General features: G+C 32.6%; 6 protein-coding genes across 22 annotated transcripts; 4 read left to right on the top strand and 2 right to left on the bottom strand.

Annotated features, from left to right (window-relative positions):
• Positions 1 to 6,018: 6,018 nt before the first annotated feature.
• LOC106057052 (tubulin polyglutamylase TTLL5-like) lies at positions 6,019 to 46,560 on the top strand. Of its 10 annotated transcripts, none has more exons than XM_056023827.1 (35): positions 6,019 to 6,133; positions 8,858 to 9,025; positions 9,593 to 9,702; positions 10,608 to 10,690; positions 10,826 to 10,932; positions 11,036 to 11,099; positions 11,438 to 11,504; positions 11,849 to 11,931; positions 13,077 to 13,146; positions 13,256 to 13,442; positions 14,203 to 14,294; positions 14,433 to 14,540; positions 14,988 to 15,069; positions 15,493 to 15,554; positions 16,888 to 16,979; positions 18,868 to 18,960; positions 20,125 to 20,300; positions 23,371 to 23,433; positions 26,330 to 26,380; positions 27,745 to 27,787; positions 28,014 to 28,125; positions 29,679 to 29,801; positions 30,534 to 30,726; positions 31,489 to 31,606; positions 32,517 to 32,663; positions 33,227 to 33,348; positions 33,723 to 33,952; positions 35,298 to 35,339; positions 35,661 to 35,831; positions 37,034 to 37,135; positions 37,936 to 38,169; positions 41,099 to 41,379; positions 43,439 to 43,581; positions 43,760 to 43,847; positions 44,875 to 46,560. In XM_056023827.1, the coding sequence occupies exons 1-34, from the start codon at positions 6,054 to 6,056 to the stop codon at positions 43,839 to 43,841; spliced, it is 3,981 nt and encodes a 1,326-aa protein (XP_055879802.1). In that variant the 5' UTR covers positions 6,019 to 6,053; the 3' UTR covers positions 43,842 to 43,847; positions 44,875 to 46,560. The 10 variants fall into 10 exon arrangements, with proteins under 10 accessions (XP_055879802.1, XP_055879799.1, XP_055879796.1 ...); XM_056023824.1 differs by having other exon boundaries at positions 43,436 to 43,581; XM_056023821.1 differs by having other exon boundaries at positions 43,376 to 43,581.
• A 2,646-nt stretch (positions 46,561 to 49,206) lies between these two features.
• LOC106057053 (TPR repeat-containing protein DDB_G0287407-like) lies at positions 49,207 to 76,720 on the top strand. Of its 3 annotated transcripts, XM_013214091.2 has the most exons (27): positions 49,207 to 49,591; positions 50,683 to 50,859; positions 53,730 to 53,867; positions 54,055 to 54,093; positions 54,574 to 54,760; positions 55,313 to 55,453; positions 56,807 to 57,042; positions 58,201 to 58,362; positions 58,522 to 58,626; positions 58,792 to 58,859; positions 58,958 to 59,042; positions 59,895 to 60,034; positions 61,045 to 61,107; positions 61,773 to 61,821; positions 62,329 to 62,474; positions 64,212 to 64,371; positions 65,263 to 65,358; positions 67,103 to 67,248; positions 67,572 to 67,674; positions 71,670 to 71,819; positions 72,123 to 72,241; positions 72,698 to 72,842; positions 73,209 to 73,323; positions 73,502 to 73,760; positions 74,577 to 74,796; positions 75,560 to 75,772; positions 75,907 to 76,720. In XM_013214091.2, the coding sequence occupies exons 1-27, from the start codon at positions 49,328 to 49,330 to the stop codon at positions 75,967 to 75,969; spliced, it is 3,789 nt and encodes a 1,262-aa protein (XP_013069545.2). In that variant the 5' UTR covers positions 49,207 to 49,327; the 3' UTR covers positions 75,970 to 76,720. The 3 variants fall into 3 exon arrangements, with proteins under 3 accessions (XP_013069545.2, XP_055879788.1, XP_013069547.2); XM_056023813.1 differs by lacking the exon at positions 75,907 to 76,720 and having other exon boundaries at positions 75,592 to 75,757; XM_013214093.2 differs by lacking the exons at positions 74,577 to 74,796; positions 75,560 to 75,772; positions 75,907 to 76,720 and having other exon boundaries at positions 73,209 to 73,319; positions 73,502 to 73,657.
• Positions 76,721 to 78,242: 1,522 nt separating this feature from the next.
• On the bottom strand, positions 78,243 to 87,045 carry LOC106057054 (ubiquinone biosynthesis monooxygenase COQ6, mitochondrial-like). The gene is made up of 12 exons (XM_013214095.2): positions 86,830 to 87,045; positions 84,588 to 84,722; positions 84,397 to 84,455; positions 84,006 to 84,266; positions 83,775 to 83,882; positions 83,297 to 83,359; positions 82,984 to 83,091; positions 82,399 to 82,477; positions 82,161 to 82,287; positions 81,676 to 81,791; positions 78,537 to 78,703; positions 78,243 to 78,395 (listed from the first exon to the last, which is right to left on the bottom strand). Exons 1-12 carry the CDS (start codon positions 87,011 to 87,013, stop codon positions 78,366 to 78,368), a joined length of 1,437 nt encoding a protein of 478 aa, XP_013069549.1. The 5' UTR covers positions 87,014 to 87,045; the 3' UTR covers positions 78,243 to 78,365.
• A 235-nt stretch (positions 87,046 to 87,280) lies between these two features.
• LOC106057055 (protein FAM161A-like) lies at positions 87,281 to 95,617 on the top strand. Of its 2 annotated transcripts, none has more exons than XM_056023816.1 (5): positions 87,281 to 88,996; positions 89,788 to 89,863; positions 92,555 to 92,719; positions 92,861 to 92,956; positions 93,218 to 93,358. In XM_056023816.1, the coding sequence occupies exons 1-4, from the start codon at positions 87,307 to 87,309 to the stop codon at positions 92,907 to 92,909; spliced, it is 1,980 nt and encodes a 659-aa protein (XP_055879791.1). In that variant the 5' UTR covers positions 87,281 to 87,306; the 3' UTR covers positions 92,910 to 92,956; positions 93,218 to 93,358. The 2 variants fall into 2 exon arrangements, with proteins under 2 accessions (XP_055879791.1, XP_013069550.2); XM_013214096.2 differs by having other exon boundaries at positions 87,284 to 88,996; positions 92,857 to 92,956; positions 93,218 to 95,617.
• A 4,099-nt stretch (positions 95,618 to 99,716) lies between these two features.
• On the bottom strand, positions 99,717 to 119,388 carry LOC106057056 (exportin-1-like). Of its 2 annotated transcripts, none has more exons than XM_013214097.2 (26): positions 119,265 to 119,388; positions 114,120 to 114,268; positions 113,772 to 113,946; positions 113,402 to 113,508; positions 113,201 to 113,316; positions 112,882 to 112,996; positions 112,230 to 112,349; positions 112,008 to 112,062; positions 111,300 to 111,376; positions 111,056 to 111,214; positions 110,727 to 110,933; positions 110,052 to 110,190; positions 109,644 to 109,747; positions 109,461 to 109,538; positions 109,210 to 109,366; positions 108,927 to 109,090; positions 108,520 to 108,621; positions 107,741 to 107,917; positions 107,483 to 107,629; positions 107,022 to 107,144; positions 106,760 to 106,831; positions 105,496 to 105,571; positions 104,607 to 104,834; positions 104,215 to 104,380; positions 104,005 to 104,101; positions 99,717 to 101,051 (listed from the first exon to the last, which is right to left on the bottom strand). In XM_013214097.2, exons 2-26 carry the CDS (start codon positions 114,240 to 114,242, stop codon positions 100,905 to 100,907), a joined length of 3,231 nt encoding a protein of 1,076 aa, XP_013069551.1. In that variant the 5' UTR covers positions 114,243 to 114,268; positions 119,265 to 119,388; the 3' UTR covers positions 99,717 to 100,904. The 2 variants fall into 2 exon arrangements, with proteins under 2 accessions (XP_013069551.1, XP_055879790.1); XM_056023815.1 differs by lacking the exon at positions 119,265 to 119,388 and adding an exon at positions 118,858 to 119,013.
• A 1,094-nt stretch (positions 119,389 to 120,482) lies between these two features.
• Positions 120,483 to 138,618, top strand: LOC106057048 (zinc finger protein 714-like). Of its 4 annotated transcripts, none has more exons than XM_056023818.1 (11): positions 120,510 to 120,684; positions 122,699 to 122,805; positions 123,588 to 123,696; positions 123,904 to 124,044; positions 127,636 to 127,801; positions 131,118 to 131,286; positions 133,381 to 133,562; positions 133,769 to 133,858; positions 135,223 to 135,474; positions 136,930 to 137,037; positions 137,201 to 138,618. In XM_056023818.1, the coding sequence occupies exons 3-11, from the start codon at positions 123,589 to 123,591 to the stop codon at positions 137,869 to 137,871; spliced, it is 1,887 nt and encodes a 628-aa protein (XP_055879793.1). In that variant the 5' UTR covers positions 120,510 to 120,684; positions 122,699 to 122,805; position 123,588; the 3' UTR covers positions 137,872 to 138,618. The 4 variants fall into 4 exon arrangements, with proteins under 4 accessions (XP_055879795.1, XP_055879793.1, XP_055879792.1 ...); XM_056023817.1 differs by having other exon boundaries at positions 122,474 to 122,805; XM_056023820.1 differs by lacking the exons at positions 120,510 to 120,684; positions 122,699 to 122,805 and adding an exon at positions 120,483 to 120,503.
• The last annotated feature ends 5,561 nt before the right edge of the window (positions 138,619 to 144,179 follow it).

Here is a 144,179-nt window from a genome sequence, read left to right as displayed (position 1 = left end):
ACCAGCGACCCTTAATGCACAACGACTGAAGGAGGCTAACCAGCGACCCTCACTACACAACGACTGAAGGAGGCTAACCAGCGACCCTCAATGCACAACGACTGAAGTAGGCTAACCAGCGACCCTCAATGCACAACGAGTGAAGTAGGCTAACCAGCGACCCTCAATGCACAACGACTGAAGGAGGCTAACCAGCGACCCTCAATGCACAACGACTAAAGGAGGCTAACCAGCTACCCTCAATGCACAACGACTGAAGGAGGCTAACCAGCGACCCTCAATGCACAACGACTGAAGGAGGCTAACCAGCGACCCTCACTACATTCTACGACTGAAGGAGGCTAACCAGCGACCCTCACTACACAACGACTGAAGGAGGCTAACCAGCGAACCTCAATGCACAACGACTGAAGGAGGCTAACCAGCGACCCTCAATGCACAACGACTGAAGGAGGCTAACCAGCGACCCTTAATGCACAACGACTGAAGGAGGCTAACCAGCGACCCTCACTACACAACGACTGAAGGAGGCTAACCAGCGACCCTCAATGCACAACGACTGAAGTAGGCTAACCAGCGACCCTCAATGCACAACGAGTGAAGTAGGCTAACCAGCGACCCTCAATGCACAACGACTGAAGGAGGCTAACCAGCGACCCTCAATGCACAACGACTAAAGGAGGCTAACCAGCTACCCTCAATGCACAACGACTGAAGGAGGCTAACCAGCGACCCTCAATGCACAACGACTGAAGGAGGCTAACCAGCGACCCTCACTACATTCTACGACTGAAGGAGGCTAACCAGCGACCCTCATTACATTCAACAACTGAAGGAGGCTAACCAGCGACCCTCAATGCACAACGACTGAAGGAGGCTAACCAGCGAACCTCAATGCACAACGACTGAAGGAGGCTAACCAGCGACCCTCACTACACAACGACTGAAGGAGGCTAACCAGCGACCCTCACTACACAACGACTGAAGGAGGCTAACCAGTGACCCTCACTACATTCTACGACTGAAGGAGGCTAACCAGCGACCCTCACTACACAACGACTGAAGGAGGCTAACCAGCGACCCTCAATGCACAACGAGTGAAGTAGGCTAACCAGCGACCCTCAATGCACAACGACTGAAGGAGGCTAACCAGCGACCCTCAATGCACAACGACTAAAGGAGGCTAACCAACGACCCTCATTACATTCAACGACTGAAGGAGGTTAACCAGCGACCCTCAATGCACAACGACTGAAGGAGGCTAACCAACGACCCTCAATGCACAACGACTGAAGGAGGCTAACCAGCGACCCTCAATGCACAACGACTGAAGGAGGCTAACCAGCGACCCTCACTACACAACGACTGAAGGAGGCTAACCAGCGACCCTCAATGCACAACGACTGAAGGAGGCTAACCAGCGACCCTCAATACACAACGACTGAAGGAGGCTAACCAGCGAACCTCAATGCACAACGACTGAAGGAGGCTAACCAGCGACCCTCACTACACAACGACTGAAGGAGGCTAACCAGCGACCCTCACTACACAACGACTGAAAGAGGCTAACCAGCGACCCTCAATGCACAACGACTGAAGGAGGCTAACCAGCGACCCTCAATACACAACGACTGAAGGAGGCTAACCAGCGACCCTCAATGCACAACGACTGAAGGAGGCTAACCAGCGACCCTCACTACATAACGACTGAAGGAGGCTAACCAGCGACCCTTAATACACAACGACTGAAGGAGGCTAACCAGCGACCCTCAATGCACAACGACTGAAGGAGGCTAACCAGCGACCCTCAATGCACAACGACTGAAGTAGGCTAACCAGCGACCCTCAATGCACAACGAGTGAAGTAGGCTAACCAGCGACCCTCAATGCACAACGACTGAAGGAGGCTAACCAGCGACCCTCAATGCACAACGACTGAAGTAGGCTAACCAGTGACCCTCAATGCACAACGACTGAAGGAGGCTAACCAGCGACCCTCAATGCACAACGACTGAAGGAGGCTAACCAGCGACCCTTAATGCACAACGACTGAAGGAGGCTAACCAGCGACCCTCACTACACAACGACTGAAGGAGGCTAACCAGCGACCCTCAATGCACAACGACTGAAGTAGGCTAACCAGCGACCCTCAATGCACAACGAGTGAAGTAGGCTAACCAGCGACCCTCAATGCACAACGACTGAAGGAGGCTAACCAGCGACCCTCAATGCACAACGACTAAAGGAGGCTAACCAGCTACCCTCAATGCACAACGACTGAAGGAGGCTAACCAGCGACCCTCAATGCACAACGACTAAAGGAGGCTAACCAGCGACCCTCACTACATTCTACGACTGAAGGAGGCTAACCAGCGACCCTCACTACACAACGACTGAAGGAGGCTAACCAGCGAACCTCAATGCACAACGACTGAAGGAGGCTAACCAGCGACCCTCAATGCACAACGACTGAAGGAGGCTAACCAGCGACCCTTAATGCACAACGACTGAAGGAGGCTAACCAGCGACCCTCACTACACAACGACTGAAGGAGGCTAACCAGCGACCCTCAATGCACAACGACTGAAGTAGGCTAACCAGCGACCCTCAATGCACAACGAGTGAAGTAGGCTAACCAGCGACCCTCAATGCACAACGACTGAAGGAGGCTAACCAGCGACCCTCAATGCACAACGACTAAAGGAGGCTAACCAGCTACCCTCAATGCACAACGACTGAAGGAGGCTAACCAGCGACCCTCAATGCACAACGACTGAAGGAGGCTAACCAGCGACCCTCACTACATTCTACGACTGAAGGAGGCTAACCAGCGACCCTCACTACACAACGACTGAAGGAGGCTAACCAGCGACCCTCACTACACAACGACTGAAAGAGGCTAACCAGCGACCCTCAATGCACAACGACTGAAGGAGGCTAACCAGCGACCCTCAATACACAACGACTGAAGGAGGCTAACCAGCGACCCTCAATGCACAACGACTGAAGGAGGCTAACCAGCGACCCTCACTACATAACGACTGAAGGAGGCTAACCAGCGACCCTTAATACACAACGACTGAAGGAGGCTAACCAGCGACCCTCAATGCACAACGACTGAAGGAGGCTAACCAGTGACCCTCAATGCACAACGACTGAAGGAGGCTAACCAGCGACCCTTAATGCACAACGACTGAAGGAGGCTAACCTGCGACCCTCAATGCACAACGACTGAAGGAGGCTAACCAGCGACCCTCAATGCACAACGACTGAAGGAGGCTAACCAGCGACCCTCACTACACAACGACTGAAGGAGGCTAACCAGCGACCCTCAATGCACAACGACTGAAGGGGGCTAACCAGCGACCCTCATTACATTCAACGACTGAATGAGGCTAACCAGCGACCCTCATTACATTCAACGACTGAAAGAGGCTAATCAGCGACCCTCAATGCACAACGACTGAAGTAGGCTAACCAGCGACCCTCACTACACAACGACTGAAGGAGGCTAACCAGCGACCCTCACTACACAACGACTGAAGGAGGCTAACCAGTGACCCTCAATGCACAACGACTGAAGGAGGCTAACCAGCGACCCTCACTACATAACGACTGAAGGAGGCTAACCAGCGATCCTCAATGCACAACGACTGAAGGAGGCTAACCAGTGACCCTCAATGCACAACGACTGAAGGAGGCTAACCAGCGACCCTCAATGCACAACGACTGAAGGAGGCTAACCAGCGACCCTCATTACATTCAACGACTGAAGGAGGCTAACCAGCGACCCTCAATGCACAACGACTGAAGTAGGCTAACCAGCGACCCTCAATGCACAACGACTGAAGGAGGCTAACCAGCAACCCTCACTACACAACGACTGAAGGAGGCTAACCAGCGACCCTCACTACACAACGACTGAAGGAGGCTAACCAGCGATCCTCAATGCACAACGACTGAAGGAGGCTAACCAGCGACCCTCAATGCACAACGACTGAAGGAGGCTAACCAGCGACCCTCAATGCATAGCTTCAATAAACGTTGAGTGCTAGTAGTTGTCATGTTTGTGTTTAATGCTTTCAGGATGTCGGTTTAATAATTAGAATATGCTTTCAGGATGTCGGTTTAATAATTAGAATATGCTTTCAGGATGTCTGTTTAATAATTAGAATATGCCTTCAGGATGTGGGCTAAATTAGTGCTAGCAGTAAAATAAAGAGAAAATGTAAACAAACAGATAAAATGAGAATTTCTACAAATCTGTGCGAACAAGGCTATGAAGGCGAAAACTTTGCATTTGTGACACGCTCAATCTACATACCAAAGAAGCTTTGAATATTTTGAAAAGTGGATAACAACATCAAAGGAATTCCATTGCTCTTGCTTGATGTTTCTAAATACACACTTCATTCGATGATTTATTATCATGCATAATCGCATATACCATATATATATAGTACCTAAAGGAAACAGGTATTGATGTCAATAATGTTCCGTTGTTTGACCAGCACTGCAATGTGAAATCTATGGCAAGAAAGAAATAAAACATGTTATTTTAAGTAGTTTTCATGAACAGAGGGTTGTGTATGTGCAAAGCGGTTCTAATGAAACTTCTTACTCAAAGCTCCTTAATATTTGGGAAATTTTTCTTTTGTATTCCCGAGCTAACGTTGAGAGTGTTTTCGCAGATAAGTGCACAGTGGACTAAGAGATGAATCAATCATGCCCTGACACAGTGAGAGCGCTTCTTCTCATAATGTAGCCTACAGTGAAGAGAATGGAGATGACTACTGCACAAATTACTTTCTTCTGAGAAATATGAGATGTAATAAAGTAACATTCCAGTCTTTGATTCACTAAATGTTTAATCCAATACTAAGTCCAGTTTTTTAAGTTTACTTTGCCTTTTTTTTTTGTCCTCCTTTGTAAACCTTTGTCCTCCTTTTTGGTCCTCCTTTGTGTATGTAGGTGTCTGGTAACCCTAATCAGGACGGCTGTCCCGATGTAGATAGAAAATATAACAAGCTAGATATATGTAGGCCTAAATCTTAACCGCGGTTTGTAAAAGTTTGTTTTGGTTTCTTAAACCTTATTGTAAATGGTTGGTTACGAATCAAAATTGCTATTGGCACGTAGTATCTTATAAATTACAGACGTTCTTCAAAAAAGATTATTTTACCAGATCGCCTTTTTTTTTTTCGATAGGCCAACACATTTCATGGGAAAGTCCTGGATTTTAAATGATATTGATTCATGTATCAATAATATGTCTATCTTTCTCTCTTGTTTCCATAAATATAGAAAGTCAAGTCCTTTTAAAAATCACATAGAAGATAATGCGCCAGTACAGATTTTTTAACTGGTGCTGCTTTTTCAACATTTATGTAACTTTGTAATTTTTTTCCAATCAAGGGATGTGTATGTATATCTCTATATGTAGGCCTATATTTATATTATTAATGATTAGCTATAAGACGTTAGACTTACATTTAAAAATATCGGAGTAGGCAGCTGTAGGGCCCTATTTAAAGACTAATATAATAATAATAACCAATCTGTTATTGGACAAAAGAATATATACATATGCCATTAAAGCATGTGAATTAGTGCTCTAACATCAATTTACGTGAATTAACGATTTTGTCAAGTTAAAAAAATTGTTTAATGTTGACCATAACATCGTAGGCCTTATTCGTAACACACGAAAAGAAACAAAGGTGCTGGAGGGGGGGGGTGCGTAAGATCCCATCTTATAGGGCCTATAGCCCTCCCCCAGCTTGTCAAAAGTTTTGCGCTCGTACATGTCTAGAGTCTTGAGTGTAAACAAAGAAGACGGATAAAGCTGCCCATAACTAAAATCCCATGTTTAAAAAAAACTAAAACATTATAATCAATCATCTAGCTGAAAAAGTCCTTTTTTTTTTTTTTTGTTTAAGCAGAACAGATCTAGAGAAAAAAAAAAAAGAAATAGAAAATGGTCGAATTATATATATTTTTGGTCAGAGTAACGTTTTCTTTTATGCCGTACTACGCATGGATATGATTGGCCAATGAGCTTGCCCAAACACGATGGCGGACGAATTCCCTCGTCTTTGCATAACAACAATGTAAACATTATTCTGCACGCATGGTAAATATTATAAATAAATAATATTGAAACAGTTTTTGTTCATATTTCATGCATAAATTACATTTTTTGTAAAGCATAGTTTCATAATAGCAACACCCAGAGTAGAATAATCGGAAAAATATGTTAAAATAATCTAAATTAACTAAATAGATGATCTAATAATATTAATAATGATTAATAAATTTAATATTATTATAATTATTAACAATGACATTATGATTATTATTATAAAATAAATATTTAAATATTATAATTATTAATCTAGATCTAGATTTTAATCTAGATTAGATCTACTATCTAGACATCTACTACTCTAGATATCTATAATAGTCTATACTATAGATCTAATCTAGATCTTATAGAGACTTTATAGACATGATAGAGTATGGTATTATAAAAAAAAATACAAATTATAAATTGTACTAATACTATAAGTATAATACTATATATATAAATATACTAATATAGTGTCTAACACTAGACTTTACTAGTCTTATTCAAGTTATTCATCTAGATCTAGATTCTAGATATCAACTATCTAGACTAGATTTTCTAATTCTAGTCTACACTGATCTTTAAAATAACGTGGCAAGATAAGATAACCAATGAGGAAGTACTATGAAGAGCAGGGTGCCAGGACATCCGCTCTCTTATCAGCAGCAGATACCTTGGCTGGCTTAGCCACGTTCGTAGAAAGCCAGTAGGTGGACTTCCACAGGACATCCTGTATGGTGATCTAATAGAAGGCAGGAGAGCAGCTGGTCACCCACTTTTACGTTATACGGATGTATGCAAACGCGACATGAAGCTCTTCGAAATCCACACTAGCAGCTGGGAAGAGGTGGCACTGGATAGATCCACATGGAGAGAGAGCATAAAGGAAGGGTCACGGATTGCAGATGTCATACACAACAGAAGCAGAAAGAAGGGTGAAAATGCAACGGCGCTTGGTGATTATATATGCCCAACCTGCGATCGCAGATGTGTATCAAGGATTGGTCTCTTTAGTCACACAAGAAGTTGCAAAGGGAAAAGATCATCTCTCGAGACGTAAAATGCCACAGAGTCTACACTGACCAGATCTAGTCTAAGTCTTTAGTAGTCTAACTCACAGCCAAAATAAATACCTATCACTCTTAAATGTCTTAATATTAATAGCAGGAGATGTAGATCAAATCCAGGGCCTAGATCTAAAGATAGATGCAACATCTGCAAAAAGTTTGCAACATGAAACATAAAGCCATTTAATGTGTCATTTGTGATGAATGGTACCACGCATCATGTCTCAAAATAAATACACCTGTGTATTATGCCTTAGGCAACAAAGACACATTGTGGCACTGTGTACCGCTTGGGTTACCTCAGATTACATCAGGACTGTTCGACTCCTTTGATGCAGACACTTCTAACCCATACAACATCCTAAACACCATCCCAAATCAAACTAACCAGCCACTAACCAGATCCACTCCTGTTAAATCTGCTAAAACTAATACAACACCCTCATTAAACAAATCTACTAAAGAAGAAATACCAAAATACCTTAAAACCTTGGTAATAAATTTTCAAAGCATTAGGAAAAAAACAGCAGATAGATAAACACCAAAACCTTAAGGACATAAATGAGCTTTTCATAGAAACTTTACACAACCTAAGTTTAGATCAAATCATAAAAAAAACAAAAAACAGATTAAACAACACATTAGACATTAGATCTCTTCTTAACCAACAGACCTGGATAAGTAGTAGATTATAACATTATCCCTGGTCTATCAGACGATGTGATCATTAAAATACTCAGTCAGATAAAAGCAGTAGCCAATATAAAACCCAAAAGAAAAATCTTACTCTGGAACACATGCAACCTAACACAACTAAACCAAGCTGCATTAAACTTTCAACATTCTTATCAGAAAAAGACATTAACCAACCAGTCGATGACCTCTGGAATTTCATAAAAAAAAAACTATCTTAAAAACATTATAGAAAATCATATATCAACTAAATACACATCAAACAAAATAAATAAATGATGGTATAATAATAGATTAAAGAAGCTTTGTAAACAGAAGGTAAACCTATATAGATATAGAAAATTTAAAGAAACTAAGGCAGAAAGAGTTTATGAAAAGTACATAAAAATTAAAACACCTAACCCAAAAAGTAAGCAGACAGCTGAAGAGTGAATCCATAAACAATGTAATATCTAAAGATAACAACTAAAACCTATGGTCATACATTAAGTCTAAGAAAATGGAAACAATAGGCATAGCGCCATTAAAAGGAGAAGATAACTTAACACATAATGATAATGAAACTAAAGTAACATCCTAAATAAATACTTTGCATCAGCATTCTCAGCCATAGGAGACAAAGACATATTACTTAATTTGAACCAAGTAGACAACATAGGAGATATAGAAGTAAAATATTCAACAGACAGACCAATAGCAATGACAAAACATTTAAAAAACACACTCAAAATATTCCTTAAAGAATGTGAAAGCAACATCTGGTTTAGCTGCCTAACTAGCTTCAAGCTTCTTGGTAAGATTTAGTCGTGTTGGACTTACATATTTATGAGCGGATTACTTGAAGACATTTTTTTTTAAAAGAAATCTTTTACTTTACTCTGGGCACGACATAGCCTAAATTGTACCGATGTGCCATAAAATATACATTTAAATCTTACTTTACTTACAGATTTTGCTTTTTTTTTTTCAGGCCACGTTTTAAAACTCCTCATCATCAAATGGCTTCAGTAGATACACGTGGCGTGGATTCAGATGGCAATGGTTCCTTGACTCCATCAGAGCAGAGTGAGAATGAAGAACGCAGTGAGCATGACTCTGATTATGAAAGTGATGAAGTGCATGACCATCTGGAGCCAAAGTTAGTACATTAATGTTTCTCTTATTAGTATGGAGCCAAAAGTTAGTACATTTATGTTTCTCTTATTAGTATGGAGCCAAAGTAAGTACATTTATGTTTCTCTTATTAGTATGGAGCCAAAGTTAGTACATTTATGTTTCTCTTATTAGTATGGAGCCAAAAGTTAGTACATTTATGTTTCTCTTATTAGTATATTCATACAAAATTTTAAAAACCTCAAAGATGATGAGTGAAAAAATTCCCCCTCGACAGATAAACATTAATACTTATTAAAGAGTGGCATGTAAACCATTAGATTGTAAGGTGTAAAAGATTGATGCTAGGCATACCCTTTTCTTTTTCTTAAATTCAATATATGAAAATAATTTTTGTTTTAAAACAAGTAAATGAACATTGTTGGATTAAATTTTTTTCTTTCAAACCTGTTTCAGAAAAAAAAAATTTCTAATACGGAAACACAAATTGCATTTTCAACTAAACTGTTTACACGTTAAAGTTAATAGGTAAAAAAAATCATGATCACATTATGCGTAGTATTGTTCTTATCAGTATTTGTGCCCACCACAGGAGAAAAACTCTCAATGTCCAGTGGACTGGCTATGGTAAAAGAGTTCCTATCATCTTGTTCAATGCTGAGACAATATTAAACAAAAGGACAGATTTTAAAACTGTTGGAGGTATAAGATTTGTTTTTAGAATATCTCTCTGACATGTTGTAGTTTTTCAGTATGATTCATTTTAAAAATAACTTATTTAATATACTTTTTCAGTAAGTTAAAGTCTTAGTGAATAATTTTGTTATACCAGGTTTATGAAATAGTAACTAATTACAATCAACATTTTAACTCTTTCTCTCCTAATCGACGATACCATTCTGCGTCCTAACGGTTGATATTATTATCATGAATGCTGAAAAAGTCAGTTGTTTTGTTTTCTTTCCTCTTATAATGTTTTAATTGTTTATATTTGGAAAACATACAGATTTGTTTCATTTTTAATGCATTGTTAACCAAAGACAATGTTTTTAAAGAGTGGGGACTAAAAAAAAGGCTCAATTTTTATGTATTATTTTTATATTATCTATGTATATTCTATTTGTAGATAGTAACATGGGATAATGATCTCAAGATAATAAATTTATATGTTTTATATATGTTATATATTAAGTTTTGTGAAAATATGAATGACAATTATAAAAAAAAATACTTTAGTTCAATTTGGATCATAAAATATTGTCTAGATCTAGTGCTAAAGAGACTTGTGACGACTTGTCCACAGTCAGTAAGTTTTTATTTTTAAACTCCATTATATAAAAAAAAACTTTTATTTTGGTTTTATAAACATCAATTAGTTTTATCTAAAACGGACGTGCATTCCCCTTTTATTCTGTACCAATTATAACATTTTCTAATAACAAACAAAAAAAGTTATTACGGAAGTTTAATCATAACAGGGTAGTGAATTACATATGAGCAAAATGAATAATTCCGTTTGAACATGGAAAATAATTACTGAGAGAAAGAGTTAAAGAATTATTTTTTTCTTTATTCTTATTTTAAATTGTTTTCTGATTTCTAATCAGAACGGTATCACTTGGCCTTCAAATTTGCCTCAACTGACTGCAAGATTGTACGAAACATTTTACTATCGCATGGTTTTCACGAGGTAATCATTGAGTTCAAGCTATATGTCTCCATTTTTTGAAAACTGTTGCAACAAGTATTCAAATAATTTTTTATATTTGTAATCTTAAAAAAAAATATATTTTTTTTATAATTAACTGCCAAATATGTCGATCAGGTCCACCCCAACAGCGTTGATTATAACTTAGTCTGGAGTAATTCGCATCTCAAGCCTTTTACACTGCGAACAATGTCAGAGTTTCAGAAAATCAACCATTTCCCCAGGTAATAACAAATTTAATTGAAATATTTTATATTCTATTAATAAATTTATTTATATTGCTTTTATTAAGGCTTAGGGTTTTTTTTTTTCAACATTTCTTTTTAGATCCTATGAGCTTACAAGAAAGGATAGATTATTTAAAAACATCCAGAGAATGCAGCAAATTAAGGTAACTGGAGACAGCTTGAAGAGTTTTTGTTACTCTTAAACTAATTCTAGAGGGTTTTTTTACAAAGCTTATATTATATCAACTCACTCTGGTAAAAAGTTTGTACACATTATTTGTTGATCTTGGATCAAGCTGAAATTTAGCAAAATTATTTCTTTTCCCTAATAACACAAGAATCAATTAAAAAAATTATATATTATAAAATTGTTATTTATTCAGAAATGAAGTCTATTGTTGTTGCCTATACATGCTCTAGGGTAATATGCCAGGTTGTCATAAGTTTTTAAAATTTGTAATTTATTTTATTGAAACTCTTTTTTTCTTGTCTCACCAAACAGGGTTTTAAACATTTTGATTTCATTCCACCAAGCTATGTTCTTCCTGGTGATTACCAAGACTTCTGCTGTAAGTTGTTGTTGTTTTTTTTGCCTACTAGTATAAAAGGTTTTGTTTGTTTGTTTTTTTAGTAAAATTTTGTAATAAACTTGTTAATATCAATTTTCATTTAGGAATTGTTAGCTACGTTATTAGGTTAATATATCCTTGATGTTAAGAAGATAGGATCAAAAGACTGCCAGTTTGTATACTCAATATGAGGTGGACATTTTTAACATTATTAAGTTTGAAAACAAATAGCTATACGTAGTCCTGGCAAATCAAATATATTTGGACTGATCTATCTGAAATTATAAATATTGTCTGTGTTTTGTCAATCACTTCAGCCAATATCTTTACTTTTTTTTTTCTAGCAAGCTTTCTCAAAGATAAAGGACCATATATAGTGAAGCCTGTTGCATCATCAAGAGGAAGAGGTGTCTTTCTAATCAATCATGTAAGTTTATAAGACATTTACTAGTGTTTTTCTTGTGCTCTGGACTGACATTCAGTGATCAGTGTTTGAACTCTCCCCGCTGCCATCCCCATGATCCTGCAGAAACATCATCAGAATCTGAAGGAACATCCAAAGCATGTAGAATAAGCAAAACAAACCTATACAACCCAAGAAGGGCTTTGGACTGCTATATTATAGTGTAATAGTTTTCTAAGTTTCTACTTTACCTTTACCTATCCCTTAGTCTGCTGGACCATAGGGGCACCACGTAAGATTCGTTAACGTCCTTCTCATTCCTCTCTGTCCTTTGCCTTAGAACCTCATTCAATGGTATGCCCATCCTTTTTTCAATGTTGTCCTCCCATCACTTTCTCTGTCTGCCTCTTCTTTTTCCTGGTACTGTTCCCTGAAGAAGGGTCTTAGTGAGCCCCGAAGATCTTGTAATATAGCCATATTCATCATTTTGAGACCTCACATTTTAAAATTAAATAGCTAGACATTATCCTGTTGTTTTTTTTCTCTTTCAGGCCTGCTTGTAAATTTATTTTTTTTTTTAATTCTATAAAAGTTTTTGCAATGTTTTATCATCTTTTTTATAAAAGGGCTATATCATTTTGGTATGAATGGTCAGCTGTAAATAGCGCTCATTGGTAGTGTTATTATAGAACTTAAAGATCTATTATTTATAATGAAACTTTCTAGTCTAGTGTTTCTAAGGCTTAGTGAGTTGTTTTTTTTACATAGAACGACAATATATGTAACAATGAGTACTCAATGCTTATAATGCTGATTTTATTAAGTCTTCCTAAAATATAAATAAAAAATAACTAATTCAGCTATATAAGAAACCTTGATCATTTAAACCTTGACCATTTAGCTACATAAGAAGGCTTGACCATTTAGCTATTGATGGCTTGTTTGCTGAAATTCAAATTCACACAATTGATAAATCATCTCAAAAGAAATTGAAAACATCTAAAAGTATAGGGCAGTGCACACAAAGTAGACTGATTTGCAGTGGTATTTGAATGGCATTGTTCATGTCTAGTGATTTAAGAGGGTACACCAGTGGTACTGTCCCTTCCATATTAGCTAATAATATGTGCTGAATTGCAGTTTACTCACTTTAAAACATTTTTTTTTAGCCGGATCAGGTGCCGCTAGATGAAAATGTTATAGTCAGTAAATACATCTCTTCTCCACTAGTTATAGATGGTGAGTTTCTTATTTTATTAAACATTGTTTTAATTACAAAATATTTTGTTAAAAAAACTCATGTATAGCATGGACAATTTTTATAAACCTAAAAAAAATGTCTTATCAGGATTCAAATTTGACGTTAGACTTTATGTTACCGTGACATCATACGACCCATTAGTCATTTACTTGTATGAAGAAGGCCTGACCAGATTCGCCACTGTGAAGTATGAGAAGAATGTGAAACATCTACGCAATCAATGCATGCACTTAACCAACTACAGCGTCAATAAGAGGAGCCAGGACTATGTGAAGTAAAGATTTTGTGTTTCATTTTGTTGATAATCATTTTATTTGTCTGAATTTTTTTCATTTGATTCTCTTACAAATGGTGGTATGTTGTTGACCAGAAGAAAGTTAGTCTAACTAGTATAATTTTAAATGAAAAAAATTTAAGCTTTAAAATTAATAAGTCAGTCTTTCGTCAATATCTGTTTATTCTTTTACATTTATTTATATCATATTTATATTTTTATGTGGAAACAAAAGAGTCATATACTTTTAAATGTGTAGGAAAAGAATAAACTATTACACAAATTTATCATATTATAAGATAAAATAAGATAATGTTCCAATCAAAGGAATTTCATTTTGACTACAATTGACGATGATGATAAAATGGAACAATGTTTGCAAAATAAATCTGGGACTAGGTAGTTAAGTGGCAAGGAGTCTGTTTTAGAGTTCCTCATTCATTTTGAGCTTTGAGGCATCAATACATTATTTTAAAAAAAAAGAGCAGTTAATTTGGCTTAGTTTTATTTGTAATAACATTAGCAACAGAAAAGACAGCCTCTATAAAAATTACATCCTAAATGTGTGATTTTATTTTTTGGCTTGTTGTGTAAAACACACAATTGTAAAATTAATTTATTTTGGAATAATACAGATAATTATTGTAGTGCACTATTGTAAGATAATTATTGTAGTGCACTATTGGAAGACAAAATTTCCTCAGGGATAATAAAGAGAAAGATTATTGATTCTAGTTTGTTTCTTCTTGCGTTGTTACAGAAACGATGACCCAGAAGTTGAAGACTATGGCAATAAGTGGTCTATGGGTGCAATGCTACGATATTTGCGGTCAGAGGGCAAAGACACAGCAGGTACTTTTGTTAAAATAAATATATTTTAGAATCTGAGTAGTAACAAAAATAAGATGTTATTACTTTACTGTTTTCATCAAATTGAATTTCCATTTGTTTAGCTTAATGTCAATACAACCCTTCATTTTCTTTTGCCAGCTCTCATGATGCGAATTGAGGATGTGGTTATAAAAACCATACTCTCCGTGGAATCATCTGTTGCCACTGCCTGCAAGATGTTCCAGTCCTTTAGAGGAAATTGTTTTGGTAAAGATTTCATTCTTTGCATGGGTTGTGATGTTTTATTTACAAGCATTTAAAATCAATGAAATTATTTGTGACATCCATTATTTCATTTTTTTTTAAATTCTGTAAATAGTAAATAAGAAATTTAAGGCTCTTAGAACTCTCCGATAGAAAAAAAAAGGAAGGAATCACTAATTATGTGTTTCAACAGTTAATAAAGAATTCCTTTTTTTTCTCCCATTGTGCTATTGAAGTATTTTATCTGAAGTAGCTGAGACAACCAATGAGTTAGCACTTTTTTAATCTTGATTAGCACAAATAATAATATCACCTTAAACATACAGTTTTTTTTTTTGAAGGAAAAAAAATAATTTTAAATACATTTCTTTATTTTCATAAACTAGATCACAATTTGTAGGAAATGATGCATGTACTTTACTTTTTTTGACATTTTGTTATTGTTTTTAGAATTGTATGGTTTTGACATCCTTCTTGATGAGAATTTGAAGCCTTGGGTCTTGGAAGTAAATCTTTCACCATCTCTGGCATGGTAAGTATTGGCTGATCTATCTCATCAAATCCAACTCATATTTTTGTTAAGGTAAAAAAAAAAACGTTTTAATTTCTCATTCCTTTGTTTCCTAAACATGAGGTAAAAAGACTTCTCTTTGAATTGAGATCTTTCTTTTCAACTCCTTCTTCTTCCTTGTCTTCTTGTGCTGTGAAGCTTTAGGCTCTTTTGCAGTCTGTGACATTTGTTCCATAATATCAAACATGTCTTAGTTTGATAGGACAAAACCAATGTTAAATGTTCATATAGTACTAAATTATCCTATTGTGGACTAGCCTGAAGCTGTTTTTAATGCTTTCAAAGTAGAATATGTCATCAATCTAAAATAATGTTAACAATTCAAGATATAAAATGTTCCCTCTTTTTATTGACTGATGTAAAAAGTTTTGATGCTCTTTTCAGTGACAGCCCTCTGGATCTGAAGATAAAAACAAACATGTTGTGTGATCTTTTTAGCCTGGCAGGTAAGTTGATTTACACATGAATTACTTAGTTCAGAGAGCAAAAAAAAAACCACACACTACTAGTCTAGACAGTGCTGCAATTTTCTTTTCTTTTTGTGTTCATCTTATTTAAATAGCCTTTTGTTAGGAGCTGGATGTTCTTGAGCTATTTATGCATCAGGAAATAAGCAAAAGTTTTGGGGGTTTTTATTAACTCACTCTGTCTGTCTGGTAAAAAGTTTGTACACTCCATTTCTCTCACATCCAATCTGATTGAGCTGAAATTTTGCACAAAAACAAGAATCAATAAAAAAAAAAAAAAACATTAACCAATTAGCTAATCAGTTATTTGTAATTAATTATTTGTTTGTCGTCTTGAACAAGGGGAAAGAAATCACTCTTGATAGATATGTTGGTATAAGATAAATTAGTCCCCTTGAGAACTCTTGAGCCCTGAGGGAACATTTTTTTATGCATTTAAAAAACGATCATATAAACATTCACCAAGATGTCCATTTCTTCCCTCCTCCCTTTAAAAACTGGTCCAAACAAGGGATAGTATCATAGCTTAATGAGAAAGCTAAAAGCTAAACAAAAACAATTGGTAGAACTATTTCTAATCATACAGATTTATTATGTCTAGATTTAATATGTCTAGCCTCTAGGTCAATCACACATATAATTACAGTACTGATCCATACTAATTGATACAATTACACTTAATATAAACTTAGTTTTTTTTTTTAAGTATTTTTTTTTTGTTTTTCTTGTTTTTAAATCTATTTCAAAAAAAGCTTTAGTAATACTCTCCTTGATGTTTGACATCAATTTACTTTTGTTGATTGATCAGTTGAAAAAGTGGAGTTAGCCATTGGTCCATTCTATGACATTCTCAATGCACTTTTACAAAGTAGTGAAACCATTGACCCAAATAAAGCCCTGGACATTCTCTGTAAAATAATGACTCCTTTCACACCAAACCAGGTATCCTTCAACTAGTTAAAATTGCACAGATCTTTCACCGAGATTTTGTAACCTAGACCTCCACCAAAAAGCACCTATGGTGAAAGATCAACCATGGCATCCTTTAGGACATACAAATGGGATGAAGCTGTGGATCACACAGTGGTTTACTTTGAATTTTATGACACTTACACATGATTATTTTTATAGATTTTCTTTTAATCATACTGTTTTGTAGTCTATTAATTAACTTTTCTTTCAAAAGTACATGCCGAATATATTTATAATATTTCTTGTATAGCGCATCTTAAAGTCTATACTATGCTCGTTGCACTCTGGTCGTATCTCTCATTAAAAAAATTATCAAAATGTAATTGATCTCTTTGCCCAGGTATCATCTGTCATGATCCAATGATGCGTACGCGACAACAACAAAACAAGCAAACTGCAGAGTTATCAGCCAAGTTAAAAAGTAGACTCAAGGTAAGATCATTCTTGTTCTTTTTCTGTACTAAGTTATTTACAGCCCCTCACATTTACTAGGAATATGAACCATCGTTAAAGGCTTTGTTCCATTTCTTTCCAACTAGTTCCTGTTGTAAGCAAAATTTAAGATTTCCACTTTAAGTCATGTCATGCTTTTTTTTATCATACAGTCAGATTAGGTTGTGATCCTTTTTGTTGGTTTGGTTAAAAGTTCATACTTAATGTGACAAGATGAGAGATGCTATAATTCATTTAACATTTCAAGTTACCTTTATTGTGCAATACACAGTTAGAGCAAGCATACAAACTACTCATTACACATTTTGTTCTTGAAAAGTACATTTGCAAAGAAGCTTTTTTTAAACGATTTACTACACAATTTATAGGAACTCGGCATACCGAGCATACAAGTTCATTCTAAATTCAGTTCAGTGCTTGATCTAATCCAGTGTGATCTGAAGCGTTTCTTGGGGCCGACTTTGTTTACCTCCTGTATGAAATAGCAGCGCAAGGTTTCAATGTCATTTGCATCATCTCATTAGAGGCATCATCATCATTTTACATGTCCAATGATGCAGTCATGTGTTTCTCTGCAATTCAAGCAATAATTTCGGCATCTTAATTTTCATTTTTCTAGTAGCATTGAAGCTTGTTGTCAGTGGATAAAAGCAAAATTCACAATTTTCGACCTTAAATTTTCACTCATTGGTCCTATTAAGTGGAATTTCTATCCAAATAAGCATATAACATTATACTTATATAATAGGATTTGATTCTGTACTTTAGGATTTGGTCAGGGTAAGCAGCTTGTCTAATTAACCAGGTTTGACTGTATATATTCTATATATATTATATATACATAATTTTAATCGAGCAATTCATTTAAAGTTACATTTTATTTTGAAATATACTTTACTAGTTATGGTTTGAATACATGCTAGTTGATGTTGAAGGGCAGCCTGCAAAAACTAAATCAATTTAAATTCACTGTATTATTCTTGTGGTTGCACACTAAATATATATGTGTGAGTGTTACAATATAATGTACAATAAAACCTAAATTTTCAGTCAGCGCCTCCCAGAACAAAAGTGACCTCTGTGGTGAGATCTGGTTTTATTTCCCATCACTGATAACTGAGTGATTCATTTATAATGGTGTTCTGTGATACGTGATACTGTAATGCATGTCTTTCAATCCTGTTGCACTAACAATGTGTTATCTAACTAAAACATTCAAGAAAGCACAGACTTTTTTTTTTTTTAACTATATCAACTTGTTCACTTAACCACACCCATCTCTTCTCTATATAGATTTCTATTTTTAGATGGTCATTATGTCGATATAAAAGGGATTTTTGTTTTTATCAGTATTAGCTTATGAAAAAAAATGTACTCAGTGCAGTATGTTATTCAATCATCTGTATGATTAAAAATTTAATCTTTTTGTTATTCGTGGTAATTTGAAAAAAAAAAGAAACTGAGTTTCAAAATATTTTTCCTATATTGATTTTTTAAAAATTGCCAAATAATTTTAAAGAGAAAAGTATCTAATGGTTATGGTAGTTTTTTATTTTTGTTCACATTAACATTTAATGATTTATTAATCATTTAGATCATTAAAAAGTCCACGAAAACCTAATACATCTATTTTACAATAACTTATTATCTTGGAACCAAAGCACAGCTTTAGTGTCTTTGTATCATACTGTGCAATGAATCTTATCTGGCTATTCAGTTGTAGTTAAAACTTGCTTTGATCCAAACTTTGTTTATCATAGAGAGAAGAGATGGACCATTAAGATTTGAATAAAGTTTGAAAGGCCATTCAAAAAAATATTTTTTATTCTTTGCCCTCTTAATTTTTGCAATGCTGATATGTGTTCAGGGAGACATTGATGAGGCTTTAGCAGAAATGTTAAACCAAATAGAGGCTGCAAGACAGAACATGAAAGAAGCTGATGCTTGGCTTTTAAAAAGGGTAGACTACTGTTATTTTGAATGCCAATGAGCATTGTTAATGAGTTAGAACTTCTGAATATTTTTTGTTTTGCTTTTCTTAATGTCATTTATTTTTTAGCCATTGCTATTGGTGCTTTCGTTTTTTTATGTTTTGTTTTTTGTTGTTGTTGTTTGTTTGTTTTTATAATTTCACAACAATAAGTATGATAACAATTCTCAAAATATCTCTCATTTACATATGCAAAATTTGACTAGTAATAACAAATGATATTGCTAATCAGTATTCCATTAGTTCTACCCTTACAGCACACGTAGTGACGAATTTTAAATTTTTAAATCACTAAACTATATTATTTCATATTCTCGAGAACAATTTCTTTGGAAATCTCAGTGATAATGATTCACCCCAATAAGTTGCTTCACCAATATTATACAACCTAATATACTAGAAGCTTCTTCAAGTTGATTTATTGTTGAAAATTGTTTAAATGTATACTTCCAATTCTGATTATTTTCTTATATATGTTTATTTGCACACTGGATCACATTAATTGTGTGTTGTTGTTTTATTATTCTACCTATATCAAAGGTTCTATAATTGTGATGACTAGTTTCAGTTATTTGTTTCTCTTTCTGTTTTTAAATATGATTTAATTAAAAAGAAAATAAATACAAAATTATAAGTATCTAAACTATTTATGAGGTTAAGGTATTATTTTGAAAAGTTTTTTTTTAAAAGCTACAATTTTTCTACATTAATTTTACATTTGTATGTAAAACAAAAAATTGATTTATGAAAACAAAACAGCTATTGAAAGTATTTTTATTATGTACATAGGAAAGTCAAGCTTGTTTAAGTCTGTTCAGAACTGTCTTCTTTTGGTTATTAGTTAAGAGAATTAAACATAATGCAACTGCACCTTAATAACTATATTTTAAAAAGGAAAAAAATTCTTTAATTCACCAGATAAACAATAGTAGATACTGAATAATAGATCTATTGAATTGTCATCTGAACTTGTCAAACTGGCAATTTAATGAAATCATGATTTCACACTTTAGATAGTAAACAATCTTTGTGGTCAAATTAGAATAAGTGCAAAGTGGTCTAATGCTCTAATATATTTTTCATTGCACTAACCTATGTAAACAAATTTTTGAACTAAAAATCATTGTTTGTTAGTCATTTCGGCCATCATCAGCGGCCAGTTCAGCCTCCAAAGATCGTATGAGTCACTCCATGATGACTGGACTCAGTAGCGATGAGATCAAAATTGTCAGGAGAGTGAAAGAAGAGGAGGAAAGGAAAGGTGGATGGATCAGGATCTTTCCAACAGCTGACAGTTGGGAAACATATGGGTTAGTGACATGGCCATTTGAAAAGGTGGTCTGTTGATAAGGTCAAAACTTAAATGATCTTAGCTTGTTGTTGTGTTTTGTAATTGTCTTTATGTTTTTTTCAACATCCTTATTTACTTTCTCACAAAATCTTATCACTTTCTTACAACTTTGTTATCTCTTGACTGTCATTTTCATTGACTTCTAAATCCTCTTGAGCATATTTTGGCAGTTCATTGAACTAATTCTCTTTGTCTATACCACAAGCTTGGCCCATCTATACATTGTTTTTGAATCTAAAATCATTTCACTAATCTCTTTAAAGGGTGTGACTTAGCCAACCAGATAATAATTAACCATACAGGACAGATTCAACAGAAACATTTCATTTGCTTTTCTTCTCTTTGTCATGGATGTTAATCAGTGACTTTAAACTCTGCGCAGTTATTAGTTTTCCTGGCTAATTTAGGCAACCCATTCAAAAAGAAGCACTTGTACGAATTTGTCCTAGCATATGGAATAAAAAAAATATGGCTTTATCTTTGTGTTGTTCTGAGTAATTGAAAATACTAAATATGTGTTCACTCCTTACATTCCATGTTTACACTCCTTACAGTCCATGTGTACAGTCCATGTTCACACTCCTTACAGTCCATGTTTACACTCCTTACATTCCATGTTTACACTCCTTACAGTCCATGTTTACACTCCTTACAGTCCATGTGTACAGTCCATGTTCACACTCCTTATAGTCCATGTTTACACTCCTTACAGTCCATGTTCACACTCCTTACAGTCCATGTTCACACTCCTTACAGTCCATGTTTACACTCCTTACATTCCATGTTTACACTCCTTACAGTCCATGTTCACACTCCTTACAGTCCATGTGAACCTTACAGTCCATGTTCACACTCCTTACAGTCCATGTTCACACTCCTTACAGTCCATGTTTACACTCCTTACAGTCCATGTTCACACTCCTTACAGTCCATGTTTACACTCCTTACAGTCCATGTTCACACTCCTTACAGTCCATGTTCACACTCCTTACATTCCATGTTCACACTCCTTACAGTCCATGTTTACACTCCTTACAGTCCATGTTTACACTCCTTACAGTCCATGTTCACACTCCTTACAGTCCATGTTCACACTCCTTACAGTCCATGTTCACACTCCTTACAGTCCATGTTCACACTCCTTACAGTCCATGTTCACACTCCTTACAGTCCATGTTTACACTCCTTACATTCTATGTTCACACTCCTTACAGTCCATGTTCACACTCCTTACAGTCCATGTTTACACTCCTTACAGTCCATGTTTACACTCCTTACATTCTATGTTCACACTCCTTACAGTCCATGTTCACACTCCTTACAGTCCATGTTCACACTCCTTACAGTCCATGTTCACACTCCTTACAGTCCATGTTCACACTCCTTACAGTCCATGTTCACACTCCTTACAGTCCATGTTCACACTCCTTACAGTCCATGTTTACACTCCTTACAGTCCATGTTTACACTCCTTACATTCCATGTTCACACTCCTTACAGTCCATGTGTACAGTCCATGTTCACACTCCTTACAGTCCATGTTTACACTCCTTACAGACCATGTTCACACTCCTTACAGTCCATGTTTATACTCCTTACATTCCATGTTTACACTCCTTACAGTCCATGTTTACACTCCTTACAGTCCATGTTTACACTCCTTACAGTCCATGTTTACACTCCTTACAGTCCATGTTTACACTCCTTACAGTCCATGTTTACACTCCTTACATTCCATGTTCACACTCCTTACAGTCCATGTTTACACTCCTTACAGTCCATGTTTACACTCCTTACAGTCCATGTGTACACTCCTTACATTCCATGTTCACACTCCTTACAGTCCATGTTTACACTCCTTACAGTCCATGTTTACACTCCTTACAGTCCATGTGTACAGTCCATGTTCACACTCCTTACAGTCCATGTTTACACTCCTTACAGACCATGTTCACACTCCTTACAGTCCATGTTTACACTCCTTACATTCCATGTTTACACTCCTTACAGTCCATGTTCACACTCCTTACAGTCCATGTTCACACTCCTTACAGTCCATGTTCACACTCCTTACAGTCCATGTTCACACTCCTTACAGTCCATGTTCACACTCCTTACATTCCATGTTTACACTCCTTACAGTCCATGTTTACACTCCTTACAGTCCATGTTTACACTGATACTCCTTACAGTCCATGTTCACACTCCTTACATTCCATGTTTACACTGATACTCCTTACAGTCCATGTTTACACTCCTTACAGTCCATGTTCACACTCCTTACATTCCATGTTTACACTGATACTCCTTACAGTCCATGTTCACACTCCTTACAGTCCATGTTCACACTCCTTACAGTCCATGTTCACACTCCTTACATTCCATGTTTACACTCCTTACAGTCCATGTTTACACTCCTTACAGTCCATGTTCACACTCCTTACAGTCCATGTTCACACTCCTTACAGTCCATGTTCACACTCCTTACAGTCCATGTTTACACTCCTTACAGTCCATGTTTACACTCCTTACAGTCCATGTTCACACTCCTTACAGTCCATGTTCACACTCCTTACAGTCCATGTTTACACTCCTTACATTCTATGTTTACACTCCTTACAGTCCATGTTCACACTCCTTACATTCTATGTTTACACTCCTTACAGTCCATGTTCACACTCCTTACATTCTATGTTTACACTCCTTACAGTCCATGTTTACACTCCTTACATTCTATGTTTACACTCCTTACAGTCCATGTTCACACTCCTTACAGTCCATGTTTACACTTCTTACATTCCATGTTTACACTCCTTACATTCTATGTTTACACTCCTTACAGTCCATGTTCACACTCCTTACAGTCCATGTTTACACTTCTTACATTCCATGTTCACACTCCTTACAGTCCATGTTTACACTCCTTACAGTCCATGTTTACACTCCTTAGATTCCATGTTCATTGTTTTTTGTACATAGTTTTATTGACATAAAATATATACAGCTTTCTCTTATCGTCTCTATTGCAGTTCTTTTTTACAATTTCCTACCACTCACAACCTAATGTTACATCAGCGTCTCTATGGAGAAAGGTTAGTTTGTACATTTTTTCTATTTATTTGCATATAAAATGTGTGCAGTGGACTTATCTTTCATTAACATCCTCTGAGCCATGGTGACTTCACAAGAGTGAGCTAAGATTTTGTTTTTAACCAACATAGAAAATAAAAGTATGTTCTTTTTATGTTATATTCTCTTACTTTTTTTTTGTTTTGTTTTAAATAAATCAGGTTTTTTTTTTTAATTGTTTTTTGTTGTGTAGTAAAGAAAACTGACAAAAGATAATCAATAAGAAATAAAAACTCTATTTGTTCTTAGTTGATCAATACATGAAAAATGTTAATCTTTATTAATAATTATATTAATAATGGCAATGTCTTTGCTTCTGAATATTAACTCTTTGGAATTAATTCGGAATTATTTGCCACTTTTGGACGGAATTAATTTTTCCGCCATTTCAGAGTGCGCTACTTTGCTTCGATATAACTTGTATAACTTTTTTATTTATTATTGGAAAATAATAAACTTGATATAGAATTAAAGAGAAATGGATGCTCTTTCCATTTCTTATGTTTTCTAGTTTGCAAATTATGTTGTTTTTGTAATTTTGGGTTTTGAATATAAAAATTAAAAATGAAAAACTCAACAACTGACATTGAAAATATCCATCCAAGTGCATGTTTAAAGAAATTTATTGTTCAAATTGAATTGAAATAGCTTTTTTTCTCATTTTTATCCATTTGTTTACAGAACACCACAGAAGAAACAGCAATAGATGCAAAAAATAATAAACTGGAACTAATAATCCAATGTCACTACTTTAACGAAAAAGCCCATAAAAAAAGCAACACGCTTGGAACAAAACACTTTTACCCTAAAACTAGTCCAACTGTACAGCATATATATATTTATAGTATTTTCTTCTAAAGTTCTTCATGTACTTAGTATATAAATATTCCTTCTAGTTGTGATATTCATGGAAGCAGTCAATATGAATGTGTGGGTTCGACTCCCATCCAGCGCAAACATAAACCGTTCTCCCTGACCCAAAGTGTTTACATACTCTGTCTTTCTTTATAGTTATAGGTCTCCATTCTCTGAAAATGGATCTTATTCTAGCAGGGGTGTTCCATTTAATCCTATGGTCAGCATAGCTATTTATTTTGCTAACAAGACTATCAACAATGTGATTGTCAATGAAAAAAACATTCCATCTCAATAGATGCAGTGCTGACTAAGTCTAGGTTGACAACCCAATTTCTTGGTGGAATAAATCTGAAATTGTTCTGTTTCAGTGCCTAGATGATAGATCTAGAGATCTACATCTATCTGATTAGATTTAGATCTAGATAATGTAGAGACAGCTAAACTAGTTCTAGATCTACATTGAACATTAGCTGGGGGTGGAGCTGCTTCATCAGCTGATAAACTTCATCATTACTAGACCTAGGCCTAGGCGGTCTAGACCTATAAATTAATTTACTAGATCTAGATCTATATAATTAGATTTATCAATATCACCATCAGATGAAACAAAACCACTGTCATCTGAATTCTTATACTTCTTTATCAAAGAAATATTTAGATCTACAAAGTTTATATGGCCTTGGTTGAAGCTCCATGTTAAAAAAACACGCACACAGAAAAAATAAATGTCATCTCTTTACAAACTTCGTACAAAATAAAAACACGTTAAATGAAGGAAATTCCGGATGTTTAGCAAAGGGAAACTATTCTAGATAAACAATTAAGCAATAAAAAACAAGAATTGGAGAAATGGAAACGAAAAAAATAAATTTGAAATAGCCGATGCCCCCAGCGTTGGTCCGACTTTTTTCCCCTTTTTTAAAATCAACGCCCTGTGCGTTGGTGCGGAGCCAAAGAGTTAAGGATGAGTGCAGTGTTTCACAAACCCAGTTTGAATAATTTGTCACATCTTATTATTTTATATATATATATATTTTAATTATCATGATATTATTTAAATATTAGTCATAACAAAAATTTATTTAGAAAAATTTAGATCTCTAGTAATAATCAAAATAAAAAAGCATCAGTATAAAATTATTCTCTTTTTCCTACTAAAAAATGCAGATGATGTGATTATTTATTGTTGAATTTCAATAAATGAATTTTATTTACATCTTGTTAGGCTCCTCCGCGCTGTATCTTGTGCAGATAAGTTTAAACGGAGGTAGCACCCAAATAACCAAATCAAATAGCACAGGCAAAAGGCCAACATTGCAGAAAATACTTGCATCTGATGAGTGATGTCCAATTAGGTGTTTAATACGTAATGAAAGGAACTGTCCAATGTCACCAAGTTAAATATCTTCTCCAAAAACTAAAGCCGACCTCTCTCTAAAGCTACCTAGAGTATTCTGTGTTTACTTTCATTACACTTCAAATCCTAGTTTTGTTTCTAATAGTCTTGTCAAAACTTTATCCTTTTGATGAAACAAATAACTTTTCTTGCCAATTCCTAATCATGTCCTTGTATATTTTCTTTAAGAGGATACCAGTAGGCCTATATAAATTTGAAATAATGGATTGGAAGCTCATCATTCTTATTTTGTCATACAAGAGACAATGGGTCCTGATAAAACAGTTATTGAAATTATAAATACTTTTTTTAAGTATAGAGAAAATAGAGCCAAATTATGACAGTGACTAAATTAAACATGAAATGTAGAATTAGATCTTGGAGTTTAGCATCTATTGAATTCAAACAATTTCTGTTGAAATAGATACATATTTTTTATTTAGTCCCTTTTTTTGTTTTCATTTGAAAGGGAGTTAAGCAAGACATTGGATTAGATCATTGTTTCAAAACATAATTATTATAATTATTTTTATTGCTAAAAAAAAAAATTGTGATGTAATCACCTAGAACCTGGACATTGGTTTGTTCACTGATCCATTCTTTAGGCATGGCACTGGTAGCAGACTATCTTGTATCTTATCTCCCTTAAAGTCCAAGTAAGTCTCTCCTTATTTTTCAGCACAGAGCTGCTTTGTGCACTACTGCTACCAATGTTTTGTTATTTTATATGGCATACTTAGATTCATTTATTTATATTACTGTAACGTTTGTAAGGCTTTTTATTATATATTTATAAAATGTAGTTACCATATTTCTTTATGGCTGTACTGCTTTTTGTACACACTGGCCTTTAGAGTATTTTAAAAATGTTATGTTCAGGAAAAAAAATATATTGGACAAATTAAAATTGTCTCTGATTCTTAAGTTTCTTTTTTCTTTGATGGCATTGAATAAAGAAGTACTGGACACATTTAAAGGGCCAGTTATTCTTAAATTTTGTTTTTGCAAAGTTGCCAGTTTTTTGATGGCATTGGATAAAGGCACTGGACTAATTCAAAAGTGCCATTTCTTTAGTATAAGTTTTGCAAAATCATCAGTTCTTTGATGTTTGCTTGAAAGTGCAATGTAAGGTCATTGTTTGTAATTTTGAAATCTTGCTTAAACATATTTAATGCTATAGTTTTAGAAACATAGGCTTGCTAAACATGCTTAGTATATTTCTTTATTAAAGTAGGCATAATAATTTATTTATTTTCCAAACTTATACAGTTTTATTTTATTTTATTTTTTCTTTGTAGTTGTATGTATTTTTTTTTATAAATGTTTTTTTTTTCTTACTAAATGAATAATTTAAATATGAGATTAGTATAGGAATACCCACCTTTGTAAACACCAAAAAATCAATATGAATTGATATGTAACTTAATTATAACATTTTCTGAAATGTAGGTTTAAATTAAATTTAAAAATACTAATAACAAAATCTGCAGCTGGTTCCATTTCAATATTGTGTGCTATGTGTAGCTTACAGCATTGTAATACCTTGGTAATATTTTTGTGCTGCAGTCAATTATACAGAACTGATTTATTGAAAAGATCTATAAAGTGCTTTTAAAAAAAAAGAGAGAGATCTTACCAAATCCAGTCAATATTTGAAATATTTATTTATCTTATATGATCTTCTTTAGAAGAACTGTACTTATGAAATCAGCAAAAAGATTCAACTATGAGACTGCCTTTATTTTATTTTTTGGCTTAAAGTTTCAATGTACTCCCTGGCATATGTGTTGTCACATGAACTTACTAAAGACTTAATTATTACTTTACTGATCTTGTGGTAAAATATATGGAGTTTAACAAAGTTTTTAGTGTGTGTTTGTTAAACTAGAAAAGAATCACATTACCTGACACACATTGAATACAGTGCATATTAAATTATGTTCAATATTTAATCTACAGATGTTGTTGATCAAGTGAAAGTATGCATAATTTATTTACATTTACAAGTTTTTTCTTGCAGAAGTGGAGTACAGATGCAATTGAATGGAAAAGCAGAAAATGAGGTTTTTATTATATATTGTTACTTTTTGAAATATAACATTTGACTTTCAAAATATATTTTCTTTTTTTTTCAGTCATCTTTAGCAACAAAAAAATATATATATTTTACACATTTTGGGCATGTTATGTACTATTTATTATATGAATTAGAGATGTAAAAAAGGAATGTGTAAAAGTGGCTACAAAATGCACTCTTGATCTTTTGTTTTAATTCTTGTTGAACTTTAGAGATTTCTGGAGTCCTACACCCAAGCTTTACTGAGAGCCAAACAATATGAGAGCAGGTTGGGACAGATGAAATCTAAAACAAAGAAAGTGAAGAAGAAAGTCCAGAAATCAAGTGAGTCAAGAGTTATCTTTTCTGCTAGTGGTACAAAATACAATATTACATAGTCAGAATGAGTGGGCCAATGACATGTATATGACACACACTCAATGAATGTATTTAAGACGCCAAAGCTGTTTGTTTGTTTTTTATTTTTAAAAACAAAATAATATGAAAAATAATGTGTTTTTACATTCAGCTATTAATCAATTATTTTTAGAAGGTAGGACATCTCTTTTTTTTATCTTAATTTGTTTAAAAAATAAAAATTTCAAACTGGCAAGTGCTATAAACAATGTCATTTTGAGTCTGATTTTTCTTAGCAATCAATTAAATTCAATTTTCTATTTGCTTTTGCTCTTAGCTCACGTTCACATTTCTACAACTTCCCTATCTTCCTGTTGGTCATTCTTTCATTGTCTTTTGTGGTTATTTATAATGTAACTTTGAGGTGCGGTGGCTGAGCTGTAAAGCACTTGGCTTTCAAACTGGGAATGCTAGGTTCAAATCCTGGTGAAGACTAGGATTTTTAATTTTGGGATCTTTGGGTGCTCTCGAGTCCACTCAGCTCTTATAGGTACCTGACATTATTTGGGGAAAAGGCTGTTGGTCATTATGCTGGCCATATGACACTCTTGTTAACTGTGAGCCACAGAAACAGATGACCTTTACATCATCTGCCTTATAGATCACAAGGTCTGAACCGGGAGCTTTTTATATTGTAACTTCCTGTCACAACACATTTTGTCCTATTGTTTTGTAAATAGAATGAGAACAAAAATGTGACACTGTTTTGTAAGTTGTCCTTGTTAAAACTTAAGCACTATCACTGGACCATTTGTTCTTGAGGCAGTGTCTTTGTGCTGTCAGACTTCTTACTGAGCATCTCAGGTTAAAAGAAAACAGAAGAGAACTTCTGCAGATGTGCACAAATACCACTTCTACAAAATAATACTAATGATAAATGTCTCTTGTAATTTTTGTTAGTATTTTTTTTTATTTGAACTTATCTGCTTTTATGGCTAATAGTTAACACAGATTTCATGTGGCCAGCACAATGCTGAACCATCTTTACATTCCCAGACAAACATCACCTTCTTGACCAGAACTTAGGAGAGCTGGTATCAGTAAAAAAAAAAAGGTTCCCTTTCCTTTCAGACCTTGCAATCTATAGAGCAGATGATATGAAGATCATCTGTTTCTGTGGCCCAAGGTTAACAATGGTGTCATGTGGCCAGCACAATGACCAACCGCCTTCACCTTTCCCCAACTAATGTTAGAGCTGGGTAGACTCTGAGGTGCCCAAAGATCTCAAAATTAAGAATCCCAGTTTTCACCAGGATTCGTGGGTGTCTGTGACATCCTAAAAATCTTTAAATCCCAGTTTTTGTTTGTTTTTTGTTTCTGTTAAAATAAACAATTTGACTAAAACTTGATTTGAAGAGCTCATTCAAACTAATACCTTGGTAATCTTCTTAGTAACATGTTACCTGCTTGTTATTATTTATTGACACACACTCAGGTTCTTAGTTTCTATTTATTAGTTCTAAACACCATACATTTTGTAGAGCCCAAAAGAGTTAAACTAACCCAAGGTGTTCAGGAAAATGAGGAGCATGTGGAGCAAGAGGACGAAGGAGGAAATTACAAAGAAAGAGACCAGAAGTCTGACATCAAAAGTGAATCTAAAGGTTGTAACATTGTTGTCAAATTACACTATAACTTTGCTATTAAAGTACGCTATATCATTGTTGTCAAAGTACACTATAACATTGTTGTTAAAGTACACTATAGCATTGCTATGAAAGTTCAATATGTCATTGCTGCTAAAGTACACTATCTATAACATTGTTGTCAAAATATGCAGACTGGATCATTGTTCGGACATATTGATGGTTCTGGGTTCATACCCTGTCTGCTGCCATCCCCCATCGTCTTGCAGGAGGTTTGGATTGAGAAGTAAATTATCCTCAACTCTGAAGGAACATTCGTAACATGTAAAACATTTTACAAACAAACAAACATTTTTTACAACATTGCAATCAAAGTACTCTCTTAAACATTGTTATCAAGGAAGCAACAGATCACATTTTTTTATGTTTCATTCAAAGGAACATATGAATTGGAAGTTTTATGTTTAGAAGAATATTTCAGCCTTTCATTTTAACTAGGAAGCTATAACAGTAGATGTATTAGATGATCAGTATTTTGATGTGAGATTTAAGTAAGCTCAAGTAATGTGATACTAACATTTATATAAATATATATATATATATGTAAATATATATTTTTTTTTGTTGTTTCTTAAAAATGTTTGTTATAAATTATTGTTTTTCCACTTAAGAAAAATGTACCACATTTTTATGTGAAGAAGTGTTTAAAACTTAATCATTGTATGAAATAAAGTTTGTGTTTGTTGTCAGGTGATAAACATGAAGTCAAGGAAAACTTCATTAAAAATTCTTCTTATGACAAAGAGGATGAGAAAGCAGGGGATAATTCAGACAAAGATAGAGGAGACAAGGCTACATCTGAGCATATATCCCCCCAAGTATCTATGAGCCCAATACCTAAGTATGATGTTGTTGGACTTTTGGAGAAAGGTCTTCCTTTAAGGTAATTAGTGACAATCTTTTTTTTTTTTTTTTTGAGTTTGTGGATAAGTGGTAAATTACTCATGAAATTAGTAAGAAATACTAACATGTAATGCTATTCTATGCACTTCTACATAGTCTGTATACTGCTACATAGATAGTAAAATACATTTTAAAATCATAGGACCATGGATATTATAGTCTACCCTTTTTACAAAGCTTATATCAACTCACTCTGTCCGTCCATCAAAACATTACACATTATTTTTCCCTAACCCAATCTCAGATCAAGCTGGAATTTCTTTTACATGACAACAAAAGAATCAATAAAAAAAATTAACCAATTAGTTAACTATCTATTGATTATAAATAATTTTATTTGGTATCTTGAACAAGGGAAAGAAATTGTAAATGACTGAAGTGGTGGTATAAGCTGAATTAGTCCACTTTATAGGTTGTTGTTTGAGTCTTAGTGAACACAAACATGAAAAATAGGACAAGACTATAGAAACAATAGATAACTATACAATCTCTCATGTTCATAGGCTCTCCACTAGCAGAGTTGTTACCCTGTTGGCTTGAGAAGCCTGAGAAGGCTTGAGCCATGAGTTCGAATTCAGCCCATTCTACCCCCGCCCCCTTTTTTTTGTCTAAATGCTTGTTTATTGTTAGTCTAGATGGATTACAAATTGAATTACATGACTAATCCAAACTAATTGATACAAGTTTGCTTAATATAAGCTTTTTTTTAAAAGTATTTTTAAAATATTTTCTTGTTTTTCAGTAAAGTTCAGGCCAGAACAGCATTTGCAATGTACTTAATAAGAGTTCAACAGAGGTTGTTGTCAGACTGTGGAAGTGTTTTGAAACAGGAGGATGTTGAGGCCCTCAATGAACAAATGGTTAGTCTGGAAACATTTTTGCCTCATGCTTGCTGATGTTCATGGATATGTAAATGGATCAATATATTTGTATCTGACTGACTCATTTTTGGAGGGTTTGGTGACGGGAGTTCATTGAAATGTGTATTCGTTATAATTGTGCTAATATTCTAGGAGCTCTATTCTCAAACAGTAAAGACAAATCTAATAGTAATATGAACGTTTATTTACACAAGTATAAGTTTACAATCAAAGTCTTTCTAGCTACACCATATCTTACTTCCGACTCTACACACTGTTCTTCCAATCCTAGCTCCTACTTGTCAACAAACACACCCACGTGACTAACTGGCAAGTCAACCAACGGGACAGGTACACTATAATTTCTTCAGCGCACACAGGGCCACTTCTCTTGACCGTGTATCACGGTCAGTCACCCATATCCTACAATAACTGTGTCACGACAGAGGGTCTTAAGTATTTATCTTATTTACATCTTGTTAATTAAACTTGCAAAATGACTTAATACACTTTTTCACAGCAAACTTATTTACTTGGTTGACCTAATAAAACTCACCAGTTCTTTGGTCTTATTTTCATTTGAATTGTTTTTTAAAGACTTGAATTTCCTTATAAATTTGTGAGACCTTGAGAAAGAATGCATGATACTCTAGCCCAGCTTCCACTGTATGAAAAAAAGTTGAGGATATGAATTATTACTTATTATTGCTTTCCCAAACTTTACTTCTAAGCCACCAAATTTAGAAGCTCCATATGTTCTGTATCAAAGATATTTTTTCAAAAAATGGTGTTCTCAGTGTGAAATCTATTTGCTTCATTTATCAGAGGAGTCCACTTTGTTTTTAAATAGAAAGTGCGAGTTAGTACTGTTAAACTTTATTACAAATAAACAATTGCATACTACATGCAGGATCTTGTGTTACGGTTCTTGAAGAGAGCTGCTGCAAATATACCACAGACATTCCGCGTGGTGGTGCCAAGTAGAAAGTTACCTTTAAGTGACAGGCGCAGAATCCTTGCCAAGCAGTTAGGTGATTTTGTGCATATTTATAACAAGGTAATTTCTCTCATCCTCTTTTTTTTTATCTATATAGATGTTATTAGAGTATCATTATTTTGAAACAACTCTAAACCTAAACATAGTTTTTAACTGTTAAGAGGTAAATGAACATTATAGACATAATTCTTCTATTAGTTCGGTGTTTACAACTATTACTAAGTTTCCAGTGTATATGATATAGATCATTGATACTTTATTTGTGTATAGACTTGTTATTTCTAATATAGATGACATGACAAAATTAAAATTATATGTAAAGATTTATTTAGATCCCAGAAGTCCAATGAAAATTATTAATCTCTTTATATTATCTAGGTTCTAGGAAACTGACCACTTGATCAATGTATATGCTAAAAACTCTTATTTTTTATGTTCTATGTAACTGACCACTTGATAAATGTATATGTTAAAAAATGTATTCTTTATGTAATAGTACATTGACCTTTTATTAAAATGTAGGTGTGTTTATACTATATTGATATTTTAAAATATAGGTGTGTTGTTACTATCTTGCCTTTTAAAATGTAGGTGTGTTTATACAATGTTATCATATGTTCCAGGAAACTGACCATTTAAAGGCAGTGAAGGTGAGAAATAGAATAGAAAATAAAAAGGCAAGAAGAGTAGATAGTTCAGAGGGTTTGGATGAAATCAAGTTTGACCAGTTTGTTTACACAGCAACGTAAGTTTCTTAATAGAATCTGACTATTGACACAATTATTGTTCTTTGAAATACAAACTAAGTTTAACTAGTTAAATACACAATGAGTTGTATTGCTCATAAAAGAAGTAGTTTCCCATGCAAAAACACACATTAAAATTTTTTTTAGCTTAGCAGGAGTCTTTACAATTCTTCATATATATTTCTATATCTGTTATCTAAAATATTTCATGAACATGATATAATTTTTTTTGTTGTTGTTGTCAACACATACTTTCCTTTAGTTGTACCTAATAAAGTTCTTTTTTACTTTATAAACTTTCAATTTCTAATTAAAAAAAAATTAAATTCTTCATTAATTACTATGTATGTATGTGTGTTTTTTTTCCCTCCAGAGAGGGAGAGCTGGAAGAACTTTTAACAACATATACAAAGATAAATAAGTCAGCTGCCATATTTCTTGGTGGGGAGTCAAAGTCAAGTATGAGTTCATCTGAGGCTAAAAAGGATATACTGTCACGTCGTAGAGAGAATCCAGATTTAGCAGATGGCTTGTCACCTGTTGGTTTGACGGGTCAGGCTATAAGCGATGATATATCAAGAGGCCGGCATGGTAATTTTAATGGTATGTTTTTTTAATACTTTTTATCTTTTTTTCTTTTATTGTCTTATGGCTAGCTTTTTTTTTACAAAGCTTGTATCAAACCCACTCTGTCTGTCTGTCTGTCTGGTCAAAAGTTGTACATGTTATTTCTTCCACACCCATTCTCTGATTAAGTTGAAACTTTGCACAATTATTCACTGGCATAGACAATACATTAATGAATAGAAAATTAACCAGTAATTAATTTTTTTGTTTGATACCAACAATGGAAATTAATCATTGAGTATTCACATATATGGCTAAATATGTTTTGTCCCCTTAGGTAATTGAAAACTTTATTTCTCCCACACCCATTTTCTGCTCAAGTCGAAACTGTAAACAATTATTTGTTGTACATAACAAAGCATGAATCAATTTAAAAATTAACCAATTAGTCAATTAATTATAGTTAATTATTTATTTTGTTCATATCAAATAAGGGAAATAACTTCTATATTATTAGGTGGTATAGTTGTAAGTGCAAAGTTCTTTCCCTTATATTTAAGGTTTGTTTGTTTTTTAAAGGGTTAGGGATTTTTTATATTTTGCTTGTTTCTTGGTCCAATTTTAACTTAAAATGAATTATCTGTAATATTGAACTGCCACTATGGAGTGATTTGATGCTTAAAATAATGGATAATTGAATATTTAACTGAGATTCCTGTTATTGGAAAGAAATATCTTATGATTGGCATCAGATCATTTTTTGCATAGCTAGAAAATAGAAAATAAATACAATTTTTCAGTCTTTCTTTGAAATAGATAGGCCACTAACTATAGCTTTTACCAAATGAAATCATTGAATTTTGATGATTTAATGTTGGCTTTACTTGCATTGTGGGTTATGAAAATGCTCACTTCATCTGAAACCACCAAGTAAAATATGAACCATTTCACTTCATTGAAAACTGAGATCATCAGCTTAAAACTTTCTCTCCCAAATTATTTTTCATGTTCTGGAAATTATTGACTTGGCCCATTTGTCATGCACTATTATTGTTATGGTTTAAGCTTCAATATCTTTTTTTCTGTTATCAGAAAACATTTTATTTGTTATAGAATTAGAGGTAAAATAAAAAAACAAATTAGTGTTTATAGGACCAAATGATTTTTTAATTTTGGGTTATGAAATTCAAAATGAAAACTCACCCACTTTGGACAAGTCACCTAGACTTAGTTCTAGTGACTAGATCATCAAACACATCCAAATGAAATGAACGAGAGAAAAAATTGTCATGTTCTCTGGTTCCTTTCATTTTTTATAATCATAATTTGATAAAATGTTATTTCAAAAATTACTAAATGAAAACAACATTCATTTTCTCAGCTACAAACCTAAATATCAATAGCAACAACATACTATTTCACAGTAAGATACAAGTTACTCTTTATAAATATTTTTTTTTAATTCAATTTTTTTTTTTGGTTTTGTTTTATTCCTTGTCCTTTTTTGACATTCAATTTTATTTTTTTTGCTTATTCATCAATTAAAGTGAATAATAGTTGTAAGGAATTTTGTAGATATATATTTTTTTTTACATTGATTAGCATTAGACTAGAGTAGCAGTATTTTTAACCCTTTGTAGTTGTATTATCTCTAATTTGCACTGCTACCATTAGTCATTTAATTAATTAAAATCACCATACTAATCAGTAGCTCTCAACTTGGTCCATCTTTAACACTATCTAGTATGTAGTCAAGCCTCGGCCACAGATACTTATGCTGGGAAAGTAATGAGAACGCCTCCTCGACCTTACTCTGCACAAAATCAAAACTCTCACTTGTCTACCGTTTCAATTTACTCTCAGAAACTTGGACGGCCCTACTCTGCTGCTCGTGTGGGCAGTGCACACAGATCAGGTACCATCCAGTTATTGGATGAAGTCTGTCTGGCATCATTTTGTGTAAACATTCAGGATACAAAAATTTAAACAACTTTCCATAAAGTAAATTCTTATATCAACATTTACAAGAGTACATTGTCATTAATCACAAACATTAGTTTCAATAAAAAAGATATAAGTGGTTATTGTAGGGCCCAGTTAAATAGGAGAAGATTTTTTAAGTTAAGTTGTGTATCCTTTAGCGATGGTTCTAAACAGTCATCAAATAATGAAGGTAATTTAAAGTACTATATGGACCTTTAATGGGTGATTTGTAAGCAAATCAGACTTGACAGTGGCTACTCTCAGTATTCTGGATTTTTTTTCAATTTCCTTCCTTTTCTTCTCTAATAAACCATATACAAACTGGCCTCTATATTGACAATGTAGTACATTCAATAGAGAGAATGTTTCTATTAATTTCATTTGATGTTCACTAATTTTAATATTGAAAGATAGAGGTAAATCATTTAATCTTTGGTTGCTTAAATGATAATACTATTACTGACCAAAGTCTACTCATTCAATTCCTTGTATCCCTATGTACACTGAATGCCACTGCAGTGTGACAGTAGTGTTAAAATTATCTTCATGTGTTGAATAGCTTGTGCTTAATTTGTCAAATTTATAAGTTTATACCATGGCTTTTGGTGATACTTTTGTTTCATAAAAAAGGAATTTTTCAGAAAATACCATTTCAACAATAGTATTATTCTCACTAAAAAATTGTATATGAAAGGGTTATTATTATTATTATGTGGAATATTTTTTATAGACATTTTCCACTGCATATTCTCATAATACTCTTTTATTTCAAAGTTGGCATATGAAGTAAAAAATAAAAAAAAAATAAAAAACGAATTGTCCATAGAAACATCTGACCTCAGAATATTTTAACATTAACAGTTTTGGTATAAGAAAATCTTTGCAACATTAAAATTCACTGTACTGTTAAACTTTTTCTTAAGCACTGTACCATAAGTTATTTTCTAAATATTTTATTGGACTTAGTGTAGACTTTGATTTAGACTTTTCTCCAATAATAAAGACATAAATCTGGATTTGAACTTAGTGCCAGACTATTGATAAACCAATGGGTATAATTCTTTCATGTAGATCTGTAGTTGATATCTAGCAATTATGATGTAGAGGGTTTCAACATGTTTCAATGTCTTTCAGGGAATGCTGGAGGTTATCAAAACAATCCAGCAACTAATGGTCCCCCTCCAAGTTCCTCGCAGTCCAGTAATACCATGCTCAGCACATCAAATCCAGTTGTTGGTAAGGTAGCACTCTAGATTCATACTTATTTCATTAGCAGGTCAGAAATAACATTTTAAAATGCTTTTCAAGGAAATCAATGAAAAAAAAAAGGGGGGGGGGGACTACTAGTATATTATTTTTAGGAAGTTTTGAGAAAACTGCAATAAAACATTTAATAAATGCTTATAAATGAAATTGAACATACTTTGGAGCTATACAGACAGTCTGGGTATATTGAGTGGCCATTTGGTGGTTAATGCTTGGACATAGCTCAGTCTTCGATTGTGGCTCAGACTCAGTGTTTGAATGTATAATTGACTCAGTGTCTGAATGTGGTATAGACATTGTTTGAATGAGGCAAAGACTGTGTGTTTAAATGTAGCTTAGGCTCAGTGTTTGAATGTGGTATAGACTCATTGTTTGAATGTGATATAGACTCAGTGTTTGAATGTGACACAGACTGAGTGTGGTAGAGACTCACTGTTTGAATGTGACATATGATTAAGATACCTTGCAAACTTTTTTATTTGCTGGTTTTTGGCCTGTTTGGTGGGCATGGTGGTAAAGTGATAAGATTGTTGGATTCCAAACTGATGGGCATAAGTTTCAACCCTGAAGAAATTTTTTTTTTCTTTAATAACAATTATGAGCTAGGTCAGTAAGGAAACACTGACTTACTTTTTTTTTTGGCCCTAATAAGAATCTCTTTCTGCAGGATGTTTTGGCAATAGTTACATAGATCAACTTACTGGAATGAAGGTTTTTTTCTTTATTACATTTGATATGTTTTTTACTAATTTAAGTCATATTTATCTCAGACACATACAATGAAAAGGCTATACAAGAAGCCCTGCAGAGACTGGCCTTAAGGCAGCAGGCACGCCAGTATGCTGCACCAAATGGGTCAACTGTATTTAAGCCAGAGAATGAGCCGTATAAGCTTTACTATGCTAGTGGTCTAGAAGGGCAGATGAATCAAGTCAAGTCCTTGTCTGGCCAGACTCTTAAGCAGTACACAAGCTCTTCAAATCAACTTTATTCTCAGGGATCAAGTATGTTTATATATATTCTTTTCAATTATTTAAGAGACTTACTTATTTTTAGCAGCCTCCAAAAAGGGAAAAGATGCTATTAGATTTGTGTAATCTGTCTGTCCATCTGTCACATTTAGATCTCAAAAACTAGAGAAGCTATCTGATTTCTAAATATTTTGTATCTTGCTAAGTTTAAGTGCAGGAGTTTAGGGTTTTGTACTCTGAATGAAAATGTTTAATTTTTCAAATAAATTACTTTATTTTCTGTAACATTAATACAGACAGTGTTGTCAATTGTCAAAATAATGTTATGAAAAATGTATATGTTTCTTATTTGTGTATTTGCTGTTATATTAGCAACTATCAGACCATGATATCATTAAAATACACAGTTAGATAAATGAATAAGCTAAGACAAAACCCAAAAGAAAAATTTACTCTGGAATAAATGCAACCTAACACAACTACACCAAGCTGCATTAAACTTTCAACAAACATTCTTATCAGAAAAAGACATTAACCAACCAGTCGATGACCTCTAGAATTTCATTAAAAACTTTTTAAAAATTTAAAGAAACTAAGGCAGAAAGAGTTTATAAACAGTATATAAAAATTAAACACCTAACCCAAAAACTAAGCAGACAATGTAATATCTAAAGATAACAACAAAAACCTATGGTCATACATTAAGTCTAAGAAAATGGAAACAATGGGCATAGCGCCATTAAAAGGAGAAGATAACTTAACACATAATGATAATGAAACTAAAGTAACATCCTAAATAAATACTTTGCATCAGCATTCTCAGCCATAGGAGACAAAGACATATTACTTAATTTGAACCAAGAAGTACAAGAAAAGGGAATCCAAAACCTATTAGCAAACATGAAACCGAATAAAGTATCTGGACCTGATGGTATTCCAGCTAGATTACTCAAAGAACTAAGTAATGAGCTAGCACCAATGTTCAAAATACTTTTTCTTAACCAGGGCAGAGTACCAAGGGACTGGAAAGAAGCTAATGTCACCACCCCCCCCCCCATCCTATTTAAAAAAGGAGAAAAATCTGACCCAGGCAACTACAGACCAGTATCACTTACCAGCATCACATGTAAAATCCTAGAACACATAATATGTAGCAACATCATAAACCACTTAGACAAACATAATGTCCTTACTCCATACCAAAATGGCTATAGGAAATATAGATCATACGAAACACAACTAATAGGACTAATTGATGATTTTTCAAAAGGTTTAGATGATAGTGAGCAAATAGATGCTATCTTACTAGATTTTTCCAAGGCTTTTGACAAAGTTCACCACCATAGTTTGCTTAAAAAATTAAAATATTTTGGTTTTGATGGTCCATTGCATCAGTGGATTAAAGATTTTCTGATAGGGAGAGAACAAACTGTAATAATAAATGGCTCTAAATCAACACCAATAACAGTAAACTCAGGTGTACCTCAAGGAACATTGTTAGGTCCACTACTATTTTTAATTTACATAAATGATTTGCCAAATTGCATTAGTTCAGGAACAAAAGTCATATTATTTGCAGATGATTGCATAATGTATAGAACAATAAAAACAACACAAGATACTAAAATTGTACAAAGAGAATTAGATGAATTACAAAAATGGGAATCAATTTGGAGCATGTCTTTCTACCCAGAAAAATGTAAGTTATTAAAAGTAACAAAAAAACTAAAATAAATTAATTCCACTTATCTTATTCATGGTAAACCAGTAACATAGACTAAAAAGGCAAAATACCTAGGTGTTATAATAAATGAAAAACTGTCATGGAATCCCCATATTGATGAAACTATCCAAAAAATCAAAGTTATAGGGTTTATTAAAAGAAATTTCTATGAATCAAATAAGAACATAAAACTAAAATGTTATTTAACCTTGGTTAGGGCAATTATTTAATATGCATCCTCTGTTTGGGACCCCTCAACAAGAAAACATTAAAAAACTGGAAAAGACACAAAATAGAGCAGTGAGATTCATAACAAACGAATATTCACATTTGACTAGAGTAACACCTTTAGTAAAATCACTAATTTTAGAAAACCTTCAGGACAGAAGGCTCAAAAGTAAAGTAGCAATTATACATAAAACACTGAACCATAATCATCAAATACAAAAACAAAATTTAATAAAATACTCAGAAAGACACCAAGATAAAGGAACATTCCTTGTTCCATATGCTAGGACATATTTGTACAAATACTCCTTTTCTAGCGCTTTTAGAGCATGGAATGGATTGCCTGAGCTAGCCAGAAAAACCAGTGACTTGGAAGAATTTAGGTCATTGGTTGATATGCATGAGGCGTAGGGTGTAATCATCTTCTTTTTTGAAGTAACGTCTGCATTATATAAGATAAGATAAGATAACAGTTAAAAGAAAATGTTTACTTTTGTTAAAAGAAAACTAAAAATGCATATTTTATGTTCTTATGTTTACACATTGTTTTTAAACAAAATGGTGTATGTTATTTAATAGCGGCCATAGCTTTTGAGACCCTTGGAATGAATTCTACCAGAGGCCAGAAATGACAGATAGGCTCTTAGCCAAACCCCCTGTCAGAAGAACTTCCTTCAACTAGAACATCATTTCATCACACTTTCACCAGGATGCTCATGTTGTCTTTAATCTCTTTGTCTACATGTTCACACTGGCTGTATTCAGACCCTAGACAAGCAGGACTTGGGCACAGAGTTTGATCGATTGTAGGGGATCATGCTTTAAATGATCATTTTGTATGGAATGTGGGATTGTAGTTATTGGTAGCGTTTAGTTCATAGGGTCTGATATTAATGCTGAACTTGTTGAAATCTGTCTACTTGAATGTCAAACCCCCTCTTGTTCTTTTAATGTTTTGCATTTATAATAAACATGTTCACTGAAAACATTTGTTGACCTCTCTCACTCAAGGTGTTCAACATATACCACATGAAGAGAATAGTCTCAAGTCCATTTCACAAACATCTATAGGCAGCTTTGAATCAAGACCTTCGTCATTCTCTGCCAAATCACGGCCAACAGTGCTCTCCAGCACTCATGCACGTGGGGCAAATGCCACTTTCAATAGCTTCATTGATGATCCAGATAGCCAGAGCAATAGTGATTTCATTGCACCCTCCAGGCCAGGGACAGCCAAGTCACGCCAGGCCCAGCAGCAGGTTATGAAGCAGGAGTTGCTAGAGCAGAGCAAAGTAGGGACTTTTTTTTTCTGTTAGCTAATTTATAACTATCCAATCAGTTCACAGGATTTTTATGTAGCAATTAAGTCCACCAAGCTGAAGTATTTGACATTGGTGAGAGAATGACATATAAGAAAACTGCACAAAAATAGGGGAACTTGTTATAGAAGATCTTAAGGCCTTGAAGTATTTTTTTTTGTATTCTATCTAGTATTATTTATATTGAAATAACTATTGGCAAACAACTACTACTTAGAATAATATTACAGGATTAGACTGTATATATGCTTTGCCTTTTTAAAGGATTTTGCATCAGCTGCCAATTTACTTTCCACTTTTGGTCAGTTACTTACTTCTGTGACCTATGCTCTACAAGTTTTAACCCTGAAGCTTCATTATAACATGAATGACCCTCTAGTATGGGTTTTTTAGAGATGGAGCAGTTAGTAATGTAATAAGATATTCGTTTGTAACTTGACCTTGACCCAAAGAAACCAATCTTTTTTTTTTTTATCTCTGAAGGTTGTTGTTTTTTTTTTGGTTACATAAGTCTTAATACACCATGGCCTTTAAGGGGCATTAGGAATTTTTATAAAATATGTTTTAAAAAATCAACTTCAAACCCAACTTGAGTCTTTCTGATCCCTCCATAAAGATTATTTCAACATTTCAGTCACACAGCAATGGCAATCAGTGTACATAGACATACAAGGATTTGATTGAGTAGATTTTTGTTAATAATAGTATTATCATATAAGCAACATGAATGACATGTCACCATAGTAGAAGCAATATGTATTTTTAAAAAGTGGCTAAATCTGTAGTTTTCAAGTTTAAAGAGAATAGGCTGCTAATTATTATTATTATTTTGTCGATGCATTTACACATTTGCTACAACCGAAAATAGAGATGAGCTTCATGTAGGTTTCGCAGACGTCATATTTAATTCACTTAAACAATTCTTATTGCCTTATTTTTAGCTTCTAATATTTTGATCTAGTGAATTGAATTGATTGTCAGTCCAGAAAATTAAGCTATTTAGTATAGTTGTTGTCTCATCATTGTATATGATAATTAAAAAAAAAAAAAATTTTTTTCAAAATAATATATTTCTTATATTTAAGAAAATCTTTGGTAATAATATCTTATAAATCTAAAATTAGGAGCACTTCATTATTTTAACATACTAAATGCACTGTCATAAAAAAAAATATGCTGATCTCTGCTTATTTGTTCTTTTTTTGTTTGTTTTTTTGGGCATGGGGTGTAAACATGTATTTCTTTCATTTTTAACATTTTTATCCTAATTTAATTTTAAAAAAGAAAAAGGTATATTAGATAGCTACAGCTTAATATCATTTAGTTGTTAACTTATGTGGAAACCTTTGTCTAGAGACATTCTTTGTCTAAAAATATTAATAGATTTTTTTTTTTTAGCAGATAAACAGTATTTTATGAGATGTTTTTATTTGAAGAGAGATGTTTCACTTTGAAAAGTTACGTTTTCACTTTTGTTGTAATATATAAACCCTGTTTTTAAATGTTTTTTTATTGTCCATTACATCTTTACTTGTGTGCAATGTGAGTTATACTTATCAACACAAGTGTAAATCGCCATACACTGCTTCCACATATGCAAGATTCTCAAACCATAACTAAGGCATAAATATTCAAGACAATGCTCTTCTATGTAATTGTTAATGATGACTACACTTTTTTCGTATAAAGGGCCCACAATTTTGTTGGATAGTTTGGTTAGAAAAGTTAAAATATGATCCTTTTTTTTTTGTATGAATGGAGCTAGTTGTACAGCTTTAGTTCGCCAAGTCAGCAGTTAATTATACAGCTATAGTTCACTAAGTCAGCACCTAGTTATACAGCTATAGTTCACTAAGCTTGCAACTAGCTATAAAGCTATAGTTTAGTAAGTCTGTGGCTTGTTAGCTATAGTTCACAAAGTCTTCAGCTAGCTAGACAGCTTTTGTTCACTTTGCTTCACATTTTCTAGGCCATGTTGGAAGAGTCTAAAAGAAATTATGATGCCTTAGTAACTCAAGTTCTGTTGCAGCAGCAGTCGTCTGCCTCCAGCATGAGCAGAAGTGATAGTAAAGGTTCATTGTCCAGTTTAGGCTCCTCGACCAAAACATACCTTCCACAGCCTCCATCAGAACAGTCTAGAAGTTTTCGAACACAAAGCCATCACAGAGTAAACAGGTAAATTGACACTTGTTTAGCAGAAGTGGTTAATTTAATGTATGTGTTAAGTAATATTACTTCTGTGTGCCTTTACATAAAAAATAAATATTACTATTTGTTTATGGAAACAATCTTTTTAAATTACAATGTGTATTTTGCTATCTTCTTAATACTTCTTATGAATATGTTATTTCAGGAAACCTGATGAAACTGACAGTAACTTGCACTTGAATTTCTATAACAGTTTAGTAGCCATGGAATCTGGAACACAGAGTTAGCATCATGTAAGTAGTATCTTGAAACATTATGTAGAGATAGTTAACTACTTTATAACTGAACTGGTAGCCGTGTGTGTGACACAAGCCAACATACTTTGAGCAGTCAACCAAGACAAGGGACAACCTTTCGGGAAAGATCTGGTGTACACAATCCCATGAAAATGACTGTGATATGGTGATAGGATCCTCTAGAACAGGGGTTCTGAACCTGTGGATTGCGCCCCCTTTGGGGGTCAAATCACCATTTGCAAGGGGTCGCCTAAGACCATCGGAAATTTCGATTTTCATCAATTTTTTTATTGGAAGTTTTTTTTTTTTTTTGTGTCATATGATTTCTTAAGTGTTGTAACAAGCACATTTGTACCATAGATGGTATACATTAAAGATAAAATAATGAGAGTTAAAAAGGTTGAGAACCGCTGCTCTAGAAAGAACTGGCAGCAGTGATGCAGGGTTTCTGTCAATTTTAAGAAAGACTTTTTGGAACCCAATATAAAAAGAGAGAGAGATTAGCAGAGTCAAGATGGTTCAGTTGAGCTATGTATAAGTCAAAAAAGTCACACAAGATAAAATTATAAAATATTAAATGAAAATGCAGTCTTCATCCTACAAGTTGAGTAACTGTAAATAATGACAATATTACTATCATAACACTAGCTCTAAATTTATTTAAATTACAGTCCTAGTAACATTTGTATATTATCCTGATTATGGGATAGTGTTCTGTTTTTTTGTGCTCCTAAATGTTGGTTTAAAACCAAGCCGAGATGCTTTAACCACTTGGCTATCTAACAAGGGGGCTCAAATTCACCACCAGGCTGGAGCAGAGTTGTGTTTACTGTGCTCATAAAGGCAGTATGGAAAACTTTCTCCCAAGTGTCTCCTCCCCCCCACTGGTCCACAAAAAAGATTGGACCATAGCACTCTGAGCATGATATAAGCATGAAAGTTGTGTTATATAAAACCTTTTTTTTTCTTGTTTAAATTATACAATTATTTGAATTTATTGATAACTACATCTTTCTCTCCTCAGATGTCAAATATCATTGTTTTCATTGTTCTAAATGAGCTTCAAGTGTGAAAGATGTTTACAAGTTTAAGACTAGACTATCTGACACAGAGCTCTAAACATCGCATGCATACACAAATATGATGGAGTGCAGACTTCTAGGAAAGGTCATCAAGGAACAGATGTTGTGTATTTGAAAATGGGCTGTAACTCTGCCTCTGAAAAGTTTAAAGTATAAAAATCTGCCAATACTTTTTGCTGTTTTTTTATTTTCAAATTAAAAATTGATAAGATTCTACTCTTTTGATTAATATCTTATAATTTCTATTGGTTCATGTTAAATAGTACGAGCTTTAAATTTGGTCCTTGGAAACAGCAACTAAACGTGGCCATTGGATTCCCCAAAAAAAATCTTTTGTCTGTTAATTTTACTAAAACATTTTTTGATTCCTTAAATCAGTTTTTCAAACATATTTTTTTGAGATCAATTTATTATAAATTTTTAATTGAAAGCTTCTTACAACAAATATACAGAATATAAAACTTGTTGCATGCATTCCCTTGACTCTAAGCAATACCAATATTTAATATTTTTAAAATCAAAATGTGTTAATAAAATTTAAAAGGCAGATGAAGCATATTATGTATTATCCATGACTATAAATTATTACCTCAGTATTAATTCTCAAAATGTTTTTATAAATTTATATACATTTTTCCCTTTTAAGTTTTTACATTTTTGTAACATTGGTTTTCCCTATTTTTAGTAGCATTAATTTTATAAATGTTATTTAAGTATCAAAATATCTTGTACATTCCGCCCTGTGTTGTTTTATGACCTAAAGTTACTCAGACTTTGGTCCCTGCTCTAATACAATCAGTTTTTGGTTTTGTTTTATCCACTGAAACTCATCTTTTATCTGCTCATAATTCAAAGTTTTAAACATTATTAACTTTTAACTGTTAGATAAAAAAACATTTCTTAAAGATACAGTGCTCTTTATATTTGTGTCATATTATTCTCTGGCCAATCTTGTAAATTATCGGCTTCAGAAATGGTTGAATGCAACCTAACTTGAGTATATGACCTTTAGAACTTAGAACTATTTTTTCTACTGGGCATCTGTATTTATTCTTTTTATATAATTGTAGATACTTGTAAGCAGTAATTTATTCATACTTTTGTTTTTCTTCCGTCCAGTTAATAACACTGTGATATGCCCATTAGATATCTGACATGTAAATATTGAAGCAAAACATTCTCTATGGTTCTAACTTAAATTGTTGAAATATATTTATTGCTGAACAAGTACCTAACTAGTGTTAAGATGTATTTATTGCTGAACAAGTACCTAACTAGTGTTAAGATGTATTTATTGCTGAACAAGTACCTAACTAGTGTTAAGATGTATTTATTGCTGAACAAGTACCTAACTAGTGTTAAGATGTATTTATTGCTGAACAAGTACCTAACTAGTGTTAAGATGTATTTATTGCAGTACAACATTCACTTACTGTTCAGTTTACTTTCTGTACCTGTCCACATTCAAATGCTAATCAAAAAGTTTAATGTATTTTTTCAATTTTCTTTCAGGAAGAATTACTATTGGGCTTTAGCTTCAACTCTGAGCAAAACATTTTGCTTTATTTTTATTTTGGTTTATTACAGGTTAAGAAATTTGTATTCCTGAAATAAATTTCTAACTTGAACTGATGCTTGTATTATTTCATCCTATTTGTAAAAGTGATGGGGGGGAAAAGTCCTCCGAGATTTGATTTTCTGACCAACATGACTTAGAAATGGTTGTTGTTGAATTGTACTTAACACAAATGCAGTTTGAAACCAAGTAACATACTCGACAACCTTCACTTAGATGCTTCTTAGTTAACTTGTATGACAGATATATCAGAATTTTTCTTTTTGGTTTCTACAATTTCATCAACTGCCAATTCTAAATATGGTTTGAGCGTAGCTATTACCAGAGTAATGGTGTCAATCCTATATTTAAATATGGTTACAATAATACAAATGTTGCTTTAGAGGAGACATGAAACATTTGCTAAACATCAACTTGAAAAAAGTCTTGCTGAAGAAGTGTACATTTTTTTTACATAATATAAATATCATAATGATTTATTTGACATTAAAATGTATATGTACTTTCACAACAAAAAATTTGTTAATGTTTTTGACTAATAAACAAAAGATTGAACTTTTTGCACAATAAAACATTTTAGTATCAGGTTAATTATCATACACAAAAATTAAGTGTAGCCAGAATACAAAACAAAAAATATCAATCATCAAAAGAAAAAATACAAATTGAAGAAAACAAATACTCTATTTATGTGATTCATGTCTTCTATAAAGGCTGATTGTTCACCACACCTTCACCTATCCTATCCTCTGTTGCACCATTTGGGCATCACACATGATCTGTTGACCGCCTTTTGCCATTACTCTCAGCCTTTTACCCTGACTCTAGTCTTTGATGTTGTCTTCCTACAGAGAAAGAGGAAGAAGAAAAAGGTCAAGAGAACGAGGAAGTCTTCCTATTGCTTTTCTGCCTGTCTCTTTTTCCCTGGTATCTTTCTGTGCAAGAAGGTCTTAGTGAGCGCTGAAGACCACATGATGTGTATGGCCATACAGTTTAAGCTTGCGTTTTAATCTGTTGAACATGGCCATTGACAGTATGACACTCATTCTTTATCTGGTCAGAGTAAATGATACTCTAAATTTTTCTACACAGCTGCCAGCAACTACCATCAAATAAAAAAAAAAAGGGAAAACATTTATCTCATTGAAGTAAACTGACAGGTTAATAAGCAGAAAGTCTGCTGACGATCTTAACTGTAATAAGGTTATTATGGTCTACCAAAATGAAAAGTAAAATATTTTGTGCTTGTGAAGAAATGACAGAAACTTAAGTATTGCATGCTATTCAGATCTTAAGCATTCAAAAAAGAATTTGTTTAAATTTAATATAATTTTAAATATACAAGAACCTCATAATTGAAAAAAAAAAAATCAAACTAAAACATGACTAGTTGAAATGATCTGCTGACCAGTTTCTTTTCATTTTTCTGTTTTTCACTATCCGTCGAATCTCATCTCCACGTCTGTATGTTACGGGCTATTAACCCAAAAACTCAAGCATCGCACCCTGAAAAAAGCCTAGTTAGTAATTTCTGTTCCTGGGCTCCATTGTCTCTAAAGATGTGCAACTTGATAACAATAGAGTTAAGGCAATGGGCAACATGTAATTGCTTCAGAACCCTAACTATTTTCTGGGCTATTTCCAGGGTGATTGAGTTTAGGGTTAGTAGTCTGTAATATATGCCCTTAGGCCTATATACAGGGGTAGAGAATAGAAGCAGATCCGAAGGATAGGGTCGTGGTCCGCCTATTCTTGGCAGGAATAGAAACTTAGACCTAATAGTTTCCACAGCCGATGCTTAAGGTGGATTTTGAAAATAAATTAGTAGATCAGATCTACGACGAGGTGAATTTCCCAGAAGAGAAATGTGCTAGGACATCCGTGCTGTTATGGCTTGGCTGAGTTGGATATGTAGTAGTTACGTAAGTAAAGTTTCCTTTTCAGACCTTGTGGCCTATAGGGCAGATGATGTAAAGGTTATCTGGTTCTGTGGCCTATGATTAACGACCAACCACCTTTAGACCTATATATTAGGCCTATATGTAGGCTACACTGAAATAACTGAATGCCACATGGCCAACTGTCACGGGACTTTATGCACATGGTCATCTAATAGAGGGAAGGAGAGCTGCAAGTCATCCATCTTTACACTGATGTATGTAAGCATAAAATGAAGCATTTCAATATTGACGCCAATAGTTAGGAGAATAAAAAGCACAAGATCGACAAAAACATGGAGGACAAGCATAAAGGAATGGTCCTGGCTCGCAGATGTTGAGCACACCAGCAAGAAAAAGGTTGAAAACGCTGCCTCCAGCTAGTGATTACATAGATCTAGATCTATATTTTTTTGTATGCCCAACTTGTGACCGTGCCTGCATGTGTATCGGGGATAGGAAACTTTAACGAAAAGTTGCAGCGGGAACTAACATCCTTCGAGGCGTAAAATACCACAGAAGGCAAACATAAGAGTTCTACCTTTGCATTTTTAAAAATTCAACTACAAGATCAGTGTCATTTAGATATGGATGGAGTAATCTATAAAAGAAATCTAGAACTATGTAAGAAGACATTTGATATGGCTTTTGAACTAGATTTATATAGATTATATATAGATCTGAAAAAAATTAATAAAGCGAATGCAAGAATGACATTTTACAAGGGAATTAACTCAAAAATTCTGTTGCCAATGAAAACAATATCTAAACACTTCAACGTTGCTTTGCAATGCATTTTTTTTTTTTCAGAGAGATAGATCTAGATCAATAGATAGTTTTAAATGCCAGAAAGGGTGCACCTGTGGCCCGAATTTGTAGAAAATGAGCAAGATGAAGTTGAAAGATTCAAAGACATTGCGATTATTTTTCTCATCTCCCTTCGGTGGCATGGAGGAAGAGAGAGAAGAGCTTACAAGGAAGTATTTCCCCCAGTTTCAACATTTGTGTAATTCCCGCGGCATTCAGTTTGTTCCCGTGGATATGAGATGGGGAATCACATCAGAAGCTGCAGACAATGCTCAAGTTATAAACATTTGTCTCAGGGAGATTGATAGATCAGATGTTTTTATAGGATTCTTTGGCCAGGTATAAAATAACCAATTATATTTAATTTATTATAAGTAATATTATAATAAATATAAGTAGATCTATATATTTATTGCTTGAAACTAGCGTAAGTGTATATGATCATTATTCAATTTATTTTTAGATGTAGATTCTAGATCTATAATCTATCTAGATCTGGTTTTGTCTGAAGAATTGTAAAAAGTAAAAAAGTGTGTAGAGCTATCTATCTATCTATCTATCTATCTATCTATCTATCTATCTATCTATCTATATATATATATATATATGTATATATAGGTGTATATATAAATATATAGTTTGTCCATCATGTTTCTTAGACTTTCTATGATAACCACTTTTGTCATCCAGGGGGCTGAGGACTTATATGGCTGGTTAGACCTATGTGAGCCCAGAATATTTGGATTCTTTGGCAATAGCTTTCCTGTTTATGTCAAACGTGTATCCTACAGCATTTTTAATAGTCAATAGCAAAGAATAGAAGCAAGGAATTTTGAGCTATCTCTTTATTTACATTTACAATTGTCACATTATAACCCCCCTTAATTAAATCTGATATTGTTTCCATGATCAGTTTGATTATCTATCTGTTGAGTTTTATTTTATTAAATTTTTTAAAATAGTTAATAAATCATTCAACAAAATACTATGTAAAGTATGGTAGCTCATTGAGTTAACCTAAATGTGGTGGTACAGCACTGTCCAAAAAAGAAGAGGACATACATTGGAGTGTCTAACCAGACTATGATACTCTGGTATCAAGACCTCTTTTCTAAGTGACTCAAGATGTTTGTAAAATGTTTTATATGTTTTGGATGTTTCTTCAAAGTTGAAGATAATCTATATTCTAGCTCAAACCTCCCACAGGACAATGGAGGATGGCAGCCAGTAGGGTATGAACCCTGGACCATCAAGAGGGCCAAACAACAGTCCAGTGCACACACTGCATGACCATGCAGCCATCCAAAGTGGATGAGTTGGATCTTTTTCCTGGGTTTTATTTTTTATCCACAGCAAATTTATTTTTATTTGGTTAAGCATGTTAAACATAAATTTGGATAAGCATGTTACATTTATTTAAATATATGCAGCGTTATGGATGGCATGGAGAGTCAGATGAACTTTTGCAGCGCAACTTTGACAATGCCATGCAAAAATATCCTTGGTTGGTTAACTACAGAGGGAAAAGTGTCACAGAGCTGGAGTTCTTGCATGGGCATTTAAATAATCCTGGGGCAATTCCAGCATCCATATGCTTTAGAGACAAGGTAATCTAATTTGTGGTTTTATATGTTTTTACAACATAAATATATACAAACAAGATTTAAATCTCTATTACAGGTCAAGTTATTAAGCCTCATAACTAATCAAAATAATTATTTTATAAAGTCATCTAAAAATAGTTTCATTCTTTCAAATTATTTTTAATTCTAAGGAAAAGAATCTATAAAATAAAGATAGCACCTTAAACTACATGCATTTGTAATGTACTAGTTTAGAGAGTAGGTTAGTTTTGTTAGACAAATATATTGTGTATAGTTTTAGCCTCAGCAATAATTTGCTGTTAAAAAGTCTTCATATAATCTCCTGGAGCTGTAGCCATTATGTACTTAGATCAACTGGTAAAAAGTATTATACTTCCCAATATATTGTAAAACTTTCAACTTATTGCTATAATGTCAACAAACTACTGTTTTGTGACAACTTACTTATATACTCAATAAACTCACATTAATATTGTTGTAACTCTAGGTTAGGCACTCAATGAAAAGGCATGCAACTCAACACAGTTTAACAGGAAATAATAGTTGTGTTTATTCACTAGGACAAACACATAACATCCTTTAGCTTCCTCAGAGTCTTATTACTAAGTATACCAGTCCTTTGCTACTTAACCCGAATGTGGACCAACGACAGCCTTCCCCGCTTCGCTCCAGGTCCCTACTACAACCTTCAGGCAGCACAAAAGTTGGCCTCTTAGTTTCCCAAACATTCAGACTCTTCACAATCCCTGATGCACTGTTCTTCTGTCCATTCTAGCGTCTTCCTGTTTACGTTCACTAGTGCGCACCTCAAGCACTGGTGCAATGCAGGGTTACAACAATATCAATGTACTTCACATATATATCCAACCAATACACCAACTAGTCTAAATGTACACTGACATAAGATCTAGAAACATTTCTAAGTACTAATAATATACTCAAACTTTTCAATGACCAACCCTTTACATCAATCGGCTAACTAACAAGATGCTTACTTTAAAACACTGGTTTCTTACATAGACAATAGTATACTACTAATTGTCTAGACTCACCTTAGATCTAGATTACTACTAGATAAAGCTAAATAAATGTAGCCTACTTTATCAATACATAGATTATCACATAAAATAATTAATTGAATAAAGAAATAAATATATACACCAAATACATCTATGAGAGATGAGACTTTCATCTGATAGAAAGATTAGAGACAAAAGTGATACAATAGTTGATAATGGTACGAGACTTTAAAAAAAATTAAGTAATGATTCACATTTACATACAAGACAATTTGACAACTATACGTGGGCTCCTTGCTAGTAAATACCCAATTTTAAGAACACTCCCAGTTCACCCTGATTTAACCTTGTAGCAATAAACTAGCAAGTGGCCACTGAGTCCTATAGAATCTATTTTAAACAGTCTAATTGAAGAAAAAATAAACTTCTATATTGAAATCCCTTTTCAAGCTTTTGGCCAACAAGTATCACAAAAGGGTTAGTGGTCAGTTCATGCCCCTCTGTCCTGGCAATCTGGAAGGCTTCGGTTCGCAGCTCAAGTGTAGATCAACTCCGGGCACAGTGTTGCAATCACCAAACATACAGTGTAATCTTCTCTGAAGGTGACAATATCAGTTCAGTCAAACATCCGGTTCCACAGTTCCTCAAGGCAGGCAGTAACGGCTCAGGTACCTCTTCGACGAATGAGTTCTAAAGTGGCAAGATTGCAGTCAATCTGGCAGTAACAGTTCAATTTCTTCTAAAAGTCTACGACGAATCTCTTCTATTGCGACTGATTCACTTATGATGATGATAATAATCCTTCAATAATAATGTCTCAGTCTATGATGAAAGCAAGCTCACAGATGTGGTGACGTCTACGATGAAAATGTAGTCTGCGACGACTAATAACAATCTTGACGGTGACAAAGATGAAGTTCTAAATAACAGCTCAATGTTTCTTTTCCACTATCTTCAGGTCAGAAACAACAGTATGCAAAAGTCAATACTGAGACAAGCTGGTGGTGCTGTCTCACTCAAGAGAGATACAAAAAATGAGAAGTCCAACTCTCTCTCTAATGAACAAAATACGCAACCTCACAGGTTGAACAGACAAGCACGCAGTGTGGTAGTAGGGTATACCATCACTCGTGTGTAGATATAGTGTATCTAGACTAGTACTTTAGAAGAATGATGTCTTCTATACATCACTGTCTAACTAAAGTGATTCTAATGGTCAACTTTGATGACCTTGCAAAGTAAATAACAAGCGCAGCTCAAAATATTGTACTTCAAGACGAATGACTTACTTGACAATGAAGTAAAACTGTCTACTTTTCAATGTCACCACGAACTCTAGTTCAATTGCTAAAAATTTCTGGCTCACTTCAGGCAATGTTCTGGCGTTCTTCAATCCCGTCTATGGGTCGTCAAAATAATGGTGTGGCATTCTTCGATCTCATTGGGTCGCCAAATAATGTTATGGGCCAATCTAATTTGACTTTGACTATGTATCAATTATTACTTAACATTAGCCACAGAACATTACAAGTTGAATATAGTTGATAACAACATTCAGTTCTATAAAATGAGACTTTATTAACCATTGGGAAAACCGTCCAGTCTTTCTAAAACGTCGCTATTTCTAACTACTATTCAAAACACAGCTTACTTCTAACATAACTCCATGTTGGTCCCTTGTTTGCCTTAGTCTACTACGTCATTAGTCTGTCTTTCTACATCACTACTTTTAACGTTGCTAAAACTATACACAATATATTTGTCTAAAAAAACTAACCTACTCTCTAAACTAGTACATTACACATTTATGACTTGAAAAGTATATCTCCACTTTTTAAAAAATCATATTTGTAGGCTTACGATGAAGCTGTGCAACAAGAATGCTTAGCAAAAGATAAAAAGTCAAAAATGGTGAAATACATGGCTGAAAGTGATCACTCTACAATGTTAATGAAAGATCTGATCCAAAGAGTTAAGGAGACTGAATCAAAGGTTGTTTAACATTTTTACAATGGAGTGCTGAATAATATATAAGTAAAATGGCAATTTTAGTTTAGTTTATAAATAAGGAATGGCATAGATACAATACTTTTAATAGAAATTTTATCACTTTTTTATTTCATAATTACATTTTATGATATTTAAAAAAATAAAATGTAAGGCTCATATTTTTTTTCAGTGTCTTGGTTTGTTACTAGATTATAAAAATCCTATTGAGGCAAGTATTCAGATAATTTTCTGATAAATCTAACCTTATAAATAGGCTTCTTAATCATTTTTTTTTTCAATTTTTACAGAATGACTTATTAATGTGATGAGTCAATTATGTGTTCTTATGTGTTCTTTTAGTCTATAGAGTCTCAGTAAGATATTGAATGGTGTTTCATTGAATTGAAATCATTCATTGAGCAAGCTTGGAGATTTTTTTTTAATTTTGAGAATTTTATTTGTTTTTCAGTTGTTTTTAAATACACTATCTTGCAAACCCAGCATAAATTCTTTGATAGGTTCATTCACCAGTTATAGTTAAGACATTTGTTGAGTAAAAAAATTGCCTGAAAAGTAAAATATAAAACTAATATGTTTAAAATACTCATTATGAGACTTGAAAGAATTTGTAGTTTGTCAATAAAACTATAATTTTTGTTATCTATTACAGAACATTTTTTTTTTAATTATATGACTTGTTGTTTTTCAGGGAGCTAAATTTATGTTTGAAAGTGTTTGGGAGTGTTGTAAAGAGCTAGTCTCTGGTAGCGAATCTCAAGTTGTAAGCCAACTAGAGCAGAACAGACTATTTCATGACACGTTTATGGCATTCAGAACATCTCTATATTATGGTGGTGAAGTTTATTTTGATCAACTTAGACCTGATTCATTAAAGGGTAATTATAAAAAAAAATATTGTTGCTTTTTCAAAATATTTTTTAAAAATATATTTGTGTACATCAAACCACCTAAAGTTTGACTGGCTTGACATCTGGTATAGACTAGAGGCTGTTCATTTGTAAGAGTTTCAATTCTAGTTGCCACAATCTCCTGTCAATGATATTTTCAGGAAATTCTTTTTGCCTCATTTTCTTTCAATTTTACATAGTTTTAGTCAATATAATTTTAAAGTAATGCCTCATATATTGGGGAACTATGTTATTTCCAATGAAATCTAAACAAATATCATTTATTTATTATAAGATAGCTCTAGAAAACTTGTGTTATATTGTGTGTGGGTTACTCTGTAAAGATAAACATTATAGAAAAAAAACAATTTAAAATATTAAACTAACATTGTTTTTTTTTTAACTACATTTAATATCCTTATATTTTTAAACAAACAGTATGTGAAATTTTTTTTTGCCAATAATTTGTGTTTATAAAGAAAACATAAAATGCAAGTCACATAGTTATTCCTTTTCTTTTCCTTGTATTGCATAATTAAGATCACCCAACAGTTCTAGTCAGAGGGTCAGCTGGTTGCGGAAAATCAGCATTGTTGGCTAATTATGTAAAATGGCTGAAAGAAAGTGAAGAAGAGATCAATTTAATCTATCACTTTGTAGGCTGTGCTCAAGGAACTACCAGTAAGTTTTAATTAAAAGTTTTATTCCTCACTTTTAAAATGGGAAATTGGCTCAAATTGTATTTATATTTGTTCTTTTTGTATTCATTATTTTTTTTTTTTATGTCTTTCCTTTTATCTACTTTATTTTAGCTTAACTTTCTTCAAAATTCACATTAGCAGAAAAACTGTTTAAGTCCTGTGTTTCTGTGAGGCGCTGTGGCTGAGCGGTAAAGCGCTTGGTTTCCAAACCGAGGGTCCCAGGTTTGAATCCTGATGAAGACTGGGTTTTCTAATTTCTGGATCTTTGGGTGCCTGACATTAGTTGGGGAAAAGTAAAGGCAGTTGGTCATTGTGCTGGCCACATGACACCCTAGTTAACGGTGGGCCACATAAACAGATGACTTTTACATCATCTGCCCTAGAGACCTCAAGGTCTGAGAGGGGAACTTTACTTTACTCTTTTTTTACTACCTATGTTTCTGTGGGGCTGAATTGTATATTTCAGAATTCTTTTGAACATCTTTGTTTGAGAGGGGATGTTATATATAGTCTAATTCTGTAGCACTTCTCCCTTTGTAACTTCTTATGTGACTCTCTTGCCATGTTATTCTAAAAATCCAGAGGTGCAAGATATTCATCTGTTTTTCCTGCTAAGAGTAGGTTGACCATGTTTCCCTACCATATAGCAGAAGGCTCATCACACAGGTCGGGTAGACTAGGCCTTTGGTATTGGTAGTCAGGAGGTATTATCCCACTCTCTTTTCTGCAGCTGTCACACAATGAGCATTGCCTTGGCTATTCTGTTGTTAATGTTTTTATTCAGTAGCACATCAGTGGGGATATGGTAACAAAAATGGTTAACAATTTGGCCATAAATAGGTTTCAGTGCTTGTAACTAGTACTTTGGTCTTGCTTTGAGTAATATTTAACCAATTTTCTGGCTTGCATCAGATAGTCTGTCAACCAGCGTCTGAAGCTGAGTAGCAGTCAGCAACATTAGCTTTATCATCAGTGTAGAGGAGTACCCTGATTAGTACCTTTGGTTTTTTCCCCCCAATCTGGATACATTGAAGAGTTTTCCAGAGGATCTTGTATGGAGATATAGATTAATCTAATTATGCATATATATATATATATATATATATATATATATATATATATATATATATAGTCGATTACCCAATTTTCATCTTCTACTAATAATTATTTTTATTATTAGGTATAAATGTCTAAAAATGCTTCTAATATACAGTCAATTACCTAAACATTTTTAGCTTCTATTAATAATTATTGTTGTAGATTAATATAAATCATGATGTATGAGTTCTTTTTGGAGAATAAAAAAGTTCTAATGTTTAATTTTTTTTATTAGATTCAAAAAGTATTCTTCAGCGCATTTTGTCTGAACTGCAGCACATCAATGGCACAGAGACTAAAGAGGATTCTAGTGCTGCACAGTCTTTGGCTCAAACTAAAGTCAGCAACAAATTTCATGAGATTTTCCTCAAAGTAAAAACTGAGATGCAACAAGCATCTTCTAATGGCAAGAATGTTCTTATTATAATAGATGGCTTAGAGAAAGTCAATGCATCGTCTAAAACAGAAAAGGTTATGAAAGTAGTTTGTATTCCTTATAAAGTAGCTTTCATTCTCAATTTTTTAAATTGTGTCTTTAATAATATATCTTTGATATATTACTTGTCAGTTTTAAAATCTATTTAATGAATCATTATGATGTCACTTTAAGCATGTGGTTGTTTCTGCCCAAATGAGATGAATGTTCGTTAAAGAAGATAGTTATGTGAATTTTATTAGAATTCAATATACAATACAATTTATTGAGTATATTGAGTCAATATAATATATTCCATTAGAATCACCATAAACTCAAATAGAGCTTTCATTTGTTTCACAATATTTTCTCTGAAACTATTTTTAGTTTAGAAAATTTTATTTTGTTAGGCATGATTTGCATTTGCATAAGTAGTTTACATCTTTTTAATGTGCATCACCAAGTCTGCTAGCTCTTTTTAAACATTTATATTATCCAGACTAATTTGACATTCACTTTTGTTTCTGATACCTCAAAATCTAGCCAATCTATCTTTACATTTACCCATCTCAAAGTTGAATCACAACAAAGCAACTCAAAGTTTGATTAGGCTGTTGAAACCTAACAAAGCATCTCAAAGTTTGCTATTGGTGTCTTGTATCTCTTTTGTGATGGTAAAATCACAAAATCCTGACACAAAGGGTGATTCTTTATTTCTGGACTTTTTTGTAGACTAACTGTAGTCAAGCGATTATTTTTGGTTTGGCATGATTTGCATTTACTAATTAGTTGGCATTATGTTAATGTGTATCTCCAAGTCTGCTAGCTCGTTTTGACTGTTTATGTTGCCAACAAATTGTAAGTTTTTAAATTGTTTTCACTGCTGATGCTCACAATTCCTTATAGTTTCTAGAGCATCTTTCTACCAAAATTAAATTATTATACCCTATAAAGATTTTCCTATATATTTACTGTACCTTGGCCTCTAATCTGTTGGACTGTTGGTTCACCACACATGATCTATCAACTGTCTTTCTCCACCTTTACTATGCAATGTAAAATTACAACCATATATTTACAGTTTATTATGATGTAAAATTATAGCCATACATTTACTGTAAAATTAAATATACATATTAATTGTGTTATACTCAGTAAAATTACTGCTATTCATTTTATAAAATATCTTCCAATTTACCTTTTATTAATGTTAGCATCTTTACTGGATACCAGAAGAGTTTCCACCTGGAGTTTCATTGATAGTCTCCACTGAAAACACTGACCTAAACACAATTGATCTCCTGGTTCACCAAAAACATTTTTATGACATTGAAATTCTTCCATTAGATACAGTCACTCAGGAAATCATTTCTAAGGCAAGAATTTCACACTTTTGATGTTTTGAGGAATTGTTGATCATTCTAAAATATTGATAGTAATATTCATTGAAGAGTAGAAAACTGTCTTAAATTTTAGTATAGATTGATTTATTGTATACTAAACTTTCATAAAATTTTTTTTGGTACAAAATATAGGAAACTTTATTAATAAAAGGTAAAGAGTTGTCTCCACATCAGCTTGAGAGAATAGTGAGAGTTGAACAGACTAAGAATCCACTATTTCTTAAAATTGTTTTATCTGTGAGTTATAAATTCTATCAGCTTGAATTGCAAGATCGTATCCAATATTACAGTTCATAAACACTTTTATTAATTTTTTAAACTAAAATAATTAAAAATTAAAATAAAAGATTTTTTGTTTTTGACATCGTTAATCAAAACATTTTTCTCTTTCTTTCCTTCAAGGAAATCTCCATTTATGGTTATTTTAGATTGCTGGACAAGAAAATTGACTCCCTCATATATTGTGATGGGTAGGCTAAATATAGATCTAGTGATACAAAAATAGTCTATATTTTATTTAATTTAATTGTATGCATCATTTTAATTGCTTGTTTGTTTCTTTTAAAAGTGTAAAAGATCTACTTACCAAAGTCCTAGAAAGACTGGAAGAAGATTATAATTCTAATAATTTAAACAGCCCATTAGTGCAACAGGTAAATAGGTTTTCTAGATCTTTCATCTGTGATAATGGCTTTACAAACTGCACAAAAACTAAAAAGTTGAAATAAGATATTCATTGTCACAGAGCAATACACAATACGCAAGTGAATAAAGAATGGTAATTTCTATGTATAGATCTGCCTATTAAAAACTCAGCTTATGTTATTTCATATGCTGACCTCTATGAATGTTGGAAATACTATTTAAGATTTTCCCAAACAGACTTTTTGGGCTTTAAGGCTCATTTGTTTCATAAGAAATTGATCAATCTACTACTTAAATTAACAGGTTATTCATTACTATTTGGATATTTGAACCTACTGTTATTATAGTTATAAATGTAAGTTTTCTGAATTGTATTCCTGGGTTTGTTTATGCTTTGTTCTATTTGAAGTCAAGTTGTATTATACAAGGACTCAGAAATACTGGAGCTAGTCATTACAATTGGAATATAAACAATTAAAATAATAAGCTCAACAACTATATTCAACTTGAGAACTTGAAATTGAATTTTGTTCTTTAAAGAATTTTCAATCATCTAACAAAGTGGTATATGCAAATCTATCGTACAGGAATAAGTTCAAAAGATTATATTAGGTATGGCTGTTAAATGTATTTATTGCTGCTATGAAAGCTAGATGCATAAGTGTTCATGTGTACAATGTGTATCATCTATTTCAACTTTAACATAACTGTATACTATAGACACTTAAAATTTGATGTAATGGAATACAGGTTTTAATGAATTATTGCACATTTTTACTATTTAGCCAGTATATAGGCCATGCCATGCCTATTTGCTTATTTATTTTATTTGTAATCTATTATTAACTTTGAATCTAAAGGTTCTGAGTGCTATTGCTGTCTCTCACTGTGGTTTATCAGAAGAAGAACTTGTGAAAATGTTTTGTCTCAGCTCAACTAGTTGGTCTCCCTTTTATTTTTCAATGGAAATCTTTTTTATTAAACATGAAGGTTTATTAAGGTAGGCTAAATGAGAAAATAACATAGGTCATGAAGTTTCAATAACATTGGCCATTTTTCCTATTGTCTATTACCTAGCAATTCCCATCCTTCAGTTGAGTTGAGTCTAGTTGAACCCTGATTTATTATCTGCTCATTCCTTTCAGATATCAATGTTAATATGGTTGGCCTTCAAATCTATTCTCTATGCCACTAAATATAAGGTTGACATTGTCAAAAGAAAACTAAAAAAGAAATTGGAACAGTGGGTCACTTCTTCTTTCACCATTGCCATCAGTATTAGGGAACTACAAGTTGCTTTGAACTTCCTTCCACTGGAATCTAACAAGTCCCATTCACTTTCTTCATTGTATTACAGTGAATAACATGTAATAAAGTGTATTGCTCCTTTAAAAGAAAGCTGTAATATTTCGTTTCATTTACTTACATGATTTATGAAGATTAAAAAAAATATTTATTAACTAAATATTATCTCTAACTTTGCAAATGTTATATTATATTCAAAATATATTAAACTGGGGCTTAATCCAGAAAGCTTTTATTAGCAGGGGCTCATTAGTCTGTTTTTTTACCCTTGTAGGAGTAGGAAAACTCTGAATGTCTTGTTTCTAAAACCTGAACATGGTAAAGATTTCTAAAGTCAACCCTGAAGAAAAAGCAGAAGCCAGTGACTCTCAGTTTGTAGTTCTATGTGCAATATTCTGGCAGATCCTGTGGACTTTAAATTGTACCAGTTTCTGCCAGTTCTATAACTGAAGGGGAAGGGGGATAACCATAATATTTGAATTATATTTCTTGTGGCTTTTTTTTTTTCACATAATCTTGAGATATTAATTGAAATTAATATTGAAATATTTTCTCCAATTTAAATATGTTGTTCTCAGAGTTTACTGGCTTTAAATTATTTTTCTGTAGAATTTGTAAACCTTTTTTTTTTAATTCATTTGTGCACAGATGAAAGTTTTGTTTGTAAAATGTATGACAATGCGTATGATATGCCTTTTTTTCCAGATTTGCTTTTTTAGAGTTTGAAAATGCTGTAAAAGAAAGATATCTGAAGTCTCCTGATGAAAGGTGACATTAGTTTGCTTATTCCCTACATGCAAAAAATCTTCAGAGATAAACTTCCATTATATTAAGTGTTATATTAAATCATTTCAACTCTAGACTATTAAAATAAATAGAGGGAATTGATTATTTTATATTTAGAGATATTTGATAAAGCTATACAGATAAGTAGAACAATTGTTATGTTTTCAAGTAGGACAACAGGAGTCACAATGCTTTATAGTTTTAAATAAAAATAATGTTTAACAGTGTCATATTGTTTGTTTATTGTCTCATTATTTTAAAAATAATGCAAAGCTTCAATATTTAAATAAACATTTCCTTTTGTATGTTCATCTCACCTGTTCATGTAGTTTACAGTTGATGAAGCTATCATCTGGCCCACAAATGGTTAGAATGCCCTTTAATCCTAAGTTTCAAAATTCTCCAACTTCAGGATTCGAACATGAAATCCTCAAATTAGAAGCTGAACACTTTACTTTTCCACCACCACTACCCTACAATTTTAAATTTTCTAATTTTATATTAAAATTTTCTTTTTTTATTTCATTTATATAAATCACTATAAGCATTATCTTGAATCAAAAACTTTAGTCAGAAAATGTGTTTAATAATTTTTTATTTCAATAAAATTGAATAAAATAAAATTGCAAAAATTCTTATTCTTCCAGAGAAGTTGCCATTAAAAAATTAGTTAACTACTTTGAAAAACAGAGACAGGTGAGGACAATGATTTTTTTTTAGTGTTTTATAAATTATAAGCTAATATAATTGCTATAAAAATGGTGTTCAAAGGAAACTAGAAGAAAGGGTCAATGTAAGTTTGGAGTATAAGTTTTGACCCTTATACTAAGGTTGCTTATATATACATATTTCTTTGTTTGACTAGGACTATAATGTTTCATAAGGAGCTTCATAGAGATTTAAAAATTTATAGAAAATCTTAAGAACTGAATGGTTGCTATAAATTTAGCTGAAACAAATGTTACTAGTGTGGTGGCTTTGGCAAAGAAGAATAGGGGAAATGTCAGGGTGGATGGTGTGACTAGAAGAAATATTCCACCTCATACACTAGAAACTAGCTTATGATTGAACTTTAAAATTTAAACCAGAGAAAATAAGAAACAATTTAGTTTGAATAAAAGCATGAAAGGTTATACTATTTTTTACCATAACCTTTTTTTTGTACCTTATAATTCAATATGTTTTGGCATTTTGTTTTCTAAGAATGATATACAGACCCCAGAGATGCTGTTCAGTATGGTGATAAGAAGAGTAGCTGAAGAACTGCCATACCTACAGAGTGAAATCAATGACAAACATGGGCTCATCAAAACTTTAAGTGATGTCAGAATTTTCCATGTTCTGGAAAAGTAAGAATTAAACACTTACTACATGCTCAATTGAAAAATATATTCAATGAATTTACTTAAATATTGTGTTAATGGGTAGAAAATTTCTGTTTTTTTTTTAGGCTTCAGAGTTAAGTTTCAATAATTTTGTCCTCATTCATTAGTATTACTATTATAGCAACAAAATGTGTTCAACTAACATTTATACTGATTGCATAGATAGGCCTACTTCTTCTTCTTCTTCTAGCTAGCTTTATTGCTGCTGAGCTGTGAGCTCTTTTGCAGACTGTGCCAAGAAAAAAAAGTGTGCTGTTTTCTTCAGTTGTTGAGCACTGCCATACAGGGTGTTGGTTATGTTGGGCTGTAGTGGAAGTAGTGTTTGCCTAAGGTGGATTAGGGAGGGGCATTCAAAGAGGATATGGTCTACGGTTTCATAAGGGTGGGCGCAGTGTCTACAAAGGGGGAGTTGTGTGGAATTTATTTTGTTCAGATGATAATTTAACAGAGGTGTGTGTCCTGTTCTTAGTTGGAAAATTGTAGATTGTTCTTTTAATACTGTCCACTTTGTTAGGCATAGTAATTTCTTTGTACATGGCTCTGCCTGTGTTTCCTGATGCCCATTTGTTGAGCATAGATATGCCTACATAAAATGTATATTCACTAATAATAAGAAAGAAATGTATTATAGTCCAAAACAAAATGTTTTATTTTCAATCTAAAATAATATTTATCACAAAGCTTATATCAACTCACTCAGTCTATCTGTCTGTCTGTCTGGTAAAAAGTTAACACTTTACGCAATTATAATATAAATATATATATATATATTCATTGACATAGACAAGACATGAATTAATAAAAAAATATTATCCAATTAGATACAACTAAATTTGTTGGGTTATGTCCCACTTAAATAATTGTTAATGCTATTTCTCCCCCACATTTGTCTGATTAAGTTGATACAATTATTTATTGCACCTAACAAAACATGAATCAATAAACAAAAATACTCAATTAATCAATTAATTATTGGTAATTAATTATTTTGTTTGATCTCGAATAAGGGAAATAACATGTACATTATTGGTAGATATACTTTTAAGGACAGAGTTCTTCACCTAAGATAAATTTTTATTTTTTTAAAAGGATTTATTATTTTTTGCTTGTTTTATATAATGGGCATAAACTCCAAGAATAGGTTTTTTTAATAGATAAATTTGGCTTTTGGTAGCAAAAGTGTTTAGAAATTTAAATTGGTACTAATGTATTCCCATGGCAAGACTTTGTTTGACAAAAAAATCCCACTTCTATAGAATGCAACTTTAAGCTATTATCTCCTATCAGTTCACTTGTCTTTTATTTCACTGTTTAGTACAGGCTATTGTAATAGAATGTTATTTTATGTTGTGAATGTTGTGAATTTTAAGATTGGCTCTAAAAATGTGTTACTTTTTCTGTACATGAAAAACATGAGACTCTCTCCTTATTGTACCCATAACATGCCTCTGTCTCAATGCTTCTTGAAAGAACATTCAGATCCTGTCCTCAAAATGAACCTTGATTTGACAATCTATAATTATTATTCTCTTCTTTTTTTCCCCCCATTGTTTTATGTGTTTTCGTTTTTGCAAGCTCCTAAGAGACATAATGTTAATCTTAATAGATGCATGTTATGTCTTAAAAGCACCTTATAAGCTTTAATAACAAGCTTTATAGATTAAACTTTAATTAGTATAAAGTATTTTATTTCTATTTTAGGAAAAATGAATATGAGCTTATAGATCTGTTGAATTGTACAGGATGTAAACAGGATGAAATAGTTGAGTTACTCTTTGCATCCTATGACAAGGCTATTACTCATTTATATAATTATCAGCAGGAGAATGAGACAATAAATGAGGAGCCTCCAGGGTATTTGGTAAGTATAGTCCTTCTTCAGTCTGCTATAAACAGTTTACATTACATATATATAAATGCAGCACTGAGAAATTGGTACTATACAAAAAGCAACTAAGACTTCCTGAACGCTTTCACCAAAGATGCTTGCGCTCCATCAATGGACACATGGACAGTGGCAAGACCACACTACAAACAGCAAAGTCCTTGTGAACACCAGTATGGACAGTATAGAGGGACTTCTTATGATCCTACAGTTACGCTGGAAACTATGTATCCCATATGAGAGACAAACAATGCCTAAAGCAGTCTTTTTTGGTGAGATTTAAAGGCCAGCTTAGAATCCATCTTGTTTTAACTGACTTAGATGAGAGCACTTGGCTGCAGGTGGCTTCAGAACAAGACAGTGGGAGATCAATTACTAAGGCCCCAGGGTACAAATTTGAGATCAAAAGTAAATCCGCTGCTGATGACAAACATACACTGTGAAAAGAGACGCTAAATTGACCACCAGCAGACAATGGTATGTCTGGGCTGGATGTGGCAAAATATGTAGGTTGCAGCTTGGGTTGCATAACCACTGGAAATATTGCATTCCTCATTAATCTTTGGGCTCAAAGACAAGCCGCCTTATTAAAGGCAGCACTAGGACCAAATTTTGATTGAGAGATAATAGTGAATTAAATATAACAAAATAAGGGACTGCTCCAACCAAGGCACAAACTCCACACTAATTATATATTGTTATTTGTAATGCACAATTGTAAAACAACTTTCCTCATGAAAAGTAATGATTTTTTTTATTCTTATTATTATATACAAAATTACATGTTACATTGTTACAAGTCTAATTGCTTAATTTTTTTTTCTTTCCTATCCACAACACCTAACTTATTTGTTTGGTTGATTGCAGCTTATGCCAGTTCTAGAATCTATGAAGAAGATATTTTCTATTGCTAATTATCATAGAGCACATGTAAAAACTCTCCTTCGAATCATTAACATATTGGTATGAAATTTATTAATTACATCATTATAGCAGTTTTTTTGTGTTTTTTTTTTACTTTTATTGTTAGTGTTTGTCTTATTTTATTTTAATTTATAGCTAAACAATTTTTTTTATTTTAAACAAATATTTTCAAAGATTATAGTAAGGGCTTGGCTTCCTGGTCATTTGATCTTCGGTAGTCTTATATTCAGACTCTGCCCCACACCATCCCCCACCGTCCTGTAAGAGGTTTGGGCTAAGATAATAAGAAATAATCTCCTAACTCTTGTAACCTGTAAAACAAAACAGTGTATGCCAGGAGATGGCCTACTGAAAGATTCAATGTGGCCAACTGAGTCATGGCAAAAAAAAGAAACATATTTTACACTAGTTTTTTCAATTTTTTTGAATTTTTATTTCAAAAGAATAACTAAATTAGCTGTTAATTGTTAAATTAATTACTAATGAGACCATCTAATCAATAACAGAAAACAGAAATAATTGAATAATGATTATATTCTATATACTGCCATTGAATGTCCAATTTATTCTGTAAAAAGTAACTTGGAGCTCTAAACAACAGTGATAATCTATCTGTATGTTATAGAATAAGTCGCATAAAAAGTTATAACCTTTTGGTTTAACTAAAAAAAAAATGTAGACCAATGTTTAAGTTTTTTAAAAGTTTCATTAAAATCGAAGTTTAGTTAAATCTTTACAAAGCTTATATCAACTCACTCTGTCTGTCTGTTTGTCTGTCTGGTAAAAAATTTGTACACATTATTTCTCTGGCACCCAATCTCGGATCAAGGTGAAATTTTGCACAATTATTTATTTTTCCTGACACCACAGGAATCAATTTTTAAAAAATTAATCAACTAATTTATTAACTATTGTATTTAATTATTTTGTTTGGTATCTCAAACAAAGAAAAGAAATTAGTCCTCTTTATAGGTTGCCGTTCTCAATTGAAACAAACAATATATAACTATACAATCTTCCAGCATGCAACCCGATCAGGCATCAGTCACAAGTTTGAATTCAGGTCATTCCCCTTTTTTTGTGTAAATGCTTTTAAAACCCAAGTATGATAAAATCCATTATTTCATTAATTTTTTAACAATACTTTTCTGAAACTTCAGCGCAGTGGTTTTGGTTAGTATTTCATTATTATTATTTAATGAATGCATTCTAGTAATACCAATAATAAATAATCAAATAGTTTATTTTATTTGCTGTGTAGTTATTAATGGTTTGGGTTTTCCAATATTTGTAAAATGTTTTGTAAAAATATTTTAAATGTTTTGGATGTTCCTTCAGAGTTGAAAAATCTCCCACATGATAACAGTGGATATCAGCTGATAGGGTAGGAACCTGGTACCGTTAAGACTACCGAACGACAGTCCAGTGTGCATACCACAAGAACAGGCAGCCATTTATATAATGGTTTATACAAAATGTATTATTCAGGAAAAATTAAGTGTACTTAATAATTTTTGTTTCAGCTATGTAAAATTAAAAGAAAACAAAAGTGATTGCAAACTATTTTCTACAAATGTTTAGCCAAAAAAATTGAAGAAAGTGAAACTTTATTTTTTTTTAGTTGAACTATTTTTTTTTAACTGGTGATAAACTTTTACTTAAGCCACTTTTTTTACAAGTTTAAACTTAGTTTTAATTTAATTTTTAAAATTTAGTTTAGTTTCTATCATTATTAATATTACATATTTTTATATTATCATGATTCAACACTTTTTTTTCTTAGGAGGGCATCCATAACAAAGTAAATGATACTATAAGACAGACTAAACTCAGAGAAAATAGATATTTTTTGGCCTGTGCGTATGTGGATAATACAGAATATGATAAAGCGCAGGAGCTTCATGAATCTGTCATGATGGAATGCAGGAAGTAAAATAAAAAATAAAACTGTCATAGTCATTTCAAAATTGCCTAAGTAATATCTGACTGGCTTTAAGCTATTTGTTGAAATACATTCACAACTATCTATAACAAACAACTTTTTTTTTTCAAATTTTGTATTTTCATAAAGATAATCATTCAAGATAATCTCTAAATTAAAAAAAAATTAACTTAGCCAACTTTAAAATGACTTTGATAATTTATTTTGAGTGATTGTTATAAATAATTGTAGAATGTAGAGAATGTCTGAGAGGAAATACATTTTTGTTTAATAACTTCATCCAATATACTGATTTATTTCTCTTCCCTAGCATGCTGGAACTCATCAAGGAAGATAAAGTAATCAAGCAAACACTTGCATATACATGTAATGGACTTGGCATTTTGCATTTGAAGCAGCAACATTATGAAGAGGTTAAAGCTAATTTGGATCTTTTTGTGCAGTAGTTTTTATCTAATTTAAATTTTAAAAAAATGGTTATGCTATAACGGTTATACACTGCACTGACTGGAATTTGTTTAAAGAGGCCACTTCAAATCTGGAAGAATGGGTTGATGCAGTGACAAATTACACATTACAAATTTTCCACACATCTGGAAAACTTCAGAGATCATACCGGTGCCTAAGAAACCAAAAATAGATTGCTTAAATGATTTCCGCCCAGTAGCACTAACACCTATTGTTATGAAATGTTTTGAAAATATATGCTTAAACAACTTGTAGCAAAAGTCAATAACAGCCTAGACCCTCACCAATTTGCATACAAAGCAGCTAGAGGAACTGAGGATGCCATTCTATTGCTTTTGGACCAGCTTTATAAGCTTTATAAACATATGCACGAGTCCTCTTCATAGATTTCTCCTCGGCTTTCAATACCATACAGCCACATCTAATGATAAACAAACTGAGTAACTTAAATGTAAGCCCTTACTTACAAGCATGGGTTCTAAACTTTTTAACCCAACGACCCCAGTATGTTAAAGTCAACTCGAGTACTATGTACAGGTGCTCCACAAGGTTGTGTACTTTCTCCTGTACTATACACTCTTTACACTAATGACATAAGAAGCATCTATGACTCAGTTAAACTCATTAAATTCGCTGATGATACTGCCATAGTTGGTCTTATTTCAGGAGACGAAACTCAGTATCGAAGCTCGATAGAAGAGTTTACAAACTGGTGCACCGACAACTTTCTAGAACTGAATGTAACAAAAACTAAAGAACTTATAATAGATTTTAGAAAGAAAAAACAAACTATACGTGAACTGCAAATAAACACTACATCTATAGAACAAGTAAAGGCATATAAATATCTAGGCGTTATCATCAACAACAAGCTTTCATGGGAAGACCACCTTGGAACTCTGACAAAGAAAACAGCCCAGCGACTCTTTTTTCTGTACAAACTCAACAGTTTTAAATTAAACAAGAAGATCCTTGAGACATTTTATGGCGGGACTGTACAAAATCTGCTAACATACGAAATAAGTTGTTGGCAAGGCAACGCCTCATCTAAACTGTTGCGACGTTTAGAAAACATCATTAAAAAAGCATAAAAAATTACACTCACAACATTACCAAATTTAAAGGAACTTTTTGAACAAACGTGCCTAAGAAAAATCGAAAAAATCTTGGAAGACAACGGCCACCCGCTCCATCAGAACTACGCCAGGTCGTCGCGAAGTGGGCGACTTCTGTCAATCAAAACAAGAACGGAGCGGTACAAAAACTCGTTCGTACCTCACTCGGTCAGACTCTATCACCGCCACTCATTGATCAGGGAACATGAAATGCACCAAGATACCTGTGTGTAGTCGCTGAATGAACTCTTTATGTTGTCTGTTGTATTTATGTGTATTTTTCTGCTGTGTTGTCTTTATATGAGAAACGAGTCCTTGTAATCACAACAAATTTCCGTAAGAATCAATAAAGCAGTCTTAGTCTTAGTCTTAGTCTTAAATTCTGTGAAAACATGTGTATCAGTACTATCAGTATCAAGATATACCCCAACAATAAACACCATGGGTCACTGCAAAAATAAAATGGGAAATAATAAAAAAGAAAAGAGCATATTTGAGTGGCGATGGACAGACAAGGAAAAGAGCTCAACGAAATCTCAATGTCGTTCTTGAGGAAGGGAGGAGAAACTACCGCACCAAGCTGGAAGACTGGATTAAGACAAGGGACATGAGACAGGCGTGGGGCATCATGAACAAAATGGCAGGAGCACAAGTCAAAAGTAAAAATAATCTTGCTACAAGAGACGAAAAAAACATTATCCAACGAGTAAAATGATTTCTATTGTCGCTTCGACACGAAAGATTTTAATTATCTAAGACTCAAAGCCCTTGAGGATGTCAATGTTAACAACTGTTTAGAATTAGTGATTACTAAAGAGCAAGTCTGTAACATTTTCAAAAACGTTAACCCAATGAAAGCTGGTGGGCCTGATGGAATAAAAGGGTGAATCTTAAAAGAATGTGCTGAACAACTAGCTGAACCTTTCCAAGATATTTTTTCTACTTCATTACTAAACCATGAGATACCACCTGTGTGGAAGTCATCTATAATTGTACCTGTGCCAAAGGTTTCCAAACCGAAGGAAATGAATGACTATAGACCTGTTTCACTTACTTCCATTGTGTCTAAATGTTTAGAAAAATTGGTTGTTTCTTCTGAATGATCTTTGTAGTAAGTTAGACTCTTTACAATTTGCTTACCAAAAGGGTAAAGGTGTAGACGGTGCCATCCTAAATATTTTAAATTGTGTCTACAAACATGTGGACTTACCGAACACTTATGTAAGATTGTTCTTTATTGATTTCTCATCAGCTTTTAACACTATACAACTTCATTTACTCATTGAAAAGATGAAAGCGTTGAAGATTAGTCCATACATAATACTATGGGCTAATGAATTTTTGACCAAGAGATCTCAGAGGGTTAGGGTAAACAATGTTATATCAAATGCACACATAGTTAACACAGGGGCGCCCCAGAGGACTGTGACATCGCCATTGTGGGTCATTTTGTACACCAATGATTTTCAATCCGATAGTCCTTTTTGCTCCTTCACAAAATTCTCTGATGATGCGGCTCTTCTTGCCCTGCTCTCAGAGAGCTCAGACGTAAATGAGTATTTTAGAGAAATAGAAAACATTGAAAAATACTGTAAAGATAATTTTTTATTATTAAATGTAAAAAAAACAAAGAAATGATAATCGATTTTCGTAGGGAAAAGAAGGAAAATGATATTGTTTCTGTAGCTGGAGAGACTATTGAAATAGTGCAAACCTTTAAATACCTTGGTACTATCCTAGACAATAAACTAAATTTTACTGCAAATACTGATTATATCAGCAAAAAAGGTCAGCAAAGGTTACGATTACTAAGAAAACTATCCTCGTTTAATGTTAGCGAAAAGGCCTTGGCTATGTTTTATCACGCTCACATCTGCAATATTCTAAGTTTCAATATCACTGCCTGGTAAGGCAATCTGAGCATTAAAAATAAAAATAAACTTTATAGAATCCTAAATGCTGCAGGCAGTTGTTTGAGACAAACATCTATAAAAAAGCTAACAAGATCCTCTTTGTGTCAGGATTTTGTGATTTTACCATCACAAAAGAGATACAAGACACCGATAGCAAAGACAAACAGACACAAACACTCTTTTGTTCCCCTGGCAATCAAATCATTAAATAAGAACAATCTGATATAAACTTTGTCACATGTAAATTATGAGTGAGTCTGGTGTGAATGTACACTTTGGTTTCTTATAGTTATAATGTTTTTTGTATGGTGTAATGCACAAATTGTAAGACAAATTTCCATACAGACAATAAAGATTATTATTATTATTATTATTATTATTATTAGTTAATAATAATCTCTAAAAATGTAAGTTAAATTATCAGATAAGGTTGATAAAAGACAATGTGATATCTGGTAGGTGTTCATTTTGAGGTACTCTGTCTTAAGGCTTCCATTAAATTTACATTTAATAGCTTTTATAACATATTTCTCATTCTTAACATATAAAAAGTGGTTATGATAAATTTTTCAATTCTGACTGTTAGATGCCAGCTAAAACCTGCAATTGAATCCTTGTAAGCATAATGGATCATTCTAATGAGGATTTAGTGCTGTTACAAATTTTTTACTAAATAGCTCAGCATCTCCTATTACAGTATTATTAAAATTTACAAACACAAATTTAATAGATTTTTGTTGGCCCTTAAGGAGAATGTGATTAAGTCACCATTGTCTAAGTTGTTGTTTTTCTGGTAATCATTGAATTTCATTTTCTTTGCAGGACAGACTTTTTGTCAGGCATTTTAAATATCTAGCTAATCTAGATACTTCATGTAAATACAAAAACATAAATTATTTTCTTCAAACCTAGGCTGAGTCTCTGCTAAAAGAATCACAGATATTGCATACAGAAATTGAAAATGAACTTTGTGCAGCAGAAGCTGTCCAGAACCTGGGAATAGCAAAACTAGAAACTAATCAACCAGATGTGGCTTTAAAACATTTTCAAGAAGCAATGAAGGTTATCATCATCAATTATTTTCCAAAACTCAGATTTAATTTTCTTTAGGAAAAAAATAAAATTTTAAAGAAAAAAAACATAAACACAATGATAGAATTCAGTACCTTTGATTACAACCAAAATTGGAGATCTCAAACCAGTTGAGCTTCAACATAATGATTGTCTAAAGCAGAAGAAAATTAATTTTGACCTGTTAACTTTTTGTTGTTTTTAGCAGAAGAAAACATGTTTTAAAGTTATTGTACTGTCATCACACATTGTCACCTGAAATTTCTATATTACTGATAATTATTGTTTTTGTAGGTGTTAGAAAGTGTATATTTTGGTCACCTCCCCCTGGAAGTGGGAAATCTGCTGACAAATATGGCTCTTTGTTACAGACGAATGGAGGACTTTGACTTGGCTGAAGCTATGTATCAAAGGTTGTAATAATAGTTATTTGATAATAAGAGTTTAGGAAATATATAAAATATTGATTTTTAAGAAAGTATGCTATTTATTATTATAGTATGTTTTTCCTTTGTTGTGAGGGAAACAATTGTACAGTTTAACTAACTTATAGTAAAGAGTCAAACAGTTAAATATGACAGCCTCCATGATCTCCCAATAATCAGTCCCTATGGTGATAGTGTTTAGAAAAACAGTTAAAATAGGTCAAAATTTATATCTTTATATTTTGTTATATATTTTTTTATATATTGATTGTTTTTTCATGAAGTAAATTATTGTGAAAGTATCTTTTTTTTTCATTTCATGTGAAATGTTAGTTTCTTTTTGTTTCTACACATTTTATTTAAATTAGATGCATAGAGAATCATTCTCTTCAAATTGTGGTATTTCTTTTAATATAAATGAATATCTTTACACTTGTTTTATAGATCTTTACAAGTGAAAGCTAAAGCTGTTGGTTGGAATCATGAAGTGATTGCAACTTGTTATATGAATCTTGGGACTCTTGAGTTCTATCGTAAGAACAATTGTAAAGCTGAGGAGTACACAAGGAAAGCTATTGAAATTTATGAGGTAGTTAAACCCCTTAATAAGATAAGATATTTCTATTGATCCAAATAAATAGAAATTCAATTTGACTACAATTGTTCACCTTAGCATTACTTTTATAATAAATACAATATAGGGTCAATTTGGATGCAAACACAAACTACATACAACAACAACAAAATGACACACAACCAGCCCTTGATGGAGAGGAGCTGACCCCAGATGTAATGTAACTGTAGGTAATGGGTACAAATTGTCTTTAAGGATTTATATGTCAAGGAAAAGCATTCTCCAGGAAATAGGCATCATACTTTTTGGACTTAAATTTTTTTTTTCTTGTTTTTTTTTTGTTTGTTTGTTTGAATAAGTAAATTTGGAATTTTTACACAGAAAAATGAAGTCAAGCTAGAGCAGAATGAGATGTGGATGGCTCAGGAGAATCTTGTTGCAAATCTTATTGCACAAGAGAAATGGGAAGAAGCTTTGCCCATTTTCCTCAAAGTTTGTACGTTTATTGTGAATTTATTTTTAAGAAAAGTTTTATTTCTTGAAGACATAGATGTCACTTTAATTATCTAATCATTTTTATTTTGGAGTTATATCGATGGTTTGGAATTGTAAAACATGTCTTTGTTAACTTAGTAAAAAGTATACATTTCATATTGTTGATTTTGATCCCTCAGTTAAGTTGGTGAAAAAAGAGAATCTGATAGACCAAGCATCAGCATCAATTCACAGAGAAATGATCCGCTATATGACCCATGTGAAGATGTTTGAAGAGTCAGCTGATGTTGCCATTTGTCATATTAATTCCCACAAACAAAGGCAGCCAATTTTCTATCTGCTGTTAGACTTCTGTGACAGACAGGCTGCTTTATCTTCTGAAAGCCAACCACCCAAGAGGGATAAAACACTTAGTGTTAGATATGCACTTGAGGAAATGTAAGCATACCTTTTGATAGTAAGCAAAAATATTTCATTTCATAGTGCAAATTTTGCATTGTTTTCTATGTCTCAACAGATTATGTCATGAGGTACTCTCATCTACTATTCTGTTTCTAATGAGTTTTGCTTAGCCTTCATTGTTAAATGAAAGAGAGAACGAAAGAATGAATGAAAGAAAAAAAAAGAAATTGTAATTAATGATGACATTTTTTAAAATGTGTATTTGTATGTAGTTAGCATGTAGAATTTTTCCCCTTGGCAAGAAAGCTAATATTGCATTGTGTGTAACGTTATGAGAGTGTGTTATTAGAAGAGTCTTGTGAATCTAGCATTATAGCTTTGGCGTTATTTAATTGTTTTCAAGTGTATCATTTATAGTTAACAAGCAAAGAATTAGGCTGTTTGCATTGCCTGACACCATGATTATCTTTTTTTTTTAAATACTGACTGCAAGTAAAATGTAAAAACTAAAAACATATAGACTAATATATTTATTAGCTTGTTGAAAACATACACTTTAGAAATTTCATTTTAGTATGACTTGTTTTTATAGATTGATAGTGAATTAATTTGCATTCTTTTTTAATGTCGAGGTTTGATTTTATATGATGATTTGACCACTTTTTAGTTGTTTTTTTATGCACAAGAATTGAAAGGTAGTTTCTCTTCTTTTTTTTTTTTTTGGATTTGAAACAAAACACATCAGAATCATTTATAATATATTTTAAGTGTGCTTTTATGTCAACTTAATGATAGGATACTTTTTCTTTACATTTTTTTCCAAGTAACAAGTGCAAGATTTATATTTTTCAGTTGGCCAGGCAATAATGAACTGACAGCTTATATTGCCCAAACATATCTAGTACCAGACAATAACCTTGCAGAACTACTCACACTGGTAAATAAAATGGATGAAATGAATCCAAATTTTACTTGGACCTGTTATAAAGTTGCAGAAGAATGGTGTGCTGATAATAAAAAAATGGCCTTAGCCGTGTTGACAAAAGGTTTAGAAAAATACCCAGATTCTAGTGTAAGTAAAGTTTAGGAACCATTTTTTTTTTTCTTATTTGTGAAACAACAAGTCTCTCTATTTTATCCTATTTTTATTGTTTGGTTTTAAAGAAGGTCTGCATGGTCATGTGGTTTGTGTTTTTCACTGTTGTCTTGATGGTCCCTGGTTCAAACCCTACCCACTGGCATCCCCTGCTATCATGAACAAGTTTTGGCATTGGCTGAAGCTATGTATCTTCAATTTTGTAGGATATTCTGAAACATGGCATTTTACATCTCGAGAGATGATTTTTTCCTTTTGCAACTTCTTGTGTGACTACCACTTGTAAAACAAACAAAACAGTAAATATTGAAACCCTTTTCTTTTCCTTACAATTATGTTAGCAAAGTCAGTAAAGTCACTGAGCCTGTAGCACATAATGATAAAGGAATGTTTATAGGCTCAAGTAAGCTAGGGTCTTGTGGGGCCTACAAAGTTTTTCAACTGCAATAACTTTTCAGTCATGTATCAATTTAGAATACTAGTAAGTTGGTTGACTGCCAATTGGAAGGTTCAATCCAAGTTGATTTTTACCTTCCCTGATGTTGGGATAAAAGTCTTTGGATTCAACCAGCTCAAACTAGATGAAGTAATTTATTTTTGCATGCAAGACTGTTTACCATTAATCATATCTGTGAATAAAGTTTATTTTGTTACCTTAAAATAGGGAAGAAAGTAAAGAATTATGTGGACAGAGGTAGATTTATTTTGATATCTTTATTCATTTTCTATTCCTTGCTAGTACTTGAAGAGCAAACTTTTTGATTGTCACAGAGATCTCAAACAATTCACTGAAGCATATTCTTTGGTTAAAGAAGTTATAGCTTCCGAACCTGATAACCAAGCACTTTTGCTAGTGGCAGGAGATGTTGCATGTAAAACTGGAGACCTTGAACTCTGCATGGAATTGTGGGCAAAAGTATCACTTATGCCTGATACAAATTTATCACAAATGGTAAAGTTTTTCTTTAATTAATTTCCACACTTCCCCAAAAACAAAATTGATTAAATAAATAATTAAAATAAAGTTGAAGCTTTAATAATAATATTAATTGTATATTTATTTTATTTTCGTCTATGTGCTTCAAGGCCAAGTCAGCTCTTAAAAATATTCAAGATTACCTAGATTCAGAAGACAAAACCAATACGTAGTTAGAAATAAAATGAAGTCAATTGCTCAAACATTGTATTTATAAATCATAATTTATTTACACCTTATACATCACAAAATTGTCATTAATTTAATTTAATTCCATGTTTATTGCCAGTTATTGATTCATGTATGTTCATAAAATGATCGTTTCTTGTCATTACATTTGAATAACTAGTAAATGTTATTGCTACCCAATTTTTATAATCCTGTATCTTGAATCAAGTAGAGAAATTCATATGATTATTATATAATGTAAATAAAAGTTAACATTTAAAATGTGTTGTTTATTTAGTGTGGCTTTATATTGGCTAAATAAAGACAAATAAGAAAATTACTTTTTTTTTAAAACGTAGTATCAATTAGTTTGGATCAGTCATGTAATTAAATTTGTAACAGATCAAGATGTAACAATAATCAATCATTGCGATTAGAAATATTTTTACCAATTGTTTTTGTTCAGCGCAATTTCATGATTTTAGCTTTCTCAATAGGCTACGATCCTTTTCACTTGTCTGGACCATGTGGGAAAGGGTTGGGGTGAGAAAGAAGGGGTATCAGGGTGAATGTTACCATGATTGCTGTTATTATAAAGTTTACATTTTTTATCACTATTATTAAGTTTATAAAAATTCATGATTTTAGCTTTCTGAATAAGCTATGATCCTTATCACTTGTCTGGACCATGTGGTAAAGGAGTAGGTTGAGAAAGAAGGGGTATCAGGGTGAATGTTACCGTGACCACTTTTAAAATGCATTTATTTTTTAAAAAGTTGAACAACCTGAATTCGAACTCAAGGGCTCACTGCCTCCTCAAGCCAACATGCTAACCACTATGCCAGTAAAGTACTTAAAAGAAAAGGTTTTAAAATTATCTATTGTTAGTTTCAAACTTTAAAGCAGCAACCTAATTCACTTTCAAAATATAAAGGGGACTAGTTCAACTTTAACCACCACATCAATCAAGTATGATTTCTTTCCCTTTTATCAATACCAAAGAAAATATTTAATTACCAATAATTAATTAAACTAATTGGTTAATCTTTAAAATGATTCTTGCTTTTTCAGGTAAAAGTCGTAAAAGAAATAATTTTGCAAAATTTCAACTTGTTTTGAGACAGGGTCTATGAGAAATTGTGTACAAACATTTTGCCAAACAGACAGAGAAAGGGGGATGATATTATCTTATCTTATCTTCTATAATACAGACGTTACTTCAAAAAAGAAGATGATTACGTCCTACGCGTCATGCATTTAGTCATGCATATTAACCAATGACTTAAATTCTGCCAAGTCACTGGTTTTCCTGGCTAGCTCAGGCAACCCATTCCATGCTCTAATAGCACTAGGGAAGAAGGAGTATTTGTACAAATTTGTCCTAGCATATGGGACGAGGAATGTGCCTTTATCTTTGTGTCTTTCAGAGTATTTTATTAAATTTTGTTTTTGTATTTGAAGATTATGGTTCAGTGTTTTATGTATGATTGCTACTTTACTTTTGAGCCTTCTGTCCTGAAGGCTTTCTAAATTTAGTGATTTTACTAAAGGTGTTACTCTAGTCAAATGTGAATATTCGTTTGTTATGAATCGCACTGCTCTATTTTGTGTCTGTTCTAGTTTCTTAATGTTTTCTTGAGTTGAGGGGTCCCAGATGGAGGATGCATATTCTATTATTGGCCTAACCAAAGTTAAATAACATTTTAGTTTAATGTTCTTATTTGATTTATAGAAATTTCTTTTAATAAATCCTAATGCTTTGATTTTTTTTGTAGTTTCATCAATATGTGGATTCCATGACAGTTTTTCATTTATTATTACACCTAGGTATTTTGCGTTTTTAGTCTGTGTTACTGGTTTGCCATGAATAAGATAAGTGGAATTAAGAAAATATTTGCTTTGCAAATTCTAGCACAGAAATGAAATTGTTGAGATACTACTTTATATAGATCTAAATCAAAACAAATTATTTCTGAAAACTACTTATTTGTTTCAGAATCCTTAAAAAATATTTTTAAATAATAAATGAAAAGTTTGTGTCCGTCAAAAGGACAGCAGCTCAATTGTTTTTAAAATTCTATCCTTAAGTGTTAGCAGTTCACTTGTTTTCAGAATTATTTTAAAATACTGCGGTAAACAAACAGTTCTAACATTGTCAATAGTAAACATGCATTGGTTTTGTGTTGCGCTCTGAAAAATGGTAGCTGCATTTCTGTCAATCCTGTTTTAACCTGTTTTAACTGCCAGCCCATGTGTGATTCAAGAAGTAAATGGGGGGGGGGGGGGGGGGAGGGGGGAATTACTCTTGAATTTTCAATTACAATCTCTCAAATACAGTTTTGTTACTGAGCAAATATTTTCTTACAACAACAAAATCAAGTTGTTATTTGATACTACAATGCTAAACAGAGGCTCGACTGATGATAAATTTCTGAAAAGAAATAAAATCAAACATCTAATTAAAAGTTTTGTTTAAATAATTCTCAACTTATAATTTCTAACTATGCTAAAAGAAAAGTGTAATTTCCCACTAGTTATATTTTATTTCAAGTACTTATAATAATAAATTTACTTTTAAAACTGGCAAAGAATGAACAGCATGAAGTCCTAAAGCTCTTATCAAAACCAGGGGAGTAAAGTCAGTGGAGTAGAGTCTCTGCAGCCCATCAATAGTTGCCATGACTGGCACATTGTGCCTTTGTCTCTGAGTCTCAAACTCAAGGAGGTGAGTTAGTGATCCTGATTTGGTAAAAAAAAAAATTAGACAAATTTTTTCAATTTGCATTGAATACATTTTAAGCTAGTTAGGCCTAGGCCTCCACCAACAAAGAGATGTCTCAATGATCTAGCTATGAATATGTATACAAGCTGCCTCAGCCATCCCCTTTCAACTTTATATCATTTTTTTCTCTAGTAATGTTCTAATCACTATTGTTTCATAATATAATAACATGTATGGATGTAAGCAACAGAGACCCTGCAAGGGACGGAAGGGGGGTTGACAACTCAAAAAAAAAGTTTCACCCCTTCATATATATTTTATATGCATATTATATTAGTATAAATTGTTCACTCTTATACATCTAGTCATCATAGAAATACAAACTAACTATTTCAGGTCACAAGAGATCTAGTTAAAATTCAAGACATAATTTTATTTGGTTTTTAAAAGAGATGAGATTAGGCACTCTAGAGTAGTGGAACAATGGAGTGATTGATAATAAGATTTCACATGAAATTTTGAGAGAAGTGACAAGAAGGACAGAAATATTAGACTACTAGAAGGGACAAAATAGTTTCTTTAGTTCTATTCTAATGACCCAGCAAGCCGATCAGTAGATTAATTTGTATACACTAAGTCTAACAAGTTCCTATTTACAATATTCATTATTGTTTCTGTATTTTGGTTACATTTACTTTGTGTTTCAATTATAAATCAAATTTTGTTGTAACTATTTTAAAAGTTACTTCTTTTTCAGATAAATGATCTAATATATCTGTATTTATTGGCCATGAGAGTAGAGCTTACAAGACTAGAACTAGATTTAGTTAACTAGAAGAAAGCTGAAGTTGGATCTTCTAATTCTTCTAATTTCTAAAAAAAACTCTAGCATAATGATAAATAAGATATAGAATATATATATATATATATATATATATATATATATATGATTAGTTGCTATTTGAAATATAAAAAGATAAATATATTGTGCTAAATAATTTTTTGATAAGTGATGTGTACTAATGTATAAATGTACACAGTCACAGACACAGTCACTCACAGTGTAACTCACTTGTGATCATAAAGCCATGCTCGATACTTGGGGGCCCAACTTTGCCCTTCTACTTCTAGATCTATAGAATTTAGATCTAAGTCTACTAGACTTTTAAACATATAAAAATTCTACAAGTTACAAGTGTTTATTTGAAATACAGATTATCGAATTTATTAGATTAATAAAAAAAAAAATTAAGATTCTCTATGTAATTATAATCTAATCTAGTATACAATAATACAATCTAGACAACATAATTCCAGATTTAGTCTAGACTAGATACGGACTAACACTAAATTTAATTTTTTAGTCCTATAGCACAGCTATAGAGTCAAGAGATCTAAAGGTTCTTGATACTAAGTCTAGACTTAGACTTTCAAATATTCTATATCTAGAGTCTAATACTGTATCATGTATTACAACTGAACTGTCTACTGTCACTTAACTAAGTTTCATTTTTCAACTTGTGTACTTCTACTCTAGATCTAGATAGTATAAAGTAGATAAGATATTTTCTTGACTATAGACAACTCTAGAGTCTACATATTGATCTAAATTTAATCACACTAATCGACTAGTCTTAAGCCTATATCTAGATTAGAAAAGACAGGAGAATTCTAAAGATCAAATCTAGATATCGAGGTCTGGTTTTAATTGTGAAAAAAAAAAAAAAAAAGTTCCACAGCCTACAGAATATTGCATAACGGCAGATCAAACTTAGTCTGATTTGGGTTGTTTTGTTTATGTTTTTGACAAATTGTGAAAGTATGAGAATTAGCTCATGACCTATAATTTATGAAATGTAGCTTCCAGTCTGTTTAAATTTGACTTATTATTAAATTTTAGTTGTTTAAAAGCCGGCAAAATCTAATAGAGAAAAACTTGTATTTATGGCAAGTGAAAAAAATAATTCAATACCAGCAATCAGTTGGACTGGCATTTAGTGGCAAGTTATTTTTTTTTTATTATTATTTTGCCGGCATGACAGCTATAGCCAGCAATCTTAAATCCATACTCAGGTAAATATAACTAACTTTAAGTTCTGAAGTAGTGTTGCTAAGATCACTTGAAAGATGCTTTTTAAGGGGATGTCTGCACTGAATAGACCTTGTTACAACAGACAGAGAGGGTCAAAGAATTAGGAAACAGAGAAGCAAATGTCATGCTCAGGAAGCCTACCAGATAATTTTATCCCCCTCTACTTATTAATAAATAATTACCACAATCCAAACTTAAGTCAAATTAAAACAATATAAATATAAGCCTAAGGAATGTTTAAAACATTATTTCAATTCTCAATCTAAAAATTTACAAACAAACAATTTACAAACAAATACACTTACAAAGCATACAGAATTCACTGCACTTTAAACTGAGGCTCAGGATATTTAAAAGAAAAAAAAAAATTTCTATCAGAAATTATATTCAAAACTATTTTAGCATGTTGGTTAGGTAGGTGAGTGATCAGCTTCTGTTCCAAAGCTTGAGCTCTAATTTTTGCAAAGGCAGGGTTTTATTTAATTTGGAATTATCTAAATACATCACAAACTATCAATAAGAATCTATAAAGAGCATTACCAAGTGGAAGGAAGCAAGAAATATTAAAAGGATGTGATGAAAAAAATAGTAATCTTTCACAGACGTATTAAGAGAGATGGTGTGAACTTGTGAAAGAGTCAGCATTGGTGACTTTTCATGTGGATCTTGGGACAGAAAAAGAAAACTCTGAATGGCTTAAAACAAGTACCTGATATTTGATGGGGAAACTTTAGGCAGTTGATCATTAAGTCAAAAGAAACCCTAATTAATTAATTAATTAATTACTGACCACAGAAATAGATGAACTGCCCATTAGAACATAGTTCTGGAATGGAAAATTTAATTTATACTTATTCTAACTTATATTACCATAATGTTAAGTATTTGTAAACGTACCAAGATCTGCACCATTCTGAACAGCTTTGGTTAGTATTTCATTCAAACATTCCACATCTCCAAAGCCTAAGTTTACCCCTTGTCCTGCCAAAGGATGAAGTCTATGTCCAGCATCCCTGGAATACAAACATGCAATTGAATCTTAATAAAAATGCAAGACCTGATTTCCATAGAGAAGATGAAGATAGTGTTTGGTTTCCTGGCCTAATGATTAAAAAAATATTTTATTTTGCCTCCTAAACAAAGATCCACTCTCTACATCTCAAGTCAGGAACCCAGAAAAGCTTAAAAAAAAAAACAAAAGCAACATACTTAAACCTTGTTTTGAAAAAACAACAAGAAAACCCAGCAAGTAAGAACTCCTCCACATTAATGTTCATTTTAATTCTAATATATTCTAATAATAGAGTATCAACTTCTTTGTAGCTTATAATTATTTTTTTTTTAAACTTTATAGAAAGTTTCCACAAACTAAGTCAACTTACCCAATAAGAACCACTCGAGGTTTTACATACTGTGACGAATGAATCAAGGTCAGAGGAAATGAGGCTCTTGTTTTTTCTACAACATTTATGGCAGTTGGAGGAAGTTGACGACATTGTTCTTGAGATTCTAGAAAAACAAATGTATTTTATTATTGAAAAACATTTAAATCAAAAGTAAAGTGAACATTATAAAAAATATTAAGGAATAATAAATAAATGTTAAAACTAAGAATTGTACCTGGGAAAACATTCTGTAGTAAATTTCTAAATACACTAAGAGCTTGTCCTGCAATCTGATTCTTCTCACGTTCATGCCACTGTAAGTTTTAAGAATACACTGAATTAAAGAACAAAATCTTAGAATGCAATTTAGTGCCCTTGAACAAAAGAAGAAAGGAAGGGAAAATAACAAGTGTGCAATAAACTATATGTCCAAAAGAAAACTGTGATAGTAAATGTTATTGTTTTGTCAGGCCCGTCTCGTTGCTGTAACCCAGTAACCCACATTGCTGACAAGTCGAAAGAATGTGCTAATTAACAGATAGGGGGATAATTGAATTCCTTTTAGGCCTATATATAGATGATCTAACATGAATAAAGTTAGCATTTAAACAGATAAGAAAGTGTTTGTTAGTGTCTACTAGCCTACTATTACAAAAACAGCAGACATTAAAATATAGATGCCAAAATAAAAGTTCAGTTCTAATCTAGAAAGAAATAGGTACATGAGCACCTTAGATCTTCAAAAACCACTGGCTAAAAGAGTTTTCAAAGCTTTCAAACTAAAATTAAATATTACATTTCTAGGAATTGAGTAACATACTAAAGCATCATTCACAGCATCAACAAAGCTCTCACTAGGTATGTCTAGAAGATGTTTGGAGTTCTCAGTTGTTGTAGTCCAGATCAAAGATGACAGGTTGCTGCTTATCTACAAACCAAAAAAATGAGGATTAAATGAATGACAGTGAACTATGCTGCTAGAGTTTACTCAAAAATATTTATTGTCTTGCATTAAGTAAATGACATTTCATTTTTTCAATTAGTTATAAGAAGCTATAGATTTGTTGTCAGATGTTGATTTTCTATATTTCATTTTAGACTTGTTTTCAAAGCACTAAATATAGCTTACTTACAGGTAATAGAGCAATGGGTCCAGTAGGCAAAAATCTTTGCCAAGCTGTGTTATTCTGTGTTGTCTAAGAAAAATACATTTAATTTTTTTTTAATGTTTCAAATTATTTTACAATATTAATTTACAGAATTTAGATTATAACAAAAAAACAAAGATGGTAGGCTATTCTTCTTCTTCTTCTTCTAGCCAGCTTTATTGCTGATGAGCTGAGAGCTCTTTTGCAGACTGTGCCAAGAAAAAAAAGTGTGCTGTTTTCTTTAGTTGTTCAGCACATGGTAGGCTATAAAAATAATTATTCCATTAAAGGATGAATAATTATTATGCTCACAGCATTATACTATACAAAAGTACTCTCATTAACACTAAAACAAAAAATTTCCACTAAAATGAATAAGATAGTCTGAAATCAAATTGTAGCCATATAGCATAATAATATAATTGTATGTAATATAATCTAATATTATTTAATGAGTACTTACATCACCTAATTCTAATATTGCGACAACTGCAGTCTGGCCATAATCTCTATTGATAGTATGGAAACCTGCTGTCTTACGGACATTAGAGTTCATGCCATCAGCTCCAATCTTAAATTCATGAAACAACATACAAGTGAACAAACCAATATTTGAAATGGATTAATTCTGTATTAAATATTTACACAGGTCGTACAAAAAACAAAAAAAAAAACAAAAAAAGATTTAAGTTACCAATAACTTTGTTCTCAGTTTTGACCCATCATTGAGGGTCATTTCAACATAAGGGAGCTTAGTGGAGGAAACACTCTGGCTGTCAATGTTGCTGTAAGATGTGGCTTTTGCTTGATACCGAACTTCCACACGATCCTTAAAACTTTTGAGAGCTTTCATGATGCCAGCCAAAATGATATCATTTTCCACTATATAAGCAAGGGCTTCTGTCATATCATCATTGTTGAAAGTAATCATGGCATCAGCACAAGATTCCCACACCTGTAGTTCAAAATTACATACATGTATTTAAAACACGGTATGTCAAATTCAACTAGATGGACTTCTAAATTTAATGCCAACATTTCTAATACATAAAGCTCATCAACAGAATACTACTAGTATTTTGTACCTGCATTCTTAAAACAGGATGATAACGCAGTGATTGTATTTCTTGCCAAGCACCAAAACCTTAAAAATAAGATATATTCAAGCTGCTTCAAAAGTTTACAAGTTTTTTTGTTGTTTTTTTTAAATGCAATTATTAATAGTTTTAATTATAAAGTTTAAAAAATGCATTATTTGTTTGTTAGTAATACTTACCACTAAGCAAGCGAGCAGTGGCTGGACTAAGAGCACAAGTACGGTTGCTGTACTTTTCAGATAACACAAAGTCACCTTTATCTCGATCCATTTCTAATAATATTATTCTCTTGTCTTTCAAAAGATTATTGTTTGCTACAAGAAAAAAACACATTTTAGACAGCTCAGCATATGAAAACATTGTAAAAATTAAAATAAAATATTTCAGAAGTTAAGATTAAAAAGCTAAAGTTTAAATTTATATTTTAAATATATATATATATTATTTGTAGTCCACATTCCAAGCCAAATCATAGAAGAGACATTTCTTTTCAAGTGCTTCTTGAGGATGGTAATATCTATAACATGAATCTTGGTTTAGATTTAATTTAATTTTTTTATTTTTAGGTATAAGATCTTTTTTTATTTGGATAAAGATTTGGTCAAAGAATATGATGCAAAGGCAAAGGTACTCAATGTATGCTCATTACACTAAAACGCTCACCTAAATGTTTGTTAGGGTTTTTTTTTTTTTGGTTTATTAACAGTATCAATTATTTTTAAAAATCATTTAATTTTATTTTTTAAAATAAAAACTGGCCATCACACACACATACAGTGAAACTAGTAAGTAGATCTACTACTACTAGACTTACTAGAGTAGACTTGTTAGTAGATACAGATTAAAGATGATTTTGATAGATCTAAAAGTCTAAATCTAGAATCTCAATCTAGAATCTAGATCTAGTATTAACTACTTTAACTAGATCTAGTAGTTTTCTAGTGACAAGCCCACCCAGTCTTCAACTCAAGAACTCACAATCAATGAGGTAGTTTCGTATTCCCCCCTAGTCACGTGGTTGTGTGTATACAACGCGCACCGTGCTTAGTTTTAGTTAGTTTGTAGTGGGAATCTGAAGCGTTTTAAGTCAATATTTAGTGGTTTCAATTTACTAATTAGCGCTAAACTATAATTTGTTAATAACAGGAGAATCTAGAGATACATTTTTTAATAGTTTCAACTAAAAGAAATAGTTAAACCTTTGATAGAAGGTACCGAAGCGTTGGCCTATAATCTGCCATACTGAGATCAAGATTTCTTGATCTACAATGAATGACTACACTTACAGTTCTTAGCGTTCGGGTAACCAGTCCTAGAAAAAAAAAGTAACACTTTCATCCCCCCCCCCTTTTCCTCTCTGCCCAAAAGTAAACAAACTTGAACTTGAGTAGAACTCTAAAAGTTGGACAGCAGACCAGTGTGTATTGGTCAGATAGCTCTAGGGCTAGTGTGTAGTCGATATGTCGACTAGTTGTTATAAAAGATAAAAAGACCGTCATGTGTTTTCCTTGTGCGTATTAGGCTTCAGTTGTTTAGCGAACAAATAACACATCTGATAGTCAAGGATAAATCTAGATCTACTCTTACAGTTACACAGGCCAAATGTGTCTTACCCCGCCCTTTCATTGTTAAATTTGGTTTCTAAGTAATAAAATAGATCTAGATCTGTTTCGTCAACGCATTTTTGAAACTTTAATGTAACATTTTGTGAATTTCTTAAAAATGATAGAACTTTTAATAACATAATAATACATCATGTATCCAACACAATAACCGGAATATGAAATATATAACGTTAAAAAATAGCTGAAGTTTATGAAAATAACAATGTTTCAACTAATATGCATATTATCCCATATATAGGCCTCTCTCTCTCTCTCTCTCTCTCTCTCTATATATATATATATATATATATATATATATATATATATATATATATATGTGTGTTTGTGTGTGTGTGTGTTTTGTGTAGTTTATACCAAGCTTTTTTTTTTAATCTTACAAGAACGTTTGTAAAAACATCTTCTTCTGTTACACTTCTGTATGTGAATGTATCATCGGCAATGTGTTGACGCTTGTTGTGGACTATAAAGCAAATATCATTGATAATTTAAAACTTATCCTTAAACAGTTCTTGGCCCTTTATGAAAACATTCGTAAAGTTATTTGAACATTCAGGGAGTTTGTTGATGTACTCTGAATATTTTAAAATGTTTGTAAATGTAAAATTTCGTAAAAATAGAGGAGCAACAGCAATGGAAATATAGGAAGACAAGGCCATTCTCCTCTTTGTTGTCCAACAATCACGTGACTTTGGTTAAAGTAGGTCAGAAATAAGGAACTACCTCATTGAATGATTAATATTAATATATTTAATTATTATAATTAGATCTATTAAATCTATAAGAATCTATCTATTACCTAATGCACATGCCATTGCTGCACCCACCATACCACCCCCTGAAATCACAATATCTGCATAGTCTCCTTCTTGAGTAGAATAAGCTGCAAAGCATTTTAAACTATTTTTTGAAACTTCTGCGTTTAAGATAGACTGAGAATATCTTGTAGTAAACTTTAATTTACGAAGTGCCCTTAGCGCCATGATTGTTTTGGCTTTTAAAGCTTTGAGAATAATCTCCCCTACCCAACTAATACCGGTTAGTTGATCATGGTTGGTTGATTTGTTTTAGTGATTGAAAAAAAAATCTAATAGATAAATGTTTGACTATATAGAAAAGATCTGTAAACCTATATATAGATCTAGATCTAAATTTAAATTCTGATTTCGTTTTTAGTGAAGCTATATAAATCTTTATCTAGAATCTATATTTGAAACTAGATCTATATCTGATCAGTCCCGTAGCCTTTGCTCCGTTACTATTTGTGCAGTATATTATGGCAACCATGGCGTCAACAAGTCACCGTCTTTCTGCTTTTACTTCAACTTGTATTAAAGCGCCACTTAATCCGAAAACAGGACTAAGTTCAACCTTACACGACAGAAAAACAACAGTTTCTTTTAATTTTGATGATTTTTCTAACGAAATAGACAAAGCTAAGTTATTAAATTCTAGAAGTTTCACCGACATGATGATCAATGGTTCTTTGTTGGGGGAACAACAAAATGAAAATCTTGTAGATGGAAACCATTCTGACTGGCGACAGTCTATTCCTTCAAAGGAAGAGGAATTTTATATTAGGTTACAGCAGCTTAAAGAAGAAAATAAGAAAACACTTGATGCTTATACTAAATTATACCAAGAAAAAATAATTACAGAAGGTATTCATAACAGTCAATCACTTGATTTTCAAATTGACAAATCTGGAGTGGACAGGGATGTTGATAATGATAATGCATTTTTCAGTGTAAGTAATGCTAATGTACTAACATCTCCAGTGACTAAAGTAACCAAAAGTAAACCACCTACTGGTAAATCTAAAATTGCTGGCTCTGATAACCCCATTCTCAGTAAAACGCTGCCCCAGAAATCAATCACAAATGTAAAAAAGCAAAGGCCTAACTCAGCTCCACACATGAGACACTCACAAAGCCTCGATGACAATGATTGGAAAAATATATTTGATAGGCCAAAGGAACTAAAATATGATGAAAATTTCATTATTTCTACTGAGACAGACCAAGGCTTGGAAAAAATAAAAAAATTGTGGGAAGATTTTAAAATTTCAGATTATCCTGAACGTCGACATTCTTTCTCTTCACACAGACACAAAGATAATTCAAACAAAAAAAAAGAATGGCGCCACCGAATTACCATCCCACAACCGTTTACTATGTCTCTTAGAGAAGCATTGAAAGAAAAGAAAAAGACTAAAGCACAACAAGAGCTTGAAGAGAGAAGGCTGGAGAAGCAAAAACAAGAAGAGGCAGAATGTGAAAAAAAGTTTAAAGCTCAACCAGTCCCCTCTCATGTTTATTTGCCTAAATATGAAGAAATAATGGAAAAAAATGAAAGCAGAAGGCAATATGTCAAACAATACTGCAAAGAGCTACTTGAATCTCAGGTTAAGCCATTTCACTTTGAAACAAGAGAAAAGGAAAAAAAAATGCAGCGTGCTCATTCAGCACCTGTTAAAAGGACACAGGTTTTTAAAACTACTTTTAAGGCAAAGCCTGTTCCTAAACATATCTTTAGTCCTGAGATTGATGAAAAATTTTTGGAAGAAGAAGAGCTACGTAAGATCAGGGTCAGAATGAGAGCCAAAGAGCTTCTTCATGAAGCAGCATTACCACCTAGTATGGCAGAGAGGGAAAAGTTGAAAGAGATAGAGAAACAAGAAAAAGCCAAACAAATTAAAATGGCAGCAAAGAAAAAGTCAGTAAGGTATGCACATAATATACCAGACTATGATGCTTTGTATAAAGATTTTCAAAAAGAATTATCAAGACGTAAAGCAACTAAAGAAGGAACTGTTGTAGAGCCATTTAATTTTGAGACTGAAAGAGTTCATTTGCACCAAGCAAAGAATATAAATGACATTGATCAAGATGAGAGAAATTCAAAGGAAAACCATTTTCCACATCAGATTTCTAGGACAACCCCAAGAAGTGCTCTAAAGTATTTAGGTAATTCATTACCTTTATCTGGGTGTGTGGCAGTTTAATAATAAAATCTTCTGCTTCCAAATCCAGGTCATGAGTTTAAATCATGTTTTATGTTTCTTTTCAAATTTCCTTAGTTGTGTAATTACTTTTCTTTCAGAATATAATGGTCACAAGTGTTATCCTGTAGTCTGTACTTCACCTCTTATTATACTGCAAGTTTATAGTAATTGGTCTTTAAATAGAGGTGCTTGTAAAAACACATACATTTAATGAGAAAATATAAGTCATAATGTAGATTTGATTGCATAGTTTATTAAACTTAAATTTTTAATCCACTTAAACAAGCCAGAGAATAATAACACAATGTGCTGTGTAAAATGAGCTAACAGAATGGAAACACAATAAAACTGGCTGACCATTCTTTAATGCACTACTAGTGTTTATTTTTATATCAATTTCTTGTGCGAAAAAAGAACTTACAGCTTATCACCAAAAAGGTGGCGAGTTGAAGAAGAAAAAAATCAATTCTCAAGGATTCTTTAGACTGTTTCCTTATTTCTCCAATCAGTCAAAAAGTTGTGACTTGACCCATTAAATTTGCATTATTTATTTTGGCTAGTTAAAGATGATTGTTCTTTCCAGTCGTGATATGTTTAACTTTAAGAGCATGCCTTAGTTCATGACAATAGTAAATATTAATCCAGATCTAACAGTCAGTGACAACCTGGTAATACTGGTATTCATTTACCCGGTACCATTAATATAAACTATGTGTTTTTAATTTATTATTATTATTATTAATTTATTTTCAGGTGTACTTTCAAACTCTCTAGACTCTATTCCAGCCCTTTCATCAAAAGCTGCAGATCTGAGAACCATCAGGGCCAAGTAATGATTTTCTATATTTTAGCATTTTTTATTTTGAGTTTGCACAATTCGTATATATTCAAGTTAAAAAAAAAATTTAACACATAAAATTAATTTTATTACCAATTATAGGCCTATATATAGTTCGTCCATTGTGGTTCGATGACGACCACTTTTGTCATCCAGGGGGCTGAGGGCTGTGCACCACTGGGGTTTTGTGCCTCCTCATGTGGCTAGTGAGACCTATATGAGCCTAAAATGTCCGGCTGCACACTGGGCAGGTTATTCCAGCTGGAGCTAGTGTCATTGGCCTTGCTTTTCTTCTCAGGCGTTTTTCTTTGCCAGTGCTGTTCTCTTGTGCCAGTTTTCACAGCTCAACGCCATGATGCTCTGTCATGTGCCTCTGTTTCCCAGGTGGCTGGTTCTATGCTGAAGCTTTAAGGGTGTCCCTGAAGCGTTTTCTTTGTCCGCCTTGCAAGCGCTTTCCTTCCCTTAATTGGCCATACAGGAGTCGTTTAGGGATGCAGCGGTTTTCCATTCTGCAGACGTGTCCTGCCCATCGCAGCTGGGACTGCATCAGGATTGTGTGGATGCTTTGCAGATCCGCTCTTGAAAGGACTTCAGTATCTGGTATTTTTTCTTGCCATTAGAAATTCAGTATTTTTCTCAGACATGTCATGTGGAAGTGGTTCAGTTTCTTTGCATGTTTTCTGTACACTGTCCACCTTTCTGAGGGATAGAGAAATGTAGGGAGGATGACAGCTCGATAGATCCCTAGCTTTGTATTTGTGGTGATACCTCGTCTGTTCCAGACATTTTTAGACAGTCTGCCATAGGATGCACTGGCCTTGGCGATACGCAGGTCGATTTCATTATTGATCTTTCCGTTTCTGAAGAGTGTGCTGCCAAGATATGTGAATCTGCCCACTGCATTTATATCGTGTCCATTTATCTTGATGCTTGGATAGGAGTAGGCTTTCCCAGGAGCAGGCAGATATAAGACTTGTCTTTTTTGTGTAATGCCTAAGTTGGAGCATGCTCTTGAAAAGTCACTGACGATGCTCTGCAGATCATTTTCAGAACAGGCATTTAGGGCACAGTTGTCAGCAAATATTAGCAATTAGTCGTTTTTAAGATTATTAGGAAATGAAATAAATTTAGCTGCTTTTGTTTATTTATAACAGAATTTCCTTTGTATAAATAATAAACAGTCTTATTCATATTAATATTTTTTTGAGATTGTAAACAGAAATCTATGTCATCAACAACTTAATAATATGAATGTAGTGCTAAAACGCATAGGCTAAGTGTTGGCTATTTTTATCAATATTACTTACTTACTTACTTAATCCTGTGCACTCCCAGGGGAGCATAGGGCCCCAACCACACCTCTCCACCGAACTCGGTTCTGAGCAGCTTTCTTCATCTGCTCCCATGTCATTCTAGTACCCTCAGCTTCACTGATGACTGACCTCTTCCAGGTTTGTTTGGGTCTTCCCACTTTCCTCTTTCCTTGTGGGTTCCAGTCAAGTGCCTGCCTTGCAACATTGGTAGCTGGTTTTCGCAGGGTGTGTCCTATCCAGCTCCATTTTCGTTTTGTGATGTCTTGGGCTATGGGATTTTGTCTAGTTCTCTCCCACAAATTGATAGTAGTTATCTTTTCTGGCCACCTAATTCCTAATATCCGGCGTAGGCATCTGTTAACAAAGTTCTGGTGCTTTTCCATATTTATTTTAGTGACTCTCCAAGTTTCTGAACCGTATATAAGGACAGACTTAACGTTTGTATTATAGATTCATATCTTGTTGTGTAGAGATAATGCCTTAGAGCGCCAGATAGTTTGAAGAGTTGAAAAGGCAAACCTAGCTTTATCAATATTAATCTTCATATATTTCTGTATAAATAATAAATTCCTATTTTTTATGTTTAAAAAAATAACTCTCAGTTTACTTATTCTCAATGCTGATATTAAAAGCTGCCTAATGGATTAATTGCTGACAGCTTAACATAACATTTATTTCTAAATGCAATCCCTCCTAGTGCCAGCCAAGCATGGCTGCTTTGTTATGTATGAGCTTGGGACAGTCTGGGTGGTTTCAGATTTGAACCCTGCCAAAGCTATTTGTAGTTCTCCCACATGAGGTTTGGGCTAGATGTAATAATCTTCAATGTCTAAAACATGTAAAATAAGCAATACTGACAATTTAGCCTGCATGATGGGAGTCTAAGAATATGTTCTGCACAATCTAGAGACTTCACTATGGTCTTCTAAATTTTAACATTTGCTCTCCACTTTTAAAGGATTTCTAGCTTTTAAAATTAAATTTATATTCTATATATATGGCTCCTTTTGTCTCGAAAGGCAATGGATGCGCCCAAGTGAGTCACTGGTTTTGGCTTAATCTTGAGACGGGGCAGAATCTGGTGTGGCTAATCAAGCCAATTCTAGAACGGCAGACTTTGCCACAATTCGTACATGTGTATGCCTCTGATTTAGGGCTAGCAGACAGGGCAGCTTTCTTTTTTTCCCTCTTGATTAAAGCCGCTTCAATTCTTTTGTTCTCAGCAAGGGTTGTCCCAGCACGCACAGTCTGTCTCCATGCACTCCAGTCTTTGGCTATGTTTTCCCACATACTTTCACTGATTTATATTTATAAATTTATATTCAGTATTTTAATATTAAATAAGCTTCAAATATTCTTTTTCTTTTAGAAAGGAACAAGAAAGAATAAATCATCGCCTAGCTGAGGAGGAAGAAGCAGAAAAGAGAAGGAAAGCTAGAGAGTCCAAGCTGAGGCAATATTTAAAAGAAAAAACAAATGCTAATGATATTCCTAATCCTAGAGACTCCATAGCTGAAAGATTAAAGAAAAAAAGGCATGTTTGTTCAAAATATTTTAAAATATTTTAGAAATTCATTGACATGATTTATGGGAACTATTGTCTAGACAACTCCATTAATAAAATAGAGCAATTGACAAATAAATCTTTATTTGTATACTTTTCCTCCCTAGACAGGAAGATAGAATTCGACAGGAAGCTTACCAAAGAGAAATCGAGGAGATGAAGCACAAAATTGAGAAATCACCACTTTTGGTTGAGAAATACATGGCAGTAAGTAAACTAAACTTTTAACAGTTGGAAAATCTGTATTATTACTAAATTAGTTAAGCTGAATCTTTTGACCAATACAGTATTCATTATATTTACTTTTTATTATACGTTTTAAATTTATGACAACAAAAATTTGTACACAACATAAATTTTTTAAAAAAAGGAAAAGGGTATCAAATCGTGACATTTTGACAATTTTCAATAAACAGGTAATGTGTAGAGATGATAAAAATTAAAATATTCATTCTTGTTTTTGAACAGGAAAAAGCAAAGAAAGATGCAGAAAATAAGTTCAGTAAGGTACTTAAGAGTGCTGGATTGAATGATAGACAACTATCAAGTTTCAGAGAACCCTCAAGCCCAGGTCATAATTTAGATGCTAGCTTCAATGATACTGACAGAGACTTTGGGTGCACCAATCAGTCTGACATAACTTATACTAAGGTCACTTCAGATGAAGAATAGAAGACAGACCTTTTAAAATGAACAAGATATTCTTTAACTTACTATAACTCTACATACATGTATTCTACTATATCATAGCTTTATTATAATGTTTAAATTATTGTACATAATATGCATGTAAAAAAAATAAAAATGTTACTTTTTTTTTTTTTTAGTTGTTACGTAGTTTGAGATTTATCTAAACTGTGATTTTAGTTTCTCATGCCACTTTAGATACTTTTCTAGTTAATGTATATCTTTTTTTTTTTTTATTATTGCTATAGTCATTTCACTATTGCCAAAGTCATGTTCGGGTTACTATGTTAACAATTAAAATATATTAATGTTTGATCTGTTGATTTAATAATTGACATATCCACAAAATTTTAAACCAATGAGAATCTTAATAGTTAATAAAAACATTATTGATGATGTTTTTTTTTGAAATTATCTCTGATTTTGAAAAAGTGAACAGTTAGTATATTTGAATGACCTTCTTAGTCACATTATTGTTTATGCCAAACAAATCTGTTAATTCTATAAGACTTATTTATCCTTAAAACATTTAGATTAATATTTATAATATTTGAAGCCAAATTTCTTTTAGCATAAGTTAAAAAAAAAAATACTTTCATTCTAATAGTGTTAGTATATAGGTGTTTATGTTTAAAACAGCACACTATTTTTCCTTGGCACAGTCTACAAAAGAGTTCACAGTTCAGCAGCAATAAAGTTGGCTAGAAGAAGAAGAATAGGTGTTTATGGACCAGATATAATACTAAGTAACAGTGATATATTAGTTATCTTTTCAAATAAATATAGATTTGATACATGCATACTTTTTCCTCTATATTTCAGATAAGGATAAGGCAATGTTGTAATTAATATTTTTCATTGTAATTTGCCTTGGTAATTTTGAGGGTTTTTTTTAATCAGCTAACTAGTTGTATTACCATTTGTGAATGAAAGATATTTAACCTAATTATTTTATGAAATATATAAATTAGAATTTCCTTTTTTCTAACATATAATCAATTTGGCTAAGTCTGGTGAGCAGAATGTTGGCATTATCATTGCTTAGTAGTACATTATTAATTTTGTTTTAAATCACTCAATATTTGAATTGGTGGCATATAATTGCTGTGATAAATAATTGTATAAATATATATTATTTAGCAAAAATACATTATTTGTTTCTTTTTGCCAGTGCATTTTTATTTATTTTTTTTAAATACCCAATTACTTGGGCAATTGTTGAGTAGGATTCTATTTTGAGATTTAAAAAAAAAACATTTTTACAGTTAATTTTATGTTTAAAACTCAGATAAAATGCTTTCATAACAAGAAAAATAAACATTTATATGCTACAAAACTATTACTTTTACCAGTATATGATAAATTTCCTAATTCTGCTTTGACTATTAAAAATATGCTTAAAAGTATGTATTTAACAAAAATCTTTGATTCAAGTGAATTGAAAGAACGAAAAAAAAAAAAGTATAAAATAAATCAAAGCTATTGTCACTTTTAAAAAAATCCAGGCAAAGCAGAATATAATTTTGTTCGTTTCTATTCTGCATAAGTGTTATATTGAATGCTTTGGGATTCCACAGAATAAAACTATTTCAGGCAAACTTTAAAATGTCCAAAGTAGAAAGATATTTGTAAGTAAAATATAACAAATAAAAAAAAAAACAACTAACAAGGTATCTTTCTTAAGATTAAAATTATATTTATTTGTCTTTGTAATAAATTCTTTGACAGTTTATCAAATACATTCTTAAACAGATCATATTTTTTAAAGTAGTTCTCATTATTTTAAAAAAATGTATTTTGATTAGATTCTTATAATCAGTTTTTAATGAGAAATTAAATGATATTTAGCAGGTAAAATAGTAACAGTAGTACAAAGTTTGTTTTTTATAATACTCAAAGTACAACTTGTTATTTGAAAATGATTTTCTCTGTTTCTCCTAAACACAAAACAATTTTTAAACAATGTTAAAATGGCTTGTACCCTTTTATTACAGCTCTTCACCCAGTATTTACTCTTTTGAATTATCTTGGGTAGATCTAGATAAAATGTTGAGAGCCAGCCAAAGAGAACTTGGTAAACTGTTCTTGAATTTTCCAAATATTGAACAAACTATATTCAATAGCTCCAGCTGCCTGTTTTTTTTTTTATTTTGCATCCAATAGTAAAATATTTTTTCAATATTTTGTTAGTTTTTGTCACTGCCCTGGTTTTGAGAGTAGTCTGTTGTGTCTGTTGTCTTTTGTGGAATGTTAGTTTTTAATTAAAAAAAAAAAAAAGAGTTTTTTTTATTTCGTACATTTTAGGCCATATTATGCCCATCCTAAATCCTTCAAGAAATATCTATCTATCTCTACCCACTTAAGCAGTCATAGTCTTTGCTTTCTATGAAAAATCTTTAAAGAAAAAAATTAAGACTGCTACACTTTATTACCTAACTTAATTGTCATAGCTTAAAAATAGTAGCGCACCAAGCAATGTGATGGTACAATGAGATGTCTAACAAGTTGTAAGCTACTTCTGCTGTGTTTTAAGGAACCTGGGAACCCAAACTTAGATGATCTTGATGCACCATTACAAACAGTTATTCTTCGTTAGGATGGGTATAAATATTGATTAGATCCAACAGACAGTATGAATTTAAGTCAGAAAATATCAAATTCATTTGTTTACACAGTGATTATAAATATGTTATGATCAGGTCTCTGAATTTTGAGAATTGTCAAATATTCAGGCATAAAATGAAATAACACTGAAGCCTTGTAATTGTTATTAACAGGATAAATGAATTTGTTTTTCTGCCATTATCATATTGAAACATCTAGTTGCATCATGGTTGGTTCCTTATTAATAGTTGTATGTATCTTGGATTCACCAAAGCTTTGTTAGTGGATTCTGTTTAAAAAAAAAATTAGCACCATTGGCTCTCATGATAAAGCGCCAAGGTATACCTAGAGCATATTGGAAACTTTTTTTTCCTTATGTACAGCAGATTTCATACTTTGCTGGTAATGTAGAGATTTTTATTTTATAGGTATTAGGACAAAATAATCTTTTAAATTCAATTATTTTAATCAGATTTTATAATTAATGCATGCTTAACACAAAAACAAAGCAACCCAATGTCTTATGAGGTTAAAAATTATCATTCCAAGTTTAAAGTCATTTCCACAGTGATGCATCAGGGAATCCAGTGTGGTTCTGAAAGTATTATCAACATGTGACACTTTGATTCAAAGACCTTTGGATGAAATGGCCTGTGATGTGAAGCAACAACTTGTAAAGAAACTACACAATTTTCTTAACAAATGGATGAGCTAACTTTCATTTATAATTCTTCATTGTTACTTGGTTGTATATGATATTTTCTTGATGTTAATGAGGAGCTTATTGTTTCCGAAAAACTTATCTATGACACAAAAGGTGAATCTATTTTTACTTAAAGACTTTTTACAAAGCTTAAATCAACTCAACGTCTGTCTGGCCAAAAGTTTGTACACGTTCTCCCACATCCAATCTCGGATCAAGCAGAAAATTTGTACAATTATTTTTTTTACCTGACAACACAAGAATCAATTTTTTAAATTATTTTGTTTGGTATCTCAAAACAAGGGAATGAATTTGTACTTGACTGAAGTGGTTGTATAAGCTGAATTAGTCCCCTTAATAAATTATGGTCTGATTCTGACGCTTAGTGAACACAAACATGAAATAGAAGCAATAGATAACTATACTATCTTCCATGTTCATAAACCTCATTGGCTTAAGAATCCTGAGAAGACTTAAGCCCACAAGTTCAAATGCAGGTCGTTCCCTTTTTTTTAATAAAAAAAATACATTTAAAAAGTGATCAACCAGATACTCCATTATTTCTCCCCCTACCCATTTCCAAGTGGTCCAGATAAATGATAGGATCATAGCATATTGAGAAAGCTAAAATCATGAAAAAGCATGGAATAACACTAAACAAAAACAATTGGTAAAAGAATATTTCTAATCAACACAATTTATCCCACAGTTAGTCTAGATCAGGGGTGGGCAAATTACGGTCCGCAGGCCACATGCGGCCCGCCAGAGTGTTTTATGCGGCCTGCTGACATCTTAAGAAATCAGGTGTGCCCACACATTACACATATAAAAATGCAAATACATTTAAATAAATAATTGTAAATATCTATAGATCTAGAAACATTGCAACTTTTTATTCTTATCACTTATCATGAAGAGACTAAAGAAACATTGTCTTTAAACGTCATTCTAAAAAGTTTAAAGTAAACGAAGATTATCCTTAATGGCAATATTTTGAAACATTCAGTCAAAGACAAACACAAGCCAATTATTATATTCAATTATATAAAAACTGTGTTGAAAGTGTCGGGTCGGCTTGTACAAGATGGCTAGTGTAACAACTAATGGATCCCGTGCTTTGACTGTGAAAAACAGGCTTTTTAATAATAAAAAAAAAAGCATTGAATATAAAATGTATTATTGGGATTGATATCTTAATGATTTTATTGGCACAGGGCCAGCCTTAGACATAGACAAACTGCTTAGGGACCCCAATTGGTGAGGGTCTTGCACTACATACTCTTTTAATATTGCAGCTCTTAGAAAAGAAATAGCGAAACTTGTCATCAATGTTATTGTTGAAGTACAATTGGTTTTCAATAAATTGAATAATTTTACTTTTGTCGCTGTTTTCTTTTTATATTTTATTTGAGGCCAACTAATTCACTTTGCCAAGGGCCTCCAATTATCTGCCGGCCTTGACTGTCAGTTCCAAGAAGTACTTGAAGATTTGGAAACAAAACATTCCGATGTTTGATAACACAGAAGTATCCGCTGGCCTAGAAGAATATGGAATCTCAAGGAAGAAATAGTTAAGTTCATTGAAGGACATTGACTGTGACTTTGTTACTAATATTTCTAATGAAGACAGACTTCATGTTTATCATTGGAAACATTGCAATGTTTTGTTTGCAAAGGAAATGTATGTGCATCTTAAATCTTTTCAAACAAAGTTATTCCACTTCTCGAGCCAGCAAGTGAAATCAGGTTTTATCATTTTCCTTAGCTGAAACTATTTCTAGTGAAATGGTAGAAAGTACAAGACTTATTTGGATTCCTTGATTGTGGAATTTGAAAGCAAATTTTAAAACGTCAAGAACTTGAAACTAGTTTTCAATACCCTCAGCTCACCATTTACAGTAGAAGCTGATTGAGCTCCAGAAGACATACCTCCAAGAAAATTATGACCCAGAAGAGAAATTCCAGTGAGTTCTTCCTCAGAAGTTTCATGAGTGCCAGAAGCTGTATTCCCATACTTAAGAAAGCTTTGCTGCGAAGCTTTCAAATTATTCGGAACCCAATTCATCTGTGAACACACTTTATTTCGTTTGTATCAAAATTATTAAGTGTTAGAACAGGTCGATGCTAACTGACTGTAATTTGACAGCAGTCGCAAGAACATAACAACTAGTAAGCTAGTTCTACAGTTACATAACATTAAGCACGGATGTAAACAGTGAAATGCTTCACATTAAGTACAATTGTAAATTTGTAGTGAAATGTTGGGATTGTGACAAAATTAGTTCAAGAAATTGCTAACTCTTGTTGCAATTCCTCAATTGAGAGTAAAAAAAAAGACAATTATCCAGCCCGCCAGTCCCCAATTTTTTTTTAATGCGGCCCTCGGTAGAAAAAGGTTACCCACCCCTGGTCTAGATCTATTACAAATGTAATATATTTTTTTTAAAGTATTTTTTTATTTTGCTTGTTTTTAAAATTGAAATACCATTACAAAATTGTGGGGCACCATCAATGGTTGGACACTACAAAGGTTATATAATTTTAATAAATAAGAAAAATAGAGAAAAGCATATAATCAATGTGTGATTGATTCATTGGCAACCAATGCCAAAAATATCAATTCAAAGCTCATTGTTTCTTTCATTGAGACAAACTCTTTTGTCATATTTGTTTTTACAAGTTTTAAAATTAACTGTTAGTGACAGCATGAAAATCAATAATTAAATGGCATTGTATTTAAATTTGCATTCTGATTGTTATTAGAACTTGTTCATTGCAAAACAAAAGCACTAGGTAAGTAAGTAGTAATATAACTTTTTTTAATGTGCCTTTTACATTAACAGCAACTCACAACTCCAATTAATGTGTTTATTTTTTTATTTTATTTATTTTTCTTACACATATCAATGAACAAACAAAATGTACAAAACACGAAACACAGGACCCACAAATAAAGAGAAGAACCATGAAAAATAATACAGCCATGTCTTTTATTGTACAGATATACATTTTGCTTTCAACTTGCTGCAAAAAACTCCAGGATTAAAAGGTTTCTTATGGCTAAGTACATAGTACCTAGGATTCAACAGGGGAGCCAACACAGATTTATATACATGTGCAGTTATTAAAGTTAATGAGACCAGATGCATAAATAAAAAAATAGCAAAAAATCAATGGCAATATAGTCTACTTACATGTCATAAGAATTCAAACAAATGGGAATACTGGTGAATGCTATTTGTTGCTTTGTTTTGTCATACAACTCTTAACACTACTCTTTAACTACCAAAATGTAATGGGTGGTTTCAATTAAATGATTTCATGATACATTTGACATAGAAAGAAAAGCAAGAGAATAATTTTTAAAAAATAATGTCAGATATGCAGCAAAAAAAATACTAACTTGCAACAGAATCATCATAAATTTTTAAACAGCTAACAGTCAAGAAAACCCTCAACCATAAAATGTGCTGTCTAAAAAAATATGCAATTCACATACTTTGGTTTTAAAAAAAAAATGTGGTTTTTAGTTATTCCATTATATTGTAATAATTATGTTCTCTTGATTAAAAACTTAATTTCTAACAACAATCAAAACTTGATGTTATAGAAATCACATCTCAAGCAGCAGTTTATCAAGTCAAGACAAATTGGGATTCAATGATGAACATGTTACAGAGATCAATAGAGGCAAAAAAAAAAAAACAAATGTAATGTTGTACTGGCTTACAAAGATTCTAGCACACATATTTAGTGAATAGAAAAGACTAGAACATTTTTTTTTAGTAAGATGTGAACAAAAAAAAAAAAAATTCTGCCTGATTTCTTGAACATCAAAAACAGGCAATATTCAAGTAATAACAAGAAAACATGTGGCAGTTAATTCATGAGCATGACAGTGGTCAATGATGTGGCCAGTTGAATTACAACTATTTACACTGTATATGGTGATGAAGGAATACAACAGAAGTCCTAGATTGTCTATATTCAGATCACTCAACCGAATATATATATATATTTTATAGATACACATTGAAAGAAAAATAACATTCCTGGGCTTTCTACTAAAAGCTGTTAAAATATGGATAATTTATTAGTTGACAAAAGGTTTTTGATTGAAAGCAAAGAGGCCTATTAAAATATGAACACATAAATGAAATTTTAATCCTGCATTTCTTCTGGGACTTCATGGGGTCCAACTATGCCAGGAACAGCCAGCTGCTGCTTGCGTTTTTCATCTTGAGCGTGCCGAATTGCATTTTCTCTTTCTTCTAAGAACAGGTCATCCAAATCCTCACCAGCAAATTCCTATGTTGGAAATTTTTTTTTTTTAACTTTTTGTAAACAATCAATTAATTAAATCTAAACAAATGTAGATCACACTACTTTTTTTTCTAAAGCTAGATAAACTGCACAGATGTTTTTTTTAAATGGAACTATAACTATTTGAACAAAAAGGTTAAAACTTCAAATTGTAGCTGGCATGGCCCCAGTGTTTGGCCAGCTGAAGTTGTTATAATTAATATACATTTGTTAATATTCATGTAATATTCAATAACAGACCTGCCTATCTAAAAAAGTCAAAATGTGTAACACTGAAGGTCAAAATGTGTATTTTAGCACCAGAATGTGTAACACTTGCGTGATCGACTATTATGTCAAAAGTAATACTGGGTGTATATATGTATATATATATATATATATATGTATATATATATATATATATATATACACACACACACACATACATATATATACAGGGCTTTTATTGTGATGGTAGGCATTGGCACCTTTTTTAATGTGGGGGAAAAATTCTTACTTTTCTTGTATTTTACCGTTTATTATTAATTTATTAGAAGTTAAAAGTTAGGGACTGAGTACCAGCACCTAATCATTGAGTACCGGCACCTATATTAAAAAAAAAAAAAAAAGCACTGTATGTATGTATATATATAGAGGAAAGATAGACATAATTTAAATCAAATATGTGTTAAACTGTCACTAGTAAATTTAGAATCTAAAATGTCTAAATATAGATCTAGAATTAGTAGTTGCAGAGCTCTAGTCCCTCTAGAGACTAGATCTACCTAACTAATACTACATTAATTTATATTAATTTCTTTTAGTCTAGTAATAGTACTAATAGAGATCGGGACTTGAATCTAGAGATCGAGATACCAGACCAGAAAAGACAAGTAGATCTAGAATCTGAAGAAAAGAGAACAATGCTGGCAGAAGAAAAACGCCAGAGAAGAAAAGCAAGGCAAATGACACTAGCTCCAGCTGGAATAACATGCCCAGTGTGCGGCCGAACATTTTGGGCTCACATAGGCCTCACGAGGAGGCATAAAACCCCAATGCAAACCCCTCAGCCCCTGGATGACAAAGTGGTCATCATCGAACCACGATGCACGAACTATATATATATATATTGTTAGACACCTTATTTATAGATTAGTTATTTAGCGAAGCACCATAGAAGACGCATATTGAACGGGACTAGTGACGTTTGGGGATATTTTGTGTTAGAGACCGGAAAATCAGTTAGCGATAGAATCCTCTAGGGTAACGACGTGTTTAGTTGACAGAGACTTTCAAACGCTTGCAGAGTAATTAATTGAAATTCAAGTCATCTAGAGTTGACCTCAAGACAGCCTGAACAAGCAACATCACAATATATAGATCTAGATCCATATAGATCTAAATCTAGATCCATGTAGATCTAGAGATCTATATAGACGTCTAGCTAAAATACGGTGTTTTGAATCAATAGCGCTCTTTATTTCTAGACTACATCTAATTGCTATTAAGAACCAATCAACGTATGGATCTGGGCACAATGTGTTCACCCCACCTTTTATGTTTTTTTTTCCATAGAACAGCTTAGCCTGACCTCCGTGACCGCTCGAAAGCTAGTTTAGAGAGGGAAAAAAAAAAAAGATACGAAATGCGTAACACGACGGGTTAAATTCGTATTTGGGTACTGGCTGTCATTTTTGGAAGATTTTGTGAAACAAATATGCATTTTGTGTAACGGTAGGCTGGTCTGCAATAAACTGATTGTTATAAAGATATGTCTCAAAGTGAACCTTGCTTAACCTTCAAACTATTGTCGGCCAATAAAAGTACAGCATTTTTAGTGAGTTAATTTTTTTTTAGCAATGTCTGATGCTAGTATTGGTCCATGAAGTGCTACCATACATAAGGTTTCTATTATTTTTACGGAATATTCTATAAGATCTAGAAATGAATAGGTCAATGTCACAATGTCTTTAGATCTAGACTCTTGACTGAACTAAATCTAGATCAAATCTTGAGAAATTTAATAAGTTTAGGGTGAATAGAAGAATCTAAATGAGATTTCTTTATACTTTCATTTTATTATTTTTATTTTTTAAAATAATGAATTGATTTTTTTTTCACTACATCTTTGAATTGAAAGAATGACCATTTTATAGAAAATAAAATCCATATATATAAAAAGAAAATTATGTATATTTGAAAATCAAAATTTTAGCTATAGCTCTAAAAATGTTTCTCAGAGAGATCACCAAACAAGCTTCTTTGTTCATCAAAAAATTAATTACACTCTAAATTAATTTCAGGTGATCAATATGTTTAATAATATTCCTTGTCCTTGTCCAATTATCTTTCAAATTTCAATTTCATTTTAAGTCAGTTTTAACTATTTTAATATGCATTTTAAATGCTAAAAATCTCAGAATGCAAGAAAAAGTTGGTTTAGCCAGTTCAATAGTTAAGGGATGTGATTGAATGATCATTTAAGGGGACAGATAAATGGCCTTAATGGCCAATCTCTCATTCATGGTCTTTGGTTACATGTGTAAAAGGCCTATGGACTTTGTGACTTTGCAAAGTGAAGACCCGCATAATAAATAACACTGACACTGCTTATTAAATTTTGTTTAGAACAAAAATAAATGTTATCAATAAATTATTAGCATTAGCAAAGACAATACACCAGTATTTGGCTTCTGAATTTTCTTTCACTTCATCTTGTTCTATTGGGGATTGGAATGGTTACTTTATTTCTTGCTGGTCATATTGTCTTTAGCCATTAAACCACAGGATACTTGTGGTCTGACTTTTTCCTTTTGTTGTGAGGGACTGTTTTGACTGTTACCGATCCAGTGGTTCCGCTACAATGTAAGCCAAGATCTAGAGAACCTAGACTGTATAATTAAACTTACTGTACAAAGATAATTATCGTCATTACAATAAAATGCATGACAAAACTTACTCGAATTTGAACTAAGAAATCTCTTAAGTGTTCCTTCAAGGCATTACATTCTTGGTCAAAGCTAAATAAGCCTTCAATAAATATCTTGATCTGTTGTCTGAAAAACAGAAAAAAGGAAATAAACACCCAAGAATTTTGAAGTGATCTTACATTGTGCACAGTTAACAAATAATTGAATTCACAAGGACTAATGTTAAATGACATATTTACTCATTGAGATGAGGGAACGCAGTCTTCAGTAATGATAGAAGAAACTCCTGCACATAAACAACATTCTGTGCTGCTGCAGGGACTGTTGGACTGAGTGGAACTAAAATCTTATTGTGTTCCAATAAATTGAACATGTAGGCTAATATAGTTGCTTGCATCGTGAGACCTGAAAAATAAGAAAACTACTAGTTAGACTTTTTGGCAGATGATCAATCTCCAAAACATTTTTTTAAAAAATAGATTAACAATTCAAATTGTAAATTTATGAGCAAGTATATGCTAATTAGATTTATCAATGTTAAAAAAAAGGACAACTCAAACTTGCACTTTTCAACTGGAAGATGTTGAAAGACTAATGCCTTTGATTATGGAATGGTTAATGTTATATTTACCTGCAGTGTGAGAACTATCTGTAATCACTGAGAACAAGTGCTGAAGGATATCAGTGAAATAGGTTTGATAGAAGCTCTGTGCAGTGCCTTCTTCTCTAGAAATATTCTGAAGCAAGACATACAATATGTCTAATCCAGTGTCTGCAACATTGCGCATAGTGTGTTTAAAAGCCCAAATTATGGAATCAAGAACAAGTTTGAACTGGGCTGGAGGGATATTTAGCAAAGCTGTGAAAAAAACAATTTCAACCTTTAAGAAGCATTAGAATGAATTCCTTAAAACAACTAATATAAATGTTTAGATTACTGTATTATTTGAACATAAGAGTAGATATTGATCAATTTTATTTTGTTTTAATTTTCAGACTTAGTCCAACTTCTGCATGACGGCAGAGGGATATTACAGATACTCAGTAATAAGAAAAAAAGGTTAAGTTACTCCTTGCTATATACGGTGGAAGATGATGTAAAGCTCTTTTATTTCAATGGCATATAGTTAATGAGGGTGACATGGACATAACACCAACATATGTTAGGTACCTATTAAAGCAGAGTGGATTCAGAGGCATCCTAAAAAAATCCCAAAATTAAAAATCCCAGTCTTCACCAGGATTCAAACTCAAGCTCCCTTGATACAGAACCCAAGCGCTTTACCACTTACTTTAGACACCATGCCCCAGTAATAAGAAAAATACAGTCTGATTGTTAGGTTAATTCAATAACCAATGAAGAAGTGATCCTTCTGAAACGCAGCATGAGTTTATGTGTGAAATTTTAGCTCAACAAGAATAACGAAAAGTAGCCAAAATAAAAAAATGCTTTCCATTGAAAGTGTGACTTAATAATAGAAATTGAAAAAAGAATAACTTAAAAACTAAGAAAAACCCACCTTGGAAACTATGCTGAGTAACTGCTTGTAAAAGCAAGAAAAAGTTTGTTCGATGCTCTGGAAATTCTTCAAAATCCTGAAAGAAAAAAAATTTGAAAAATAAAAATATTGTTAAAATTATGAATACAAATCTTTTTCTTATTTAACATGCAATCAGGGTTTATACAATTTTAATGAAAATGAATTTTTGTAAATTGTAAGTAAATTTAAGTAATATTTTTCTTTTCTCCTTAAATTTCTCATACAAGCTTAGATTAATTCTACAAGTCATGCAAGGGATATTTTTTATGAACAAATTAATAGTTAAATGATGAAACTGTCTTGCAAAGGATTACTAAACAAATTAATTTAATTTTTTTTCATTTCATAATTTATTATATAAATGTATTTTAATTTTTACAATAAATACAATTTACAGAAAAAATGAGGTTTAATTGCAGCATCTTAAAGACAAACATAAAAAGTATTTCAGAAGTGACACAGGGAAGCAGGGAGGACTAAAGCATTCGAGCTAATCATGGCTAAATGCTTAACTAAGAAACTGCCACAACTCTGGTTGTGGTGGTAACTGACTCCAGCCTTCTAGCTATGAGTGGCATTGGAGTAAGGTCACTCAAAATAGAAAAGGCATTCAGTGCAGAAAATCATCCTCTGGTTTATTAAAGATTTGGTTTTTTTGAAACTGATACAATTGCATTACAACATAGAGAGGAACAGACGGCTGATACCTTCAATTGGATAGTGCACTAGGTATACCAATCTCAAAGCACCAAGTGCTATCTTTTCAATAAATTAATCAGAGGAATCTGACAAGAGCCATGGCTGACAAGTGTATTGGTGGTAGCATATTGAACTGGCTAGTAAAGTCTATAAATGCACAGTGTGGATTGGGACAATGCATGTCTCATTGCAGCATATTTTGCCAGGTTCTATCCTAACTACAAATCCAGGCACTGCCATTGTAGGGATTTAGAGGAAATAGCATTGTACATTTTTCATATCTAAGCTTCCAAAGGTGGGGGGAAGGGGATGTCTCCAAGTCAATGAGATTTGTAAAAGTGATACGAGGCAGCCAAGTTTTTTGCCAGAGCACTATCGAGGACACAGCCATTCCTTCTCTGTTGCCAATAGGAGAGCAAATTAATTTTCGAGAAACTATGTCACTACTAAATTCTCATTCATCTCAATCAAACAATTTTTTTTCCATCTATGTACTAACCCAGCGTACTATAATTTAAAACATATAAAATAAAAATTTAATTACCTTGTTAATCATAGTTAAAGTGCATTCAAATACTGCATCAAATATCTGAGGGATGTCTTTAGTAATGTGAGACTGAAAAAAAAAATTAACATTGGCTGTAAATAGACAATAAAACAATACTTTATTCATAAGAGGTTGAAACAAAAATTTTCAGTAGGGAGCATCCAGAAAATTATTTTTTTTAGCATTATGGTGAAGTGTTTCTACGCAAGTAAAAATCCACTTTAAAAAAAAAAAAAAACTGTTTCTTAAAATGACATACCTTCAAGCTATTGACAATAGTAGCCATTGTGCTTAGAACTTCAGGCTCTCTTGCTGCTGGAACATTTCGCTGATAATCCAATAAAACAGCTTCTAGTAAAGGCAATATGAAATTCTCAGCCACCTGGAAAATAAAAAAAAAAATGTAAGCAATGTGGGGGACAGCTGAGAGCACCACAGGTCACATTTATGTTGAAATAAAGGCCAAAAAGTAATTCCTTAATCATTGCTGACAAGTTATTTTTCTAATATTTACAAAACTCAAATGTTCCCAAGTTTATGTACTAATGTAATGTTGACAGGACAGATCTGTTTACACAGAAAAAAATCCAGTGAAAAAAAAAAAGACATTTTATTAGCTGTCCACAAAAAGTGATTCCAATTCGATCATGTACAATACACTTATCTCTATTAACTTTCTAGAAAAATTTAAATTAAAAAAAAAAATAAATATACAATTACCATTTGAGGATCCGTTGAGCGATTGACCCACCCAGAGATAAGTTTTAAGGTCTCTTTTTTCACAGTTCTCATAGACCTGATCAGTGGTTGTTTAGTTACACTTTCACCATTGGTTGCAATTGCACTACTAATATTTTCACTCATGACCTCAAATAGGGAAAAGGATGTAAAGTTATACATTTTAAAAATAATAAATCAATAACATTGAATGATGTGTTATATTCCAACTGACACATAATGGCATGTTTTCTCACTTACTTTATACACATTCAACATATCAAGGTAAATTCGGCCCAACTGAACAACATAAGGATGCCCTAAAGCTTTACATGCTCGTACATTAGTCTTCAGAATATTAGCCAACTGTTTTACAGCTTCTGGGTCTTTTAGCACCTGAACATTGTGTGTTGCTTGATTAATTATACCATCCCAGACCTGCATAAAAGAAGAAAAAATATACTCATCTCACAGTTATTTAATAAATGTAAATAATAGTAGTCTTCTTAATAACAGCTTGAAAACCTGGACTAGAAAGTCACACGAATTTATATTCTTGCATAAATTTAGTAGTTAGGAATTACAGAGATAGCATCTTGACAAATTTTTACTTTGCAAATTTGCTAACATATGCAATAGCTTGTTGGCAACATAACATGTCATCTAAACTGTTGGGCTGCTTGGAAGTCTTTTAAAAACAACAATATCCAGATAATCCCTTTTAACAATTAGGCCTTAGTCAATTCTGAAAATTTAGAAGACAAGCACCACCTGCTCCACCTCAACTACTTCAAATTGTCTAGAAGTGGGTGACTCTTGCCTATTAAGACAAAAAAACAAATGCTATAAAACTCATTTGTTCTTTACGCTTGACAGACTGTCACCACTGCTCACTGACTGGGGGGGATGTCAATGAATTTCTCGAGTGTCATGCCTTTTTTTTTTTTTTTTTAAATTGAAATGAGTTCATGTAATGTAATCATTGTACATTTCCTATTAGGATCAATAAAGAAGTCTTAACATGATGCAGAAAGACCAACCTGATTAGGCAGAAGCATGTAACGTTCTATAAGATGTTCTTGGGCAACTTGGTCCACTTGGGCACCAATCATCAAACCAACAGCTTCATAAAATGTGTGCACCTGATATACATACAAGAGATTACTTTGTTAACTCTGATTTATTGTTTTGTTTTATTACACTGCAGTTTTTATTAATAACTTTCTGCATATGAATTAATGTATTATTATTAATGACATAAGTTTTATCTTTTAAATAGTTGTAGAAATAAATGGGCAAAACATTTTATCATTTTTCACAAAGGGGTTAGATTAGAAGATCTGGACATCTATGATCCCTCCCAATTCAAAGAACAACTTGTAACTAAAACAGTTTAAATGATTAACATAACAAAATTTGACCCTATAATGAAAGAAAGTAAACTAACCTGTTGCGGTTGAAGATCACAAATGATAGTGTTAATCCCATTGAGTATTTCCTCAATAAACGGCATGACTTCTCCTACTTGGACTTGAACAAAGTGTCGTCTACACTTCTGGGCAATTTTGATAAAAGTATCACATGCCATATCTTGAACACCATCATGTGTTTCTGTATTCAGAGAGATTTTTTGGTTAATCTTATAACATTTGTTTATAAAGTAAAATGTGTACTGATAAATATTGACAAAAGAAACAGTTTATTTTTATATTTTGTATAGCCAAACTTACCATGCATAAATTCAAACAGTTTGTTGACAACCGTTTTTAAAAACCTCCAGTGTGCCCTGAGAAATCTAGGATACTGACCAACAACATACATTATGTTGGAAGCTATGATTGCTTTATTATCTTTGCCACGTTTCTGCTCACAGAGGCCCAACAAATCCTAAAATAAAATAAACAAAATTTTTTGTTGCCAACATTTAATCAATAAAAGTTTAAATGCTAAGGAATAACACAAAATGAAACTCATTTTTTACCTTTATGACAGTCACCAGAAATCTCTTTTCATCATCTTCATGCATAGCACCACTTATAGAGCCTATGGCCCAGCATATCTAAACAAAACAAAAAAATCCCAGTTAAGGCATTAAAGGGTAATACATGCAACAGCAAATAATAGGTTTTGGTAGACTTTAATATGGACAAGTAAAATGCCTTACAGTGTTTAAATTTTTCCATGACCACTCTGTTCCATTGACTTGATTGTGCAATTTTTCAGTCATAATATTTTCAGTGTCTGTATAATCCAAATGAGTCAAGTATACTGAAAAAAAAAAAATATAAGTAAATACAAACTATAAAACAGCTGATTAGGAAACAAATGCCAGAATTACAGAAAAAAAAAAAAAAAATCCCAAAGCAATAGTCAAGCACTACTTGGTGGTAGGTAGACTGGGGAATGTGTTATTAAAATTCAGAATTATTCCCAGTATATTAAAGTTGAATTGAAATTAATTCTTAGTTGAGTTGCCATGCATTTAACAATCTATCAATTGCTCTTAGAGGTGAAATTCTAGTACTTCCAAAATAAAATTATTTTAAAAAAAAATATATACAAGTTGTCTTACCTAAGGTTTCTCTCATGTTCTTATACAAATTAATGGAGTCTGTATCTTTCATAAATTCTCTGACTACTTCACCTTGGTCATTTTCTACAACAAGCACTTCCTCTGGTTTAGCCATGCGAGAAATCATAACCAAACGAACCTTCACAGATTAAAAACAAGAAAAACATTTTTTTTAAAAATTCTTTTTTAAAAGGGGCTTTCTCAGTACACTATGATCCTATGACTTGTCTGGACAGTTGTGAAGGGAGTAGGGAAGAAAGGGAATTCTTGGTGAATGTTTACATGATCATTTTTTAAATGCACTAAAAAAAAATGTTCACTCAGGATTCAAGTCCTCAAGGGGACTAATTCAACTTCCATCAAAGACAATATCATTCCCATGTTCAAGATACCAAACAAAATACCAAAAAGATACCAAACAAAATACCAATAGTATATTAACTAATTGGTTAATTTGTTAAAATTGATTCTTGTGTTGTCAGGTAAAAAAAATAATTGTGAAAAATTTCAGCTTAATCTGAGATTGGGTGCGGGATAAATAATGTGTACAAACTTTTTACCATACAGACAGACACGAGTTGATATGAGCTTTCTAAAAGACTCAGAACTTTAGAAATTCAAAAAATAAGGATTTTGAGTTCATTGCTCAATACTCAAGATTTTATTTACTAGTACCTTTGAAAGAACAGGGTTGTAAAGTTGACGCCTAGCAGGCATCTCCTGGTTTGGTGAACGCATCTGGGCAAAAATCAGTGTTGGTGCAGTGTCTGCAAATGGATTTTCCCTGTAAAGTTCTGAGGCAAGAGAGCTCCAGTACTCTAGGCATATCTTAAAGATCTCAACTTCTTCAACATGTGAAATGAGGATCAGATAGTGAAGGGCCTGTAAAATATTTCAAGTCTTTTAAAGGAATACTTGTAAGAAATAAACTTGTGATAAAGAAACTAGAATACAACATAATTTCTTCCCTAGGTTGACATAAATACTACTATCTAGTTACTCACCTCCATAAGGAGAATGTGAAGTTCTGGCTTTTTCTCAATAAGCTGAGCATGTTCTTTTAGGAAGGTGCACAAAAACAAACTAAGATTCTGAATGAAATTTTGTTCATCATCAGTGCCACCTTGATAGGCTTCTTTAATATTCGTTTCCAAAGGAAGCATCTAATTTGAGCAATAAATTTTTTTATATTAACATGCTTAGATATATATTTAGTATTGTATTAAAAACCTAAAGTATTTTACAAACCTGTTTTAATTGAGCCATGCCTAAAGTGAACAGTTGCAAAAATTGTTCATCATAGCTCTGTGATGCCTGGACACCAGCTAAAAAAAAAAAAGGAAAACAAAGCTACAATAAAATAAGGAATACTTTAAAAAAAAAAAAAAGGTTATATTAAGCTTATTTATATCAATTAGTCTGATCAGTCAAAAGAATTACATTTGTAATAGATTTAGACTTACAATAATAAATAGTGTGTGATTAGAAAATATTTTTACCAATTGTTTTTGTTTAGCGCAATTTCATACTTTTAACTTAAGGGTGGGGGAGAAAGAAGGGGATACCTGGGTGAAGGTTACCTTGATGGCTTTTTAAATGCATTTATATTTTTTTAACAAATCGAAATGACCTGAATTTGAAAAAGCCTATTTTGACAGGAAAGTGCTTATGAAAATAAAAGGTTTTATTGTTGTTTTTTATTGTTAGTTTCAAACCCTAGCCACCTAATTCTAATTCAGCTTATACCACAACACAAGTCAAATACAATTTCTTTCCCTTGTTCAATACCAAACAAAATAATTAATTAGATAAAAGAAATAATTGTGCAAAATTTAATCTGATTTGAGATTGGGTGTTGGATAAATAACTTTTATAAACTTATCACCAGACAGAGTGAGTTGATATAAGCTTTAAAAAAAATAATAGTCATTGTAACTATTACTATTAATAACTTACCAATTTCTGTTAAACACTTCATAGTAATATTTCTAAACATCGGCACATTAAGAAACTAGAACAAGAAAAGGTAATATTTTAAAACGATGGAAATTATTTCTTATGTATATTCAATGTATACAAATAATACAAAGAAATATACATTACATTTATCATCCACTAATATTTATTAGTCATAACTGAATGTCCAAAATACAAAAATGAATAAAAAATTTAACTAACTTTGTAAATCAGAGTTGTAATGAGCTTTGTTTCAAAGATATACCCCAAGGGTATCCAATTCAGAAATCGCAGCAGTGTCTCTAGTGTTGCACCAACAAGAGGAGCATTTTGGCTGTTGTCCTAGTGAATAAAGTTGAATACATTCATCTCAACTGATAACCTTTTATGACTAAATTAAATTTCCAGCGATGGGAATAGACTTTACAATAATTTCAGGAAATTTTCTAAACCTTCATATGCTTGTGAATCTGTGTGTCATGACAACCCAAAAAAAGGAGTTGCTGTATTTGTTTAAAAATATGAAAAAGTTTCATTATATTAAGTGTAAATTTTATTGATTGCTTTATTGCACACATACGCACAAAATGAGTGCAAGGTTTTATTTCTTGTAGATTTAGTTGGGAGAATTTTGACATCTATTCTTCTTTTTGCACTAGGGATCTAGCTTTATATCTGGCCCAGGCAGTCTGAACATTTAATGTTAGCTTAATAAATAAATATAAAGAATGTGTCTTAAACAAGCACAATTTTTAGGAGGGGGGGGTGTGTGTGTGTGTGTGAAAAAAGAAATCAAACAAAATGTCCTGAATTCAGTAAAACACCCCTCACTACTTTTCATGGCCAATTAAAAAATATAAGGTTTAATTATTACCATAACAAACTGACACAGTTGAAAGATTTGTGAAAATTCACTGCACATAGTGTCTTTCAAGTGCTTGGCTTTAGCTTGAGTCATTTGCCCGCTTGAGAAATCAAACACCTCTTCACTTAAAAAAAAATAAGAGATCGCATAGCAAAAATAAATATTTAATGTAAATCAATGTCATGGGGTGTTTTGCAACATTGAAAATATTTTTTTTTATTTTACCAAAGTAATTTAAGTATAGTTAGCTATTATGGTAGAGTGATTCATTGATTTTGCTAGCATAATGTTTTGCTAATTAATTTGAAATGAAAAACTTTTTTTTTACCTAAGTAATTTAAGTATCGCCATGTTATTTTGACAGAGTGATTCATTGGTTTTGCTTGCACCAATAATATCACTAATAAAGGTGGGCCAATTACGAGGCCATTCATATTTCAGTATCTGAAAGAAAACAACAGCAGTTATTTTAATGTAAGGTTAAAAAAAAATTTCAGGCGAAAATCACATATTAAGAGCTGATTCATACCTGTACTAAGATCATATTCAGCTTTCCAACATAAACTTTTTCTTTTTCCAAAAGTAATGCATCTGATGAGGTTTTGATGATCAAACCAACAATGTATTTCTTTATACCTGTTAATAAATACATAGATATATAAATATATTGTTTTAAGTCAATTGTTTAACTCTAATATGCAGATTTTGTGATATAAAATAACATTCTTTGCACAAGAGAAAAATTGTTATGTTGGAACTCTTAACAGTTGCAAGAGATTTTGACATGTAACCTAAGATTACAGTTTAAACATAGGCCAATGCAAAAAGGAATTGATGAAATAAAAGCAAAATATTCCTGCAAAAGGTAAAAAAAAAACAAAAAACTTTCTGATTCTGACCTTCACACTGAGCTCGAGGTAACACCTTCCACCTTGTTTTGATAACATTTTCCAGGATTTGTAAGGCATAATATTTAGTTTGTTGATTGTTTGAAAATTCCAGAATAGTATCAACTCTTGTCCAAGCATCTGGATGCTCTTTGAGAGTGGTTAAAATTTCCTGAGCCATTCTTTGCTGTAAACAAAAGCAAAATATTTTTTTGAAGAGGATAAGACTGGGATTAATATTGATTTTTTTTTTTTAAATCTGTTGATCACATAGCTTAAATTCAATAGATTTAATTTAACTCTTCTTGTGAACAATGTCCTTAGAATACATTTTTGAAAAATTGATAAGCCCTAACTTACCTGTTGTCCATCAGCTGTATACATGCATGCCACTATAGAATCTAATAATTGTATGTCTAGTTTCTGGGAAAAATCTAGCAACTTTTCTGCTTGTTCTGTTAGTGTCGCCATTTTCATTCTCATTTGTGTCACATATATATATATCTATTCTGAAAATTAAAACAAAATCACAATGTGGTCTTATAATTAATTGTATTACTTTGCACCAAAAATGTGTAGGAACTATGGTTGTTGGAGAGTGGAATTGTGTAGGGAGAAAAGAGAGAGGACACAGTGGGACAATCACTGTGTTTGTGTGCTATTTTTATTTGCATCAGTATTATACTGTTTAAATAGACTGTCTTAGTAGTGAATAGTACTTTATGGCAAAATAGTAAAAAAAAATAATAAATAAAATAAATATTGATAGCCCAAATAATAATCAGGGCAGTAATGTGGAGGGCCATGAAAGTGATAGCTCTAGATCTAGTGTTGACGATGTAGACAGTGCCCATCTATGGTTTAGAGTTGGAGTGAGGAGCTTGATGGAGACGACCCATATGAGTTTTTGGAAACTGTTGGCCCTGTAAATATGCCCCAAGGGATTAGCACACCTGTGGACGACTATTTTATGCTTTTTTTTAACTTTAAAGTTAGTTCAGATGTTTGTTAGGGAGACAAATAAATATGCTGCCAACTCTCTGTCCAACATACAACTTAAAAGAAGATCCCTGGGTCATAAATGGGTGTCTGTCACTGTGGCCGAAATGAAGGCGTTTATTTCCATGATTCTCAATATGGGCCTGATATGAAAGTCAACCATCAAATCCTACTGGAGTACATCTAGCTCTCAAATAACATCCTGGTTTCCCCAGGTCATGAGTAGGGATAGGTTTGAGCTCATCCTTAATTTTTTTTCATATGGTGGACAGTACACACTCGCCTAGACCAGGACAAGACAGCTACAACCCTTATGCACAGTTTGACCCTCTCGTTGAACATGCTAACTAAGTTTCAAGGCATTATTACAAACCACATAGAGAGATGTGTATTGATGAAAGCCTGATAGGTACTAAAGGCAAGACTCAGTTGATTCAGTATCTCCCTAATAAACATCACCATAAATAGGGAATAAAACTTTATATGCTTTGTGATTCAGTGACAGCCTATCTCCTTGGATTTTTTGTCTATAAGGGAAAGCGAGATACCATCAATGACAAGGCAGACAATGAAAGAGGACTAGCCCAGAAAGTTGTCATGAGATTGCTGAGATAGGGCTCATATTTGAGGAGGGGATTTCACCTTTTTGTGGACAATTTTTTTTACAAGTATGCTACTTATCTGTGAATTGGCTGACCAATGTACCCATTTAACAGGAACTGTTCGGCACAATAGAAAGGAACTTCCTCAAGGTCTAAAAGCTAAAATGAAACCTGGTAAGATCATAACATACTGTCAAGGGGAGACACTGGCAACAGCATTTACAGAAAAAAAATCCCAGAAAAACTGTGTACTGCTCTTGTCTACAAGACATAAAGCTGAAACAAGGGATGTTCCTGTTTGGAGAAGAGGATTATCACAAGGAGGAGATGCACCACAGACACACCAGTGACAGTTTTAGATTATAATAAGCACATGGGTGGAGTGGATCAGACTGACATGATGCTTTATTTTTATTTACATGAGAGAAGGACCATCAAATACTGAAAGAAAGTCACGTTTAACATTCTGTCCCGTATGCTGCTCAGCGCCTACATTTTGTACAAGGAGCATGCAACCGGCCAAGTTATTAACAGATATGTTTTTAATACTTCTGTCATTGAAGCCCTTGTCCAAGAACACATTTAAGCAAGAAAAATGGCCCTGAAGCTGCCACAGGAGCTAGAATATGCCACATTTCCAACAATGGTGAAAAAGACTGCTAAATCTGTAGTAACAGAAAAATACCTGGAGGAGGAAAAGAAGTAGAACTATGTGCCAGAAGTGTCTAAAGGGTCTCTATGGGCCTTGTTTCCCCAAACACAAGTGTTAGGACTTATTCAAGCCTAAAACCTCTTAAAAATTCATAATTTTTGTTATTCTTTTCTATTTAAAATTTTTTTTTTTTAAATTGTTCGCATAAATTATGCAAATTAGATGAGCTAATTTAAATAAATGTAAATATTTTTGTTGGAATTTTCAGATTGTATTAGTTCATTCATTTCCATTCAATAATATATATAGTTTTATGTGTGTAAAGTAATTAGTTTATTTGTTAAGAAATTTTTTGTAAGAGAAGTCAAAGTGCTTAGTCTGGAAATAGTGCTTCATCTTTTTGGCACAAGACATGCTAAAAGCCTCCGTCTAAAGAGGGTTAATTTACACACTGAATTCAGTGACATTCACTTGTCAAGTGCAAAAGATAAGAGTATCATAGAGTCTAGTAGAATAGTTATATTGGTTCTAATAATTTAATTAAGATCTATTAGACTTTTGACTAGATTCTATATTATAGAGTCTAGATCTGTCTAGTTAATTGTCTAGATTACCCTAGATTAAGATAGAATAGTAGATTACTTTAGGGCTAGATCAGGCATGTCAAACACGGCGTTCGGGGGCCACAAGCGGCCCGTGACCACTTTGCATGCGCCCGCTTGGCCACCTAAAAAATTATCAAAATAAAACTATTACGCTGGAAAATAAAAGATGACAAGCTACTTGAATTGAAAAATAGTATTTGTTAAACTGAACAAGATTGAGCATGCAGTGAAAGCCAGCTACATTTTAAAAACTTAATTGCAAGCCATATCAAATCATTTAGTGAAAGGGATTTTATGAAGGAGTGTATTGCTAAAGCTGCCAAAGTAATTTGTCCAGAAAAGGTGAAAGCATTTAAAGTAATAGTGTTAACTAGGAACACTGTGGCAGATAGAATAAATGACATGTCAATCAGCTAGCATGAACAATTAAAGAACAAAATAGATTTTGACTTATTTAAAATGGCTCTCGATGAGTCAACTCATATCACGAGTGTAGCACAGTTGGCTATATTCATAAGGGCCTGTGACAGGAATTTTGAGATACATAAGGGGCTACTTGTTCTATGCATAACGCCACAACAAGCGATGACGTTTTTGAGAAATAACAGGCGATATGCAGTACAATTTACCTTTGGTAAAGCTAGCTAGTCTAACAACGGATGGCGCACTAACCATTATGAAATGGTTTTGATGCAAAGCTACTTGCAAAAATAAGAGAGACTAATGCTAATTTTAAATTTGCTCATTTTCAGTGCATCATTCACCAAGAAACATAATGCACAAAGCAATTATAATTCCAACATGTCATAAGACTGGTTTCCGTCAATATTAATTTTATTCGTACCAGTGGCTTTAAATCATCGCCAATTTTCAATGTTTCTGAATGACATTGGACATGAAATTTGCTGGCTCTCCTGTCATAAAGAATTGAAGAGATTTGTTGTACTGCGTGAAGAAATTGCATTGTTTCTGAACATGAAAGGTGAACCTGTTGAACATTTCCATACTGACGAATGGGTTCAGGATTTGGCATTTGCAATTGACCTCACTGGTCACCTGCAAGACTTGAATTTGAAACTTCAAAGTAAAGGCTAAATTGTCACAACTGCGTGTGATCACGTGAAGTGCTTTCAAGCAAAATTACGACTGTGTATAAACCAAATATGAAGAGAAAATCTTGTTCACTTCTCAACGTGTCAGGAACTAAAAAAATTAAATACGGCTACAACATTTGGTAAATATGTCCTACAACTGGAATCGTTAGTAGATGCTTTCAATGACCGTTTTCGTGACTTCGTTTCATACGAGCAAGAATTTTCTTTGTTTTTATCTCCATTTTCATTTGCTTCTGAAAATGCTGCTGGTAATATGCAACTAGAGCTGATAGAATAGCAGTTAGATTCTTTGTTGAAAGCAAAGTATAAAGAAGTGGCTGGCCAAAATGTAGTTATTTACCTAAACAATACGCGGAAAGCTACAAATCACCTCACTGTTCGAGATTATCTGATCAAAATTTGTCGTCAGTGATGATAGTGTCAGTGGCAAACAAAACTTCCACCCGATTTTAATAAACTTGTATCCCAGAAAGATGTCAAGCATCAGGACAAAAAAAGAAAAAATGCCCTATCATAGTAATTGTTAATTAACAAATTGTACTACAAATTTAGCTAACTAAGGTACAGACAGGTATGCCATTAATTATTATTATTGTATTCTATTGTAATGTTTCTAATTTACATAAAACTAGTAAGCTGTTTTGCAACTGATTTATGGCTGCAGCCCCTCGGGCCATAATAGTAAGTTTTTTATGCACCTTTTTTAACGAGTTTGACATGCCTGGTCTAGATTGTCTAGCACTATTCACTAATCTAGACAAATCTTTAATCTAGTGTAGTGATATAGGCCTACTCTTCTCTACTCTCTAGTCTAGCTAAAAAAATAGTCTATTACTTAGTCTAGTCCTAGTTTGAGGTTTCTGACTATTGACACTATACTATAGTCTATACTCACTATAGTCAAGTACAGTCTATAGTCAGTATAGTTATACTATACTATATAATTATAATACACTTAAATACACTATATTAGTATATTAATATTAGTATAATTTAGTAAAGACTTATTTATATAATATATATTATAATATAATAATATACTATACTATATCAATATATGATTTATATGAATATATGCCTATAAATTAAAATAATCAGATTATAATAATCTATTATAATCTATACCTTGATAGTATTAATACTATTATAATTATATACACTGTAGATAGATCTAGATGAGATGTAGATCTAGATCGATATCCATATTTAATTTAGATTCTAGTCTAGATAGAGATTATAGATGAATCAATTGATCTAATTCTAGATCTAGAATCTAGATCTAGTCTAGAGTCGTAGTAGAGATCTACTTTCAAAGATCCTCGTGTTTACAACTCGCGGGAGGGGGGAGTCACATGACCCTTATGGCTGTTGCTTTGCTAATGAAAGTTACCAATACTTCCGTTGTTTACATAGCCTAAATATGGCGGCGCCCATAAAAAATATACAATTAACTAATTTGTTTATTATTTACACTTATTTGGTGTAATTTCAAGAAATAAATATTAAATAATCATTACATTGTACAAACTTACCAAAACGTCCACCTTTCAACAGGGATGTTCGTATTGTGATGAAAACACCCCAAGTTTAAAACCGGTTGGAACTGGAACATGTTCGCCATATGTCTGCTTGGTTCGGTAAAACTCGGAAAATATATTTTTTTTTAATTAATGAAAAAAACACTCAAATTTAAAATATTTAAATGATTTTTAAAGAATATTAATATGATTTTATTATTTAATTTTCATTTTTTTAGATGTAGCTAAAATTAATAAATTTTAAATTTTCGCAATTTTCCGTTGAAAGTGTTGCCATATGTTATGTCTTCGCCCATTGGCTACTGCATTTCATTCATTCCAAAAAGTTTATCAATAATTTTCTCTTTTTCAAGAAAAGTAAACGATTTATAACTAATGTCCCTTAGTTTATTTTTCATTTTAAAACTCATGCTCTTAATATTTATTGAACTTTACTTTTTAGTTGTAAACATTCTTTTGTTTTACCAAAGGAAAAAAACCTAAGGCTAACCAATCAAAACGTAGTTCTCTTGGATGTTGATTATATGTTAACCCTTCAAATACATTAACATACTTATCAACACATACAAACAAAATATTACAACCAAATCGGTCTTTCTTTTTACCTTATAATCCAAAACTGTTTTTAGAGTTTAATATAATTTGTTTTATATCTTAAAAATCACTATTTGTAATTGTATTTCCAAATTGGATAATCAAATATGTTTTCATTGACTTGAAACAGAAACTGATAGAAATTAAGTAGATTACAATTTAACATAATTAATATAATAATTAACAAAAAAAAATATAATTAAAGACAAGACAACTTCATTTTTTAAGTATATATCTATTGTTTGTCATCATATAAAATTACGATAATCACTAAAAGTTTGCATTGACTAAAATATTTAAACCTCTTTATTAATAACACTTCTAAATTAACCGTAATGTGTTTCTTGATTTGTTTTGCTATTTATTTATATTTCTTTCATGCAATGTTTTTTGCATAAGTTTTGTAAGATTCACTGTGTGTTTCAAATTAGAATATGAATATTTAATAAGATAATCAACATATATATATATATATAAACCCTTAACAACCATTTCTAGTGATGTGACAGAATGAGCTTCATGGGGTTAAATCTAAATATAGTTTGGCCTTTTATTGATATTTCTATTTTTAGTTTGGTAACTTTCCACTGTTCCGAGTCTAGTTTGATTCCACCTTAAACCACTTCCGATTGTTTAATGGTAACAGCCTTTGTTACACATATCATAATATTAGAGTCTTAGTGTTAGTCTATGACTCAAATGCTGATAGAGTCTATAAACTAGATCTAGTTCTAGATATTCTAGGACATATTCTAGATCTAGATAGATCTACAATTGCATTTATTAAATTAAAGGATTATGAAATCTCTATCTTTTAATCGTAATTTAACCTTTTTTTTTTAAACTTATTTAGATCTAAATTGACTAAATGCCATCTCATATATGGCATATATAATCATAATGATGATAATGGCTTTATTGGCATGATTATCATTATGTCATTTATGATATCTAAAATGATTCAGATTATTAAATTTTAACTTTTAAATGGTCTTAATTTGATAAATTATTTATAAACCAATGATGTGCAATCTCATCTGCCAAATCTTTGCTAAGCCGGCTAAGGCTAAGGCAGCCTAAGCGGCCGATGAATGCGGATTGGTCTTGTTTCTGTTGTGTTTTGTAAAGCATTTTGAGTCCTCTTTTTAAATCTTTACTACTTACTTACTACTTAATCCTGTGCACTCCCACGGGAGCATAGGGCCGCAACCACACCTCTCCACCGAACTCGGTTCTGAGCAGCTTTCTTCATCTACTCCCATGTCATTCCAGTACCCTCAGCATCACTGATGACTGACCTCTTCCAGGTTTGCTTGGGTCTGCCCACTTTCCTATTGGGTTCCTGTCAAGTGGCTGCCTCGCAACATTGGTAGCTGGTTTTCGCAGGGTGTGTCCTATCCAGCTCCATTTTCGTTTTGTGATGTCTTGGGCTATGGGCTTTTGTCTAGTTCTCTCCCACAAATCAATAGTAGTTATCTTTTCTGCCCACCTAATTCCTAATATCTGGCGTAGGCATCTGTTAACAAAGGTCTGGAGCTTTTCCATATTTGTTTTAGTGACTCTCCAAGTTTCTGAACCATATAGAAGGACAGACTTAACGTTTGTATTATAGATTCGTATCTTGTTGTGTAGAGATAATGCCTTAGAGCGCCAGATAGTTTGAAAAGTTGAAAAGGCAAACCTAGCTTTATTGATCCGAATTAGTATATCATCATCAGCTCCGCCTTCTTTACCAACTCTACTTCTCAGATATGTAAATCTTTAGGCTTAGTTTAATTCATGCACCTTTTCGGTTATATTCTGGGTCCGAACTCTGCCATCTGGGGATGTAGCTAGTGAAGCTAGATTCTATCTAATAACTATGACCATAGTATAGTCGTATAGTCACGATATAGTATACTAGTATAGGCATAGGAATATCATTGAGGCTTAGAGACACTAGAGTCTAGTAGAGTTAGAGTCCTAGAAATAGATCTATATTAACTATATAGAAAAATAATATCTAAGTTATTAGTATAGAATTAGAGTAGAGAGAAGTCATTATTTACTATGATACTCAGATGATGACAGATCTAGACTAGGTCTACATGTAAAACTTTGCTTAGTTAGAATCTAGATCTATACTATATTATAATTAAGGCCATAGATCTATTCTAGTAACTAGATTTAGATCTAGTTAAATCTAGTATGTAGTCTAGTCTACTACTAGATCTAGATATACTTACTTTTAGATCTAGTAACTAGACTAGACTTTAGACTCTACTAGTACTATGCTTAACTATGGCTAGTAGATCTATGTATACGTAAAGGCTAGTGTATCTGGTAACCTTGGCCCATAACCAGCCACTGTCTTAAATTTTTCATATTCATGCACTTACTTGACAGTATATATAGATATAGATCTGATCAAGATCTTAATACTTAATAATTTTTAACATGAAGACATTTAAGGCATTTTTACAATTAAGTACCCCTTCTTACATTGGTCTTGTCCCTAAACATGGAACTCATGTTGCCTAAGCAGATTTTAAGTCTCTAAGTTTTCTCTTCTTTTATGAAAATATTGTGTCCATATCTCTAAAGAAACATGTTCTGTTTATTTTTTTTAGCATATCAGCAAGGTATCCAAGGGGCAAACCAATAAGAAAAACTTACCTTCAAGGGAAGTCAAATTTTTCAAGAAGAAATCATTAATTATAATAATGATCTTTATTTTCCTTAATAAAAGGAAACTAAAACTTAAAAAAAAAAAAAGCATGAGAATTTTTTTTTTCTTGAAATCCATTGAATTTATATATAAATATATATAAAAGTGGTCGTCTCCTTTCCGTTAGGACTAAAACAGAAAGATTTAAAAACTCCATCCCACTTTTGGTCAGAATGTTACAAGATCATCTGTCGTCATCAAGTAGTACATAGAAGTCTAATTTATAAAGCGCTGGTAATGAGCGTGTATGTGTTTCGTGTGTGAATATTGTTTGTATTTGCATCTATATTGTTATTGTACATTAGTTACACTGAGGTTGTCAATTGTAGTCAAACTGAATTTCCATCTGATGGGATCAATAAAAATTATCATATATTAAATAGAATAGCAACGTCTATTGGTCAGAACCAATTTTTTGGGGCAGGGTTCACAAAATAACTGCATTCAAGGGCAACTCCAGGTGTTAATAATCATTTTTACACCATCATTTAACAACTTTTGCAAAGTTGTAATTATTCATCATTCTCTTCTAGGTAGGTTGTAATGAGAAAAAACAATCAGATTTTGTTGCAATGAAAGAAGCTGTTCTTGTTATTGCTGTTGCTCTATTAAAAAATGGCTAAGCATGAAAAGACCAAAGAATTGGCAAAAAAAAAGTCATCAATAAGTTTAAGATTTTGATTCCATTTGTTCATATTAGGTAACGGTCTACAAAGTATGATGTGTTTGATAATATATTTAAAATCTAGAACATTAACAAAAGCAACCAACTCGGTTTCATCTAAAATATCTTTGCTTTTATCCATTGGCATCGAAAACTCCTTAGCCACAGTTACCTTCTTAAGTACCTGTTGTATCAGATGTCCCTATATTAAATTCTCCTTTACATTACAATCATAAATTATTTTTACCAAAATGTAGATATGCTAAGATAACAGACATTTTTATGTACTATGTACTACTACTTGTTTGTGCTCACAGACATTTATTCAAGTTTGTTTTTTTTTTGTCTTCAGAATGGATCATTCAAACCCTGATCTTATGAGGGCATCAGTATTAGGAGACAACTATTCAGTATTAACTGCATTAGCCTCTCTTTTTGCTATTCAGCACCAAGAAACAGAAGTAAACTTTCTTTTTCACATAGAATTTTTATTAAAAAACTTAACATTTCAGATGTTTAAAATACAAAATGCACTAGCTATCTTGCCACAGATTCGTGTATAAATAAATATTTAAAATTATTTGTTCTTCATATTTGTACTTAACGTTTCATTGTTTCAGAAAAATGAAGTTTCATTTAATGCATATTATAACGTTTCATTGTTTCAGAAGAATGAAGCTTCTTTTAATGCACCATTTTTAGTCCTCACCAATGTCCCTGGGAAAGATTCTTTACTGGCTAATGTCATCTTAGGAACACAACATTCGAAAAATGGATTAGCAAAGGGAGTAAACTCTGAAAGTAAAGAGGTTGGTAACATTTCAGCTTTAAAGTTGTATAAGATGATATAATAAGCCCTGAATTCAATCAAACCTTATTAGTTTAAATTTTCCATTTTAAGGCTTAATCAATCTCTATTCTGATAGTGTGTTGTTTTTTTTAATAAGGTCATGTAATTCACTCAATAAATGTTACTCTTGATCACTGGTGGAGCTAGAAATTTTTAGGAGGAACAATATTTAATCAGTTTTAAAAAGTTGCATTCAAATCCTTAGAAAATAGAGATAACTCTTTTAAGAAATCTAATAAAAAAAAATTTCTACAGTAAAAACAAATTATTTTGCATAGAAAAAGAAAATAGAATGTAATATCTAGTAAAAAAAATATATATACATACGAACATATAACCAGTCTGTAACACAGACTATAAATGCAAAAATACTTAGGTGAAAAATGAAAAACTGTCATGGAATCCCCATATTGATGAAACTATAAAAAAAAATCAAACACATAGCATTTTCTATGAATCAAATAAGAACATAAAATTAAAATGTTATTTAACCTTGGTTAGGCCAATAATGGAATATGCATCCTCTGTTTGGGACCACTCAACTCAAGAAAACATCAAGAAACTGGAACAGACCCAACATAGAGCAGTGAGATTCATAACAAACGAATGTTCATATTTGACTAGAGTAACACCTTTAGTAAAATCACTAAATTTAGAAAGCCTTCAGGATAGAAGACTCAAAAGTAAAGTAGCAATTACACATAAAACACTGAACCATAATCTTCAAATACAAAATAAAAATCTAATAAAATACTCAGAAAGACACAAATATAAAAGCACATTCCTCGTTCCACCTAATTGGACAAATTTGTACAAATGCTCCTTCCCTAGTGCTATTAGAGCATGGAATGGGTTGCCTGAGCTAGTCAGGAAAACCAGTGACTTAGCAGAATATAGGTTATTGGTTAATATGCATGACTAACGTCTGTATTATATAAGATAAGATAAAATTCTCTTCAACACTCCATTTCTATCCTTGGCTTTGTACAGTATAGTATCGATTTTAAAAAAATTTAACTAAAATTTGACTAAAAGGAAAATACAGTGAGTCCCTGCTTAATGACAGGGTTAGGTTCAAGAAAGTCAGTCACATGTTTCGTTGTTAAGTGTGACCCTAGTTAATGCACAGTGTGAGAAAGAGCGAAAGCATTGCCGAGATGAGCTGTCTCAATCCAACTTATCATTCACAACACACCACTGTGTTGCCACTGCTCCACGCACTACATGAAATAAAAAAAAAACATAGCTTTGTTATCCGTCATATCTTTGAAATTTGGTCCTATATCAGAATTAAACTGAATTAATGATTCTTTTTGAACGTCCTTTTAACTTCATATCATCGTTAAACAGACCCATCATTAAATGTCGACTCACTGTAGCTGAGTATATCTTCTCCATTTGTTCACAATAAGAAGAGCATTATAGCTCAATAGGAGTTAATCAGAAACAGTTAATCTGTAAACACTAACCTATATATATCAGCCAGTGGCACACTGACACTCTTCAATTAAATATACTTAAAAATATTCAAACAAAAGTGACCAAAAGAGTTGTATTTTGTTTAAAACTATTTGTAGTTTTGCAAAGCCTTGTAATTGCTAGATCATTATTCACAATAATGAAAGTTTCAACTTAGAATTGTGCCTTAGTTTTATTTCATAAACTGTTACCACATACACACACACAGGTACATGTGCACACACTTAACTCTTTGGCTCCGGAATTAATTCGGAATTATTTGCCACTTTTGGACGGAATTAATTTTTCCGCCATTTCAGAGTGCGCTACTTTGCTTCGATATAACTTGTATAACTTTTTTATTTATTATTGGAAAATAATAAACTTGATATAGAATTAAAGAGAAATGGATGCTCTTTCCATTTCTTATGTTTTCTAGTTTGCAAATTATGTTGTTTTTGTAATTTTGGGTTTTGAATATAAAAATTAAAAATGAAAAACTCACCAACTGACATTGAAAATATCCATCCAAGTGCATGTTTAAAGAAATTTATTGTTCAAATTGAATTGAAATAGCTTTTTTTCTCATTTTTATCCATTTGTTTACAGAACACCACAGAAGAAACAGCAATAGATGCAAAAAATAATAAACTGGAACTAATAATCCAATGTCACTACTTTAACGAAAAAGCCCATAAAAAAAGCAACACGCTTGGAACAAAACACTTTTACCCTAAAACTAGTCCAACTGTACAGCATATATATATTTATAGTATTTTCTTCTAAAGTTCTTCATGTACTTAGTATATAAATATTCCTTCTAGTTGTGATATTCATGGAAGCAGTCAATATGAATGTGTGGGTTCGACTCCCATCCTGCGCAAACATAAACCGTTCTCCCTGACCCAAAGTGTTTACATACTCTGTCTTTCTTTATAGTCATAGGTCTCCATTCTATGAAAATGGATCTTATTCTAGCAGGGGTGTTCCATTTAATCCTATGGTCAGCAGAGCTATTTATTTTGCTAACAAGACTATCAACAATGTGATTGTCAATGAAAAAAACATTCCATCTCAATAGATGCAGTGCTGACTAAGTCTAGGTTGACAACCCAATTTCTTGGTGGAATAAATCTGAAATTGTTCTGTTTCAGTGCCTAGATGATAGATCTAGAGATCTACATCTATCTGATTAGATTTAGATCTAGATAATGTAGAGACAGCTAAACTAGTTCTAGATCTACATTGAACATTAGCTGGGGGTGGAGCTGCTTCATCAGCTAATAAACTTCATTACTAGACCTAGGCTTAGGCCTAGGTCTAGACCTATAAATTAATTTACTAGATCTAGATCTATATAATTAGATTTATCAATATCACCATCAGATGAAACAAAACCACTGTCATCTGAATTCTTATACTTCTTTATCAAAGAAATATTTAGATCTACAAAGTTTATATGGCCTTGGTTGAAGCTCCATGTTAAAAAAACACGCACACAGAAAAAATAAATGTCATCTCTTTACAAACTTCGTACAAAATAAAAACACGTTAAATGAAGAAAATTCCGGATGTTTAGCAAAGGGAAACTATTCTAGATAAACAATTAAGCAATAAAAAACAAGAATCGGAGAAATGGAAACGAAAAAAATAAATTTGAAATAGCCGATGCCCCCAGCGTTGGTCCGACTTTTTTCCCCTTTTTTAAAATCAACGCCCTGTGCGTTGGTGCGGAGCCAAAGAGTTAACATTTATACTAGCACGGCACAGCTTCAGAAAATGACCTTCCATTTTTGCTTGTACGTGTAATGGAACTCTATAGTATCATGAAATTTCATTACAATGAGACTGTTTGTTTAAAGTTATTATTAAGCATCTAATCAATTTTTTTTTTTTTCAGTGTGGTTTAGATCTATTTATAATTCTGATAAATGTTCTAAGGATAAAATTTACAGATCAACTTTGAACATGAGTTTGACCTAAAAAATAGTTAGGCTCACATGCACATAAATATTCATTACATTCACTGTAGTAAGGAATTCTTTAAAAAAAAAAATTTCAAGCAAATTTTTGTTTGTAACTATGTTAACAGGCTTTAGTTCCAAGTTTAGAGCAGGTCCATGCCATAGCCACTGCAAATTTAATCGCTTCAACACAATTGGACATAGCCAAACAGCTTGCAGAAGAGAATGCACATGCAGAACCAAAGACTTGTAAATCAATAGATAAAAAGTTCAACAAATCAACAAGGAGGGAGAGTAAGTGTAGAATATTTTTTTTAAAACAACATAATTTTGTTCAGACATGCTTATTGCTCTGCATCCTCCAAAAGCATACCAACAATTTTTCATATTCAGCTTAACTTAATATCTGTCACAACTTTTTGGGAATTTCAATGTCCAGAATTATTTTTTATGCATGGTGAAAACAAAGTGTGTAATTTGTATGAGTTTTATCCCTTCTATTTCCTGTGTTAAGCTTTCTAACAGAAACAATTTCACTTAGTCAAGGCTGCAGTGATGTGCTGATAATCTTTCTGATTCTTTAAAAAAAAAAAAAAATTTAATACAGTATACAAATCAGGATTATTTTAAATATTTGGAGAGTTTGCAGTTCACAAAATGCTGTCAAGAAAGAAAAAAAAAGGCCTTTTTCATTTATTATAATTATCCAGATCTACTTTCCCGATTTTTAAATAGTATCTATACTTGACTAGAAGTTACAGTAAAGGAGATCTAAATCTTATAAGCACTATGAATCACTTTGATTTGACTCACTTTGTAGAAACAAGTAAAGCCAAGAAAAACAAAGTAACTATAAAATAAAGGCACAAATCATTCAAGTGTTTTTGTAAAACTGATAACTTTCTTAGTAAAAATCAACCTATGACCTGATTGGATATGTTTGATGAGTACAAGTTGTGTCAGCATTTCTCAAACTGTGGAACACACATTGATGGGGTGTGAGGTCTGTCAATTTATTTTTAAGGGACAAAAAAAATTAGTATAGTAGTATAGTATAGAATTTTCATTGTAGTTACAGTCATGAATCAATACTGTGACTTCATTGTACCTCTTTCTAGAAATGGGGGTCAGGTCAAAGAAGTCACTGAACAAACAAGTGTTAATTATAATCATCCAATCAGAGGTCATAGCTAATAAAAATATTTAGAATAGGAGTTTCTATGTTTCTGAAAAAGATGGTTTAAAAAGGTATAAATTGGGGGAAAGCGAGTTAGTCTGGTTCCTGATGGTGTAACAGGTCTTTGAGCAGTTGCTGGGTCAAGTTAAATGTAGAAAGTTCAGTTGCATCAGTATTAAGTTATATAAGTATAAAGTTGTATCAGTACTAAGTTGTATCATATTAAGTAGTATCGTATTAAGTTGTTTAGTATAAAGTTTTACAAGTATAAAGTTGTATCAGAATAAAGTTTTAACTGTATAGCTACAGTGTAACTAAGAAACAGTAGTTTGTGGTTTTATTACTTCAGTAAATTGACAAAAAAATTTATGGGAAGCTGATGCTGAATTGAGAATCAATGCATTGTTTGAATTTATGAGTTTGAAGTTTCTTCAGTGTGTTTTAATCATTATATATATCCCTGGAAAGTGATTCTGTTTGTGCTAATTATAGATATAAAAAATGAAAGATACATAATGTATTTAAAGAATCCTAAATATAAAATCATCAACAAATATTGGCACTAAAGAAAAACAAAAATCATCACAAGTAAAATAGCATTATTACCAATGTTTCGAAAATTTAAATATTTTAAGAAATAAGATTTTATCTTCTAATTAGGATCTTTTATACCATATTTGTGACAGGCATCTACATTTTTAAATATTCTTTTTCATTGCATTCTTAAAACATTTCCATACCCCGTTGCAGTAGGTTACAGAACATGACCAGATCCCAGCAGGCTTACGGATGCAATTTTTTTTGTCTAGATGGTTTCAACCTTCACCTATCCCTTAGTCTGTTGGATCGTTGGGGCACCAAGCAAGATTTGTTGACTGTCTTTCTCCATTCCTCCCTGTCTTTTGCCTTGTTTAAAATCTCTATCAATGGTAGGCCCGTCCATTCTTTTATGTTGTCCTCCCATCACTTTCTCTGTCTGCCTCTACTTCTTTTTCCTGGTACAGTTCCCTGAAGGAAGGTCCCTGTGGATCTTGAAATATGGCCATATATTTTAAGCTTGCGTTTCTTTACAATAGTTAGCAGGTCATCATGGGGTCCGATCGCTGCAGTAACCCTGTCTCTAATCTCTTGGTTTGTGATGCAGTTTTTGAAAGTGATGCCTAGAATCCTTCTGTAGCATCTCAATTCCATTGCTAGGATCCTCCTCTCTAGCTCTGCAGTCAGCGTCCAAGACTCGCAAGCATATAAAAATGTGGCCATGACCAGGGAGCGCGTCTGTCTGATTTTGGTGCCAAGGGCCAAGCCCTTGTCTTTCCAAATTATTTTCCGTTTTGAAAGGGCTTCTGTGGACTGTGCTATTCGGGCCAGTAGTTCAGGCTTTGTTCCCTCATCTGAAACAATAGCTCCGAGGTATTTGAAGCTGTTAACACTAGTCAGCTTTTCACCTCCAATACTGATGCCTCTTTTAAAGCCCTATTGGCTATTGGTCATAATTTGTTTTTTTTCAGCATTTATTTGCATACCATATGCTGCTGATCATCACCAGGTCGACTAGTTCTTCTTGTGTCCCTGCTAGGCCATCAATGTCATCTGCGAAGCGCAAGTTAGTGATTCTTCTTCCTCCAATGCTAACAGTACCTTCATAGCCCTCGAGGGCATCTTCCATTATCCTTTCAAGGAAGATATTGAAGAATGTTGGGGAAAGTAGGCAGCCTTGTCTTTACTCCAACTGTGGTTTTGAACCAGTCCCCAATATTATTGTTGAAGTACACCGCACTGGTGGCATCCTTGTAGAGAACATCTAAAGAACCTCTACAAGGATGTCTAGAGGGTGTCGCTGGTAAAAATTTGAAAAACACTGTCATGTGGCAATTAATTGTTATTGACATGTTTGACATAAAGGATAACTTTATGTTGCACTTTGGATGAATAAATAAATAACAGAATTTGTGTGATTATCAGAATTAATTTTAAATGAGGTTTAGCAATGCTTTATTTTTAATTAATATCCTTTACGAAAAAAGAAAATTGTTTAAAACATACATTTTCCTGATTTGGACCAAATATTTTGATTTTGGCAAGTGTTTATTTGTTGTTGTTTTGTTTTTTTTTAATAAGAAAAGTTTCTATTATATTTTTGCATCACACTAAGATCTCAAAAACCAATTGGCTCGATGTATTCTGAAAGCAAACCCTTTTGTTTTCAAAATGAAACATGCATATTGAATACTTTTTAAACCACTCTTTTTAACAAAACAAAATAGTTTTACATGTCTTTTGACAAAAAAAAAAAATACGGAGATCATTTACACTATCATCTTCATATTGCTTGACATAAGAGTAGATTTTATTTATTTATATTTTGTTCTTATGTTTCCATTGCATTACCATTTATTTTTTTTACTTTTGTATTTATTATTATTTGTTTCCTAGGACAAACTACTGAAAAAAGAACAGCTAAATCTATTGAAGACTCATTGAAATCTAATAAAAAGGGAGGTAATTTGGCCTCAGAGCCCAAATCTTTAGTCTGTTCATTTGAAGGCTGCAACAGAAAATTTGCTTGGCTGAATCATCTGAAGTACCATGAGCTTACACATACGTAAGTAGATTATATACAATATTAAAATTGACTTGTGAAGCTTTTAAAACACTGTTGTGCATTATTTATTTATAAAACATATGAATACAATAGTTGATATTGGAGTTGTAAAGTCTGCTTTGTATGCTCTACATCAGTGTTTCCCAAAGTGGGATACGCATACCCTGAGGGATACTGGAAGAGTTTAAAGGGGTTGTATTTACTATGCTGATTTTATTTAATTACCCATTTATTATGTTCAGTTAATAAATGCTTTTTCATCATTTTTAGACATGAAGTCGAAAAAAACAAATTATGATGATTTGTCAACGTTAGGAAAATTCTAAAAGGGGTACAAATAGGTCAAAAGTTTGACAAACACTGCCTACATGAAATACAGTCTATTCTCCTTTGTATAGAGTCATCAGGACAGCTGTACTTTGTAGTTGTTTTTTCACTTACATTTTACAGCCAATGTTTTTTTTTATTCCTTAAAAATATTACAAAATTAAAGGTGTCAAAGTTTTGTTTCCATAAGAACCTGCTATTGATTGTATAAGAAATAACCTAGAGAGCATTAATCCTCTAATGACATCATATCCTACCGATACATTCATTTGATTCACTTACAAAAAACAATGTGGTTATGTCCCCTTTGTTAAATGTGTTGGTCTTGTGAAGAATGTACAAAGTAGAGATTCTTCACATAAATGTCAAGGCTGGAATAAGAGGACAACATGGGATTGAGATAGGTTCAAATGAATTTATAACAATTAGAGGAACTGAGGGATTAAAATCTTAGTTGCAGAACCATGAGTCTCAAATTCAAATCAGTGTAGATGAAGGTTTTAAATCTCATATTATATGGCATGGCCAAAGCCACTTAAAAAGGTTTGTACAATAAAAGGGGGGGTGTTTTCTCATTGTGCTGGCTTTCTAATCTTTTATATCTGTGCACATTTCCCACTTCAACCCATCCAAACAGTATTTAACATTTTTCATAAACTAACAATTTTCCTTGGAGGACGTATTTTCATCCTAACAGTAATTTTACATATGTAAACAATTAGCATTTGGCTGGGTTGGAGAGGTGGAAGCATACCAGGGAAAAGCACATAACAGGAGATAATGTAGAGAAAAATATAGTTATTTTCGTCCATTAGATTTGGGATATATATGTTTATGTATATATACGTAATAATTTAAATTGTTTTGGACAAAAAATGTAAGCGTTGGCATAAATATGTTAAAAATTAGCTAAATAGTCACCTCGCTTACTAAACAGTCTCCCATGTTTTTTACTATCAATAGTGAATAGTTGTAAAAATGGTGCATTGTTATGAAAAAAAAACTGCTTGCATAGTTGATTTTAAAAATTAAACTTTTCACTTTTAGAAAAGAAAAAAAGAAGTTGTTGCATCAGAACTTTGAAAGATCTAAAATATCATAATGTCTGATTTCAATATATTTTCTAGTTTAGGAGATATAAACAGACAGACAGACAGACCACACAAAAATAAAAATTGATTCAAATGGTATCTTTAATTTATGATATCTCCAACTAAATAAAAAAAAAAAATAGTAATAATAACATGATGGATGTTAAACTTTAGGGGGGGGGGGGGGGGGGGCAGCATTTCAGTGTTGTGGTCACATGTAAGAGTCTTACCTATCATAGTTTACAATTTGTATTCTTTAAAATAGTCAGAACCTTTATTCAAACTTTCTCTTTCAAGAGTGTTGGAGAACATATACTAAATATATATACTGTAGTATAGTATAGTTAACAAATGTTTTGTATTTTTTAAAAATTATTATTGCCAGAACTTCTAGCACCAAAATGGACACACCTAAATGTCAAACATTGCGTACCATCACTGGTGTTAGTATTTCCTGCCAACTTTGGCCGATCATCCCTTGCCATTTTGCAAACTGAGCTGGCCACACCGCGAAATGGCCAGCTATTTTGCACATAGGCTGGTCAATATACACACAAACTGTTTAGCTTTTTCTTTATAACTATTTTCAATTTAAAACATTAGATTCAGTTTAGATCATATTTTAATTGTATAAAATGAATATGTTCAATTTATTTTAATTTCTTTTATTTTCCAGTAATAATCGCCAATTTAAGTGCCCAGATGAATCATGTGGCAAAACATTTTTCACTGCTCAGCGTTTGAATGTGCACCTCATGACACACACTGGCATCAGACCATTCAGATGTGAGCATCAAAACTGTGGGAAAACATTTACAACAGCAGGCAACTTGAAAAATCATCAAAGAATTCACTCAGGTCAACATGAAACTATTTATTTCTTTTGGTCCTAAAACATAATACCAAATGTCAACATATGGCTCTGTGTTAATTTAATATCTATGTTAAAAGATACATTTTGTATAAAATAAAAAATTATTGCAGAATACATATGATATTTCAAATGTAAACCAATGTGGTTGTTTTTTGTTATAAATTTAAGAAGAAATATTTTATCTCTTCAGGTGAACAGCCTTTTGTTTGTGATGTACAGACTTGTGGGAAAAGATTTACTGAACTCTCCAGTCTCAAAAAACATAAAATAACACATTCTGGTATAATTTATATGTATATTTATATATTTATTTTCTTCATGCTTTTTTTAGTTTAATTTTTATATCAATAAATACCTTCAATAATGGAATAACTACATAGTTTTGTCCCTCCCATGTTTTCATTTTATTCTTTTCAATTTCTATCCATTGGTGCTTTTATATGTCATAATTGTAATATTTAGATATCTATACTATAAAGTATAAAGTAAGGCTTATGTATGTGGCGAATAGAAATCAAAACTGCTTGACCAATCTTGATAAAACTTGGCAGGAATGTTCCTTGGGTACTAATTTAGACCTTAGTGTATGTATTGTAGCCCTAAAACAAACTAAAGACCCTAAAAAAAAATAAAGTTGTCTGACTCTATTAAAGCTAGACTATTTATGGATCTAGGCCATGTTTACAATGTTGACATGAGAAAAGATCGAAAGGATTTAGATCTAGATCTAATTTTAAGAAATACACTTTGCGCAGATAGTTTTTTTACTTTGACATATGAAAATACAAAAGAAGGTCCATTGATTTCATTATATAATATAATTAACTATCAAATTTAAGTTTCAAAACCATTTTTTACATAAATTAGTTCCTTATGTCTGTGACTACAGATTTCCTGATGAACATTCTTTCATTAGACAATACCGTAATGTTTCTTTCCATCCCTAGATCTAAAACTCTAATTCATCTCTAGGATGATAAAACTTCTCTTCGCACAGATAGTTTTATACTTAAACACATGAACATACTAATTATAGTCCATTCATTTCATATTTTGATCAAATTAACATTCAAATTTGGTTTTCTAAAGCATTTTTAATAGACTACATTCGTTTACGAAAGCTGCGAGGCCGAGTTGAGATAGGCCTATATTCATTCATGAATCGTGTACTAAAAATTATTTTGTTTAATTGTTTACTTTATAATCCCATTCATTTAACAAAGCTATCGCTTTTTTCGTTTTTAATAGATCTGAATGTATCGGCTTCGGGTAAACCCATTTTCGCAAACCTAATTTTATTTTCATAGCGAAAAAGAAAAAAATTGAAAGGATCATTAGCTAAGTTTAACATACATCTAAATCCAATCCACTAGATTAGTAAACACAAACTTAGACCCGCAGGCCACGGGTAATTTCAGGCTAGTATAACCACAACCTATCAGCAGTGAAAGTAAAAATCTTTGTTAGAAATCTTTCAATTAATTATAGCTGTTTGACATGTTAAGACGAAAATAAAAACAAAAAACAATGCTTCTGGTTGTCTCCCCTTTGTTAAGTTTTTTTTTTGTTTTTTTTTTTTTTACAAACTTCTGAAAGATTGAGGTTTAAAAAAAAACTTGACTTTATTCCATCGTTTCTTTTCAGGAGGTAAACCTTTTGAGTGTAATGTATGTGGCAGGAAATTTACTCAGAGTGGTAGCAGACGGCAACATATGTTGAGACATCACCTTGAGGATGAGATCAGGAATAGCTTCCAACAAGAGAGGAAAGGTGACAGTGCACAGAAAGTCAAAGAAAAGAGTGATATGGTGCAAGAAAGATCAGTGAATACAACTGAGGAATCTAACTCACTGTCCAGCGCTGAGCAAGTGTTGGTTCTAAATAATACATACGACGGTAGGGCTCATTGCCATTTAGTAGTTAGGTAAAAAATAAAATGTTGGTTTATCAAAAAACAGTTTAAGTTCAGATCATCTTGCCTCCACACTAAAGGGGCTTGTATGACTTGCCCATCCCAAATGTACAAATTTCACAAAAGAAGTATTTGATTCACTAGTGTTTTTTTATTTTAAAGAATGTTATTGTTTTGTTTGTTTGTTTGTTTTTCTTTACTCTCTTTTCTTTTAGATTCAATCTTTTTTTTTTCTTTTAATGAAGAGTCTTATCTAGACTAACAGTAATTTTTTTTAAAGCTTGAAGCAGGCTTGTTGAAGCCGGCTGGCTAAAGATAATCCAACTAAAAACACTAAATTATTTTATTTACATTTTTATTTAACTTGGGACAAGTTCACTTAATGGTATTTACTAGATATTAATTCTTTTTTGATGGTTGGTGAAATTCTGTTTCTCTCTCCCACTTCTTCCTCTCCTTCATTCTTTCTCTCTGTTGAAACCTTTAAGGGAAACTCCGATGGTTTTTCAAATTTGAGTTTTTGACATATTTAAATTCTGCGAAAAAAGTTGTAATAGCAAACATTTGACCATTTTTTTTAAATGCTTAGAAACATTTATATTTAATAAATTAGACAATAAATTCTTGACATCTTTAAAAAAAAAAAAAAAAAAAAAGGGGGGGTTCTTTAAGATATTGTTTTTAGGTTAGTCATGGGTCTTTTCCCTCAACTATACTGAAAGCTAATTTAGATCTAAACAATCATATCGCTTCATTCTTACAGTGGCTGTTAGGCTTAGTGATGGTCTAGTCCATAGATATGGTACAGTTATATATATATATATATATATATATATATATATATATATATATATATATATATATATATATATATATATATAAAAGCATTAAGATATCCAACTCAAGAAATAAATGTACCATGTAACCCCTCCCTGTCCCAAAAAGTAAATAGATGTGTATCTGGTCAGTGTAAGGCTAGCCAATGCTACATGGTTAGTCAAGCATGTAGATCTACTCTTATTTTTTTTCTTTGCTTACAAGATCTACAACTAACTGCATAGACCTAGATCTATTTCTTTTACGAGATTGTAAACTTTACTGTATGGTTTTCCATTATGCAGTAAGTCAATAGATTAAATCAATAGGTTTGTGTGACATCACAGAAACACAGTGAAAATCTGATTGTTTTGGATGCGCAGAAAAATTTTGTCCGAAAAACATCAATACTAAGTTATTATTGAAAATAAAATAAAAAGAATAATATATTCATTTTCTGCAAATTAAAACACATATTATATCAAAAATTGTTAGAACCATCAGAGTTTCCCTTTAAAAATATTATTGCTAAAGCATTTTTTTTTCTTTAACTTGTAATTCAATTTCTATTCAATTGTAATTCAATTCAAGTTTTCAATTTAATCTTTACTGTAACTACACAGAATCTGGTGTGTTTCATCATGGTCTGAGTGATCCTGTCAATGTAACAAAACAGTCCATTAGAGATACTGACAGTATTTCTCTGACTCATGACCTACTCACCCATGATGGTAAAATTCTTTTGTAATCTGATAGACTTTAAGGTTAAAAAAATACAAAAGAAAAGAAAGCTAATTTATTAAATTATTAAAACTTGCAAGAAATTTAAAAATATTTTACTTTCAATAGTAGCAGTAGAAATTATTGTCTGGATTATACTTGAATCATTCACAGGTCTTCATGATGAAACTTTAGATGTTAAGACAGACGACCTAGTAGTTATGTCTGATTACAGTGCCACTGACATAGTCTACACTGCTGATATACTGGACCATGAAGAGGTCACCCATGCCAACTATGTTTCTTCCCATGTGGACTACTCCGAGCAGATAAATCCTAGATGCTATTCCAGCCATGAAGAGATTATACATCCTTCTGATTATGGAGGGCAGGCGATGTCTCAGGCTGGAAACTTCCCTTCACATGATCATGAAATAACAGTCACTGACTATGTGACAGAATCCTGTATTTCAAACTACGAGCATAAAGAGTTGGGTAGTGCTTTCATAGATGACACCAGACATGGATTTATTGGTGCTGAGGAGATCGCTGTGTGTCACTACAACCACAGCCCACTCTCAACAGACCTGGCCATTTCAGAAATAGTTACCACATCAGACTGTGCTCATGGCATTGATACTCGTACTGATCTGGGATTGTGTCCAAATAAATCATGTTTAACTCTTTCAGGGTCATTGAGTAATCATTCTCACTGTGCCCTAGAACATCGGTCATCTGACATGGTCAGGCAACATAATCATTCGTCTGAAACTTTACATCACAATTCTAGTAAAAGTGATATCCATATGGACCCTATGATGGAGTGTGATGAAGAACCCAGATAATATTTCTTGTTCTAGTTCTTTTCAAGATCTTAATATGGATGAATCAACATTCAGCCTGTGTGTTGACCAAACATCAAAGTTGAGTGGAAAACTTAAGTAGGACATAAAAATGCTGTGTCACCCTAAGCTGAAATTAAATCTAGGACGCTGCCTATGTTAGCAGACAAGTCATGGCATTGTTCAAGTATCAAGTACTGTTTCTCTTTCCAATACTTTTTTTTTAAGTATTTATTTGTTGATAAATCATTTATTTTTTTATTTATTTATTGTATTAATGAAATTGAAACAACATTAATGAAAGATTAATTAAATTCAGTCAAAATTATTATTTTATTAAATTTTTTTTTTTTCATGAGGTTACAGAATCTTCATTCAATAATATATATAAACATGAAATTAAATTTTAAAAATGTCAGCACACAACACACACTTCTGATTTCAAAATAGTGGTGTCAGTGTGTCAGATTTAGTATTTGTGACTTATATCTGACCTAGTTTGTTCCAGCCTGACACTATTTTTAGTCTAACCAAGTTGACTTAATGCAACTGACTTCAATAGCTGAATAGAGAAGGATGTCTTCTCATCCACTCTCCTAGCCACCAGAAGATATTTTTATCTTGAAAAGTAATCTAGGGCAACCAATCCACCATTTGTGTTACACATACAATGTATTAGCAGAACATCCTGTCTACTTTTACAAATGTTCTATTTATTTAAAGAGAAATAAAATGTGTTATTCTATAAAAGTAGCTTCTTGTGTTTGTTAGATTAAGTACTTCACTTCTTCTTCTTCTTGGTTCTCATTTTACATGTCAGAGGGTTCAGATCAGTAATCCTATATCTGAGATGAACTGCGCAGTGGTTTCCAGATCAGACAGTTTTTTTTCTATAGGAGGGTTTTGGGGCCAGAGTCTTGTTCGGGCCTCTTGATATAGTATGCAGCTTTAAAGGACATGATCAGCATTCGCTGTTGATGCTCCGACTTTTACCTTCGGGAACATATGTTGTCTCTGTTGTGTAGGCCTACGGTTCTGGGTTCTGAGTTGAAAAATTATGCGTTGGTCATGTCGAGATAGCTTATAATACTAAATAGCCATCCTTTTTCTTGTAATTGGGATGTGAGCGGGTCCAATTCTCATTTATTCTACAATCTCTTATTTTCTTCATTTCTTCTGGGTGGAGAGGGATTTTCATTTGAAGTGCTTCACATCTGTGTTGCATCCTCATTAAATTTAATAAGGTTTTTAATATATTTTATTTGGAAGATCGATTAAATTTATTCAGAAATCATTTGATAATGCTAATACAACTTATTTTCTTAACAAATCTGTTATTTATGATGCAAATTTAGAATCCAGACATTGAATTTTTTAATTTAAAAATAGGAGATAGTCAATTAGGCTACTATTTTTAACTGAGCTAACAAGTACTGTAGTGAAGTTTGAAATCAAAGTTCATGGAATAAAATGGACAAATCTGATCACTCAGAACCAATTCATCTTTTCAGAAGTACTTTTCTCACTAACTGCATAGACCTAGATCTATTTCTTTTACGAAATTGTAAACTTTACTGTATGGTTTTCTATTTTACGGTAAGTCAATAGATTAAGTTAATAGAATTTTATTTAAAAAATCAAAGAAATAACACTATGTTAATAGAGGTAGCATATCTTCTTTAGCCGCCCCCCCCCCCCTCATAAATGCTGTTGTTTTAAAGACTAACTATGTGTAAGTCTGCACTGACTGGTATACAAGAGATATGGCAGTAAAAGCTTCCGAATGAGTCAGAACTCTTACAAAGGCAGCGAGGCACACATTTCAGACCCAAAGAAAATATACCTCCTGAAAGAGAACTGAACCTTCCACCACCAACCCTTGATACCCTATAGATCTGTAAATATATGACTTGTTAGATTCGTATTGACTCCATTATCTTTTACTGGGCAGCAAATAATGGATTCGAACAATCCAGACGTATATCACATCCCCAAGACCCAGAGAGCACAGTCAAAGTTGGTATTGGTCAACAGAAAAAATTTTATACAGGTATCTAACAATTTCTTGCAATATTTGTTAATAATAAAGTATTTATGAGGGCTTAGACACTTACTAATAAAGTATTTATGAGGGCTTAGACACTTACTAATAAAGTATTTATGAGGGCTTAGACACTTACTAATAAAGTATTTATGAGGGCTTAGACACTTACTAATAAAGTATTTATGAGGGCTTAGACACTTACTAATAAAGTATTTATGAGGGCTTAGACACTTACTAATAAAGTATTTATGAGGGCTTAGACACTTACTAATAAAGTATTTATGAGGGCTTAGACACTTACTAATAAAGTATTTATGAGGGCTTAGACACTTACTAATAAAGTATTTATGAGGGCTTAGACACTTACTAATAAAGTATTTATGAGGGCTTAGACACTTACTAATAAAGTATTTATGAGGGCTTAGACACTTACTAATAAAGTATTTATGAGGGCTTAGACACTTACTAATAAAGTATTTATGAGGGCTTAGACACTTACTAATAAAGTATTTATGAGGGCTTAGACACTTACTAATAAAGTATTTATGAGGGCTTAGACACTTACTAATAAAGTATTTATGAGGGCTTAGACACTTATGAAAGTTAAAGGGCTAGGCGAAAACTGGCTGTAAACTCATGGGGGAAGAGAAGCAAGGAGGAAAGTAAAATGTCAAAGAAATCTTAGACTTAATAGAACAAATCAAGAAACCTCCTAGATTAACACACTGTGATTCACACATTCATGTTTGAATTAGAAAGTAGGCCTGCCAAAGATAAAAAGCAGCTAGAAATGTCTTCAAACAAACTAAAACCATTGTTAAGAATGAAGCTTTCTCTACTCATGAACTTTATACACATGGGATGTAGTCTGTAGCTCACTGTTAATGAATTATTGTCTCTTTTTTTTTTTTCTTCTCTGACTGATATGTTGGCTATGGCTACAGGCCATGCAGAAAAGACAAAGACTAGGTAACCTGGCTTGACCTTACACCAGCGGTTCTCAACCTTTTAAGCTCGACGACCCCTTTTTACTATCCCACACTCTGCCGCGACCCCCCCCCCCCCATAACATACACAGCAATAGAAGAATACCGGTACACTAAATACAATCCATATTTTCGATGGTCTTAAGCGACCCCTGACAAATCGTCAATCGACCCCTCAAAGGGTCACGACCCACAGGTTGAGAACCCCTGCCTTACACTAACATTGCTTTTTTGACCTCAGAATCTACTTTCTATTTTTTTTTTACAAACTGCGCAAGGATTAATTAAATGGTTCCCAATTTTTCTTTCGTTATACGCTACGCATGTTGATTATATACTATTATCAGGCGCCCTTGTGTCATTAACAATGTTAATTATAAACGAAATATAAAATAAGCTTCGATTCACCCCCACGAGATAGCCGCGAGGATTCCTTGGTGTCAATTTGCCAATTGAGGAGCTTAAAAACACGAACGAGGCAATGACCATGTAAGTTTTATGCTGTCCACGCTGCATTTGTGTAACCGGCAAGATATGGACCTACACTTATATATATTATCGTATATATTACATACGTTATATAAGAATTTAATTACTTCCTAAGCATTTCATGTAGATATAAAAAGATTAAAAGATAGAATGTGCATGCTGGGAATGATTTCGGAAGGGTCGAAGCTGTGAAATCTCAAAGACAAAATCATTTCAACGCATGAACTGTGGCAAAGTTCGTCGCTCAAAGGCGTCCCCCACTGCAGATTCTGTGATGAATGAATGTCAAAAAGAGGCAATCAACATTGGGGATTAATGGGAACATATTTTTTGTCTCTCGAGACATTATGAATCAAATCAAAACGTATAAATCTATAAATAAAAGGTCAGTATATCACACTGCTTCCTTATCCTACCAATGAAGTGTCCCCAATGCTAAAATAAAAAGCTTCACAGTTTTGAAATTTAAACTTGAGTCGCACGACGAACAGGATGACATGAAAGTATATTTGTTTGAAGAGTTCCACACAGAACACCATCTGGCCCCTGCAGGTGCGGGACCTGAGGAATGCATGCATCGCCTTCGTCACTGTGTGTTTGGTGCTAGCTACTTAATCTATATATCTGACACTTCAATCTACAGGTTTGAGATCCTCTTCAGTAAATTATTTCATATAGTTTTTAACCTAGACTACCTATTGAAGTTTTCTACTGTTCATACTTTGGTACAAAAAGTGACCAAACTAAGACAAAATGGCGTCTACTTGTTTTCTTGCAGCTATCCGTAAGTTACTTTACGTAGTTTAGGAAATTTTGTTTTAATTTGCGATTTTCATATATGACAGAAAAACTCTATGCTGTTAGCTTTTTTGTAAATCATAAAGGAAGGGTTGATAAAGTGTTTTTTTTAAAGGTATATGATTTTTGTAATGTAGTCTGGCCCAGCGTATGCCAGTTATGGAGCGAAGCCAGACCATTCGTTATAGAAGGCCTCAACACTGACCTGCAACGTCACAACCTATGGGCAGTTTAGACCAATAGCTCGTTGCCACGCCGTACAGACCTGTGACCTGTGTCTCGAGCGAAGGCACCTTTGATGGAAGCGTTCGAGGAGCCTTAAAAGCCTTCGATGAAGCACACAGGTCTCCGAGCCATTCAAAAGTGTGGTGAGAACCACACCCGGGTATGCTATTCTGCCTCAACGTGGCACTCGGGTGGAAACGATCATTTGAGAAAGTGATTAGGCTAAATGAATAGCAAAACAAAACTCCTTGGGAGTGTCCAAGGGAATGCGAGAGCTTTCCCATTAACGGAGAGGAGTGGAAAGAGAGTTTCCACGTCCCTGTCGATAATCCATGCGCCGTTCCACAAGGGGCCGTTACACTAATGGCGAGTTCTGCACGGTTAGCTTGGTACAAAATAGGAAAATGGCGGAGGTTCCCGGTGTACTCGCCCTTCGGCCATGCATTCTAGTCCATGCGCACGGGTGCCAGATAGATCGGAAATAGCAATGCTTTACATAGGCATTGACTTGGATCTCTTCCAGACAGAACGGTTGTTCAGGCAGGCTTACAAGCATAGAGCTCGAAGAGCCTTCGGCTCAGCTCTTTTGACAATCAAACAGTGAGAACCACTGCTTTATAAACATTGATTTTTGTTGCTAGGGGAAGAGACCTATTCCGCCATATTCAGTTTGAGGCGACTAAAAACTGTTGGCGGGAAGCTATTATCAGCCCCAATGAAAAGCCCTTAGGCCTACTGTAGACAGGCGGAGAAGACGAAAAGAAAACTTAAATAGACCGCTGTAGCTCAACGGCTTTGTCTGCATGACGTGCGGAATAATATGTAGGTCGCAATTGGGTTTGCGTTGTCATGTGAAACACTGTACTCATACTTAATCTTTAGAATCGAAAAAAAATGTCATTATTATTATTATGATTTTTCTTTTCTTTTAACTTTTTTGCCCTGTTGAATCTCTCCCGTAAAGTAGTACACAATAATTGCAATGTGCGACTTTCACTCTAGGACAGTGACGCTACTTAAAACTTTTTTAAAACAAAAGGGCAACGCCCGGATATAATTAATAGTTCATTATAAAATTACAAGGTAGTGCATTCCATAACAAAATTACACCTCCAATCTCAGCTCTTTTTTTTTATTATTATTAATAATTTGTTGTCAACAATGTGGTGAAATATAGCGTCTGTTGATGTGTGTTTTAAATAGAATATCAGGTGACCGAGCCTCGCTCGGATGAATAATTTGTTAAGGAAGGATATATACCCGAAGTCATTTTGGGAATATTGTTGTAATTACGAAAATGAACGATCGGGTAAAGACTATCAATCCGAAGAGTTTCTTTTTCGTTCTGTCAGTTCTCAATGTAATTATACATGGCGATTAGAATAGAAAGTCCCCCCAACAGTAGGCCTATAGAAAACCACAGCTCACGTCTTAACGTTTTACATTGTTTCTTTCGCGTAAAACTATTGGGCTATTATAGGCTTGGAAGAAAGTCTTTGCAGTGTAACTTCTAAAATGGTTACTTTCTGACATGTAATATTGCAATTAATATATTCATTATGGCTCTGCGACATGGACACTTTACAGAAAACAACTTAGACTTCTTGAGTGCTTTCACCAAAGATACTTGCGCTCCATCATGGACATACGGTGGCATGACCGCACTACAAACAGCGATGTCCTTGCCAACGCCGGCATGGACAGTATAGAGGGACTTCTTATGGTCCAACAGTAGGGCACGTTTTCCGTATGGGAGAAGTACGTATGCC

Source organism: Biomphalaria glabrata, chromosome 3 (genome assembly GCF_947242115.1).
Source record: "Biomphalaria glabrata chromosome 3, xgBioGlab47.1, whole genome shotgun sequence".
Classification (NCBI taxonomy): domain Eukaryota; kingdom Metazoa; phylum Mollusca; class Gastropoda; family Planorbidae; genus Biomphalaria; species Biomphalaria glabrata.
This window is presented reverse-complemented; position numbering and strand designations above follow the sequence as displayed.

Excerpts from the sequence above, each read along its gene's own strand:
- LOC106057052 (XM_056023821.1), top strand. The coding sequence starts at position 6,054 with ATGAGCTTGCCCAAACACGATGGCGGACGAATTCCCTCGTCTTTGCAT. Across the intron at positions 6,134-8,857 it reads AACATTATTCTGCACGCATG|GCCACGTTTTAAAACTCCTC; the intron begins GTAAATATTATA and ends TTTTTTTTTCAG. Across the intron at positions 28,126-29,678 it reads GAAGAAAGTCCAGAAATCAA|AGCCCAAAAGAGTTAAACTA; the intron begins GTGAGTCAAGAG and ends TACATTTTGTAG.
- LOC106057053 (XM_013214091.2), top strand. The coding sequence starts at position 49,328 with ATGAGCAAGATGAAGTTGAAAGATTCAAAGACATTGCGATTATTTTTC. Across the intron at positions 50,860-53,729 it reads CCATATGCTTTAGAGACAAG|GCTTACGATGAAGCTGTGCA; the intron begins GTAATCTAATTT and ends TCATATTTGTAG. Across the intron at positions 73,761-74,576 it reads AGATATGCACTTGAGGAAAT|TTGGCCAGGCAATAATGAAC; the intron begins GTAAGCATACCT and ends TATATTTTTCAG.
- LOC106057054 (XM_013214095.2), bottom strand. The coding sequence starts at position 87,013 with ATGGCGCTAAGGGCACTTCGTAAATTAAAGTTTACTACAAGATATTCT. Across the intron at positions 84,267-84,396 it reads ATCCTGTTTTAAGAATGCAG|GTGTGGGAATCTTGTGCTGA; the intron begins GTACAAAATACT and ends TTTGAACTACAG. Across the intron at positions 82,478-82,983 it reads ATGCTGTGAATGATGCTTTA|TGGCATGAACGTGAGAAGAA; the intron begins GTATGTTACTCA and ends TAAAACTTACAG.
- LOC106057055 (XM_013214096.2), top strand. The coding sequence starts at position 87,307 with ATGGCAACCATGGCGTCAACAAGTCACCGTCTTTCTGCTTTTACTTCA. Across the intron at positions 89,864-92,554 it reads CTGAGAACCATCAGGGCCAA|AAAGGAACAAGAAAGAATAA; the intron begins GTAATGATTTTC and ends TTTTTCTTTTAG. Across the intron at positions 92,957-93,217 it reads TGGTTGAGAAATACATGGCA|GAAAAAGCAAAGAAAGATGC; the intron begins GTAAGTAAACTA and ends GTTTTTGAACAG.
- LOC106057056 (XM_013214097.2), bottom strand. The coding sequence starts at position 114,242 with ATGAGAATGAAAATGGCGACACTAACAGAACAAGCAGAAAAGTTGCTA. Across the intron at positions 113,317-113,401 it reads TGAATATGATCTTAGTACAG|ATACTGAAATATGAATGGCC; the intron begins GTATGAATCAGC and ends GTTTTCTTTCAG. Across the intron at positions 109,091-109,209 it reads ACTGTTTGAATTTATGCATG|AAACACATGATGGTGTTCAA; the intron begins GTAAGTTTGGCT and ends CTCTGAATACAG.
- LOC106057048 (XM_056023820.1), top strand. The coding sequence starts at position 123,589 with ATGGATCATTCAAACCCTGATCTTATGAGGGCATCAGTATTAGGAGAC. Across the intron at positions 127,802-131,117 it reads CAAATCAACAAGGAGGGAGA|GACAAACTACTGAAAAAAGA; the intron begins GTAAGTGTAGAA and ends TTTGTTTCCTAG. Across the intron at positions 131,287-133,380 it reads TACCATGAGCTTACACATAC|TAATAATCGCCAATTTAAGT; the intron begins GTAAGTAGATTA and ends TTTATTTTCCAG.